Source organism: Mus caroli, unplaced genomic scaffold (assembly GCF_978045245.1).
Source record: "Mus caroli unplaced genomic scaffold, Mus_caroli_1 scaffold_11, whole genome shotgun sequence".
NCBI classification, from domain to species: Eukaryota; Metazoa; Chordata; class Mammalia; order Rodentia; family Muridae; genus Mus; species Mus caroli.
The window spans coordinates 79,602,519-79,746,697 of record NW_028227266.1 but is presented as its reverse complement, the minus strand read 5'-3'; positions in this window follow the sequence as shown (position 1 = coordinate 79,746,697).

The following is a 144,179-nucleotide window of genomic DNA, read 5'->3' as shown; positions in this document are numbered from 1 at the left end:
CTTTTGGAATTTAGGTAAGATGTATGCAATAGTCAATTTTTATAAATCTGTCTTTACATTAGTCAGGGAGATAGAGCTTTCTACACAAACAAAGCAAAAAGGCAGGAGTGCGTTTCAATACCTCTTCACACACTTTCAGAATAGCCCTGCTCTCAGTTCCAAACACAAGTTTGACATCTGTGGTGCCTGTTACTTCTCAGTGGTTCTGCAATTTAAGCAAGTGTATTATTCAACAAAGGACCATCTGCAGATAGGAGCAGCCACAATTAAAGGGATGTCACACACCATATTCAGTCAATTATTAGTTTTCATCCCATTTTTGCTCCCCTATATTTCATCTCTGGTTCTTACTGTAGCTGTATTTGTAAAGCATATTTCTTTCATAACATTTTACACCACTGAAAAGATACATATGTTTAATATAACAACTTTAAATGGAGCCCAGAGTGATCATTTTAATGGCTAAATAGTACTTGTCTTTTAGAATGAATTATGATTTATCTTCTAATTTCATCTAAACCCACTTTGGTTTATATGTAGCTGTATATCTTATAAACAAATGTCTATATACACATCCTGATATATTGACTCACTAAGAAGAATGTTGATGGTGATATTGTTGAGTTGGGCTGTATGCATTATTAAAATGTTGACGCATACACATATACCTTATTTATGAGACAGCTTTTAATGGTATCAATCAAGTGCAGAATACTTTATTAACTTAAAAGCTATGTCCTTTGCAATTACTCTCAGATATCTGCTTAAACTAGGGAATAATGTTTAACTTTATTAAATATTGCTCTATTTTATTTTGAAAACATGTGTTTTATTTTCTTCATATTATCAATAAGTTGAATTCCTTAAAGTTTGTACTAATGTTGAGCTGTCTTTTATTTTGAAAGACTTGTTACTTGATTGTAGCATAAGTCAACTCATTTCCAGATCATTGGCTTTAAATTTGGAAAATTACTAGCCAAAATATTTAGTCTGAAACTCATATTTTTACTCCTTTTGTTCTTTCTTCTTTTTCTTGTTTTTAATTTGGTATATGAGACATTGTCTCACAGAGCCACGGCTCACCTGGAGGTGGTTCTTTAATGGGAAGCAGTTGTAAACCTTTTATCCATTTTCTGCCATCTTTCAGTTCTGGGACTACAGGTGTACATTACTACATTGAGCTCTGAATGCCTTTTAAATATTTGGTACAATCATTAAACTCACTCAGTGGAAAGAATTGAAACTCCCTATCCAAGCCAAAGTTAATTATATTATCATAAGAGAAATCTATTTTAAATGTTTCTAATTAAATTATTGATCCAACGATTATCGTTATCTTTTATTCGCAACTTAAAATCTTTTAAACTTACATTGAAAATATATGTTATAACTTTTTAGAATGATACTGATAGAAACACCACAGGAGGCTTTGCTTAGAAGGATCGTAATATAATGATGCTCCATCTGACCTTAGAATTATCCCATAGCTGAGTTCTGTTTATGAAAATTAATGATTGTATAAAATTCTCTGAATTATATGCACATGGGTTAATATGACAGATTGTATGATACATGTAAAATAGTGGCAGACTACTATAGTAAATAAAAATTTTACATTTCCAGTAGCTGTTTAAAATCTCCTCTAGAATGATGCTGTCATATTTTAACAAAACAATAAAATTCAATAATATAGGAAAATATTAGGGCATAAGAGACTCTACCAAGCATTAAGTAAGGATTTGTTTCTCAATTTAAACTCTGGAAATAGCTAGTAAATATATTGAGCATAAGAAATTCTTTTTAAATGCAAATTGTGTGGAAGGAGAGAATGTACTAAAATACGTGCTTGAAGACCAAGAACCTTGATGAGAGTTCTCTAGGCTGAGAATCCCTGGTAGGGCTCTCTGTGGGTTCATTTTGCACTCTCTTAGAATTGCTTCTCCTTCTAAATTATGCATAAGAATCCATCACAAACAGCCTTGCCATAAAGTATAATGAATCTTTAAAGTGATGAATATGATAATTAACATTATTTGTATTATATAAAATATGTATGTAAAAGTAGCACCCATACATATATAAAATTTTCAAGTGTAACCTTATAAAAGGAAAACAGGAAAGAAATGAAAAACCTTGAAAGAGTCACTAACACTCCATAAAATTTGTTGGTCATAAAGAGTTGGTCAAAGGCCCCCAAAACAATACAGGTTTTTAACTGTTGGCAGAACCAGTTGATATAATCCTATCTGTGATGATACAACATATTTTTGTTCCAAGATACAGTGAAACAAACCTGGAACTAGACTGGATACATTTTCCTTGATGGGTAGCTTTGCCAGCTTTCATGGTGATGAAATCTACTATCTGTAGCATAGACTACATATAAACCCCAACCTGTGAGGCAATATGAACTGGGGCCCTACTGGCCTAACTATGATAGAAGTAACCAACCATTTTCTTACTGTAATTGATATCTGTTCTTTAAGAGAAATCTAGGTCTCATATTATAAAACAAACAAATCCAAGAAATTCTTAGGTCCTAGGTTTAAACTAAATTGGCATGGCACCAAATGAATAAATTTAACAAAGCTATTTATTAAAAAACAAACAAAGAAGCAAACAAAAAAATAAAACAGTCACGTTAGTTTATCTTGGGTTTGGCCAAATAATTTATATTTATAAAATAATTTTAGCCAATGTAATGGTACCATGCTGGCATTTAAACAATTATTATCATAGAGAAATTAATCTTTCTGCAATCAAGTAAAGCCACATGTATGAGGGGTTACTACAAGTAACCACAATTCCAGGAGCTAATAAAAGCGATTTCAGTTTTTTTCTCACCCAAAAAATATCTGAGAAATTTGTCCAAAATGCACAGATAATGTCAGGAGAGCATTCTGCCTGCCACCTGAATCTATAGAATCACCTGGATACCTGAAATTCTTTTTTTTTTTCTTTCTTGTTTTCAAATATTTTAAAAAAAAATTTTACTTTTTATTGGTTATTTTGTTTATTTACATTTTAAATTGTATCCTCCTTCCCAGTTTTCCCTCTGCAAACCCCCTATCCCAAAGCCCCCTACTCTCTGCTTCTATGAGGGTGCTCCTCTACACACCCACCTACTCCTGCCTCACCGCCCTAGCATTCCCCTATGCTGGGGCATCGAGACTCCACAGGACCAAGGACCCCCTTCGACTGATGCCAGATAAGAAAAGCATCTGCTGAATATGCAGCTGGAGCCATGGGTCCCTCCTTGTGTATTCTTTGGTTGGTGGTTTAGTCCCTGGAAACTGGGGGTGGGGGGTGGGAGTGGACTCTGGTTGGTTAATATTATTATTCTTCCTATGGGAGGTTACAAACCCCTTCAATTCCTTCAGTTCCTTCTCTAATTCCTTCACTGGGGACCCAGTGCTCAGTCCAATGATTGGCTATAAGCATCCTGAAATTCTTAAGAAATATATATATATGTATATATATATTCATATATATATATGTATATATATATATAATCTTCCATCATTCCGTGGTGAAATCTCCACCCAAGCACACATTCCCTTGGTTAATAACAAAACAAAAACCTTTGAGCTCATATATACACAAAGAAAGACCACCCATGCTGGGGACTTTAGTAGTGCAGGTGTGGTGGTAATATCAGCAGACTGAAAGCATGCCAATTTTCAGGAAAGCCTCAAGCTTTCTCTTTCAAGGAAGAACCTACTTGCATGTGTAGTTAACAAAGGCATCTATTTGTTAGTAATTGGGATGAGTATTTACTTCTTTTAGAGCTACTTTAAAATTATACCCCTTTATTCCTTTTTGTTTGTGTGCGTATCTATATGTGTAGGGAGGACATGTGTGTGTGCACCACAGCATACATGTGGAAATCAATAGACAACTTATAAAATTTGGTCCTCTCACTTCACCATGTGTGTCCCAGATACAGAATTCTGGTCTATGTACATTAGTGGCAAGTGTGTTAACCCACTGATCCTTGGGCCCAAGGATCAACATTTACTTCTTTTGAACTATAAATGTTCACTTTAGTTTTGATTTATCAGTGGTTCTAAAATGAGACACTCCAAAGTGGGGTATATTGGACTGTCAAAGTGAAAGCTCAATTAGAATTGTGTATTAAGGAAATAGCAACAGCTAAAAAAATGCCTTTTAATAATATAACAAAGGTAAATTGTAGATGCATGTGCATAACACAGATATACACTAAAGACTGAAGAAGAAGGATCACAAATTCAAGGCCAACTTGAGGAACTACCTGAGATCATGACTAAAGATAAAAATTTTAAACCTAGCCCTCAGGGTATAGTTCAGTGATGGAGCACTTGCCTGGTGTTTGCAAATCTCTAGGTTCAACACCCAACACAGCAAAAAGATAAACGGTCATTTTGCTTCATGGACTATGTATGTTATAGTTAATTCTACTGCTGTGATAAGTTCACCATGATCTAAGCAATTTGGGAGGATAGATATACTTCCAGGTAACCATATATAATGGTATGTCAGGGCAGGAACTCAAGGCAGTAACCTGGAAGCAGGAACTGAAGCTGAGACCATATGAACTCTGCTTACTGACTTAATCCTTATGGCTTACTGAGCATTGGTACCCTCCAACCACAGTGTTTATGTGCTGACCCTACAGAAACATTTCCCAAAATCACATCAGTGACATTGGTTTCTTCTTAATCACCTCTAGTTTCTCAGTTCCAGATAAGCAGCATCAGTTGTCCCAGTAAGTTTCCACACCTTAGTGGATATGGTCTCTTAAAAGGCATTAAGAAATTCTAAAACATTCAAAATGATTTATTTATCAGAACATGTTTCTTCCTACAATGATATAGCTTATTATAAGTTATTTCATCATTTGAAATATATTCTATGGTATTTTTTCTAAAATATATATTGCCATTATAAAATGTTATTGTCAGGAAATGAATAAAGATCAAGGTTATTAGTAAAGACTATAATATTCTATTTATTCACTGAGAAGTCCATGCAATTTTTTTGATATACACACCCTACCTCTCAACTCCATCTCTCTTTTTTTTTTAATAACCCAAGTATAATCTGTGTTGCCTATATACACAGGGGTATGGAGTCATTCAACACAGAATGGTAGGACTACTGGGAACAATACCTTTAAAGAAAAGTGGCTTTCAATTTCCCAGGAGCCATCACCTGTGAAAAGTTCCTAAATAAGTAAACGATGGAGATTCAGAGATCAATCTGTAATGCTTATTGCCTTGGTATATGCATGTATTGTGCAGGTAACAACAGCTACTGTGAGTCTATGAGTACATGATTACAGCAGTGATGACATGTTCAGAACATACTGTTTTACTCCAGATCTTCCCAAGCTCAGACTCCTATGATCTTTTCATCCTCCTCTTCAAAGACAGACCCTGAAGCTTAGGGAGTTGGGTACATTCATAGTTGGACATTTCACAGACACTTTGCACAGTATGAGTTTCTGCCTTAACCATGGTATACACAAAGAGACTATACATAAAGTTGTCTGAGTCTGCACTAATGTATGGGTATAGAGACAACAATTTAGAGGGTAGTTTGATGCTATATTTATTTAGCAGAATAATAGTAGGTTTGATATGGAAAAAGAGATGGCTCAGCCATTAAGAGTATGGGTTTCTCTTCCAGAGAACTCAATTTCAATTCTAGGCACTGATATAGTGGGTGACTCACAATTATCTGTATCTAATTCAGGGGAACTGAGGCTCTCTTCTGGCCTCAATGCACAAGCATGCATGTGGTACATTTACATGAAGATCAAACACACAGAAACATAAATTTAATAGTTCTTAATATTTAAAATAGTAATACCTTCACTATTGGAACCTGTAATCTTTCTACCCAAAGGTTTTTGACAGATTAACAATACAATGCATGTGTTTTCTCCTATGGAATGTATCTTAAATCCAACCAAAAAGTGATCAGTTAACCCCATAAAATATCTTCTACTATTGCCATGGCCTTAACTTGCTTTCCTAGTCAATATTTATCATTTATTAATTACACTTACATTGTTTATAATATTTTTATTTATTATACATCTAGTTAATCTTCAACTCTTTTTTTGACTAGTGTCATTAGCTTCCTATTGTTTCTATAACAGGCTACTGCAAATTTTGTAGGTTTTAATAAATTAAAGTTTATTTTTCTACAGTACTGGAATTGAAAATAGTTCAGCAGGCTCTCTGTATCCTCCTGGACTGATCAAACAAGCAACAGAGAAGTAGAAGGCAAAGGATTGAGGATGAGGATGCCGGGTACCACAGTGTATTTTAATTTGATTGAAAGTTAGTGGGTCCCAGCTCACACTCTCAGGCTTGGTTACATACGTGAATCTTTATCACCTTAAGTGTCTTTCTGGTTGCATTAGTTTCTCATCTGCAAAATGAGAGCAATAATTAAAGCTATATCATTGTATATATGAAGATCACATAGTTAATTTAAATGCATTATATTAGCATAGGCCTCCAAGTTATCTGTTGTTACACCAGTTTTCCCAAGAGAAACATGGAAATGAAGAACAGTAGGACAGGATCCCAGACTTCTCTGTGAACGTGTCTTCTGACTAAATCCTCTGACAATCACTGGACGAATACCTGGAATACCTGCCAACCCACTCTTGAAACAATAATATGTAGGAATGAGTCTTCCTCCTTTGATAACAGGAACTGATCATGTAAAATCAATAAGCAAGCCACATTTGTTAGCTGAATCCAGATGTGCCTAGTAAAGGAAGTTTATTGTCAGTTTGTTCTTTTGGAATTGTTTTAGGATTAAAAGTTAATACAACCCAGGCATTAGTTTACTTGTGTGGGGATACAACTACTGCCTTGACATTTGTCTATCGTTTATAGCAGTTCTATAATATAGCAGAATCTGAGATCCAATGCCTTGGCTTAATCAAATGGGGAGACAGAAATGCCAGAGTTGCCAGGACATGAGGTATTTCATTTTTCACTCACAGCTTTGCATTCATGTTGCTGTAAATATAGAATACTGAGCCATGTTAAATTTAAATTACTGGACACAAGTCTTTTGACATATAAAAGTGACAATTCTATATGCCATATTTATAAGTAGATTTTTTTTGCAGACCCAAACAACACAAGAGTGAAGTGACACTCAGTCATAAGACAGAAAATGATATCACATGCAACATATCATTCCCTTGTGGACATGGCCCTACATATGGTAAGGTGTTCCAGAAACAGGCACAGTGTGACTACACTCACAAATGTTACTGAAAGGGTAAAAAGCATGGAAACACCAAAGAATAGTGGTTTTATGGGGTGGGGAAGGTGGAAATAGAAGATTTCTATTCAAAGAGTACAGAATATCTGTTAAGCAAGATGCAAAGTTTCTATCTCTATAATGTGAAAAAATATATGTTTCTACTCTAATACCATTCTGCACACATTCACTTCCATTTTCATGGTTCACTCTCCATCACTGGTGTAAGTCAAAGGATGCAAACAACCTTGTCAATGAGACAGTATCAAGATGGCAAGAGAAAGAAGAGATACAGCAGTCTTTCTCTAAAGACACATTAGAGGTTTGTAAAATTAACTTTTATTTTCCTGTTGTAATTGTACACTGGGATGCTTGCTGACTGCCTCCATTTTGATAGTCTCATCCTAGTCCTGGAAGCTTCTAGCCTCCATATAATCTTACCTATGCCTAGAAGGTTTTCAGCTTCCAAAATTTGCTGCTGACTAAACTTGCCCCTTCTTGTTCTTTCTTAACTCTTGCTATTTGGTTCAATTCAGCTGCTCTGGCTGAAAATCCTCTCTTCGCTGATTTATTCAATCTGACTTTTCTCTTAGTCACTGAATTTCTCTGCTTGACCCTTCGTATTACATTGGTAATATGTTCTAATCTTCAGGCGTCTTCTTCTCTAGCTCATTCTGTCTTTACCCATGTCTAGCTTGTTCTCTCTTCAATCTGTCTCTGTAAATCTTGCCCAGTAAAACTGCCTCCCTCTATGCTACTCTACTCTGACTCAACTCTATTGAACTGCGCTCCAAGAAGTCTACTGTACTCCTGTACTGTACTCTCTTCTTCCTGTACTATCTGTCTCTCCTTTATGTAATTTCCCTTTCCTCTCTCCTCTTGAAAGTGTTGAGTATATCCTACCCTGTCAAATCTTCCTCTGATTCATCACTTTTCCTGCCATTCAAATAGGCATCACTTTCAAACATGGGTGCTTCCTTCTATAAACTAACTTTACCTTCATTGTCTGGGATTAAAGATGAATACTAAGGACACACCTGTATTCCACCCAGAGAAACTAATGTGTGTGCTAAGGACTGAGCCACATCCTAACTAGGAGCAGGTTCAAATATTCTGTACCAGAGGTTAAATTAAAATATCAGTTTGGAAAACAAAGTGAGAAAGTTTGGAAATGATTCACATTTGAGTCAAATTCATGGCAAAGATGAAGGACAGTCCATCATTCACAAGTCAAACTGGTGTGCAACATCTACAGAAAGAGGGTAAAAACAAGGCAACTAACTATACAGATATAGAAAACGTATCTGATAGATTCGTACATTCAGTCTTGAAAAAGAAAAGAAAAAAACTAAGCAAGTTTGGTATGGGGGAAAGTACTTCAATATAATATGTCACATTTACTAAGGAAGAGCTAACCTTACACTAGGGTAGAGTTAGAACTGCCTGAGCTCTAAAACAGAAAAGGAATGTGCTTTCAATAATTTTTTAAGGAATTTCAGACATAAGAGTAAAGAATTTTAGTTATGCCTACTTCTTTCTCCCATCCTCTATCTTCTTTCATGTCCCCCCAGCCCCTCTTCCTGTCGAGATTGATCAATAAATAAATAGATCATAAGAATGTGTGTAAGACTGACAGTTTGGGCATGGGTAAGCTAACAAGGAACTATTCCTTAAAGAAAACTGGCTCACATTTCTTAGTATCTTGTGGTTCCTCAGCCAGAAATAGGCCATAAAAGCCCTTCATTTGTTCATGACAGAGTGTTGACTGCCATGATCTTGTGCAGAACTTGTAAATAGAGTCATAGATGTTAAGATACCATGGGTGCAATCTTCACTGTATTTAGTTCAGCATACTGTTTGAAGTTCAATCCAGAGCAACAGGGAAGAAACATAATAAATGGTTACAAAGGTGAAGAGAAGAAATAACAATGTCATAGTTGGCAGGTAATATATTATGTGTAGAAACCTACCCACAAAGAATTCAGCAAGGCACCTATGAGAAAGTGGATTAATCAAAATTTATGAATATAAAATCAACTATAAAAATTAGTAGCACTTTACCTATTAATAATTTACTGAAACAGAAATAAAAATAGGAATATCATTTACAATAGTTTACCAAAATTGAAATTTCTAGAAGTAACTTTAACTAAAGAAGTATAGGACCTTCTGAAAATTATAGGGCATTGATGAAATAAAACAAAGAATAAAAAAAAATACACACATATTTCACAAATAGATACATAAGCAAATACATATACAATGCATACATAGATGGATACAAATAGACACACTCACACATGAATATATGCTTATACATACAAATTTACATACACACATATACAAGTACGAACTCAAATACATGCAAACATGTTTATAAGGAAAAACATCTGGTTTTCATTGTTCAGAGGATTCAATGTTGATAAAATGTCTGTACCTGCCAAAGAGATCTAAAATTTTGATACAATTCCTATGAAAATATTATTAACATTATTCTCTGGAAAGAAAGAAATCATAGTGTTTTTGTGGACAGAAAGAAAAAAGCAAGAGAGATTTCACTGGCTAACTAAAAATATAAAAAGACAGTTTAGGAATCACACTAGCTTCTGACTGTTTTGTCATAAAAACAAAGACACCAGTAAAAGAACTAAAGCCTAAAAATAAGCCCATACCTCCAACTGAATATCAGCAAAGGAAGGAAAATGTTTATTAGAGAAAAGATTGTCTTTTCCTCAAACGGTGCTGAAAAACTCACTATTCACAAATAGAACAATGCAATTAGCCGTCTGTCTCAGCAGTGACAAAGCCAGCAAAAGACAGACTGATGACCTGAAACTAATAAATTTGTTGAAAGCTGGAGAAACACTCCAGATAGTTGAAGTGAATTAGGATGTTTTGAAGTAAATTCCAAAACACAGGAGAGATAGTGAGAATAGAAAAACAGCTGATAGAAAACTAAATCTGACTTATAATGCAAGAAATTATCAAAAGAGCAAAGGGGAGGTTTATAGCACAATAGAAATTATTACAAGTTCATGCCTGTCAAGGCACAAAGAGTCAGAAGATATAGTAGACTGAAGAATGAGAAGATAGGAATGAATGAGAGACTAAAGGTAAATAGTAAAACTAAACATCTCTCAAGGGACTTTAATAAAATGACTAGCAAGTAGCTAGTCATACTTAACCATCAAGAAAACAAAAATCAAAACCACAACCATGAAGAGAGCATCACAGGGTAGTAGTAAAAGATGGAATACTTGTATGCTGTTATTAGTGTAGCCAGTATGGAATGCAGCATGCAGGTTCCTCAAGGAATTAAAATCAGAACTACTGTATGTTCCAGAATTCTCACTACACACACACATATCAAAAGAAAATAAAATCTGCAAAATGTTTCTGCACACCTATGTTTATTTCAGCATTACTCATAGTAGTTGAGAAATGTGAACAAATTAATTCTTCATCCACAGATTAATAAATAAAATGTAATTTATGCAATAATAGAATACTATTAAGTCATGGAAAGGCTAATATTCAATCAACAACTGTAACAACACAGATGGAATTAGAAATCATTGAGCTTAATAAATTAAAGCAGACACAGGAAAACTAGTAGCACATAGTATCTCTCTTAAAAAAAAGATAATAAAGTTAACCTCATAAAATTGAGGGTAGAATGTGTGTTACCAAAGTCTGTGAATAGTATTGGAAAAGGAGAGATGGTGAGAGGACTAAGAAATGATGGTAAGTTTTAGTTTAAATAGAACCAGTGTGATCTGGAATGCTATTATACAGAAGGGCAAACACAGACAATGATATTGTAGTGGGTGTTTCAATAGTTATAGAAAAGTATTTTAAACATTTCCACCATTAAGAAAGAATGTTGAACTAGTAGAGAGGGCTCCATGGTTACAATCAAGTAATGCTTGTATGTGAGATGGTTCCCAACAGCCAGTAACTCCAGGTTCAGGAACTCCAATGGCTTCCTCTAACCTTGCGAGGCAACTGCACTTATGTGCACATACCCACATAGAAATATACATATTAATAAACTTTTTTTTAAAGATTTATTTATTATCTGTAAGCACACTGTAGCTGTCTTCAGACACTCCAGAAGAGGGCATCAGATTTCGTTACGGATGGTTGTGAGCCACCATGTGGTTGCTGGGATTTGAACTCGGGACCTTCGGAAGAGCAGTCGGTGCTCTTAACCTCTGTCTGAGCCATCTCGCCAGCCCATTAATAAACTTTTTTAAAAACTTAAAGAAATAGTGTCTAATGAGTTATGTTTAGCCTGACTTCATACTACATATTTATATATGCATCAAAACATTACATTGTAGCACCTAAACTTGTAATATTGTATATTTTATGTGTGAGTTTACATTTATTAATTTTGAAAGGATGAATATTAAATTTTAACATTATACATATACTAACCTCTCTCATCTTCACTTTTTTTCTCTGCCCCCATTCTCTGTGACCATTGTTTTGTTCTCAACTTATATAGGAAAAGTTTGATAAGTATTACAAGTGGGTGACAATAAAATTATATTTCATTATAAAACAAGATAAAAAAGTTAAACTTATGAGGATAATAGTAAAGAATGGTAATGATGGAATTGATTGCCACAAATCACATAGCAAAGTGGAAACACAGAGATAGGTACAGTGTAAGTGACAAGTGGGTAACATGACCCCAAGCAACAATGCAAAACATGAACATCTAATTAATGACACTGAGATGAACAGAAAATAGAAAGATGGTGGGCATCGTTTGGCAAAATACACAATAGCTTCAAGCAATTAGATGTTGGAATGAAATTATGCTCAGTGTTGTTATATTTATATCCATTTCAAATTGCATATAATTAAGAAAACTAGATTAAAAGATTGACAAGAGCTGTTTTCATGGTTTTCTTCTGGGCAAACTCAATTTACTCAAATAAGCAGATGGTGAACTAACACCACAAGGCATCATCCCTTACTTGTGCCTGTTCCCTGGAGGTCCTTATGTATTAATAATAGCAAAAGTGCAGGGTTCTAGAATGTGCTAAAGGAGAGTAATATCTCACTTGGGATCCACAGGGATAGTTTTCACAGATACCTATCACCACAGAATTTTAACCCTACCTCCCAAGACCCAAGGCTTTCATTATCCTGAGTCAGAAAACCATGAGAAAGATCATTTCTCATGCCAACAGAACTCTAAGAGAATGACGTTTTCATTAACAACATTTCTTAGCTTTTAATTGCTCTTTACTTAGACACTTTTGTTCTTGTGCTATGATGCTTACTGCCACTTGAGCAGAAACATCCTGGAATTTCAAGGAAGAAGCGAGTCAAGACTGAGTAAAAGAAAAGGAAGGCGGTATTGCTGTTGATGCCAACAGATCAGGGATCCATTGTATCATGTAATTATCAAATAGTAACAGCAATGTAGACTTAAGCTCATTAGCAGTAGATCACCCAGGAGAGTATGGATGTGTACAGGAAAAGACATGAATGCATCAGGGTGAGAGATATCAGTGGCAGTTAATAGGACATTAGAGTATGAAAAGTAGCTATTTGGTCAGTTGTTCCAACAATGTAAAGACAAAACAAAACAAAACAAAACAAAACAAAACAAAACAAAACAAAACAAAACAAAACAAAAAATCCAACAGCAATATACTCCTGGATCAACAGTACTAAAAAGAGCAATTCTAGGTTCCCAGCTAATTACACTAGATTTAGGATTGCACCTCCATTTGCATGCATAAGGCATACTCCAACCAACGTGAGATCAGCAGGAGAAGTTGATAGCTACTCGAAAATTAATCTATTGCTAGATACTGAATCCTGTAATGTTGCTTGAAGATATGTATAAAAACATCTATTCACCCCAGATAGGAAATTGATGACAGACTACAGTAACGATCCCTCTTAAGTTCAACTTGGTTAATCTATTAGTTTATTTGGTTTGTTCATAGGAATATGAGCACTTATTTACAAGAGCATGACCTATGTGAGGACGCATAGCTTCATCACAGAAAAGCCTAACCCAGCATGGATGACAATCCAGGAAAGCAACATGCCTGTAGATGACTATAACTCTACAGGTCTGTAGCGTCTGGTCTCTCTATATGTCTTTACTATTTATACATACTTGGGGAGGTGGTCCTATGAATTATGTAAATTTCATGAGCTTCCTCCTGAGATAGCAGTTGTTTACTTCCTGAGGCAGGCAATTCTGTTTCCTTTCTGATTCTTAAGAGACCTCCATCCTAGATAGAATGTTTGAACAAAATAAATGAAAACATAATCAACTTTAAATAGCAATGATCAGATGTGTACAACATATTCCTTATATTAGTGTGAACATGCTGAGGATATGGACAATGACTAATTCATATTGAATTCTTAAAATTTGTGCATATAGACTGGGAATAACACTGTACAGAAAACTGTGGAAGTTCTTGTTTGATAATATCCAGTGCTTCTTAGTGACTGCATTGAGTTCTTCATAGATAGACTTGTTTTAAATTATAATCAGTACATCACTTCCATTTGACACTTCATGGCTAAACTTAGAGCTTTCTCTGAATTGTGAAAGCAGGAGCTGTGTCCCCTATAATAAATAACAGCTTATTGGCTCTAATCTACTTCCACCAAAGCACCAGGAGCAGAAAAGGAATAAAACATGAGGATCAAATCAAATATATCACCAGTTGAGAAGTACCATGGAAACAAAAGGACAGTGAAAACTATTGGGTTTCACCACTCAGAGGAATGAATACTCAAGCTTTGCTGGTGGTTAAATTATGTTTCTATTAAATGCATTCCCAAACCTAATCTACATGAGATTTTTGTGCAACTTCTTGCTGCCTTGAGTCCATTTTATGAACATTAGTGTGAAAATGCTGCCATTTCTTTAGGCCTGGACTTAAAGGCATGCCCTACATGAAGCTTTCTTTGCTGCCAGATTCAAGAATGACATTGATTTCTAGCTTTAATGCAATTTCTATTCCAGACATTCATGTTTCAGTAGCTTATTGCTACTACTCTTGGTGGCTTGTTTCTCTTATTGTCTCCACCAATAGGTAAGTGATCTTGTCCATTCTCAAGGACTTCAATGTCATCTAAAATTAACATCTAAGTATTCCCAACACTAACTTCTCTGATTTAAGCCATCTATATTTTATTTACACTTGAATGTTAGCCAAAGTCTCATATTTAACATAGGCAAAGCAGAATTTTTTGCTATCTTATCAAATTATTCTGGGTTGTTCTAAGAAAGGAGAAAAATTCTGTGCATTTACCAAGCTTAGGAAGTAAGGCTGAGTAATGTCTCCTAATCCCCAAACATATCCTACAAACAGTTGCCAGTTAAGACTGGTAAGCCTGCTTGCAATTTTCCAAACCGCAATGTTTGGGTTGGGTGGCATATCCTATCCATCAGCACACATAACCAATATGACACATCATCAACTAAAGAAGGCCATCTACCTAGGTCTCATTTCCAAAACAAAATGAAAGATCTAGACAGTATATCTATTCCCTAAAAGATCCACTCTTCTACAGAAAGGTTCTCTAAAGGTAAACAGACAAAAAAACTTTTTAAACTTCAGGACACAGATTTTAATAAGACAAATTATAATTGTCATCAACGGACATATGGAGTTCAAAGAAGACACACACACACAAACACACATACACACAGCTCAGTGAACTTAAAGAGGATGATATTAAAGAAAACAATGACCAAGTAAGTAATGCCCAAGAAAACATAAAAACAAGGCTGAATGAAGCAAGGAAAATAATCCAGGATTTGGAAACTCAAGTTAATAAACAGAAATACTAAAAAGAGCTCAAGCTCCATAGAATGGAATAGGTAGTGTTCCTTCTGTTTCTACTTTATGGAATCATTTAAGAAGTGTTGGTATTAGCTCTTCTTTGAAGCTCTGGTAGAATTCTGCATTAAAGCCATCTGTCCCTTGGCTTTTTATACTTGGGAGGTTCTTAATGACTTCTTCTATTTCTTTAGGGGGTATGGCCCTGTTTAGATAGTTTACCTGCTCTTGATTTAATTTTGGTATGTAGTATCTGTGTAGAAAACCATCCATTTCATCCAGATTTTCCAGTTTTGTTGAGTATAGGCGTTTGTAATTGGATCCGATGAATTTTTTGAATATCCTCAGTTTTGGTTGTTATGTTTTCTCTCTCATATCTGATTTTGTTAATTTGGATACTTCCTGTGTGCCCTTTAGTTAGTTTGGCTTGGGGATTATCTATCTTTTTGATTTTCTCAAAGAACCAGGTTTTGTTTTTCTTGATTCTTTGTATAATTCTCTTTGTTTCTAGTTGGTTGATTTTGTCCCTGAGTTTGCAGTCTATTCCTCTTGGGTGTGTTTGCTTCTTTTGGTTCTAGAGCTCTCAGATGTGCTGTTAACTGGTTAGTGTAAGATCTGAAAATGTAGTTGAAAAACTCAATAACCCAATTAAAAAACTCAAGAGGAAACTTTACAAGTAGATTTCCAGCTGAGACTTGTAAGGCCCAGTCACAGTTTTCCCAAACCCCAAGCTTTGGATGCATGACACATTCAAGTAGAAGGCATATTTCAGGACTCAAGAGTAAACAATTATACCACACAAAGAATATGAAAAAATTTAAATACTCTAAAAGAACATTTAGGAATTTTGGGGCACAGGAGAAGGACAAAATAATGTAATTATAGGAATAGATGAAGGAGAAGATCCCTTGCCAATAATCGTCTATAAATAAAATAAAAGCAACTTTAAAGTTTTGATGATCATGTCCAAACCAAATAAACATGTAAGAAATGCACAGGTAAAGGGGACAAAAATTCAGTTATTTAGATGAGAAAAATAAAATAAAAGAGTAAGTAAGAGTGGAGAAGAAATACATTATGTTCTTTAAACATTAGAGGTAGGGGAGTTGGCACTTTCAGTAACATTTAGGAAGCTGAAATAAAGGGAATCCGTGTTTCAAGGAACTCTATGCAATGTTGGAGGAATCAGTCTTACAAATAATAAAACAAGAAAAACAAATATAGGTGATCAGTGTATAAAATGCTAAAAGGGGAGATGATGGATGAATGTTGGCCTTGAGTTCTAAAAGTGTAGAAGATGCAAATGTGTGCTCTGAAATAGACTGAATGTTCTGTGATTGCTGTGTTGTGTCTTAGGTAAAGCAGATCAGCAATATTGCCTTAGCAAAAGAAGAACTCTACCATAATGAAGCCCATTTCTATTGGCCTTCAGTACAGCTGAACATTGAATGTTGGCAATCCGAAGTTTTTAATGAGAAGTTGATTACCTGCAGAGTATTAAATTCTGAAATTCTCAAACAACAGCAACACAACAACTTTGTTTTACAGTGTGGAGGGAGAAACAAAGAGAATAAAATTACCTTAAGAGTTTTAAAGTGAATTCCAGAATATTTGAGTTGCATCATTTATATTAATATAGAAACATATCTAGAATCAAATACCATTGAACTCTTCTGAATGGTATATAATAGGTCAAAACAGCTCCAAAATGTGTTGTTTTCCTAGAAATACTAATTTATTTAAATCCATATTATCAAAAGAAATTTACTTGTGAGACAGGTTATCAAACTCCAAGCTGTCTAGAGTTTTGATATAAGCGACATGATGCAGAGATACACATTTTTACTTATTTTCATGTAGCTTCTCTCCTATGACTGAGTCCTAACCAGATGAAGTTACTACAAGAAGAAATGGACTACATGAATATTACTTTTGTTAAATCTAATATGTTTTAATATGACAGTTAATGAATTTGTTTTTAATATATAATCTTGTTAGACATACATAATGTTATGGATTTTAATTTGGTTGTCTCTGATTGTACTATCCATCTATTTTTCCAAACCTGTCTTAAACTATTGAAAGCAACCCCCCAAATGTGTATTCTTTGACACAGGCTTATATTTAAACTGAGTTTCTTAAGTTTATCTATACCCTACTTTCAATGAGTACACAGAGTGTAAGCCAATCTCATGGTTTACAACTTTATATAGCTATGCACACCACCTTAGATAAGACAACATACCTACTCTTAGAGTGAAGTTCTAGTAACCTAAAACTAATCCTTTCATATAATTTATAAATGGTGAGTGCTAAGGAATGATGCATAAAATTTCTGCAAGTTACATGTTAAATCTTTTAACCATGCTGAGCCAAGCCTTCTGAAGGCATCTTCAAATACCAGTAAGATGGTATGCATTAGCAGAATAAATACAAATTTTAAAAATGAAAAGAGATAGATTGAAAATGTTATTTATTTAGTCATTTATTTACATCAAATGCTGCCAAAAAATAAAATAATTATTCAATATTTCTAGAAGAGAAAACATTATTTCCACAACTGTCTCCTTCCACTTTATAAAGCTTAAAGAATAAGAGCTAGCAAGTCACTAATATTTGCACATGATGCCCTTTAATGTAATTACAGGCTGCACTGCCACCCCAAGCCAGTTACCTTATACCTCCCTTTCTGGTAGGTGAATTTGCAAAGTTGTCAACTGTTTACACAGAATTTGGGGTTGTTTATGTGCAACGAGTCATGAGAAAAGCTACCAAAAATGATTTTTCTTCAAATTCATCATGCAGAAAATGTACAGATTTAAACTGAACTTTAAAAGTTCTCAAGGAGGTCATAGTTTCTCAATATGGTTTGTGCACTGGAAAGAAGCAATGTAATGAAGGTGATCTTTCAATCTCACCACCTTATGCTAACTCTCTTGAACACAATAATAAGGGACATAAGTTTACAGAGTTGGGGATAAATATCTCCACTCTACAAACCAAACAAAACCCTCCCTCTGACCTAAATGCAGTCTTGCCCGCCTGCATTAAATGACCAGGAACATGCTGAGAGCAGCAACATTTAACACATTCTCTTGCACCTGGTAAATCAGCACAGACAAACTTGCTCCTAGGCATTCCTGCTGCCCCCCAGCAGCACAGTACAGCAGGATCATCTACTCTGCGTGCCAGGACCTTTCATAAATAGTACCAGGGAGATGTAAGCATCTTTGGGAATAAGGTGGTAAAACAATCCCTAAAATATTCCACTTGCTTCTTTTATGGCACATATCCATCTGTACTCAACTGACAGCAGGAAGCAAGATAGAGAGCATCCCAACAGGATGCCAAGTATACAGCTTGACGAAAAGATTTTAGATTTTTTTTCACACACACAAAATAATAAGTACCTTACAATATGATCCCCAGATAAAAGAACAAACATCTTTAAAAGTTTAATCATAGCTGCAGTCCTGAAATTAAACACAGCAGGAAGTGAAATTTATGGACTTCAAAAGACTTGCCTCCATCTTTTTAAAGCTTCACTTGGCATATTTCTAGGTAACTTCCAACATTTCTGTATAACTGCAAAGACAGCATGAAAGTCATAAGAAGACTCTACAGGTAACCAGTAAAACCAGTGGGTAGAGTAAATATCTTAGAAAATATCTTATTCAGGGCTTATAGGGCATGTCTGTGGACAAAGCTGCTTGATGCCAGGCTTCATGACCTCAGTTTGATGCAGGAGATCCACAGGGTAGAAAGAGAGGTCACACTCCCACAAGCTGTCCTCTGACTACCATATACCTGCTCTGGCATGTGTATATGTGTGCACACATATACACATCCACCCACACAATTCACACACCAAACCAATAACTAAATATATTGTCTTAGTCAGGGATTCTATTCCTATACAAACATCATGACCAAGAAGCAAGAAGGAGAGGAAAGGATTTATTCACCTTACAGTTCCACATCACTGTTCATCACCAAAGGAAATCACTGCTGGAATTCAAGCAGGTCAGGAAGCAGGAGCTGATGCAGAGGCCATGGAAGGATGTTAGTGGCTTGCTTCCCCTGGCTTGCTCATCTTACTTTCTTATACAACCCAGGACTACCAACCCAGGGATGGCACCACCCACAATGGGCCCTCTCATCCTTGATCATTAATTGAGAAAAATGCCTTACAGCTGAATCTCAGGGAAGTATTTCCTCAAGGGAGGCTCCTTTCTCTGTGATAACTCCAAATTATGTCAAGTTGATACACAAAACCAGTCAGTACAATATAAAAATAACAATATAAAATACCTTCTCAATAATTCTAATAGGATGAAAATATAGAAATACTAATCAATTAAGTAAATGTGGAATATTAAGTTAAATATTTGGCAATGGTGCTATATAGTATATATTGAAGATATGATACTAATAACCCAAAATTAATTTTCTGTGCAACTCTCATTCCACTTCAGGATGAACATGATAATCACTGGCAAAAAGAAAGAAAAGAAAGGAAGAAAAAGGGGGAGAGAAGGGAGGGAGAGAAGGAGAGAGAGAGAAAGGAGGGAGAGAGAGAGAAAAGGGGAAAGAAAGGAAGAAAGAAAGACAGAAGGAAGGAAGGAAGGAAGGAAGGAAGGAAGGAAGGAAGGAAGGAAGGAAGTTGAGGAAATTAGAGAATTAGAGCAACTAAAGGAGAATAGTGAGGAAGCTCTCAGGTGTTAGTTATTAGCAGTTGATACTAGGGCTTCTGTGGAGATTTTATTGGAATGCAGAGGATCACATGGATTGAACACACCTTAATGGTCTCTGTAAGAGTGGTCCAAGTGGGAAAAAAGTGAGCGGAAAGCTTGGAGGTGGGGCCAAGGCTAGTATGATAAGAAAGAGCCCATGGTAATATATGCGTGAGAAGGAGGGGCAAATCAGAGGTAAGGATCTTGCAAGTTGTGTATCTCATGTTTCCTTTCATTGTATGGGCATGATAAGAAGAAATGTGTATAGATCAAAGTTTTCAAAGAGAAAATTTGGTTACCAACATGAATAAATAAGAAGCAGGAAAATGCCTTGGAAGCTATGGAGACAAAAATGTAAAATGACCTCAAATGATGTCTTCAATATCTACTAAAAATTTGTTAACCCAGAAAATGTAAATATAAAATACAGAATCTGGGTGCCATGGAACATGGCACACCAGGCAATGGAGTTGCCAAGGAAAAAGACCAAGTACTCTGAAGGTCAGTCATGTTTAGAAGCAGAAGGGAGAATAGAAGTTTGGACTGGCAGACATCACACTACAGTAGGTTTCACACAATTGATTGCTGGTATTGAAGGAGGAGGAAATCTAAGAAACATAAACTTTATATTTGCCAGAATGAAGAGAGTTTGTAAAGCCAGACACTGAATGCAGTCCCTAAGGCCTGCCAAAAAAGGACTAAAAGGAGAGCTCCTACTAATGATTTCTGGGACACAACAAAATTCAAAAGCAGAAAAGAAAGAAGAGACATGCTAAGAATCAAAAGGGGAGGTGATGAAGTAAGAGGAGAGTGACAACATGGAATGAGCCTTGAAAGCCAGTGAAGAAAATATTTCATGGGAATACCGCTATTATGAGTGTTGATACATCAGTAAGATCATTGGATATAATAACACTGCCCATCAATGGTGACCTACAAAAACAGTTTCAGGGAAGTTGTGGATTGTTGTGCCGATTCAGGAGAAAATAAAGAGTAAGAGGAGTTTGAGAAAGTAATTTTAAAGTAAATCTGATAGAAAGAGTGTTAGAGAAGTGTGAGAATGCGGGAAATAGCAGGAGCAGTGAGCCCAACACAAACAGTGCTATTACCGCAGAGGAAAAATGATGATATGGTCTACACTGCCAATGGTATCTAGGGGCTAGAAAGAGAGACTCCACATGTTTGAGGAGTAGTGTACTTATTTAAAAGAGTAGCCTGGGCCACTATCTTACCAATGAGAGAAATCTTAAACACATTTATAATGCCAAACTGAGCACACAAATAGCTTGAGGCCACCTCATCATTTGTGTGTGTGTGTGTGTCTATTCAAATATTCATTGTGAAGCATGATTTTGGACAAAAAAATAGTCAAAATTTTATTTGTCATCATTAGACTTGCCTGAAAAACATATCCAAGTCCTCCCCACATGTCTGATACATAGGTCCATTTGCTAGGAGCCATTTCTGGGATCTTCTCTAAACTTTAGTTTCTGGACAGAGGAATCGTGAACTAGAGAATTTCGGCAAAAGATACCTTGCAAATTACAACTATGGGTAAACAGGAGAGCAACCTGATGTTCTGTGAACTGCTGGCTGTGGATTTAGCCTCAAAAGCCCTCATGTTTCTGTAGCTTTAATTAACCCAGTTTTCTGTGTTTTTAGTGATTCTTTTGGAATGATAATAAATAGTGCTTCTATTCTTGGTAGGGAACTTAGACTTAAGTAGTCACTCACAGTCTGAGTGTTTGGTGACAGGGTGAAGGCAGAGGCTCTCTCTGGAAGCAGCAGTGTAGCCAACGTCTCTGAATCTATAGCAATATTCATCTAGTCAAGGACTTATAATTTCACTTTAAACCTGTTTGTGATATAGATGGTTTTGATTTGTTTTTCATTATCTGTGCCTAAATCTCCCAAGTCTAACTCAAAGGTTTTAGTCAAGGGCTCAGTCATAAACCGGAATTCCTAGGAAGACTGTGTGCAGCCTATGTGCAGAAGGTGATTCTTGGTTATATCATCCAGGTCTGGAGAGTCCAGAGCACAGATGCAAATTATCTGTAGGAAATGTGGTCTCGGGTACATATCTTATGTTGTCCTTTCCGTTTCTGCCGTTTTCTATATTTCTCTGTTTTCCTGAACTCTTCTACATTGTTGATCTACACTTGTATGTAGTGTGTTCTATTTGTGCATTTATTTTTATCCTCAGTCATTCTTTCCTCCCCCCCACAAATAAATCAATAAGTAGAAAATCATACAACACACATTCATATGCTTTTCTTTACTTTACTTTATGGAGACTCTTACCTTAGGTTCCTATTGAAGAAGCACGGGGTTGGCGTGTCTTACTATAATTCATGAAGAAGCAGCATCCTTCGGAAAGAGCATTCAAGCAAACTTACAAGATATTTAACATAAGGAGAATTAAGTCTAGGACCTGTATGAATATTGTTCTATAAAAGAAAGTATTTCAAAGTCAAAAGAACAATCTATGTATTGACATGCACAGTACCTAGCACAGTCCAATGCCCTTATTAATTTAGTAGTTATTAAATATTGGGAAAGAAATGAAGGTATGTAATAATTCTTAAGGACTACAGATCAAAACATTTTGAAAATCATTATTAACTCTAATAAATTACATCTCTATTATGTCAGACTTTTCTCAAAACCAATTTGTAAAGGGAAAAGAAAGCTAGGAATCCACAATATGATTTTTCGCTAGTAGAAGATTTCATTGAACAGATTGGCTACACGAGGAAGTAATGGTCGCCAGCTCTCTTCTGTTCTATCCAAACAATACAAAAACTATTTTTTTTAGTACAAAAAAATTCTAATTGAGTTCCACAGACAATATTGACTTCCTAATTCTAATTGAAGTAATCGTTTCACTTTTTGCCAAATGTTTGAAATTTGCTCTAGAAATATAAAATCTTCATCAATTGAAGGTTTAAATGTTAGCCAACCATGTTTTCATTTATAACATCATTTTCATTATTTTAATGGCTAGTAAGCTCTCCAAATTTAAATATCTCCAAGCAAAATTCATGGCCATATGAATATAAACCTTAAATGGGATGGCTAACCATATCATTTTATCTGTATACATATCAGTTTACCTGTTACTTTTCTGTTAAATGCAAAGTGCTTTACTCTCTAATGAAGAGATCATACAACAGGAAGGAACCTTGATTCATTCAGTTGTGTGAGCACCGTATTGTTAATTTGTTAAATATTAATCTGCTTAAATGTGCCTCCCCAGACACATTGTGAGTTTCTAGGGAGTAGAAAGTATTCAAATCATAATTCCACTAACTAGAGCAATGACAATACCCAGGGCACATTTAATAAATATTTATATGTTAGATTTTTAGTTTCTTGACAGAAAAATCTACCATTTTGTTACTTTAATTCAAAGCATTGGAATATAAAAATCCCTTTGTAAGGGAACCCTGGAGAAACCTCTAGAGGTAACTTAATTTCTAATAACTGTTTCTAGTAGCCAGAGTAGGAAGGATGTAACTGTTGTCTAACTTGAGGACCCTCACTCACACACACCCCAGACACAATGTAAACTGCTATGTGTTGAGTTTGTTAGACCCGAGCCTGAAACCAGAGGTTTAGAATTGAAAGAGGTTTCAAGATTTTTCTACTTCATCCTGGTTCTAAAGAAACTTCTCCTTGTCCCTGCATTTCTGATTAGACAGAAACAATTCTGGATTAATACTTTTGAGATGTCTGGGTGGCCCCATCCCTCAACCGGGGCCATGCCTAACCTCTGGAAATGGTCTCTACGAGTTATCTCTCCCCCTTTTGGGGTATTTCAGTTAATGCAATCCCCAATGGGTCCTCGGAGACTCTTGCCATCATGGCATCTGGGACTTTCTAGTAGCTATCTCCAGTTCCCCATCCCCCACTGCTACACACCTCCATTCAATTTCCTGACTTCTCCCAATCTCCTTCCATCCCTGATCATGCTCCTCTTTTTCCCTCCTCCACCTTTCTCCTTCCCAGGTCCCTCCCTCCCTCTACTTCCTGTATTATTTTGTCTCCCCTTCTAAGTGGGCCTGAAGCATCTACACTTTGGTCTTCCTTCTTCATGTGCTTCATATGGTTTGTGAGTTGTATCATGGGTATTCTGAGCTATTGTTTTGGCTAATATCCACTTATCAGTGAATACATACCATGTGTTTTCTTTTGTGACTGGGTTACCTTACTTAGGATGATATTTTCTAGTTCTATTCATTTCATAAAGTCATAGTTTTTAATATCTGAGTAGTGGAGCAGAGACTGAAGGAAAGGCCATCCAGAGATTGCCCCACCTAAGGATCCATCCCATCTACCTACACCAAACTGGAATTTCTAGGGAGACTTATGTGCAGCTTATGTGTAGAAGGCGATTCTTGGTTATATCATCCAGGTCTGGAGAGCCCAGAGCCCAGATGCAAATTATCTGTAGGAAATGTGGTCTTGGGTACATATCTTATGTTGTCCTTTCTGTTTCTGCCATCTTCTATATTTCTCTGTTTTCCTGAACTCTTCTACATTGTTGATCTACCCTTGTATGTAGTGTGTTCTATTTGTGCATTTATTTTTATCCTCCTCAGTCATTCTTTTACCCCCACAAAAAATAAATCAGTAAGTAGAAAATCATACACCACACATTCATATGCTTTTCTTTACTTTACTTTATGGAGACTCTTACCTTAGGTTCCTATTGAAGAAGCACGGAGTTGGCGTGTCCTACTATAATTCATCACTATTGCTGACGCCAAGAAGTGCATGGGATAAGAAGTTTGAGGAGGTAAAACTGGGAAGGGGATAACATTTGAAATGTAATTAAATAAAATAACTAATAAAATGAATTGAATAAAAGGAAACTTAAATTGGTATGCATATAAATAAAAAATTTTAAGCTCAATTGATTTTTTCTATTAAGTTGTAAAATTCCATTTTAATTTATGAATTATTATATTTATTAAAATAAAAGTGAACAATGATCATGGATATAAAAACTTCTGGTTGGGTGAGAATCTGTGTCATATATCCCTTTAGATCCAATTACTGTTTACTTTTTATTGTCATGTAATAAATTACCAACAATATATGAGCGTAGAACGTTAATTTTCTTCCCACAAGTCAGTGGTTTGGGCACTCCTCTGCTGAGCTGAATCTCCAGACATTTTGGCCCCATTTTAAAAGTTGTTTCCTGATTGGGTCCACCTACGATGACCTCCTTTTTGATTCACTTAAAATCATGATTTGGGACGTTCATTAAATCTAAAATAATCCCTTTATTATTTCCACACAACATAATAAAATCATATCAGTGACATCCTGGTCATTCAAAAGTCTTACAGGTACTAGAAGGAGATTATAATATAGACTAGAAACTTTAGTGACTATTTTAGATTTTATTCTTATTATAAGTATAGATATTTTCCAGATAACCTTGTTTACTGAAAAGTGTGTTGACATTCATAGATGTATATGTGTCATATAAATTATTAACTTGTAAAATATATCTGCTCACTTTAAAATATAATTGTGTATACATACTTCTGTGATTATACACTTAAACACATACACACACGTATATGGTGTTAGCAAGTCTTTTGTATATATGGTTTCTCTTTATCATCTACTCATCTTTCCCTCTGCTCTTCCTGATTCATTTATTTACATCAATCAACACCAAATGCAGTAATTTTATATACAGTTTTAAAAGTCAACAGACTCAACCCTAACTGTGAGATCTTAGACTGAGCTTTTTCAGTTTTACTGTAAGACAGCACTTGAGGAAACACCATCATAGACTGTGTGTTTGTATGCTATGAATGCAGTAGAATGTGTCTTTTACATTGTATGACATTCTGAAAATGAAATAAGAATAAGTGCTTCACTATATGTGATGATATAAAGAACACTAAAAAAAATGTATAAGCAATTTCCTTAAACTAGGGATGCTTTTAGAGACTATATGATAACATAAAATAAAAGTTTATAGATCCAGTTCTCCTCTTAATTCAATAAAAATCCTGACTTCAAGAAACTGGATTAAAGTGAATTTACTCAACACATTTGTCTAACAGATTTTCTCAAATGATAACAGCTTAAAAAGTAAAGTGAGATCAAGAATCTACAGATGGGACCTCATAAAATTGCAAAGCTTCTTTAGGCAAAAGACACTGTCAATAAGACAAAAAGGTCACCAACAGATTGATAAAGGATTTTTACCAATCCTAAATCTGATGCGGGACTAATATCCAATATATATAGAGAACTCAAGAAGGTGGACTCCAGAAAATCAAATAATCCCATTAAAAATGGGGCTCAGAGCTAAACAAAGAATTCTCAACTGTGGAATACCGAATGGCTGAGAAGCACCTGAAAAAATGTTCAACATCCTTAATCACCAGGGAAATGCAAATCAAAACAACCTTGAGATTCCACCTCACACCAGTCAGAATGGCTAGGATCAAAAATTCAGGTGACAGCAGATGCTGGCGAGGATGTGGAGAAAGAGGAACACTCCTCCACTGCTGGTAGGATTGCAAGCTTGTACAACCACTCTGGAAATCAGTCTGGAGGTTCCTCAGAAAAGTGGACATAATACTATCGGAAGATCCAGCAATACCTCTCCTGGGCATATACCCAGAAGAAGTTCCAACTGGTAATAAGAACACATGCTCCACTATGTTCATAGCAGCTTTATTTATAATAGCCAGAAGCTGGAAAAAACCCAGATGTCCCTCAACAGAAGAATGGATACAGAAAATGTGGTACATTTACACAATGGAGTACTACTCAGCTATTAAAAACAATGGATTTTATGAAATTCTTGGACAAATGGATGTATCTGGAGGATATCATCCTTAGTGAGGTAACCCAATCACAAAAGAAGTCATTAGATATGCACTCACTGATAAGTGGATATTAGCCCAGAAACATAGAACACCCAAGATATAATTTGCAAAACACAAGAAAATCAAGAGGAGGGAAGACCAATGGGTGGATACCTCATTTCTCCTTAGAATAGGGAACAAAATACCCATGAAAGGAGTTACAGAGACAAAGTTTGGAGCTAAGACAAAAGGATGGACTATCCAGAGACTACCCCCCGCCCCGGGATCCATCCCATAATCAGCCACCAAACCCAGACACTATTGCATATGCTAGAAAGATATTGCTGAAGGGACTCTGTTATAGCTGTCTCGTATAAGGCTATGCCAGTGCCTGGCAAATACAGAAGTGGATGCTCACAGTCATCTAGAAGATGGCACATAGGACCCCCAATGGAGAAGCTAGAGCGAGCACCCAAGGAGCTGAAGGGGTCTGCAACCCTATAGGTGGAACAACAATACGAACTAACCAGTACCCCCCAGAGCTCATATCTCTAGCTGCATTTGTAGCAGAAGATGGCCTAGTCAGCCATCACAGGGAAGAGAGGCCCCTTGGTATTGCAAACTTTATATGCCCCAGTAGAGGGGAATGCCAGGGCAAAGAAGTGGGAGTGGGTGGGTAGGGGAGCAGTGCAGAGGTTGGGTATAGGGAACTTTCGGGATAGCATTTGAAACGTATATAAAGAAAATATCTAATAAAAAAAAGTAAAGTGAATACAAGAAAAATTCCTGTAGAGAAATTCCTGTCTAATCAGACTTTTAATAGTCACCTCATTCATTTATAAACACTCTGGAGTGGTAATTAAAGAGATGCCTCTTCAAAGATGCTTGTTTTGAGATGGTTTAAAAAACCAAAAGACCATACAAACTAATGTTCTGAATGGCCCCAATAAGGGAATGCCACTCAGAGAAGTCCATACAATGTTGTTTTATTAACTCATATGGAATTGAATTTAAAAGTTTACTTAATTTGCATGATGATTGGCAGCACAAGTAACCTCAGTCCTTCTCTGGTTAATGCAAAAAAAAAAAGGGGTAGAGATGAATGAGCAAATTCTGAGCCCTAAACCAGAAGAGAAGACTCTATAGTTCTTGCTTCACTAATGATTCTTTATATGCAGGTCTAACTTTAACTTTCTCATATGGAAAGAGTATACCTACTCTCAAGATATCCTTAAGAATAAAACAATTTTTCCATGGGGTCCCCCCGCCACAGTCCAATGGTTGGCTGTAAGTAGCTGCATCTGTCTCAGTCAACTGCTGATAGAGCCTCTCAAAGGACAGCCATACTAGGTTCCTGTATATAAACACAACATAGCACCATCAGTAATACTGTCAGGGTTTGATGCCTGACCATGGGTTAGATCCCAAGTTGGGACAGTCACTGAATCTTCTTTTCTGCAGTCTCTGCTCCATTTTTGTTCCTGAATTTCTTTTGAATGGAAAAAACTCTGGTTCAAAAAATTTGAAGGTAGATGGGTAGCCCCATCCCTCTACTGGGGGCCCTGCTTATCTACTGGAGGCAGTCTTTTCAGGTTCCATCTCCTCGCTGTTGGGTATTTTGGCTAAGGTCATCCCTATTGAGGCCAGGGAGCCCGTCACATCAGAAGTTTCTGGGGCTTTCTAGTTCACTCTGCCCCTTACTCACTGCAGCTGCATATTTCTATTCATTCTCCTGGCCCTCTGTGTATCTCTCTTGTCTCCCCACCCCTGCCCCCAGATAGCCAATCCTGCCTCCCTCTCCCTCATCCCCCCTCTCACTCAGTCCCTCCTGCCCTCTGCCTCTTGTGATTATTTTCTCCCCCCTTCTAAATGGGATTGAATCATCCTTAGTTGGATCTTTTTTTTTTCTTGTTAAATTTCATAAAGTCTGTGAGTTTTATCATGGATATTTTGTACATTTTGGTTGATATCCAGTTATCAATGAGTACATGCCATGCATGTCCTTCTAGGTCTTGGTTACATCATTCAGGATGATATTTTCTAGTCCCATCCATTTGTTTTCCAAATTCATGAAGTCATCTTTTTAAATAGCTGAATAATATTTCATTGTGTAAATGTATCCATTTCTCAGTTGAGAGACATCTGGGTTGTTTTCAGCTTCTGTCCATTACAAACAAGGATTCTGTGAACATAAAAGAGGATGTATCCTTGAGGTATGGTGAAGCATCTTTTGGGTATGTACTCAGAAGCACTATACCTGGTTCTTCAGGTAGAACTATTTCCAATTTTTTGATGAACTGCCAGATTGATTTCAAGAGTTGTTCTACCAGTTTGCTATACCACTAGCTATGGGGGAGTGTTCCTCTTTCTCCGTATCCTTGCCAACATGTACTATCACCTGAGGTTTTGATCTTAGCTATTCTGATGGGTGTAAGGTGGAGTCTCAGGGTTGTTTTAATTTGAATTTCCTGATCACTAAGAATTTTGAACATTTCTTTAAGTGCTACTTGACCATTCAAGATTCCTTTGTTGAAAATTCTTTGTTTAGCTCTGTAGCCCATTTTCAAATTGGGTTATTTGGGTTTTTGGGGTCTAAATTGTTGAATTCTTTATATATTTTGGATATTAGCTCTTTATCAGATGTAGATGGGGCACCTTTATGGAAGAGTTGGGGGGAAGATTGAAGGAGCTGAAAGGGATTGCAATCCCATAGGAAGAACAACATTGTTAACTAACTCGGACCCCTCAGAGCACCCAGAGACTAAGCTACAAAGCAGATAGCATACATGGGCTGGTCCAAGGCCCCCCAGAACATATGTATTAGAGAACTTCCTTTTCTGGTGTGAGAGGATGTGCTTAATCCTGTAGAGACTTGATGCCCCAGGGTAGGGGGATACTGGGGGGGGGGGAGTGAGGGGAGGGTGGTGGATGGGTGGGCAGGTGGGGGTTGTGGGAGAGAGAACACCTTCTGAGAGGCAAAGGGAAGGGGGATGGGGTGAAGAACTCTGGGCAAGAGGACCAGGAAGGGTATCAACATTTGGAATGTAAATAAATAAAATAATTTAATTTAAAACAAAGAATAAAATAATTTTCCTACAAAGGAAAATTTGTATTGTTTAAATAGATCTATTAGGATTAATGACTATAAATATGTTTAAAATAAAAGTATACTTAAAATAACCTATATTTCAAAAGAATCCCTAATTAAAGCAATAGTAATGTTATTTACCGGGCATGTTTGAGAGGCCAGGAAGGGAAAGACATCCCATATGCCAGCAATACTTTCAATTTCAGATCTAAGTGTATGTGCCCCAAAAGACCAGATAATGAGCAGTTTGTTCCATTTATGGAAACTAAAATGATCCAAAATAATTTCACATATTTGGGCTTTGGGAATATTATTGACTTCCCCAATGTTTAGATTATTAGTCTATATACAGTATGGACCTCATGATATACTGTGAAGAATAAATTGTATGGAATGCTTTTCCACAGAAATATGTTTATTTATTTCTGTAACTCATGTACACGATAAGGAAGATGATCTAAAATATTTTCTTTACCATAAAATACTATTCAAGAAAATATATTGTTATCAAAAAAGAATCCATCTTTTGTTGACATTTTACACAGCATATCCTTTAGAAGATCCTGATAGTGACTGTAGTAGCTATCTGATAATCCAGAAGTTGACATGTTAGCTATTATCTGGACATCATGGAGTGTAAGAGAAATTTTGAATCTTTATATTTGGGCTGGAACCAAAGTACTTTCTATGTCACAGTGGTTGTGTTGTTAACTAAAGGCATGTCAGCATCAGCTTTCATGTAAATATTGACTTGAACCAAAGCTAGCATCAAAGACTAGGCAGGGGTTTTGCTGTGCAACAACTAGCTTTTTATAAAAGCAAAACTCAGACTAAGTTATACATATCTGCCATTTTAATAATTGTAAGTGAGCATGGAAACATTTACAGAGCACTTTGAGACAAGCCAATCTCTAAACCTACAATATTTTAGAAGCAGAATTGGTATTAACCTAATACTTGACACAACCATACTGAATATTGTGGCACCTAACAGTTTTGGGATCACAGCCTTTATGGCATACTGAAAAGTGAAGAATAAAACACTTTCTGAATTCACTGTGTTGCATAACCAGGGTGTGAGCCTCACATAGAATACCAAGGTGTATGTATATCAATGCAAGTAAGTTTCCCCATACTTTGCAAATATATTCACTACACACATTAGCAAGTCTATGAATGTAGCACAGATAAACCTCAGATCTGTTTGCAATGTCTCTAGAGTTAATCGGAGATATTGATAGCTAAGATTCTTTTGTAGCATAAAGTAACCTTTATTGGAAAAACTAACTTCCCTATGAGTGACACTGCTAATACCTGGTAATATACTGTGGTTTATGTTTTATGACATGGTTCAGTTTTCTGATATTCAGTTGTAATTTTCCAATACTGACGTCCCAGCTTAAAAGTGAGTTTCTCAGCTGCTGCTAATCAGGAACTTCCTATTTGGTTTCCTTTTATTGCCCTTAGTCCCCTAAAGTTTATCCTCAGTACCACAGGTAAAAGATTCTGACTTCTGTTAGTAAAAATATAGAGTTTCTTAGAGCCAGCAACAGATATGATTATTCACATATCTGAAACCTTCTGGAACTTAATCACATTGTAGAAGATGAGAGAACATCATTACTGAGTCTCAGAACCCTGTAACCCACTGGATTTTAGTGCCTAAAATTTTCTTGCCACAGCATTCATGTCTCTGGGACTTCCTTAAGCTACCCTAGACAGGTCAAACATTCTTCTACCCCAGTTATTTGAAGACTAAATCTTCCCAAGGCCTGCCATTTCTGTTTCGAGAAGGCTTACCTTCTTCCTTTAAGAATCTATGTTCATCATTCTTAAATGAAAGGGAGGTCCATTGGTCTTGCAAACTTTATATGCCTCAGTACAGGGGAACGCCAGGTTCAAGAAGTGGGAGTGAGTGGATAGGGGGTGGGGCAGGAAGGTATGGGGGACTTTTGGGATAGCATTGGAATGCAAATGAAGAAAATACCTAATTTAAAAAAAAAAGAATCTATGCTCAAAAGAAGGAAGACCAAAGTGTGGATACTTCGTCCCTCCTTAGAATGGGGAACAAAATACCCATGGAAGGAGTTACAGAGACAAAGTTAGGAGCTGAGACAAAAGAATTGACCATCCAGTGACTGCCCCACCCGGAGATCCATCCCATAATCAGCCATCAAATGCAGACACTATTGCTTATGGCAGCAAGACTTCGCTGAAAGGACCCTGATATAGCTGTCCCTTTTGAGGTTATGCCAGTGCCTGGGAAATACAGAAGTGGATGTTCAACTATTGAATGGAACACAGGGCCCCCAATGGAGGAGCTAGAGAAAAGGAGTTGACGGGATCTGCAACCCTATAGGTGGAACAACAATATGAACTAACTAGTACCCCCAAAGCTCGTGTCTCTAGCTGCATATGTAGCAGAAGATGGCCTAGTCTGCCATCATTGGGAAGAGAGGCCCCTTCGTATTGCAAACTTTATATGCCCCAGTACAGGGGAATGCCAAGGCCAAGAAGTAGGAGTTGGTGGGAAGGGGAGCAGGGCAAGGGGGAGGGTATAGGGGACTTTCAGGATAGCATTTGAAATGTAAATGAAGAAAATATCTAATAAAAATTGGAAAAAATAAAAATAATAGAGTCTATGCTACTGGCATTCTATTCTCTTCTGTAGCAAGTTGCCATTAATTGGTTGACTTAGCACAACAATATTCCATGCTTTCCTTGTTCTGGAGAAGTGTGTTTTTTACTGAGCCCAAATCAAGGTGTCAGCGAAGCCAAAATTCCTCTTTGAGATTACAGGGGCATCCATCAAATTCCATCCCTTTTCTACTTTCTAGTTGAAGCTGGACTAGCCGCTGTATCACAGTAGCCTTTGTGTCTGTGATCACATTGTCCTTCTGCTCTCTATACGAAGCCCCCTGTCCTTATTATTAAAGCTGTTCTATGCCATTTAGCACCCATGCAGATTCTACAGGACATGCTCTACAGGGATAGAGATCCTTAATTGTACTTGAAAAAGCTTCACTTTTGAATGATATTTCCATGACCCCGATGCCCCTTTTTGTAGTAGTAATAGAGTAGTTTGTCAACCATCTCTCAGAGAAAACTCCCCTCCTCTACAGAGTGCCTCTTCTCCCCCTTCTTTTTTGTTCCTTTCCAGGACATCCCACGCCAGTTGGCCTTCTATTTTATTTCTTAATTCAAACCCTGAACAACATGAAGCTAGAGTTGTCATCTATTTGTTTCCTTTCTTTTCTTCTTTGCATTGTCAGGACCATGCAGGCCTTTATTGATTATTTTTGAATAAATGCATAAATGAGTTGACTGTTTTTCAGTTCAATGGATAATGTGCGTAGTAGGTCAGATGTTGCCCCCCCCCCAAATGTTTGCCTGATATTAATTCTCACAATCCATGGCTATGAATTTATACAGAGAGGATGACTCGTCCCTTCTACTGTAAAAGACATCATATTAAGGATTAAAACAAATGCATCTTAACATGGAGGATACCTGCAGGGCTCACCTTTAACATGTGAAAACAAAGCAGAGTGAGACAAACAAAGGAAGATGAGAAAAGGAAGTGGTGTAACCATGGAGCCTGAACGTCAATGAGTGTCACTGGTGAAGGCAGCAGCCACCAGATGCTGGAAGGTGACAAGGAACTTACCCAGCCCTAGAGCTGGAAGAAATGGTTTGGCTCCGCTAAGGACACCCTGGGCAAATATTTCTTCTCTCTGAATTATCAGGTAATGTATTTCCATTATTTTAAGGAACCCCTTTGGCAGACTTTTGTAATGATAGTCCTAAGAAATTAATAAATTAAGAGTATTGATATATCTAATAATACATTTGATGACAAAGCAAGACAACATAACTGATGAAATTAATTTTATTATTTATTATATTTTAATTATATTATAAATAGAATAATTAAAATAAGAATTTATTATTAATTATTTATTACACTTAATTATTTTTATCTTATGGAAACTATTATTAGCTTCAAATTTTGCCTAGAATTATTGTTTGGGTTCTAGTTAGTCAGGAGGAGGTGACCTTAAGGAGTCCTAAGAAAGGGAGGGTAATGGAATACAGATTAGAGAAAAGCTGAAGTTGCTATTGTCTAGTGCAGTAAAGAAATGAACTAGATGTGGACAGGGACATAGGGGAAAATACTTGGAGAGGGAACCAATGAGAACAAATTATAGTAAAGACATATATGTATGAAGAGGCCACAATAACAGCCATAACTTTTTATGCTAACTTTATATTTCTGTTTAGATTTTCTTTTCTAAAATAGCGAGAGAGTAAAGCTTGCCTGAAGATGAGCTTGAAACTTAAAGAAAATAATTAACAAAGTACTTAGAAATGTGCTCAACATGTACTAAATTCTGGACAATTTAGGACATACTTTATTATTAAATTAGAAACAAAAAGCTTACTAGCAATATTAGTTCACAGTGTTTTAACAGTCAGACTGACAATGCTTAAACAGGATGAGAATTTGCTGTTTTCAAGGAAGAAGTCAGTGCACTGTCAGCTAGTGGAAGACAACCTATGCCATTTTTCAAAGGTACGGTTTCAACTAAATTTGTTTTTTGTTTGTTTGTTTTGTTTGTTTGGTTGGTTGGTTGGTTTTGTGGGGTGTGTGTGTTTTGCTTTATTTTGTTTTGTTTGTTTGTTTGTTTTTGTTTTTTGTTTTTGGAGACAGGGTTTCTCTGTATAGCCCTGGCTGTCCTGTGAAACAACTTTCTTGAATATTGAAATGAGTGACATAACAAAGCATCTAGGATTTGAAGGAGCAAGAAACTAGATAGCAGAATGTTCCCGGAGCCAGGACACCCCTCAGAACTCTTCTCAAGGACTGCCAATTTACAACTGGTGTAAGAATAAAACATAGCAGCAAAAGATTGAGTGAAAGGTTTGGTAGTCTGATGGGACTAAAGAGACAATGTTTGGCTGTGGTGAATACGATAACTCCTAGTGTCATAATCCAGGAGCAACAGAAAGACCAAAAGGCTAGCCCACAAAACTGCCACACTGTCCGAAAAGAGACTGCTCAAATTCCTAGCTCTGTTTTTGGTAAAAATTCTTCATCTAAGACATATTTTAAGAATGAAAAAAGGAAGAAACACAGAAGAAAGAAGAAAGTATCTTGCAATCTAACAGACAATGCAAACCACAATTTTAAAAATTGCTACATTGCTTGTCTAGACACTACTACTACAAAAAAGATCCAGAAATGATCAGTCAGTTAGACATTTCTGACTGGAAACCAGAATGGTTTGATGGTTTGATGGGGAATGGTTTGATGTCCAACCATGGACAGAAGAAAATGATGTGGTATAAGAAGTAATGGTATTGATCTGAGGAAGGCTGACCATTCTTTGTTAGCTATAAGCACTCATCATGGTGTAGCTGCTGTAGAAAACTGTTTGCTGATTCCTCATAAGAATTAACCAATAAATCCTATACAGCTCAGCATAGGCATACATGCAGAAATACACAAACGTTTGCTGAAGTGTTAATCAGAATAGCCAAAAGTTGACAACAGCTCAACTGTCCATCAATGATTAAATAAATAAATAAAATGGGACATACATCCCATGAAAACGTATTCAGCCACAAAAAGAAATGAAATTCTGTTTATGTGATAAAGAAAATCTAGAATGCATCATTCTAGTTGAAAGAAACATAAAAAGCAGAAATGTTGCTTTTTTCACTTGTATGAAATATGTAGGGGCAGGCAATTTCACAGAGTAATACAGACTATCAATTATCTGCTGTTAAGGGAAAAGACAATTGAAAGTTTCACTCAAAGTTTCACATTGAGTTATGAATAAATTTTTAAAATAGAGAATGGCAAAGATGTACAACATTTTATATGTAAATTAGCATCTTTAAATTGTGTAATAAATAGTGTGGAATTGAAGTAGGTACCATGAGTTTCTTCATCCATCCTACACTATCATAAGTTAAGTACACTGGACTTTTAACAAAATACATTAATTAATTGTTTTAGACTTTACCCTTTCCCAATACACGTCCTGCCTTTGTTCATCATGAATAAACAAAAATAAATCTAAGGAAATTTTTAACTTCATAGAAATGGTTCATAATAGAGCATGCATGAGTGAAATAGATATATTATTGGATAGTTTGTAAATAATTAACAAATTACCTCAATCCAGAGATCTGCTCCATGATGGTAAGAAGTCCTAACATTGAATAAGCACTGAATAAAAACATGTGCATTGCAGTATAACTGCTGAGTGATTACACACCTAGTTAAACCCACCTTTTCATAAACCCCAGAGAGGTCCTCAAGAGATCCCAGTCAGATGAGTTCACTGTACCATTTGTTACAAGTGATTCATCCCTATTCTGCCAGGTAACATGTGTTGATGACCATCTGTTAGCTAATTAGATTTATTTAGAAGGAAAATACATTCCTCATCTATGCATGACAGGATCTGGCTTTGCAAGACCAACATGCCCAGGAACCACAGAACTGAGAGTAAGAAACTAACTCTCCTACTGTTAGCATCAAACTGATGTCTCCCTAGGCTTTTGAGAAAGATCTTAATGGGTCATAAAACTGACAAAAGGCCTAGTGGTCAAAAGGATTTATATACATTTCAAAGAAATGGGAAAGTACTTATAATTGCACATTTTCTAAGGTAAAAATCTCTAAGCAAAAGATGAGGGGAAGGGCTTTTAGACCCCTTTTATACTACTTATGGATTGTCTTTGTAGTATGCCATATTTATCTCTGATTTCATGAAGTTTTAGTATATTTTTCTCAATGATTGATAATATGAGCATATGAGTGTAACATTTTAAACTCTTTATTTTTATTACTTGTTGCTTATTATTTATTTTTTACATTCTCTTTCAACTAATGTTCTAGATTTCTTTGATTTTGTAACATAGTAAAAGTAAAAATAACTGACAAATCACTGAAGGTTTTGCATGCCGTAATATATTTTTTTCCTTGCTGGTAGAAACATTAATGTAGAAGATTTTATTGCAGGTTTGGGTATGAATTGTATTTAGGAGAGGGAGAATGGCTTGATTTTGTTTTTTTAATTGATTCTTTTCAGGAATGCTTGTCCCCTAGGAAGCTCAAAATTCCAAACAGGAAAATGATGGGCGCCTGGATTGTTTCACATTCCTTGGCATTTGTTTTGAAAAACAAATGCACATACTGTGCTACTAAGAAGGGCATAGATGAGAATATTTGAAATAGCCTGGATATTTCTACAAAAGCTACACAAAATAGGATGGAGAACACACATAGAGAACTAAACTGAGGAGATGTTATGCAAAATAGCAGTAGGCTCAAAGGTTCCGTTCCTCATAATTAGAAGCTTGAAAATCACAAACTGAAACACTAGAACTTTTGACTACTGGTCAAAAAATGGGAGTCGTTTCTTCTCTCTGGTCCTGGATGGAGATATGACATTCTGAACTGCACTGAATATCTTATTGTTTTTATTTAGACAAAGATTTTTGGGGGGTAAAGATCCTGAGATATCACTATCCTTGTCCTTAAGGGGCTGTTAGGTAGAAAAGAGAGGATGCCTATTAGAAGACATCCTCTCTTCCATAAACCTACTAGAAAATATAGGGTGACACAATGTTCTCTCTGACAATTGTCCACTCTTGCCTAGTGAAATTGTCTCCTTTGCAGTAGTCTCCCTGCCAATTGCTGATTCTCACTCCTGGAAGTATTTCATACCATTCATTCTGTGTTAAACTTACCCTGTCTTCTACCCTATACTCTGAATGTCTTGTCCAATCCCTTCAGTGGAGATCACAAAGACTAAGGAATTGAGGGGAGTATGGGATTATATTATACTAATATAGAAGGCTTAGAAGAAAGTCTGCCATTTTAGAGCCATATGTCACAGATTCTAGTGGGATTGAGCCATTACCAAGAGAGTGCATTTAAAATGTATGAAATACCTTTATACAAGAGCCAGAATATCTGAGGCATTGTCTCAGGAGTGCTTACATTAACCCCTACACATTTTACTTCAAAGTTCACCTACATTTGGAATGGCTGCTTTAAAATTGAGATTGGTGCCCAGAGGAGACCAGCACAAGCAGAGGCTAGATTAGCAATTTTATCCTAAGAGCTTCTGGCTTTGAATTGTTATTAATTTCCACCCAATCTGCACAGTAAGAAGTTTAGATGATGAAGAGAAAAACAGACATGAGAGGGGGCCAAAGAGAACTAAGAATAAGCACTAACTTAGGTCTGCCTTCTTTCCTACCAGGCAAAGAAGAACTCTCTCTCTCTCTTCTATATGAACTATTTCCTGCCACTGAGAGGTCTTCACATAATTTCTTAGCAAAAACTTCTCCATGGAAAGCATCATACTTCCAGATGTAAATATGACTAATCTACCTTTGAGTTCCAAAGAAAACTCTACTAGTAAAGAAAAAATAAAGTATGTTTTAGAAATTAAGAATTATAACTTTATTTTCTCAGTCTTTAGAATCGATTACGGAAACAGGAAATATGTTTTAAAAGTGGGATGCTTAGAAGAGGGGAAATTCTATCCTTGTGAATGCCAGTAATGAATTCATTGGAAGTGAGGTTTACTATTTATTGAACAATTTACAAAACACATTTAGAAAGACAGTGTCATTATAATACCTACCTTTAAAGTACTTATGAAGAATTGTTAAAATATTTTAAAAATATGTTATGAACTAAACATTAGAAACTACTACTTCATCAGCTGACTCACTGTATATTTCTCGCTTTCTAAGTTGCAGTGATGTTGGCATTGGGGGATGGACAATTTGTGGTTGTGGAGGTTGTTTTGTATTATTCAACATCCTATCTTCAGCACAGGAAATGACAATCATGACCATAGCACCTCCCACTAGTTGTGTAAGTGAAATCTTTTCTTAAATTTCAACACACTAAGTCCACACACACATATATGTGTGTGTGTGTGTGTGTGTGTGTGTATGCGAAGTCTAAACCAGACACAATCTATACAATTTACATTCACCAAATGAGCAAATGTTCACATACAGTAAAATAACTCGGTCTGGAACACAGGGCTCCCAATGGAGAAGCTAGAGAAAGCACCCAAGGAGCTGAAGGGGTCTGCAACCCTATAGGAGGAACAACAATATGAACTAACCAGTACCCCCAGAGCTCATGTCTCTAGCTGCATATGTAGCAGAAGATGGCCTAGTTGGCCATCATTGGAAAGAGAGGCCTCTTGGTATTGCAAACTTTATATGCCCCAGTACAGGGTAATGCCAGGGCCAAGAAGTGGGAGTGGGTGGGTAGGGGAGCAGTGCAGGGGGTGGGTATAGGGAACTTTCAGAATAGCATTTGAAATGTAAATAAAGAAAATATCTAATAAAAAAAAAGAATGGAAAAAAAAACAAAAGAAAAAGAAAATCCAGAATAAGGATTAATGAGATTAAGGCTTAAAGATAAACTTCCATGGATAGTGCAATGCCAGACAAGGTCCACATACCTTTCCAAGCAGGAAAAATGTGTCGTAGTGTTCTCCAGACTCGACATAAGTAAAAAACAAAAACCAAAACAAAAACAAAAACAACAACTCTACCATAGATGGCTTCCAATCAATAGCAAAGCCCTTATAGAATACAGAATGAATTCATTCAGGCTGTGTGTGTGTGTGTGTGTGTGTGTGTGTGTGTGTGTGTGTGTGTGTGTGTGTGTGTTTGTGGAGAGAGAGAGAGACAGAAGGACAGAGAGACAGAGAGAAATGGGGTGGTAATAACAAAAAAGAGTCTTTGACATGAAATTTTAATATTTTTACAGACCCTCACTAAGCTTCTAAAGTCTGGCTCCTTTGGGTATCAGTGCTGCTAACTCAGAGCCTCTGCATTCACTTGTGAGCCTGACTGATCCTTGAAGAATCGGGGATTCATTTTCTTGGTAATGATCGTTCTGGAAGTAAACATATGTTAGGCTTCAAAGAGCCAGAGAGTAGACTCATCTCTGGCCACTGTGTGTTTGGTTTCTATAGATCTCATTTCAACATTTTGTCTCTGAACAGTCTTCAATCTCATGCACTTACTTAAACTGACAGTAAATGCTGGCATCTTCATCAGCATTCATAACTCCATTTTTGAATGCATTTAAGTGACATACTGCTTTGGTAAATTTTACAGGCTCTAAATTTATGGAAACAACTCTCTAACAATACAGGCTCTTTAAATAAATTATTCTGTATCCATATATAGGCTTTTAATATCCATAGCCGAAAAGGATAAGTGGCAAGAAAATCATATACAGTACAATAAAGATTTTATAAACAAATGAGTCTAACACATTATATTCTAGTGACAAACTATTTCAGTTTATATATTTCCTTTAGGTAATTCTGTTTCAACTCCTGAATGTGAGAGATAAAGGAGCAACCTGCCCACTCATAGCAGGACAGACTCAGCCTTTGCCCTCTGGACTACTCTTTTAGACCCAGGATGAGTCTCTGCATCCGCATTCCTGATATATCAATACCAAGAAGACTGGTCATGCATAACTTCCAACAGATTCCATGTGGTGCTTCTATACTTCCTAAAACGTCTTCATGTTCATCCAAGAAGTTAAGGTCAATGGCCAATAAAAGTCCCTTCTATTTTTTTGTGTCTTTGGGAGTCAGTGTTTTTACTTTTCTGCTGACAGAATTCTGGATGTCTGCTGTAGACATTGTTCCCTGCAATTCACTCAAGTGGAAATTGAGTTGTTTCTTTTATCTCTTTGTACCTCTCAGCTTGGCAATGGCCTGAGTGTCCTTTTTGTCCCTCACCATCATTCACAAATCACTTGCCCTCATCCTAAGCATTTATTGTTATCTTAAATGGCATGCCTTCCAAGTACATAACCCCCGCCCCTACAGGGTGGTCGTTCCTTTCAAGTCTCAACAGCATATCATGCATCAATTCTTTGATTTTATTTTGTGTTTCATTTTAATCACCCTGTGCGTTTGTCCTTTGCCATCTATCATTTCCTAGACTTCTTCCACAAAGTTACATATATCTTCATCTCACATATATAATTGAATTAGTGAATAGACCAATATGACTTTTATATTGGAGGAAAGCAAAAGAATGTTTTTTTTTTCTTTCAGTACTGGGAATAGAACCCAAAACATTGTGCATCCTAAAGAAGTACTCTACTATTGAGATATACTCAGGCTAGAGAATACCTTTGTATAAACTGCAAATTGAAAAGAACTTTAAAGTTAGCATTATATGTACTTGCTAAAGAATAGAAATTTCAAGATTCCCAAAATTAGTGTGAGGGAAACACAGCAATAAGGAAGCAAAGCAGAGTTTACATTCCTTTGACCCTAAATGGAAGCCATCCTAGACTAGAACACATGCAAAGAAAGTGACAGTGCATGTGAGTGTCCAGGTATGAAGCGTACAGTAATTAGGATGAGGTTGGTCAGGGTTATCTAGGTCTGAGTTGAGAGTCTGAACTGGGTAGGGTTGGAGAATGGTTTGAACACAGAAAACAATGATGCTTAGAGGATGCTCTGAAGCGTCAAACAGAAACAGACCATGCTGATGATTTGAGTGCAAATATTTACTGATCCCCGTTAACCTATTGACTCATCCATTGATATGGTCATACTCAGTATAGTCATACTAATTGCTTTTCAATCTTCTGTCACCTGTTTCTACCTCATAACAATGACTTCTATTGAAAGTGCACTATATGCCTGAAATCTTGTTTAGCTTATTCCTCCTGTAACCTACATTTGACTAATTCTGATTTATTAATAATTGCATTGTCTTTCCTGATCTATCCTTCCTCTGAGGGACAAAATACTAATAAGCAGAGACTGGAAATGAAGTTCAACTGGAAGAGTGCTTGGCTATCTCAAAGAAGCCTTAGACCCAGGGCCGTACAAGCCATACATGGTAGCCTATAATATAGATGGAGAATTTAGAAGATGGACACATTAGGATGTAAGGTTCAATGTCAGAGCTGGAGAGATGTTTCAATAGTTAAGAGCACTGACTACTTTTTCTGAGGACCCATGTTCAACTCCCTTTGCCCACATAGCAGCTCACAACTGTCTGTAACTCCAGTTCCAACAGCGCACAAAGAGGGCATATACATATATATATATATATATATATATATATATATATATATATATATATATATGCAGGAAAACATGTATACACATAAAATAAAATAAAATTATATATTCAGAATAGGCCAATGTCATTCTCAGCTACATAGTACATTCAAGGGAAGGCCTGGTATATGTGAACCCCTGTGTCTTGGACACATTCAAAAGACAACCACACTTTTCTAATATTTTCAAAATTCAGGCACTATTACATTCAGTCCATAGGCACCAAGTCAGTTAAATCTCACTACTCAGATAGAAACTTCTACTATTCCCTATAAAAGTAATGTTTGGTCCCCGAATGAAGCTATAAAGTTCACGAGTTTACTCTCTTGGTGATAATCTCTCAAAACTGGACAAATAGAGTGACTGAAAATAGAACCAATCACATCAGGTGACACTGCCTATCATATTTAATTTTTTCATCATAATACATTACATATATACTCAGAAAAAAACATTTTTATAATTTTATCTTCAGTCAGTAGATATTTTCCTCCAGTCAACCAATGGACTTTTGAGTTTCAAAACTATTGAGCCATAATGTAAAGTTCAAGAACAGACACAAGCTAAGATTTAGAAGGAGACACAATGGCTCACAAGATTGAAAACAGCCCTGTGCAAAAAAAGAGAAGCAGAAACAGTGTGTGGGTTGCTGCTTTCTGGAGGTAGTAATCATCTTGGATGACTAAAGACACACAAAAAGTGGGAAACACCTCGTATTGAGTAACTGTTCCACCTAACACTAAAGTCCTTCCCGTGATTTTAGTACTGTAGGACTTCATGAAAACCCCCTGGTTCCAAGATACTTGGAACCCTTCTGTCCCCTTCTGTCCAAGATACTTGCCACTTATGGAAACAGAAATAATCTTAAAAGGCTTTTGATTATCTCCAGTGAATTTTTACCTTCTGGATACTCTTTCTCAGAAGCACAAGGAAGCAGTCATAGTAGAAGATGTGTCTAACCTTTCTCTTTAGCTCATTCACAATCTTCAGTCCCAAACCACTCAATTAGACATTTGGTTATGGATTCTAACTATCTAAAAGAGTCTCATATTTTTTTCTGCTACACATTGTATAAATTCCTTTGCTAAATGAAATAAAACACTAAGAAGCTATTATATCCTCCATTCACTTTAAACCTACCCCCCAAATCATCAGAGTACCCAATCCCCAAATCATCAGAGTATCCAATAATAACTGGTGAAAATGTACATATGCATTTTCTGGATCATGCTGCTGAATGCTCAGCCTCCATGGTATATTGACCAAGGAGTATGACATTGGGTGCTATTGACACACTATGCCCCAAGGAGTTGAATGATTTTGTACCATTTCCTCAATTTCTACCTTTCTCTGTCTATCCACATGAATGAGCTGAGCAAACGATGAAATTATTACTTATCAAGGTAAGTCATACTCAGTGAATAATTACAGATTACGTTGTTTGTGCCAAGAACTGTGTTAAACATAGTGTGTCCTCTCTGGTAAGTCATTGTCCACATACTGGGAAGACAAAACCTTTGCGTTTCTTAGGCTTCTCTTCATTGAATCTTAAAAAACTAGAGTTGTGATATGACTTTTAGATACATTCCACCATATGCTAACTTTTTATAAGAGATCTGAAATACTATTTTCTCTAAGGTCCTAACTGGTTTGAAATATCATTGCCTATATTAAGGGTAGCATTCCCAGGAAAATATTCTAGAAACAGGTGTCAGTTATTGGCCTGATTTGGGAAGGAATGTTGGCAGCTTTGGGGGGCATGCTCCTTTTGTTAAGATCTACATATCTCTCTTTCGGTTTAGTCATTTTAAAATTGTGTTTACAACTTGGAAAATGAGTGTGAAATTAATATTCCTGAAGTCAAAATGGCATTGCTTGCAGACATGCAGCTCACCGTTCACTTGATCTTATATAGTGGTCAAGTGTGGCTGTATTATCCTACTGCACCTCTGTAGAAGTCCAATAGCTTATGATCATTTCATAGCATATACAACACTGAAGATATTTGCTAGGCATCTACTGTTGCTGAGAACAAACTCTCCATGGCTCAGTTCAAATTAGCCTTTTTTTTCTGTTGACTTCTCTCTCTCTCTCTCTCTTTTTTTTTAACTGACTTACCAGACTTTGCTGCATGTTGTAAAAACTCCCACAACAGCATTCATTCTTGTTGCAGAGGTTCTGCTTGGAGTTAAGAGTTTTATAAATGTTTGGGAGGAAACCAGAAATGCAATAACTGCTTTATTAAGTACAAGAGATCACTCTACACTCAGTTTAATTAAAACTTTGGGAGCTGCTGAGATGAAGAGGCAGATAATCCAGACCATGCCAGTTTCTACAAATTCCTCTTCTAGTAGATTACACCTGGAAAATAGTATAGTTTCCCTTAGAATCAAAGAAAATGACCAGCTCTTGTGAATTAACCCTTGCAGATTCACTGAAAAGGCTGAGACAAAAAGTGTCTCCACTGCCACCTTTGGGAACATAAATTAATCAGGTTGTTTCACTCCAAATAATTTTTGAAATTAATATTGATGCTGACATACATCCTTTCTGTAACATACTATTTTCTAATATTTGATTATACTGTGTACCATTGCAGAGAGTTATATGCTGGGATTTCCTCATGGTTGATGAACCCTTATTTGCAATAGAAATATGTGGAGACTTTATGTTAAATAGACTAGAAAATGTCTACTTTTTCACTTGTGGGTGAAAGAACAAATACAGATATGAGATCTGGTCGATTGTGGTAGAAATTAAACTGATTACATAGGGGGAATAAAAGAATATCTTTTGTGTACGTCATTGTCAGCTGTCTTAATTTCTCTCCATCTTACCTTTGAGAAGTCTTTAGTTTAACCTGTGCCTTGGTAACTTAGCTGGACTAACTGTCAACGGAGCCCTTGCCAACACTGAGATTATAGATGCCACCCATCATTTGGGCTTCTACATGGGTGCTGAGGATGCATATTGAGACCCATAAAAGCAGGTTGCCCACTGAGCCATCTTCCCAGCCTTTAGTCTAAAATTTCAAACCAGGCATCCTGATCCCAGAGTCTAGATCAATTTATCTACTTAGCACTGGCATGGTATTATATATTACTTTCTATTCCTAATATATCAGCTCCATCTCTTGATTCTATTGCTTCCTTTCTTCCCTCTTATTAGAAGACAGAGATTGATAGTACCATGTGTCCAGGGAAGTTTTGTAAAATGTATTACATTTGAATGTCACTAGCTTCCAAATGTCCAGTAATTAACGTCAAATTTAGTTTTTAAATAATCAAGATATTATATCATTTTATAAACAGAGGATCAATAAAAAAGAGAGAAACAAAGAAAAAAACTACCCAATATGCTAACATACATGTAAAAACTAGTCAAAGGCTAAAGTGGTAACTCAGCTACCTAGGTAAAATGTTTGCTACTATAGCTTGAGGACCAGAGTTCTGATTCCCAGAATGCACATAAAGCCAAATGGATGTGGTAGCCATCAGTAGTCACAGTCTACAGAGCACAGAGGCACAAGGTCCTAGAGCAAGCTTATTAGCCAGAATAGCTTGATTAGCTGGAATGGTAAGCTCAGGATTCAGTGAAGAATTGTACTTCAATACATAAAGTGAAGAGTGACCAAGGAAGACACCCACCATCAACCCCAGGTGTCCATATACATGCGCATGTGTGAACATTCAACAGCATACACTCATGTGCCTACACATGCACGCATATATATATACCACATATAATTAAAGCATTTTTCTTTAATCTTGATTTACATATTTGTGAAAGAAATGTCAAATAAAGGATTCAGCATAGTTGAAGAGGGATGTTGTAATATTATAAAGATCTGTATCCAGATTTGCACTCCTGAAAAACAAGAAATTTTATAAAAATATAAATAAGATCAAAGTTTCCCCATTGGTATATTTTGGTAGAATTTCTACATACCAACTTGTAGAATATGGATTTACTGAGAAGAAATGTAATAACATAGTTTTTGTCCTATTCTTTCCTGCTGAACAACATAGCTAATATCTTAAATCTGTAGCACTTTTTGGCAAAACATTTTAAAGAAAACAGAAATATCTGAAGTCAAACTCAATTCAAAGCTGAGAATCTTGAAAAAGTGTCCTTAGCTGATAAGGACAAAGATTTCTTTTATTGTGTGCATTCTTCTCATACTTGGGAATGGAATGTAAGTCTATCAAGTTGACTAACAGAAACATTAAAAGCCTGCCACATCTACTTGGAGTTCTTGAATGCTAACCTTTAGCCAAACTACTGAGTAACTTAAGGCTGCAGTCTTCCCAGTGGAGATTCTGGGACATTTACAATTCTTTGGTCTTGTTTCTGTTTGCTGAAATTCTAAGCTCTACCCAGCAATTTGAATAGGCTTATTGTGACCCAAAAGATCAAATTTTACATATCAGGAAATTAAACAAGAATTGATTTATTATACTAGAATTTAATTTTAATTAGTTTAATTGTCCTATTTGATCACTTTTTAAATCAAATGGTACTCCATATATATACATATATAAATGGTACTTCATATATATATATGTATATATACATATAAATGAATAATCATATATATATATGAATATATATATATATATATATATATGAATAATCAACCCTCTTAATGAAACGAAGTCTTGGAACCATACAGCTTCTATCAGTACTGCCAATCGATAACTCATGGTCAATACACAGAATTTACTGATTCCAGTGACAATTACATTGGGAGCCTTCCTGTTCAAATATTTTTAAAACTTAGAAACTGATGGGAGTCAAACAAGGTTGGGGACCTTCTGAGATAGAAAATACTGAGCATCTGCCAAGGTTGTAAGCCTGCTCTTACCTATCAGTCACTTGCCATCATGATCTCAGCAGAGAATAACGGTTTCATCCAGACTATGGCCTTTCCCACAGTGAACAAAATTGAATAACTGAATTGACACTACAGGGTACAAAAGTATGCCTTCCTTGCTCCAACTTAGGCTATCCAATAAAACCAAGCTACCTTCACAGCCTGTGGTAGGGTTTTTTTTTTTTTAAACTATCCTCCAAGTCGATATACATCTCCACTTCTTCCTACTCTCAACGGTGTTGATCTGGAATCCCAATAATGTTCATCAGGAATTAAACCTCCACAATAAAAAGTTCACAGATATCCAGAAAGATAATCAATGAACATAGAGTTATAAAGACCTTGCTGTTACAGACATAGCGATCCTTAGGAGAACACTCTCCCATGCCTGTCTGCCGCAGACCTTCTTTTTCCTGTGCCTGTGTAAGAACGAGTCTCTCGAGCGGATAGGCAAAGAGTCAGATAGTGACAGACAGAATCAAGCACACAAGAGAGGTGTTGAATCTGAATGTAATTTTCTGGTCGAGCTTAAACTAATTATATTACAGCGAATATCATCAATAGTAAAACATAACAGATAAGGTACATTGAAGTTTCCCAGGTGCAAAGGGAGTGACTGCAAAGTTTACACTAGGGATCAGCATCCCTCCAGATGCAAGAGGAGTGACTTCAAAAGGACTATGTTTATCTTAGAGATTAGCACTTGCTCAGGTAGGGCTCTGAGTTTCACACTTTAGAGTTAATTGGGCTAGAGGGGTATTAGCTCTTGCCTGGCCTCAGGAATAAAGTAGTGTCAAGGACTTTTAGGCCTTGTTAATTCTTATCTATGTCTGGAAAATTCCCATTTATCAGTATAGTTACTTAATTGGCTGTTGGCACGGAATATAGTCTGTAATAAGAATTTCTATCTCAGTGAGAATTCCAGTCTCTTTTTGTAGATAGGTGAAATAATGACTAGTACTTAATTGGTTATTGAATAGGTTAAACTCCTTGTTGCTATCTGGAATCTAAGAACACTGGGAAAAGGCTTTAGCTATGTTAGAATACAATCTTAAAAGGCATTACAATAAGGTAATACTAAATAGGATGCACGTGAATCCATACAACAGACTAGCGGTGAGTGGAGGATTGATATTATGATTTATAAAAATTAGGGGAGAAAGATGTCAGACCTCAGGAAGAGAGTTCCTTTTGAAACCCATTGCTTCATCGGTCAGCTTCCCAGCTTACGCTATGTCAAACTGACTCAACCAAAGTACGTGACACCTGTCATTTTGTCATGCACCATTTTTGGATTGCCTTAAGCAGATGCACCACTCAACCTGATGGGAAAATTGCAGAGACTCTGTGGTAAAAGCATTGGTGGCTTTGGAGTTTATCTTCATGGTCATTTTGGCACCTACTAAGGTTGGATAGTTGCTGATAAATACAGATACTTATCTAGGTCATTTGATTCTTACAAGAAGTCTTTTGTATAGATATTTTAAACCCTCAAGTTCCATAAGAATATAAGTAGCACCAGAGAAGGCCCATAAATTTTCCCTAGCCAAGCAGGATAAACAGGTACAATAAATCTCTATAATCAAAGCTGAAGCTCCTATACTTTAACTCCTGTTTGATGTATTTTCTTTTCTTAAATGCTCTTGATGCAAAAGGAGACCTTTGATCCAGTTAAAAAACATTTGTTCATCAGTTGCACACAGAAAGAATTATTCAGCAATCCTCCCTTTCTCTAATGTCTGTTTTCTCAAGAAAGGTCCATTTACAGAACAAGTCCATGACAGATTCTAGACAACTGAAGTATGAGACATTGGAATGTGATGCTTGTCTTTCTTAATTGTCTAGCTCTGAATGTCTGAGAAGCATCCTTTAGCTGAGCAGTCAAACCCCCAGAAGTGGAAGCACCAACATAGCATTAAAAATGTATTTCCTCTCTCATTTCTATATGTACCTATTCTATATCTTAACAGATGTGAATTTATATGTTGGGAGAAATGGGCTTTTTTGAGGGTGTGTTTGATAAAAATTGAGAAAGATGCTATGGAGGGTGGGTCAGATATGGGTTAAGTTTTAGCAGGCAGAAAGGAATGAAGGTACAGGGAGGAAGGAAAGGTTGGTTACAGTGGCAAGGAACATATAAAGAGGACTCATCAGGAATAGACAGACTATTCCGGGTAGCAGTGAGCAAAACCATTACCTTTTGATCATTAATTACTGATATGTACATTTCCAGCTATCTTACATCTCAGGTGAAATGAAGCACAAAGTCAAGTGTGTGATTTTTTTTTTACTACATTAAATATATTTTTCTTCACCTTAGCATGTCATAGTTAATACTACACAGAGCTACTACAGTATTGCTCCTGCCCAGTACATCATATTGTACTGAAGCACTCTCCTCTATAATCAGGGAATAGGGCCATCTCCATATGATACTGATGGTACTATGAGTCATGAGCATCTCTATCTTTTATAAGTAATTTTGCCGTCATCTTTGTCTATTGGTTTATATAGCATTTTACACAGACCCTACATCTTGTTTTGTCCATCAAGAGGAAATGGCTTGTCCTTCAGTGAGGGGGTTCACTAATTATCTCTCAGAATGGACATTTGCTCAATGTGAAAATTAGCTAAAGACCTGTGTTTCTGAACACCAGATCCAGGATGGCTTTTGTACATACAAATCACTGAAGAGTATGATTGGCTGCCCACCTGTTCTTCTACAGAGAATACAGTCAATCAGAGGTGAAGATGTCTGACGATTTGTCCATTCTAGTTACTGGTGTATTTCTCATTTCATGCTTATGTACGTCTAAGAAATCTTCATGAAGTTTGACACTATAGAATATATTTCCCAGAAGCTTAGAAAAGAATGTACCCTGTCTGAGGGAACAATGTACGAAGAAACAAACAAACAAACAAAAAATCAAAAATGCCTATCTTGAAAGATTAATTCTATATATCATCACAATGTTCTTACGCTTTTGGATATCACTTTATCCAGCACCACAAGGAAGTCCAGCCCTTTGATCTGTTTATTATAGACACCAACAAATCCATATTTCAAAATCCAGCAATTGCATCAACTCTAAGAGCAATTCCAAGTTCCTTAAATGAGTAATAAAATTACATTTTAGCATGCCTGGTGAAACAGTTTGTCAGCATCCAATTTAATTTTCCTTCAACCTTGATTTATAAGTTAAAACTTAGTTTTAGATTTATTCATTCCGTTTATCTGTATGAGCATTTTGCCCATGTGTTCAGACCTGGTGCCTGTGGGAGTCAGAAGAAGGTTCTGGAACTCTGGATGTAGACTAACAGGATTGCGAGCAAACATGTGAGTGATAGGAACTGAACTTGCATCCTGAAGCAAAGCAACAAAGCTCTCTCCATCGAACCATCTCTGCAGTTCCCTTTAAATGTATCTATTTGTTTTCATGAAATGTATATAAGTAAATTGAAAAGTAGAGGTTTGCATGTGCGTGTGTGTGTATGTATGTCTATTTTCACCATCATCCTCTGAAACTCGTTCAGACTGAAGCCTAAGTATAGGTTTAAAAGCAATGAGAAACTCAAATTTAGTTTTCATTTACTTGTTTGTGTGTGTGTGTGTATCTTTATATTATTCATCTTTATATTTGTTATACTTATGTATATTTATATTTATAATTATATTTACAATTGTTATATTTATATTTGATTTATATTTATATATTGAAAGAAGAGCCAATGAGGATGAAGAAAATCAGTAGTGGAGGAATATACAAAATTAATTTGGGGACTATGATCAAAGTCCATTACATATGTATATGAGACTATCATAATGAGACTCATTATTTTCTATGGTTATTATATGTTAAAATGAATTAAAAATAAACATGAAACGATGAGAGTAGGTCAGTTGGAGAAATTTCTTGCATGACCTGTCTCAGGAAAGAAATGGTCTCTTTTATAGCAAAGGAAGAATAATAAATGTTCAAAGAGTTCAGCTTCATCAAAATATAATCAATAACCTCTTTTTAATCATCATAACTCCTCTTAATTCTTAGTTAACATCCTAAATTTAACATAAAATAGACATATATATTTCATTTAAATGTATAAGTATGGTCACTGAGTAGTGCACTGTTCCATTACATGCCATGTCATCTACTATTACCTTCACCAAAAGTAAAATGTCATGTATGTGTTGAAGTCTGGAAAAGTCAGAAAACTAATTACAGATATTCAAAAAATAATGCAGAGATCTCAGAGTCAATGTTCATTCTCTCTGGAATCTTTTGTTGCATCAGTTCACTTCCTGGTCAGTATTCAATAAAAAAGAAATGATGGAACACAGGGCCCCTAAAGAAGGAGCTAGAGAAAATACCCAAGGAGCTAAAGGGATCAGCAATCCTATAGGAGGAACAACAATATGAACTTAACAGTACCCCCTAGAACTGTGTCTCTAGTTGCATATGTAGCAGAGGATGGCCTAGTCGGCCATCAATGGGAGGAGAGGCCCCTTGGTCTTGTGAAGATCATATGCCCCAGTACAGGGGAATACCAGGGCCAGGAAGCAGGAATGGGTAGGAGTTTCTCTAGGACCTACGAAAATTAGTTCCTCAGCAAGATGTCTACAGAGAGATGCATAATCTTTCACTCAGACTGAAAACAACCACCATAAAAAAGTGATGGCTCTCAGAACCAGAAGCACTTCAAAATAATGGTTTTAGATGTCCCTTTTAACAAGGAATGAAAAACCACTATGGAGGAAAGATGACAGAAAGAATTCTTGTGCCAGCAGAAGCGGGATCATCATGAACAGAAAGCATGTTTATAATAATACATGAGAGTGACCACCAGTTTGGTCAGATAGCATAATCATAGAGCACACACTTCAGGGAAACCCTGGTTGCTTGACTGGACGACAGTTCCTAAGAGACTCTTTTGTCAAACAGAAAAGCATCACTTGTGGTTCAGAGCTTAGCATCCAAGGCCAGTGCATATGGGAACAGGGAGTGAGGGTGTTCACCCACATGGAGATATACTGGGTAATCACAAAGTCAGTTGTGACCCAGTGAGGACTCATGCCTCTGAGAGTGGAAAGGAAGAGCTGTGGTGGCAAATGAGCTCCCTCTTCACCACTCATGAGCAACCTTTATGATCAGTAAAATCAGCGTTCTCATATTTTGACTGCATGTGATTGTCAAAGACACAGCACACCTTAGTTTTCAATCTTTATTTCTATAATGTAAAGTTTAACACAGAAAATTGCTGTTTACTGATGTCTCACAGTTATTGCTATTTGGTCATCCATTTCCTGAGACTGCTTACATCCTCACAACAGTAGAGAAAAGATTTGCTTTTTGACTGTTAGTCTTAACTATAACACGGTTTTAATCTATGAAAGAAAACGTATTTTGTTACTATGATCTATGAAACATGACTAACATTAATTCATAGTTATAAAAATCATTCCAACTCAGGCAAAATAATAACTCAATTCACAACTTGTTTTAAAATTATAATATTTGGAAAGAACAAGATATAGACTGATGCTGCTAAACATCCATATGAGAAGCAAGGATATTTGAAAACTCTAAGTTTGAGTTTTCCATGACTTTATAAATATCAGCTTATACTTTTTTCATATTTTGAAATACTGAGGTTCTAAATTTGGTATTAAAAACTACCCAAAAGTAAGAGATTTTCTTTTTCTTTGTTTTAAAATTTAAGTGCACACAAATCAACACTACTGTCATTCTTTCTTTATAAGGATATAGAAAATGTATATGTGAAATTAAGGGATGAAAAGTGTTATAAACTTGAGCCGTTTCTCTAAACAGGCCTTTTTTTTTTAATCTTGAGAATAAAGAGCATTTTCTCCCCTGCTGCCACCTTGTGGTTGAATTTGTATGACCAAACTTGAAACTATCACAACATAACATCTGATTGTTTTCTTACAAAAAGAGTTGTTAGGGATTGCGTGATTTTACATACCAACACAGAGCAAACTATATACATAGTAGCTACACTTACAGACCTGATTTCAGTTACTGATACAGAAATGAATACATACATTTTATGGCATGATGCACAGAGACTTTAGCATGAAAGGGAGAAGGGAATTATCTCATCATGTACTTTAATTTTACAAGTAAAGTAACAAAACTGCCTTATTGTTTTTTCTACGATGCCATTATTGGGTAAGTAAGGAAAAGAAAATAAAAATTATAGGATAAATTATCTTAGCAATTAGAAACTTTATAGATTTTTAGAAGTTCCAATATGATAGTAATACGATAAAAATCAAGGTGGCATATTGATTTAATATATTTAATGTGTGCTATATATAAAGCTTTTCTGGAAAACAGCCTTCCTCTTCTCTCCATTACTGGAATCTCTATTTACAAGTGGCCTTATCATTGGTCTGTTTTCCCTCAAAAGAAGTATGGCTATGTGACTAAGCTCTAGCTAAAATATGAGCAGCAGTATGCCCAGTTCTCTGGTCATCCTTTGAACGTCGTAAATAAAATCCCAAAGGTAGGTAGCAAAACAAAATGGTACCACCAACCTGGGCTTCTCACACCAAGGAATAGCCAAATAGTCCTCAAGCCCAGTGCAGTTGGTTACAGATTTTACACAAAATTGAAGATGGAATGCATATCATAGTGTGTGTGGAATTTTTTGGAAATACCAGAGACAGGCGATTTCTACCACAAAATTTATATTTCCAGTTGTAGGGACTGATAGCCCAAGCTCTTCATGTCAGCAGGTTTGTTTCCTACTGAGCTCCTGCTCCTGGCTTTTAGATGGCTACCCTCTCACTCCATACTCATGGTGACCTTTCCCTCTGAGACCACACATCCGTGTTCTATTTCAGATGAGGATAATAAGCACACTGGATCAGGGCACATTCTAACCCAATTACCTTTCTAAAAATCCCTTTTTCTGGATATCACTAGATACTCCCTTACATTGAGGGTAGGATTCAAACATATTTATTTTTGAAGGATACTTTATAGCCCATAACAGTGTGCAAGTATCTATCCATTAAATTAACCACATAGCTGATACCTTAGATGCCCATAACTCAAACCACACTAAAAACATATTGTATTCCTTTCCTTTAAAGAAAAATATGTCAAAGGTCTGTGGTCCTGTCTCCTAGTTAATAACTCATGTTCCCGTGGATCTATGCCACCCTTTGTAATGGGGAAAGGTTAGTCTGCTTTCTCTACTTACTCTCTGCTCCTTTAAACTTAACCTTTGATCTTCTATCTCCATGGTGGCACTGGGTACCTTACACAGCTTATTTGGCCACATGGCTTCTGCCACTTTCTGTTCCCATTTTCACACATAGGCTGTGGTTTCAAACAGCTTAGTTCATCGCAAAGCAGAACATCATTGCAGGAGTAGGTGCACAGAGGAACAATTCTGCTCATGGAGAGGAAGGGAATAGTGTCCCTATATTTTTGCCTTCCGTGACCTACCTTCCTTCTACTAGATGGCATCCACTAACACCTGCTAATAGGCCCATAAACTGGTGACTAAACCTTCAGCATATTGGCTGTTGGGTGAACATTTAAGATCCAAACCACAGCAAGATTAAGTTGCCCTGTTGAAATCTCTACATTCTATAGATATCACCAGCATTACACAAATATTGTGTGCTTCCCTGACCTAGCTTCTCACCCTAGGGCTTTCTCTTGCTCATTTCTGGGATAAAAATTCCAGAATTCTCCCTTAATACCTGTCATTCATCACTCAGCTCTCTAATCCCCTTTCACTAACTCTCCATGAAACTGAATTTTTCTTTTTCCAAGACAGGCCTGGATTCGAGGACCCCATGGCCTCTCCAAAGCAAAGATAAAGCTGCAGGATTACAGTCTGTGCCTCCAGGTGGTCTTTGTGCTTGATCTCCTGCCTCCTACAGTCCTCCTCACCTCAGGAGCAAAGCCCCTTTGGAAAACAGAAAGCATATCTTGCCTAGCTTTAAATCACATGTAGTGTGTTTTGTAAGTAAAGTAATCCCCCAATCCCTAGCCATGCATGGTATGAGGGTCCGAATAAGATTAACCCCCAGCAATCTTTCTCCCTCTCCACTGTGTGTGCATTTTATCCTCTATTTTCCATGGTTTTTATTCATCACCAGTTTGGGAAACTTTACTTTTTCTATTGTTTTGTTGTTGTTGCTGCTGCTGCTATGCTTGGCTATGTTTTTTTTTTTTTTTTTTTCAAGGTATCTAGGTGTCATTGTCAATGTCACCTGTAAAGCTTTCCCTGACTACATAGCACTGGCCCAAATACAAGTCCCCTTCATCATGTTCTTTTATTTTATACTTTTCAGAATACTGTAGAAAAATATGTTTCACATAGCTTCAATGATTGGGAAATTCAAAAATCAAAGTGTGGCCAAGTTCAGAAGGATTTTTCTGGTTCCTGATTAGATACTTCTAAGGCCTAACATGGTAGAAGGAATAAGCTATCTGTGTTCTATTTTCTAATTGGACTGAAATTAAGGCAAATAATGAAGTTTTATGATTTTATTTCCTTCCAAGGTCCCTCTTTGTAATACACTTATATTAATGATTAGGTTTCCAAATTGGAATTCAGGAGGCACAGGCATTCAGATCACAGCAGTGGGGACAGACATAAGTGAGAAGACATAAAGGCAAGTTAAGGACAAGTCAGATATTTTGTGGATGAGCCTCATTTTAGTCATATTTATTGTAGAATTGCTCTTCCTAAGGGCATTCTTTCATGCTCATCTGAATTCGATAAGTCTGAAATCATTGCTGGAATGGAACACTTCCTCGTTGTCTGGAGAACATCTGGACATCTGCCATGAACACTTCAAGCAACCTGTCTCCTGTTTCTTCCTGCTTCTCAGTCTGGAAGTCGAAATAAAACAAAACAGTGGTAAAGTTTTTGATTCTAAGTCCAACATGATTTCCAGCGAGTCCTTCCACCTTCCTGGAACATTACATCAGTAAGACAGAAGGCCAACTCAAGATGAGCATCGTGTTTCTCACAGTATTTTTATATAGCATAATCACTGAGTGATTAAGATATTGTCTCCTATCACATGTATGCACAAGAATGGCCAGACAGCTATGTGTCCTATCAGACTGAGTGACCACAGCAGATAATGTCTGGAAGGTGCAGAGAGAACAGGTCTCTACAGTGATTCTTAGACAGACCTCTGAGGATCACACTATCCACTTTTGTTAACATACCAAAGGATTTGTAATTATTGGCCAAAACATTTAGTACTTGTGATGGTTTGTATATCCTTGGACCAGGGAGTGGCAACATCTGAAGTTGTGGCCTTGTTGGAATAGGTGTGACCTGGTTGGAATGGGTGTGTCACTGTGGGTGTGGGTATGAGATCCTCACCCTAGATGCCTGGAAGTCAGTCTTCCACTAGCAGCCTTTGGATGAAGACATAGAACTCTTAGCTCCTCCTGCACCATGCCTGCCTGGATACTGCCATGCTCCCACCTTGATGATAATGGACTGAACCTCTGAACCTGTAAGCCAGCCCCAATTAAATGTTGTTTTTTATAAGACTTGCCTTGGTCATGGTGTCTGTTCACAGCAGTAAAACCCTAACTAAGATAGTACTTCAAACTCCTAAATTTATCACGTAACACATGGATTAAGATCCTAATCTTTGAAAAGAAGCGACTGCATTTGTACTTTGAAACTACACAGAGAAAGACACAGACATATTTTATCTACATATATGTAGATACAATGTGTGTATGTGTAATATATATTAAAAGTATACATACATATAAAATTAATTACTGTGTATATATATGAGATGAGAAAGAGAGAGACTTTGATACAGTTTATTTTTTCTTGTTGCACAGCATTGTAAGGAAAAGTAACATAAATATCTGACAATAAGGATAGCTACTGGGTTACTGTACCAGAAATACATAACCTTAAAGGGAAAACATTATGAAGATCAATTTGGCTGCCTCTGCTTAAGAAATAGATTTTTTTATACAGCTCCAACTAATGTCTCTGAAAAGCCCTAAGCAGTTGTAACAAAATGCAAAGTACCTATGAGTATTCTACTCCTTTGATTAAGGAAATGCAATGTGTTAAATACAGGTATTATTCATAATATAGTGACTAAGCACAGTTCATAAGGTAAAATTCGTGTTGCATAGGATGATATTAATCGTAAAAGTTTTCTTAGGAGAAGAAAAACTATTATTTGTAGGCAGCAGAAAAAAGTGGAGATGAGAGTATCATAGACAGGTAGTGATTCTCACTGAAGGAAAGTCAATATGGCTGTCTGTGTGATGAGAAGGGCTGTCCTTTGGAATGTGTGGACCAATATTATACTCTCCACAAAAATAGAAGACAATCTCAGGTATTCTTAGAGAAAAACAAATAAAAGTAAAAACGATGATAGGGAACTGACATTGTTCCAGTAGGAATACCTGGTGGGAAGGAGGATTAAGGATATCATGCCTCTAACAATGGGAGCAGCTCACAAAAGAAGAACCCAGTTGCAGCAGGAAATTGAAGGGACAAAAAAAGTGCTGAATCTATTTGAGATGGGGAGAGCTTCTAGCACAAAAAGAAGCCTTCACAAAGAGTCTTAATGTGTGGGGAACAAACTGATAACTTAGGTGTGTGTGATGACAAACAGGGGATGACACTAATATTGTTTCTGTGCTGAACAAATAACAGAAGCTAGCGGCATCAAAGAGGAAGAAACCTCCCATGCTGTGTTTTCTATATGACTCAAAGGACATTGCATCTGACCTCCTTCTGTCCAGATGCCTCAACAACAATCTGACTGATGATAGGGAAAGTAGGGATGGGTGGACCTGCTTAGATATGTGCAGAGGAGACGGATTTTAGAGGAGAGTAGGGAGAGGTGGTAGATTTTTAAGGAGAATGGGAACTGAAGGTCAAAATCAAGTACGATCTGTGATAAGCATGTTACATTGATTCAGCTGAAAGAGAAAAAAAATAACATTCAAAGGACTTCAAAGGATCCAAACCTTCAAGAGAAGAATCTCACAGGCATGAAAAGTATAAACTTTATTAGTTATACTTTCTTTTATCAGAGCCTGGATCTCTCTCTTCTATTCTTTTTGGCTTTCAAATTCTATGGCAGACATTTTCCTTAAGACAAATCGGATACCAGACAAAAGCTTCTGAATATTTAAAACTGTTTTGGAGTTTTTCTGTCTTTAGTCAGTAGACAGCTATTTATCGGCTCTATCTTTGGGGAATAGAGGGGAAGGTGGACAACTGAGAGCTCACTGGGAAGCTCAGGGCTGCAGAAGGCAAAGGCTGGTGATTGACAATGTCTTCTGAGATGCCAGTCCCTGAACTTGGAAGAAATGACCTCAGGATAATAATTTCTTCCAAGTTAACCTTTTACAACTTCTACGGTTTGTTGCTGAAGTTTGTAGGAAAAGCCTATAAGCACTAGTTTGGCAGAGGCGTGTTTGTATATAATAAACATCATAAGGATAACTGGAAATGGGGCAGAGTTCCTTCTTGCTAAATGGAGGATAGATGTTGATCATGCTATTGCATCAATAGCCTTCCTTTGGGGGTTAGCTTCAAGACAAAGTAAGTACTTATACCTTTGCATATTTAAAGTCCTCAAGCAGACTTTAACTTTTATGCATTGTTGCTACATTACTATAACAGCTTTTAGTTCATGGGGGACAGTTTTTAGTTCTATTAGGACTTAATAAAAATCAAAGTAAAAAAAAATCGCTGTACTAATTTGACTACCATTGTTCACATAAACCCACTGAAAATTTTGTATTTAGTCTGGGAATTCCATCATACCTGAAGTCTATGTGGTCTGACATTACAACTAGAGAGAGAATAATTGTGAAAAAAACAATCCCCAATGACACTGAGTGACCTGTCACAATGTGGTCTGTGGTCATACTAGAAATATAAGTAAGTATAAAACTTTGCTTAGAAAAGCCAATAAATATGTGTAGCACATTGTTTATAAAGTTCATGAGTAACTTTCTTATTAAGAATATATCTTGTATAAAAACTTCAATAAATAAACAAATAAATAAAATTGTATAGTAGTAAAAGTATTACCGCTTTGAGGGTTAATAAGAAGCCCATAAAATATTTAAAACCAGAAAAGTGATTCCACAATATTACTGGACTAAAAGGTCTGATGTGATTAACTCATCAAGGAATGGTATCATCCCCAGCAGATGAATGTTCTCTCAGTCAGTTAACCTAATCAAGATAATCCTTCTCATTTATGCCCACACACCCACCTCACAGGTCATTCCAGACTTCATTAAATTAACAATTAAAATTAAAAGCATAAATAGTAATCTTTATTTGGATAATTTAAAAGTTATACAAAACCAGAACTTTAGTTGCCCTTGATGAATATAATTGTTCTCATTGGAACAGTATCAAAGAGAAACCCTAAATGTTTAAGAAAATCCTGTAACTAGGACAGTTGGAATATAGAAAAAATATGTGCTATTTCTGAAAGCTTTTACATGGCAGGCTAAATATAAAATATTTTCAGTAATATCTTAGTGTCAATGTGGCTCATTTTTAAAACTGAAAGTAAATGAATGAGGAATGGTAAATAAAAATAGAAAAAGAGGGAAGAAAGGAGAAAGGAAAGGAGAGAGGTGAGGGAAGGGGAACATAGAAGAAGGGAGGAAAGGTGGAAAGGGTGGGAGATGTGATAGAATGTGGAAAAAAGAAGTCACCAGCATCATCCCATTATTTTGAATTCTTCATTAACAACAATAGGTACTTATTCTGGTATTAAGATGAAATTGGGGAGAGCTCAGGTGTATTTTCCAAAAAAAGCAAGAACATTAGTTATACATCACATCTATAGCTAATATGAGAAAAACAAAGTTATATTCAGTAACTTCTAGAGCTCTACAAGTTCTTTATGCTTAGCATTGACCACTATATGCCTGGCTTGGACTGGATCATACCAGAAGACCCTTTGGATATCCCACACTTGCAAAAAATATCCAACAGAAAATATGAAGCCATGGATACTTGAGCACTGAAAATTCTTTTGTACCATCTGCCAATGAGACAAAGCTCAGAAAGCAGTGAAGAACAGATGGCAAGTCTCACCATTCATAGGGAAAATGAGTATTGCCCTCTACATAATGAACGTGAAGAACCATTCAATAAGCTTTTTAATAAAAAATATAAAGATCCCAAATGTCATAGTTTCACAGAGATCCACAGTTTAGCTCTGTGCTATCGACAAATTTATCCAGGATGTGTAAAGTACGAGAATATAGCCATAATACAATTCGATGCAAATAAACTTGAATGGAATCACAGCCTATAATATTATCCTTGTCAACATGTATAGAATGATCTCTGAGTTAATAAAATAGGTATGGCTATTATGTAGGAAATTTTTATGTTGTTCTCTGAAAGTCTTTTTATTTCTTTTTTCTTTCCTTTTTTTTTTGTTTTTTTGTTTGTTTTGTCTTGTTATAACTCATGATTTTCAACTAACTCTGGGAGAAAAGCTGAAGTTATTAAGGGAAGAAGGGGGACCAAAAGTTCACTATGTACTTTCCTTTATGGTTTGTATCTATTCCAACGCATTCATGAGAAGGGGCTAGGTTATGACTTAGTAAATGAGATTATGTGTTACTCTAGTCAGGATATGAAGATGGATCTATCATCTATATTGGGCAGCTCAGATATCACCTATAACTCCAGTACCAGAGTCTCAAACACCATCATCTGGACTCCATCAGCATTTGCATTCATCTGCATACATAGCCACACACAGACAATGATACTGATACACATAATTAAAAAAATGAAATGAATCTGAAATTCTCTGACTGACAGAGAAATTAGTGCCCCTAAACTCTCCAGCATCCTTGGTGCCACATTGTAGGCATAAAAGCATACAGGAAAAAAAGTATTAGGATCTGTGATTATTTTGTTACTTCAAGGAGAAGGAAAAGGCTAAACATGACTATCTTGATACAGCTTGGTTGGTATTTCATAAGTAATATGGGAACTGAACAAAACTGGAAATCTAGATCATTCTTTAAAATCACAATGTCTGTGGAAGGCAGCAACAGAGTGGGGGAGTTTACTATAGCAGGAATAGCAACCTTCAAGCCTTAGGAACAGCCAGCAGAAATCTGAGACTCACAGAAAATGGAATTAAGCAAATGTTCTATTTATAAACAGAATGATAATACAGGAGTGAGTGCTGGAAAGAACTTAAACCCATCCCAAAATGAGTGGAATGTAAGCATTGGGCCTGGAGGAAGATGTTGGTGATCACTGAAGGACAGGAGGTAGACTGGAAGGACACTTTAGGGAAACTTCCATTTGATGTTGGATTGGAGTAAGAGTTTTCATTTGCCATATGCTCTCCAAGAAAGGATAACAGCAGCTACCCAAAGACTACTGAAAAGGATAAAGAGCTTTAGGATAAAGTCAAACCTACCGGGGAGAAAGCCAGGCCATTTTTCTTGAGAACAGCATTCCTCTGCTTCATGGAAAAGCATCAGCTTGCCTATGGTCTCAACAACTCTCATAATAGACTCTGACTTTTCCAGAGATAAATAATAACCTCTGGTGTGTGCTATATTATTGGGAATATAGAATAAATATACATGTTGTTCAACCTAAGTTTTTAGGTCAGTACCTCTGAATGTAAATAACATAGAGTTTATGTCCTGCCACATACAGGATCCAGAAAACATCTCATTAATTAACAGAAAACAACTCATTAATTAACAAATATATCACTTCAAATGGGATCCACTAAATATGTATGTTTGATACTACATATACTCATAGGCATAGAAATAAAATTAAAAACATTTAAATTATACTCCATAATCTTTACCTCCGGTTACTGATGATCGTTTAGTATGACTTCAGTAATAATTCAACAAATTAGTGCTATTATAAATATACACATGACTGTCAGTTAATTAAATAGCAATACTATTTTGTTTTGTTTGTTTACCAAATAACCAACAATTTCTAGTTCATCACAGTTATCACTGTTATTTGGATTAATTGTCTTCAAAATAAATACGATCTAAGAACTGAGAACAGAAACTGTGAAAGAAGAACAAGAGAGAACTGGAAGAATCAAAGGAAACCGAATCTTAAAGATGTTCCCAAAATTATGAGTAATTACATGCTTTATGTTAAAAAAATGTTCTGAGATTAAGCTCAGCATGTACAACCTACTAATGATTCCCACATTGGAAATTAATTCCAATCTTCCTCCTAAAATAAGATCCCAGCATAGTGATATCACCCAAGTCCCATCAGTCTAAGTAGAATGTATTTTATCAACTGAACATCTGTAATGTTGGTTAAATCTATCCTCAGAGAGTTTTCCATCTCATCGCAGAAGTAATTACATATGAAAATGTGACCCCCATTATGCAATATACATTGAAGGCACAAAAAGGCTTGTATAGAGAAGACACCACCTGAAATGGATCGAAAAGATAGAAAAAAAAAGTCAACAGTTTGAGACGTCATTGAAAGATGCTCTGAGCAAGGAGAAAAACAAAAGACAAAATCAGCAGAGAAAGCATAGACTAGTCAGACGAGGCTGCTTCCTACGGAGGAAGACAGAGGCAGACCCGGACCCTTAAACAGACACTCCATGAGACAGAAACACGGATGCTAAATTATCTGCAAATTATTTTAGGCACAGCAACAACTGACTAGCTCTAATTGTACCTGGTCCCAGGATGATACCTTTGAAAACAAAACCACGGATTTCGTGTAAACAAGTCCAGCTGAGAAACAGATATACTGGATTGCTAAGATATCAATTAGCAGCTCTGCACAACTACACTCTACTGCATACTAACTTAAATGGTTACCCAATTCCTCGTTGTGTATGTGTTTCTTTTTAAATCATTTGTCAGAAGTCCTGAGCTCTGACATTTCCCAGGGGCTCATTCTATTCTACCTCCTCTTTTGTCCCCCACAGCTTGTACGCATGCTGCCAGCTGCACTTGCAGTCACACATTGGTATCTGAGCAGATTCAAAAAATGAGAATAAAGGTAAACGGAAGAAGCCTGGATATTTTGCCTTCCTATTCAGGACATTGTTCCCAGATACTTGGGCTCACATCTCTATCCTGGACATATGTCCCATGATTACTCACATCCTTAAGAAAACGGAAATTGAATTCACTGTTCTGTCTAATACAAAAGACAAAAGCAGGAAATTGAATGAGAGAAGTTCTCAGTATGCATCAACCTGTGGACACAGTACCTGGGCTAGCACAGGCTCACCTCCCCCATTCTCTGTTTGGCTTCTTCCACACCAAATTGCTCTCTCCAGGAATTTATATTCTGAAACACTGGGAGCAGCAGATGGCTGTTGCCATGTTAAAGGCCACTTTAACAGCCAGAGAGATACTTGTTCTATGTGACCAGAAAATAGAATGGGGGAAAAAAGTCACAACAAAGGGATCGATCCTGACAATAAAAAAAGCCACAGGGCAACAAGCATCACAGGAGTTCTCCAGTCTCACAGCTCTGTCTGTCTACTCAGCGGGGAGCCACTCCATCTTCCTTACATTTCCTTTGCTCTGAAGTCAGGAGCCTTGTGCTCCCAAAAGCTAGGTAACCTCAGTTAAATCATGTTTCATTTCAATCTATCACAAAACCCCACCTCCCTCACCAAGGTAGAGTAGGAGTACTTACTTATTTTTAGCCATTGAGACCAAAGAGGGAAAAAACTCAACTGAGAATGGATAGAAGAATACATTTTGCTTATTGATGAAAAGAAAGAATTGTTTTCTTCCCTAAAAGTTTCTGTTGCCCTCTGTGAACACAGGGAAGATGTCCTCCACCCAAATGACAAAGTAGAAAGACAGAAAACATTCGGATCTTTAATGCTTTCAATGGGTTTTTGAGCAACCCCTAGAATAAACTCATGAATTTATTATCTGACATAAAGGACTAAGCCACCGTTAAATGGAGAATTTGTACCTCCAGCCTCAAGCATTTGAGCTGATACTTGTAACTTGAGTGTAGCACTCAAATCAATGGTTCAGGGATCCTGGAGTTGAACATATTGTTTTTGATGTGCACAGAGAATACATCTCACTTCTAACTCCAGCTATAGGGAGATTAGAAGCTTCTGGCCTCTGTAGTATATATATGTGGGTGTGAACCACATGGGAGTGTGCGTGTGTGCACGTATAATAATAAACTAAAAAAAGAAACTTTAAGTGAAATTATAAAAGTATTTCTGGGGGACTGAAGGAACAGAAGAATGTTCTGGACTCCCTTGCTGTCAGTCCCTCAGATCTTGCTACACTGTATGCTTCTATTTGCTCCCTCTTCCATAATTTACATTTACACAGGTTCTAGAAATGCTTTTCCATCATGTATTTAAAGCTAATCTGATAACAGTATCTATTATATTCAGACACTGGACCTATGGATATGACATTGACTCATCTTATTATGAGCATATGAATGACAGAGCTGCTAAACTAACTTAGTTGTCACACCAAGGTTTCCCATCAGTCACACTATCTTTGCAGGTGCTTCTGCACTGTGAATGCTGACTGTCTACATCTGCCAGTCACCATAGAAATTTGTCATCAATATACAAGGCCTGGGGGGGGGTACCCAATGAGGCATGACTTTTAAAAGGCTTTGGTCAATGTTTACATTAGAACAATATCTCAAAAGTTAGCTTATAGAAGTAATTTTCCATTGACTATAAAAATCTTTCTAAGTTACATCAAAGACCCTCACAAAGTTGAATAGATTTAGGAAGAATTAATAAGTAAGCAGCTAAACAGAATATGACTTTTCCTTTGAAGATGTATTTGAGAAAAATATGATTTGAAAAAGAAAGAAGAAGATTGCAGTTTAATCCTTTATTTGTATCAGTAAATGCAAATGGAGTGAATTTAGTTAACTCAGGTCATGGAAATAACTAAGGGAAAATTCTAACAAATGATGGGGATAACATTCTCCATCTCTTCTTGCTTTGTGGTCTGTTCAGAATGCTGAAACCCATTTATAATTACTGTTGTTTTGTTTCATTGTTTTCAAACAGTAGCTAAAATTTTAAGGTTGAAAAGAAATCAAATTGTTGCCACAAGAATGGTGTGGTGATGGGAGGCTTCCTCACATAAGGTGACAAAGGAGAATCTTTTCTGTAAGAGGCACCCACCCCTCAGTGTACATCAATGTGCCCATGATCTTAGCACACTTACTCTAATAGGTTTGGACACATATATGTTCTCAGAGTGTTTCCAATGGCCACATGCTGCTTTTATGAAATAGCCATGCAGGCGTGTTATTTCATGCAACACCTGTCAAAGTCAGCTTGTCACCCATGGCTGGCTATATTTAAACTTCTAAGGAAATATTATCCACTTGAACTCCAGATCACTTGCATGTAAGTTCAAAGCAGTTTTCAGACATCTCACCAATCTCTTCCATATTTTCTCTTTCCCTTATCTCCCTCCCCTTGTCTCCCTCTATTTCCCTTTTGTACTCTTTCTCCCCCATCCCCCCACCATTGTCCTTTCCTGTCCCATTTTCTTTTTTACTTTAACCTATTTTATCAAATTTTGTGACTGGACTTCTGATTGATCATGTAAAAACAAATTCTAAAACTGTAAACCCTTCCCACTTCATCTCCTCCACACTTCACTAGGACTGCTGCAAGCAATTCAGTCTGTTTTCTTCTGTGCTGTCTCTACTACGTTTGTTTCCTGATTTGCATTTTTACTTTAAGTCTTTTGGAGATATTATTGTCTATAATATATCATTTTAAAAATCATAAACAGAAAGTAAAATTCAGGGAGATGAAGTGACTTACCCAACTACACTGCTGTTAGCCACATATTTTATTACAGTCTGTACTGGCTATTTTTGTGTCAACTTGACACAGCTGGAGTTATCACAGAGAAAGGAGCTTCAGTTGAGGAAATGCCTCCATGAGATCCAACTGTAAGGCATTTTCTCAATTAGTGATCAAGGGGGAAAGGCCCCTTGTGGGTGGGACCATCCCTGGGCTGGTAGTCTTGGGTTCTATAAGAGAGCAGGCTGAGCAAGCCAGGAGAGGTAAGCCAGTAAAGAACATCCCTCCATGGCCTCTGCATCAGCTCCTGCTTTCTGACCTGCTTGAGTTCCAGTCCTGACTTCCTTTGGTGATGAACAGCAGTATGGAAGTGTAAGCCGAATAAACCCTTTCCTCCCCAACTTGCTTCTTGGTCATGATGTTTGTGCAGGAATAGAAACCCTGACTAAGACACAGTCTTTTAAAAATTATCTGTGAATATATGTTTGGTTGTGTTTCTAGAAATACTTAATGTATGAAGTCTCCAGAGCGGGTTTATCACTCATGCTCTAAGTTCATTATAGGTGCTCCTGGTATCCATGGCACTCTATTGCAGGTCTCAGAAGCATCCTCTGCTATGGAAACTGCAGTTTCTAGGTAGGGCCTGGTGGATGGTGAGGGAGTCTCCACACTGCTCTTAAAGTCCAAGTGCCCATGCCCCCTGGCATACCACTTGACATAAGATAAGAGGATCCTAGCAAATTAGTGAGCCTCACATTAGACCCAGTACAGAGTAGTGGCTCCTTTCCCATCTTTATGGAACCTCCTTCAGGTACTACCCATAATGACAGTGAGATAATTGACTACTCCAGAGCTCCTGTTTATTCCCCCATTGGTCCAAAGACTATATAAAATGTTTGTTACTGCTCCATATAGTCGATCTGCACCCATGTTGGTCTCCTGAGTCTGTTTCTTGGGTAGTGACTCTGCCTCCTTCACCATTTCATAGATACCAGTTCCCACACTCTGCCAATCTCACAGCAGAGGGAAAGGGAGATTTCCTGGCACTTATATGGACCAGAAAACCTCTATACTAACATGACATTTATCACAGCAAATTGCAAGACCAAGCCCAACACCAGGGGTATAGGACAGGTAATCATCAGTGAGAGAAGGAGCCATAGCATGCACTGCATTGCAGTGTGGGGTTTACACACCTTGTCCTTCTGATTTACATTCATTAGATTTGATTGAGAATCTTGTTCTGTGTTCCCGTTTACCCCTCTGCAATCTTAGAAGTCATTTTTATTGCTTATCATAAGTATTAAAAATATATTTAATTATTCCAAAACAAAATTCACGTGTACTAATCCTGACAGCATAACCTGACTGTAATATTTCAATATTGATTTACATAATATTTCTCAAGTGTTTTACTTTATATTTTACAATCATATTTACTTACTCTTTGGCTCACAGACAATATCCTCTGAGATTTATTGTTGTGTCTAATTGTATTAGACACTGGGGGAACATGCACCCATGGCCTGTGTATGTAAGGCAGGAGACCATTTGCAAAAGTCAGCTATCCCCTTCTCGCAGGTGAGTTTTGGGGACTTACATCAATTTTTTGACTTATATCAACAGGCTTGGGGACAAGTGCCTTTGTCCTCTGAGCCATCTATCTAACCTGAAATACATTCATTTTTAGCAAATAGTTTACTGAACTTCCTTTGATCATGAGCTGGTTGCCTCCCCTTCCAGAGAGTGTCTTTAAATACCTTTGATGAGAAGCTAATAATAGTAAGCTGGCAATGTACTGTTTATTCACCCGATGCAATTATTGTCTCAGAGGCTTGCTGCTGAATAAGCTCACCCCTTTCTAGCACTTTTAGTACTCTAGCTATCTCGTTCATCTCAGCTTTCCTTTCCTGCACTGTTCTTATGAGAGTTGGGCATATCCTCTATCTGACTCATTCAGTCAAATCTTTCTCTGATTTATTATTTTGTCTGCCTCTCATTTAGACACCACTTTTGAACCTGGCTGCTTCCCTCAACAAATGAACGTAACTTTCATTGTTCAGGATTAAAGGTGAATACTAAGGATGTGTCTGTATTCCAGTCAGAGTAGCCATGTAAGTGGATTAAAATTCCTCTACAGTAAGTCATTAAAATTTAGGGTTTTCTGAATTTTTCTTTACTTTCTCTTTATAATTATGTTGCTCTAGTTTAACAGTTATTCTCATGTCACACATTCAAAATCTATTAAACCTGAGAAGCAGTTCAAATACCTAAATGTCATTTGTTTCCTATATTTAACTTGACTTTCTTCTCTGAATGTTTCAAATTTGGTTTTGCCTTCAATAATCTCAGAGTTTAATATGAGAACTTGGGTTACAATTTTCCACAGGGATTAATCTTTAGTTATATTTTCTGAAGGAATGATATACTTTTCCTTATGTACCCACAACTATAGCAAAAAGCATGTATTCTTTATGAACCTTTTCAAAGAGGGTAGCGCTAGTCCTGGTGAGACTTTATGTAGAGGATCTAAATTTTAGAAATGGTCAGGGACTAAGCTGTGTCTTTTGATTCTAGAAGTCCTAGGAAACAATACAAACAAAGTTAAGGGAATTAGCTATGGATAAGAAGATTTCCTTTGGGTGGGCTTAAAACTGTCTTCAACCTCTCCGAATATATTGCTTTGGCTATATATTTGCCTTTAGAGAATTATTCCTTTCTTTTCAGGATAACAAATACATTTACAGAGGGTTTTCAGGGAGATGTGGGCAAGGGAGATAACAGGAATAGTGAAGAAAACAGAAGTTCCTGGTGGCTTGCTAAATAAAACATCACAAGCAAGACCTCTGTGTTTAGCTGAATTGAAATCATAGGTTGAAATAGATGTTATGTAGCTTACTAAGCACTTACACACACTATGAAAACACATGCAGCACATTTTGATGCTTTTTAAATTTCATCCTTTATTTGGCAAAAACACGACTTAACTCTAAGCTCAATGTTTACAAATAATGGCATGGCAGATGTGCTATGGGCTTTGGGACATTTCTGACAAAAAGTCTAAGCATGTTCTATAGCATCTTAGTATTTGAACTGTTGCTATTTAAAGAAACCAAATACATTCAAATGAACTTCAGATAAACTCTTCTTTACCCAACTTATCATCATTCTAAACCAGGAAGGCAAATAGTTTCAGAAATTATGTCTGCCCTCAAGTCCTAATGCTAATGAATCAAGAAACTAAAATGGATTAAATAACAAAAGCTATTTATAATAAACAACAAAATATTAAAAAGACTTGTCTGCCATGGATGATGTTGAGTACAGATTTTACAGATATTAAGGACATAAAGAAGAATGTGTCCCATTTCCTAATACAGACAAAAAGGGAAAAGAGTTAACATGATTGCCAAGGACCATTCTTTGTTCATTTAAAAATAGTCCCATTGCTCCTTTTGTGCGGTGTCTCCTAGGTGATCGGCGATATCAAGATGAAGCTGAATCTCTCCTTCCCAGACATTGACTGTCAGAAATGTATTAAACTGAACAATACATGATAACTCAATGCTTTTTATGAGATGCACATGGCCACAAAAGTCACTGCTGGTGATCTGGGTGAAGAGCAAAAGGTTTCTGTGGTCTGACTCAGTGGTAGGATCAACAAACAAGTTTTTCTCATAATGTAAGTGGCCTTGACCCATAGCAAAGTGTGTTTGCTGTTGAGTAAGGGACATTCTTGTATAGATCAATGAGAACTGTTCAAGTCAGGAGACAGATTGTGGGTGAACATTCCTGGACAGACAGGTACTATTGTGCAAAAGTACCTAGAAACAAAAGAAGCTATCAGATTCCTTAAACTTTTCAGTCTTCTGAAAAGAAGATGATGTCTGTCAACATGCCTTTAGAAATCCCTTACCATATATCTAGCAGAGGATAGCTGTGTCGGGCATCAATGGGAGAAGAGTCCCTTGGTCCCATGATGGCTTGAGGCCACAGTGTAGGGGAATGCAAGGCAGAGGTGGGAGTGAGTGAGTTGGGGAACACCCTCACAGAAGCAGGAAGAGGGGCATGGGATAGAGGATTTCTGGGGGTAGATCAGGAAAGGGAATAACATTTGAAATGTAAATAAATAAAGTACCTGATTAAAAAATTGTGCAGGGAGGAAAGAAAGAAAGAAAGAAAGAAAGAAAGAAAGAAAGAAAGAAAGAAAGAAAGAAAGAAAGAAAGAAAGAAAGAAAGAAAGAAAGGAAGGAAGGAAGGAAGAAGGAAGAAAGGAATGAAGGAAAAAGAAGAAGGAGGAGGAGAAGGAGGGGAGGGAGGAAGGAAGGAAGGAAGGAAGGAAGGAAGGAAGGAAGGAAGGAAGGAAGGAAGAAAGAAAGAAAGAAAGAAAGAAAGAAAGAAAGAAAGAAAGAAAGAAAGAAAGAAAGAAAGAAAGAAAGGAATCTTTTAAACAAACAAAGATAAGAAGCCCAAAGAAGCCTAGGACCAAAGCCCCAATGATTCAATGTCTTCTTATTCCATGTTTCTACAACATAAATGTCTCCATATTTCACCAAATAAAAAATAAAACCTTCACCAAGAAAAATAAAGAGGAGGCTGCAGAATTTGGTAATTTGGGGGACAAAAGAATGGAGGAAGCAAAAGAAAAATCTGAGGAACAGATTGCGCAGAGACATACGTTATCCTCACTGTGAGCTGCTATTTGAGTCCACATAAAAGTCTTTTTAGAGTAACACATAAATTATCAGAGTTTGGCAATAAACTATTCAGTGATTTCTAGTTATATCATCCTACTGTCAGAGGTCTCTTAAATATATCCATGGTCTTGGCAAGCATTGTATGTTAGACAGATTTGCCTACCTACATGTCTATTACCCATAGCTTAGAAATATCACTGACCAAAGACAGTTAGTACAATTACACAAAGCCATCTGTGAAGCCATGGTTCTCTGTCTTTTCTTTCCTTCTCTAGATCCAACTTAAGTACATATACATTTCATGTCCAGTTGTAAAAGATTCAGATATGCTTATATTTTTACAGACATCTCTTTACTCTTTACTTAATCAAAGCTTTACTCTTTCTGTGCTTGGTTTTTAATCTTTGTGAATTGCAGGTTTCTTCTTTATTTAAAGAATATTTACCTAGATGCAGCGCACAAAGCAGCAATTATTTTAGAATAACTATAGAAACTTCCAAAAGGATAAAAGTTTGTTATTTCTTGTATCACTTTCAAATCTAAATATTGGCATTTGCCTCTTTGGAAAATGTTAGATCTTGAACACAGTCTTCCATGAATAGTTTAAAGCTGCTAAAAGAGGAAACGTGTCTGACCCCCGGACACACTGTGGTCCTCAAATAATAAATAATTAAAAAATAGCATCAATGTCTGCACAGATTTCAATATAAATGTTTTCTTACTCTCATCCACTTGAATATCAAATACTGGTAAATCCTACACTATGAGTAAAGTTAAGCCTTAACTCTCATCTCATTCCCCTGCCCCCTAAAAAACAAACAATATCCAGTTTATGGTATTTTGGAATTAATACTTTGGTAGTCTGGTTATGTATGAAAATTGGCTCCTTTTCCTCCTAGGCATGTTTCTGGGTTTTATTTTACTCTTAACCTTTTTCCTTTTATTGACAATGGATTCTTTTTTAAATACAGTGCACCCTCATTAGAGTTTTCCTTCCCTCTCCTCCTCCAAGTTCCTCCCCATCAACCATACCCATCATATCTACTCTTCTTATGTCTCTAAATAGAAAAGAACAGGCTTCCAAGAGACAATGACCAAATATGTCAAAATCAAATATAATAAGATAAAGCAAGAGTATCATATCAAGTTTGGACAAGGCAACCCAACAGGCAGAAAAGGGTTCAAAGGGCAGGAAAGAATCGAAGTCTCACTTGTTCTCATAGTCAGGAGTCTCATAAAACTATTAAGCTAAAAGTTGCAATATGTACAGAGGTACTGGTGCAGATTTGTATAGGCACTATGCTTGTTGCACTAGTCTCTATGAGCTCATATGTGCCTTGCATAGTTTCTTCACAGGGCCCTGTTCTCCTGTTGTCTTCCATCTCCTCTGGCTCTTACAAGCTCCTTAGAATTCCCTGAACTCTGAGAGAAGAGGTGTGAGTTTTCAACATTGGATATTCTACATTTTTATAAGTCTAAGGATACTTGTGAGTCTCAAGGTGATCTATTAGTTGTAAAATATTTCCTTGCTGTTGCCTGATTCCTCTGAATTGGAATAGAAATGTATGTCCTACACCACTGTGAGTGGGAAATATGTGAACAGGTATATTTATTTCTAGGTTCTATAATGTTTTATTGCCCAGTTGTTTGTTTGGTACAACTGCCATTCTGCTGAGATTTGTATAACACGTTATAAAGTTTGAGGTCAAACACTATCAAGTCCAGTTTTGCTCATTTCATATAAAAAAAGTTTAAACTTCTTGGGACTTCTGTGTGTCCACACATATTTTTAAATATATTGAACAATTTTGTTTTCTGGTTTGTCCTTCTAACAGATTAAATTGGCTTTCTTTCCCAGTTTTCCTTGCTTTTATGCATTAAACAAAAATAAGTGATTTTTATGTCTATTGACCTCAATGGAGTCTACACTTAAACTGATCTAAAATTGGTGTACAGAAAACAATCATGTACCTCCATTCTCCTCTCACACTCCATGCTTGTACTGTAAACACCCATCTACATATAAACTATCCTGCTTCACATGGTGCCACAGCTGTGTCTTCATCACTAAGTACCATACAAAACCACCAACGACTCCAATAGAAATGCAAGCCTTAACCACAATCATCTATGGAACTATCTAGATGAAGATCCTCCTCCTCATCCTCCTCTTCCTCCTCCTCTTCTTCTTCTTCTTCTCTCCTCCTCCTTCTCCTCCTCCTCCTTCTTCTCCTCCTCCTTCCTTTTTTAATCTTTAAATATGTACATGAAGAAGAAATAAAAGGATAGTAATTATTGTACATTTCTGATAAAATAGGTTAGTCATATGCAAGTACAAAATTTTCTTTAAATTCCTAAGGTCTAGTGACACAGCATGAAAAGGAGGATACTTTCTTTTTAAATTTATTCTTCATTATTACCTACTTTTAGTGTTGAATTTAATTGGCAAATATTTGCTGAGTCCTGCATGTTCATAGGAGGGATGGTGTGACAAGGTTCCTACTCATGGAACTGAGCCAGCAGGCTTCCATGAGTGTTGACATGATGGTTGCCTGATATGAGGCTTGTTTGTATGAAAATACATAGTTTATGTCATGTTCCTCCTTCGAGAAATATTCTTCTTGACAAGGTTATCAGGGAATGTCCTTTTTGCAAAGGTTAATAATTCTATGATATTTAGAGATAGTACATAAGTCAGTAAGGCAAGGGTATGTCTATGTTCTTAGCAAAAATAGCAAATGCTGTGAGTTTCTGGATACCCCAAGCTGTGGGAAAGAACTCTGAAAATATGTATTATATGAGGGGATTTGAGGATCTATAAAAACAGAGGCAGCTACACTATGAACCATCTTGTCAGAAAGATACAAAGGCATGCAGATACAAAGGCAGGCAGATTTTTGAGTTCAAGTTCACTCCAAGACAGAGAGAATTTAGACTTAAGCATGGTGGGAATGACGATCTTAGAGTCTGATCCCACCCAACTAGCTTGTTATCTGTGTTTACAAAGGCAGGCAGATCTCAGAATTCACTTGCAATGCTAAAAAATGTACTTGCTGTTCTTTTCTAAGAATCAAGCAGGTAAGATCATAAAAAGCTGATTCACTGGATAATCAAAAGTCAACCTGGGTAAATGATCAGATTGATTCATAAATAAAAGGCTGGGCTTTGGCCTCTAATAGCTGAGCTTTCTATATTTGCTGTCCAGAGAGCCAGCAAGAGCAAAACACAAGCAAAACACAAGTTGTCAACTTGTACAACTTTTTTTTTTTTTGGAAGCAAGGTTGAAGACAAAAAGACCACCAACAGATTGGGAAAGGATCTTAATTTTTTTTTATTACATATTTTCCTCAATTACATTTCCAATGCTATCCCAAAAGTCCCCCATACCCTCCCCCCTACTCCCCTATCCACCCATTCCCACTTTTTGGCCCTGGCGTTCCCCTGTACTGGGGCATATAAAGTTTGCAAGTCCATTGGGCCTCTCTTTCCAGTGATGGCCGACTAGGCCATCTTTTGATACATATGCAGCTAGAGTCAAGAGCTCCGGGGTACTGGTTAGTTCATAATGTTGTTGCACCTATAGGGTTGCAGACCCCTTTAGCTCCTTGGGTATTTTCTCTAGCTCCTCCATTGGGGGCCCTGTGATCCATCCAATAGCTGACTGTGAGCTTCCACTTATGTGTTTGCTAGGCCCCTGCATAGTCTCACTAGAGACTGCTATATCAGGGTCCTATCAGCACAATCTTGCTAGTGTATGCAATGGTGTCAGCGTTTGGAGGCTGATTATGGGATGGATCCCTGGATATGGCAGTCTCTAGATGGTCCATCCTTTTGTCTCAGCTCCAAACTTTGTCTCTGTAACTTCTTCCATGGGTGTTTTGTTCCCAATTCTATGAAGGGGCAAAGTGTCCACATCTTCGTTCTTAAAGAATGAATTTATGAAATTCCTAGGCAAATGGTTGGACCTGGAGGGCATTATCCTGAGTGAGGTAACCCAATCACAAAAGAACACAAATGATATGTACTCACTGATAAGTGGATATTAGCCCAGAAACTTAGGATACCCAAGATATAAGTTACAATTTGCAAAACTTGTACAACTTTGAGTCATTCTTTTTGCTGCACCCAAATACCTCTTCCTCAGGACCTCAGTTTCCAAGTTGAGTCTGGTCCTTGGCAAATAATACTTGTATGTATGTGTACAGTGTGAAATTTTAATATGTATGTGTATTGTAAAGTGACTAAATCAAGCTAATTAACATAAACTTTTAAACGAATGAAACAAAGGATAGTTTAAAAATCCTTGTTATTTTATTTAAATAAGATTTTTTTTCCCCAAAGAAAAAATGGTCAATCCTAAAGAGAGATGCTTTTCTTTGTACTGAGCTTGTATCATCTAGAAGCTGAGAAGATCCTCCCTTAGAGGTGTCTATCCTAAATTCCAAAATGAGAATTCCATTTTGGTGAAATCTGACCCTCTACCTTCTACTAAAATAAAATATTTTCATCACATGGTACCCTCACCATTCTGGAAACACTTCTGGATAATTATTTTGAATTAATATTAAGCTATGAACTTTAGGGTAAGAGAATATGCATTTTGGGTACATTCATGGTGTTGTGTAGGACTAGGCAAGATAATGTGATCTAATTTTGAGATGATTGGTATTTCTGTTTTGGCATCAGAAAGAACAATCATTGTTGCATACGGTACCAATGTAAATATTTAAAATATTTTAGCTTTACTTATATACTTAATTAACTTGTTTTCATCATTCTTTGGCAAAGAAAAATCTAGAGCCCAATTTTACTCAGTAAAATAAAGTCCAAAGAAACATCCTGGGCAGCAACAATGCGTCTACCTAGTGTGATTTTCCTGTGTCCTACACAAGTCACATGATCCAAATCTAAGCTTCCAGAGTTGCATGAGGAACATCAGACATAATGAAAGCATACTAAAAAGCATTCCGTAATTAATGTTTAATTGCCAGAAGTCAAAATTGAGTCAAGTTAAGGCAATGCACTTATTCTTTGCCATGAAAGACGAAAATGGGATGTGGAAGACGAGAAGTACTGGACATACTGTGATTTTTATTTTCTCCCTCAGGAAGTGAAGCAGAGTGCTCAACAGCGAGGCAGTGAAACAGATTGTTAATTTCATAATGATGGCCCCTAAGATTAAACAGCAATCATTATCCTTGGTTGTATAACTGCTAATTCAAAACCACCCAAAAAGAAAAACCTTCCTAACATCAAAATAATGGGCCTGGGGTGGCTGAACGGAACATCTTGCCTAGATTCGTCAATTCTAATTTATAGGACAGTGAGGAAATAAAGCCACCGGCTTGAGAAGTAACTGCATAGAGCCATTTAGTTCATATTTTAAGAAACATGTCATCATTTTAATGTTATAGCTAATATAAGTTTAAAGGAACAACCTACTTCTTTCTAATATGGGATTCATCACACTAAGTACAGTAATGAGTGCTTGAAATTTCGCTAATAAATATCAAGGCCAGGCTTTTGCTGCTCTTTGCCTCTGCAAAGCAATGATAATCTGCTGTCAATGTTTTACTACATTTGAGTTGTTTTTTCTTTTATAGAGAGAACCATAAAAATTGGTAAAGGTTAACTGGCTGATACACAAAATGAGGCAGAATAATTTTAAGAAACAGTTTGTAGGTAGAAAGTAAACAACACATTGTAGTAAGAGGTTCCTGGGAAGGATACATGACAAGACCCTGCCTTTTCCATCTCACAGGTCCAAAGGCATTGTGGCCTCCAGATGAGTCCAAACGTAGCAAGCAAGAGTTAATGTTATCTGAAGAAATCGCCAAGGTCCTTCTTGTCTTATAGAAAGGGTTAGGAAAATAACTATTAGTTTAATCACTTCTGTGAATCTAAAAAAATTATATCTAAGGTGATATACTTGAAATTGTTTTTTTTTTTGTCTAATGCGTGTATGTGAGACAAATAAATGCTTATGTGTGTTTCATTTGAAAGTATCTCTTAATTGAAATAAATAAGAATGAAATCAAGCAAAAATACTCAAATTTAAATTTTAAATATTAGTATTAATTTAATATATATGATATATTATATAAATATATGGACATATTTAAAGTTCATGTTACTTATCTCTGTTTATTGAAAATATAAGGAAAAAACTAATCAATGCAGAAATAATGAGAACCCCAGATTCTTATTTAGATCATACTCCAAAGAAATCATAACACAGAGAAATGAAGATATTAAAATTTCTGTGACAGAATAAATATCCAAGCTATAGGTTGGAGAAAATGTTGTTATTCATCATCTGACAGAGTACTAAGTTTCAGAATACAACAACAACAACAACAACAACAACAATAACAACAATAACAACACCCTCAAAAACAAAAATTCAAATAATATAGTTAAAATGGAATAATTAATCTGAAAAAATTTCAAAACTGTGAGTAAACAATAGATATTTTTAAATTCTCCATATAATAAGTAATGAAAAATGCAAATAAAACTTCATTAATCTAGCATCTTGCCCAGCTTACAATGACTACTACCAAGAAAGCAATAAACATTAAATGCTACCAAGGATGGTGAGAAAAGGAATTCATATACATTTGCTAGGATTATAAATTAGCATAGCTATTTGGATTTTCCTCCAAAACAAAAATAGTGAACTGTAGCTATCGCACCTCTGAACCTATCCAAGAGAAATGAAGATAGTAGGTCAAAGAGAAACTAGCAGAATACACACAATTCAGTAAAGACAATTATTATGTGTATGTGAGTGTGTGTGTGTGTGTGTGTGTGTGTGTGTGTGAGAGAGAGAGAGAGAGAGAGAGAGAGAGAGAGAGAGAGAGAGAGAGAGAGGGAGAGAGATTATTTTACAAGTATATTTTACAACTGTATTTCATGATCTCCTTAGTAGGAAGCTACTAACATGATAGGAAGCTGAGAACAATAGCAAACAATGGAAATCCCTTTCAGTGTAAACAAACCTGCCAAATCCAAATCAAATAACCAATAAAGAAACCTTTTTTGAATTCTAATTATCCTCATTTTTACAACCTCTAAAGAAATTCTTAAAATAGAGAATTTATATTTTCAGAATTGGAATGGCAAAATGATTTTGCGGCCTCATGTATGAAAAGTCAGGACCCATGTGTTTTGATATATATATATATGTAGTTGTGCTTAGTCTTATTGTGATTTGTTATGCTGTTTTCGGTTCATAATCCTGAAAGGCCTGCTCTTTGATTGATGGGAAACAGAAGAGTGGAATGGGGCAGAGTGGAGGGAAAAGCATTGGAAAGAGTAGAAGAAAGAAAAACTGCAGCAACAAAAACAAAAACAACAAACAATTAGAGATACATTCATATAACTTAGCAGCAAAAAGCATCTTAGAACCTCTAAAATAAAGAGTATGTCTATTAGAAGCCATAGATACAAATTAAACTTCTGATGTAGACATACATAGAGTTGAGCATACATAGGATAAACTTTGGTTTTATTGTTGTTGATGATGTTGTCGTCTGTCAAACAGAAGAAATAGTTCACAAGATTTGGCCAACTTTAAGCCTAAATAATTTTAGATATTCAATTTTGATCATAAGATAAGACACAAATAATCACACTTAAAATTAGCCATATATTCAAACAGGATTGCCTTTATTAAAATTCTCATGTAGAACTATGTCTGGAGTTATTTCTGCCGTCTGACCTACTAACTTTATCACCACCTATCAGCTACCAAGAAGCACAAGTCTTACATTTTACCCTGTGCAAGCTACCTCAGTATGGCAGCTTGCACTGCCTGTATATTTGTGTACAGGTTTCTCTGTGGGAGCAGAGTTATAGAATGGAAATGACGAATTACTGTTCTACTCTGAAAATCAATAAACAGATGTGGCTCAATATTTTAAGCGAAAGGTATTATACTCTCTTATTTCAATACTTCTCCTGAAGGCATTTTTGTGTTTCTAGATAAAAAAAAAGTCATTGTTTAAAACAGGAGAGCATCATTCTTGCTCAATATGTGATGGCATGAATGTCACCTCTCTCTAAATTGTACTTTGTTCAACTTGTGTAAGATTATGAATTTTATAAGTAAATGTCTTGACTCATCTCTCAGTAGATGTGGGCTTTGTAATTCACTAAATGCCTGCTTAGACCCCCCTCCACTACATTTTTTATTAAAACATTATTATATTATTTTACTGATTAAGTTTAGTAAGAATATAAACTTTATTTCTATGTAAAATATAACTTTGCTATTGTTAAAGGATTTTTGAATTTTGATGTAAGAATAAAATTTTTTTCGAGACAGGGTTTCTCTGTGTAGCCCTAGCTGTCCTAGAACTCACTCTGTAGACCAGGCTGGCCTCAAACTCAGAAATCCACCTGCCTCTGCCTCCTGAGTGCTGGGATTAAAGGTGTGCGCCACCACGCCTGGCTAGCCTTGAATTTTTAATCTGCTTTTTAGTGGGATAAAACTGTCATGAGGAAAGAAGAAATGCAAAATTAAGAAAATCTCTGGGAATGGAGAGGAGAAACAGGAATGGATAGCTATGGTGGATGAGGCAAAAGCACACAATGCACTCAGACAAGAATATCTTTATGAAAGCTACAACTTTGTACAATATATTGATGGAATATTTTGGAAAAAAGAAAAACTAGGTCTCAAGAGTAAACTACAGGTTCTTTTGAATTTCATCTTCATCTAGACTTAAAAAGTGAAGACATAAACTATCTCTAGTATATGAAAACGTGTAACGTCAATGTGAGAATCCCCTCCTTCACCTTGCCCAGGGCCAAGTTTTTCCCAATGAAAAGGTCCCCATCTTTAGATTGCCATTTAAAGGATTTTACTCATATCAAGACTAGAGTCGTAATAGTGTAAAACAAAGGGTTATAGACTGTAGTCTTCATGTAATTGGCCCAAAAATCCAGATTAATTTGTTTGCTTCATATTTATCAAATAATTAATTATAAATAAATAAATAATTATTACCGGTGAGTTTTCCCTGCTCTTGTCTGAAAAGCACTAAATTCACTGCTGGTGTTGGAAGACATAATACATTTAATATTTCTTTAAAATAAATACTTCCTCAAGGGACTCCTCTACTTCTTCTATCTTCTTCTTTTTTCTCTCTCTCTCACTTATCAATTTTTTTATTACGGGACTTCATTAAGTTTAAAAGACAAATTTAAGAGGATATTTTCCCCATTTTGATATGCCTGATGCTAAAATGAGTGTTCTACTCATTGGTTTTTTTAGATTCTTGAAATTCTTATATTCTCAACTTGACCTTCAACATGCAGTCCCACTGCATATAGCCCCTCCCTTCTTTGGGAAGGGATCTTAGAAGCATGTATTTTGTTTTGTAGGCTTGCTTCTCCCTGGTTTCTCATAATGTGCTTCAGGAATTCCAAGAAATTCCTAGGAACAGCAGTTAGGAGGGATGAACTTTGTGATTCTATCTCTTTAGTTGTTCAATGAGAGTCATGGCAACAAAGAAACTCTGTCACCTAAAATACACTCTTTCTTTTACTGTTAATCTCCCTAGGTATTAGGCCTTCACAATAGCCTCACCCCATTTGACTTGAGCTAATAGATTCCATTACATGAATTCTAATTTCTGTTTTTTTTTTCTGTACTGTTTTTTGGGTTTTAATTTTTAATATTTAGTTGACAAAATATTTCACATATTTATGGTGTGTGACATACTGATTTGATATATGCAACCTGAAATGATATGGTAATCTAATTAATTAACAAATCAATTGCCACCCATGCAAGCACTGATTTTCTAGAATGTATTCCATAGAAACATGTAGAAAGCTTCCATGGGTCAATTTCTGTGCTGCAGCTTATTGGAGATTAAGATGGCAATGTTGAGACTACCATACTGCTCTTTATAAAGCATAAAAGGGGAACTTTTGTCTATATTTCAAAATTAACAGTTGTCTTCCATGCTTCCAGGCCCATAAATAGAACTTGACACCACATTGCCTCAGAAAGAAGACAAGTTCTATAGAAACAACATAAAAAAGAAAATTGACAAGTCCTTGTCAACTTCAAACAATGGATGTAAAACAATATATTCCTCAGGCATTAAAGTAAGAAAACAGATTAACTATTAAATTAAACCATTTTCCTTTATTATTCAGAATTAATTATGTTATTGCTAGCACCTTACTCTCCCAATATACTGTTCTATTGTGTTGAATGAATAAAACTTGAATTCAGTAGAGCTCACAGTCATTTGAGGTGCCACAATTTACCTCACATAACGTGAAATTGATGAACCAACCCCTAAACTATATTCCTCTTAGAGGACACATAGACACTGCCCCTGTTAAAACATAAAAACAAATAACAATGGACCCCCAGGGTCTTAGAAGAGATGTATAAATTATAAATCATAGTGGTGATGGTTAGCTATACTTTGAGAAAAGAAGCTAATGATTTCAATGATAAGAGCCTACAATGGTAGAGACCAGCTCATAGTCATTGTAATCATACCCTAAAAGATTGGAGAGGGCTACAAAGAGAGTGGTCATCAGAATAGTTAGAATTATTGGAGCTGTAGAATAGCTCATAATCCGAATGACAAGAAAGGAATGACAACCTACTTTTTGAAAGTATTTCGTAACAAAAAATATTAGTGTAGAAAACAAAAACAGAGGAGAGAAGTTTAACTGCAATATTTGCCACTTGTAAGGTTTTCTCCAGTTCACAAACCAAAAGCCACTTTAATGAAAAAGAAGTCATGTCTATTTGATGAATGGCCCTGCAATATAAATCCTTCAACCCTTCTTACAAGCTTTCTCTAGGAGGAACTGTAGATACTTGTCAAAGTGACTGAACATTACAAGGTGGTAAAAAAAAAAAAAAAGACTTTTCAAGAGATATTTGATATTGACTGTGAACAGATTCCAATATCCAGAGAAAACAAAAACCTACCAAAGGTTATAGGTCACAGTTAGGGCTTATGGGAATTAGGTGGAGTCTCTGTTCAGTGATATTGGATGATTCCTGGTGTTATTATCCAAGACATTTGTGATGAGAACAGATACATTTAGTCAAAGAGTCCAGAACCAACTGAGTGGTGCTTGTTTTTAAGGGAAGAGTCATAAGGATACCTGCAAATGTCATTGTCACATACATCACTGACACATTAGGCTAAAACAAGGCTGTATTTCCATGGGAACTCAAGAGAATGGTGTTCACAGAATGAAAAAAAAAGAAAAAAAAAGTTCAGGGAATATAAAGGTGGTAATTAATTGACTACTGAAACACTGATATTCTAATAAGGTACTGATGGTAATTGGGGCCACATAATAAAACATAAGGTTGGAGAAATAGCTTAGGGCAAAGTGGTTGGTGTGTAAGCATGAGGATCTGATGATGGATCCCATGTAAGATGCAGAGCATGAGCACGCACCTGAAAGTCCAGTGATAGAAGGAAAAGACAGGAGGATGCTAGGATGCTCACTGGTCAGACATCCTAGCAAGCCATTGAGATCCAGACCCAGTCAGAAACACTCTCTTAAAAAGTAATGTGAAAAATTACAAGGGAAGATAGTCACTGACAACTTCTGGCTACCAAACACACACACACACACACACACACACACACACACACATATACACACACAAACATGCATACATGGGATTTTTTTTCTTATCTCATTTTATAACCTTGTCTTCTAATGTGGGTTATAGCAACAAAATCTCAATGTTCTATTTCATCTAAATATTAACTCTAATGATATCTTACTATAAAATTTATTAGAAATGCAGCCTTTTATATCTGAGAATACCAAACTGTGACCAGATGTTAGAGAAGGCCACAACTAGGAACAGCTACCTCTGAGGCAGGAGTCCTTTGTAAGAGTCTGTCAAACTCTAAACAAATTATACAAAATTTTCATATATTTATCCTTTACTGTGTTACATATAAAGCAATCACTAAAACTTAATAAAAGATAAAAGAGATAGCATCTAACATAGATAGCCATATTTATGAAAACTCAGTTCTCTTAAGTATACAACAGTGTAAAACTCTGTAGTTTTAGAATAAGGCTGTGCCATGTCTGTCACATAGCTACTCTTCATTTGAAAAGCAGCTTCTAATACGTCAGTACTCCTCAAACATGGCTCATCTCATAAATATGCTATGCCCTCACTCCATCTGGAATGGCTATTAAAGAGATGCCCTGGAGTGAAATGCTCTCTCCAGATCTGTACCCCCTGGTCTTGACAAAGAAACCAAAAATCACACAATGAAAAAATAAAGCATCTTCAACAAATGGTGCCGGTCTAACTGGATGTCTGCATATTAAAGAATGTAAATAGACTCATATTTATCACCCTGAACAAAACTCAAGTCCAAACAGATCAAATATCTCAACATAAAACAGGACACAATAAATCTAATAGAAGAGTAATGAGGAATAGCCTTGAATGCGTTGGTTCAGGAGACAACTCTATAAACAGAACACCAACAGTTAAGGTAGTGAGTTCCCCCATGAATAAATGGGACCTCATGAAACTGTCAGGCAATGACACCTTCAATAGGACAAAAGAGACAGCTTACAGAATGGGAAAAGATTTCACCAACCCTACTCCAACAGAGGACTAAGACACAAAATATATAAAGAACTCAAGATATTAAACTCCAACAAACTAAATAATCTAATTAAAAATGAGCTAAGCAGAAAATTCTTAACAGGAATATTTAATGGCTCAGAAACATTAAAAGAAATGCTCAATGTCCTTAGTCATCATGAAAATGCAAATCAAAACATCTCTGAGATTACATCTTACACTCATCAGAATGGGTAAGACCAAAAGTTCAAGAGACAGCACATGCAGGAGAGGATGTGAAGCAAGAGGAACACTTTCCCATTACTGATGGGATTCCAAACTTGTATAACCACTTTGGAAATCAATCTGGCAGCTTCTCAGAAAATAGGGAATAGTCCTACCTTAAGAATCTGCTGTACCACTCCTGGATATAGGCCCAAAAGATTCTCCACCATACCATGAGGACACTTGCTCAATTATGTTTATAAAAGTCTTATTTGTAATAACCAGAAACTGGAAACAACCCAGATGTCCCTCAATTGAAGAATGGATAAAGAAAATGTGGTACATTTACACAGTAAATACTACTCAATTTTTAAAAACAAAGAAATAATGAACTTTGCAGACAAATAATGGAACTAGAAAATATCATCTGGATTGAAATAACACATAGAAAGACATGCATGGTATGTACTCATTTAAAAGTACATATTAGTCATAAAGTACAGGATAACCATGCTACAATTCACAGACCCCAAGAAGCTAAGTAACAAGAAGAGGCCAAGAAAGGGTGTTTTTATCTCACTCAGAAGGGGAAGTAAAATAAACATTGGAGGAAATTGGGTGGGAGTGGGGATGGAAAGGGAAACAGAGTAGGGTTAAGGTGTGGAAAGAGTAAGGGTACAGGTGTGAGAGAGAAGAGAAATCCATAGGGGGAGGGGGGCTGCATCTCTGAGACAAGCTAGAGACCTGGAAAAGGAGAGGCTCCTGGGAGGATATTGAAGTGACACTAGCTGTGACTCCTAGCAGCAGCAGTGGATATAGAACCTGAAGTAGCCACCTCCTGTAGCCAGGCAGGACTTTCATTAAAGGAAGTGGGACAACAAACTATCTACAAAAGCTTCATCCCCAAATTTGTCCTTCATACAATATATGCAAGAATAAAGATGAAGCAGAGATTGAGGGAAAGGCCATTTAATGACTGGGCAACTTGAGACACACCTCATTGGAGAGAGCCAACCCATGACAGGATTAGTGACACCCTCCTATACTTACAGGAGCCTAGCATAACTGTAATCTGAGAGGCTTCATATAGCATCTGACAGAAACCGATACAGAGACCCAAGGCCAAACATTAGATAGAGCTCAGGGAGACTTGTGGAAGAGTCAGAGGCAGGATTGGGAGGACTGGAGGAATTAAGGACAGCAAACAAACAAACAAACAAACAAAAACAAAAACACCGTACAGAGCCAACTAATCTGGGCCCACAGGAGCCCAGAAGACTGAACCCAGGAGCACAGAAGCCACAGAGACTGAAGCGCCAGCCAAAGAACTTGCATGGACTGGACCTAGGCCCCCTACACATATGTAGCAGATGTGGGTCCCCTAACAATTGGAGCAAGGGCTGTCTCTGACTTGAACTCTGCTGTCTGCCTTTGGATCCCTTTCCGCTATCTGGGCTACCTTGTTTGGCATCAGTGAGATGTGCTTAGTATTGATGCCACTTGATGTGTCTGGGTGGGTACTGCTAAGGGATAGATGCTTCCTTTCTCTGGGGAGAAGGAGAGGGAGGAATGAGGGAAAGGGATGGGAGGGTGAGACTGGGAGGAGAGGAGGGATGGGTCTGCAATCAGGATGTTTAAATAAATTAATTAGTAAGACAGAGAGACAGAGAGAGGCCCTAGAGTATTAGTTCATACTCAGAATCAGCCCCTAACTTGTGGATCAAACATAATAGCAGTGAAGAACAGGTTATAAAATGTGATTCTCATTATTGCATTATTCCTCAGCATCAAAATTCCCATCTAGGTTTCAGGCTAATCATTTGGCACAAGCAGAGATGAAAGCTCCGGTTTAAAGTTTGAGCAGAGGTCTGAAGTGATGACTCCGTGGTTAAGAGCACTGGTTGCTCTTCCAGAGAACCCAGGTTCTGTCCTAAGTTCCCACATGGTGGCATCTCCAGCTCTGTGAGAATGACACAAATAGGCTCAATCAATTTGAATACTAAGTCCTCAGTTGATGGTAATGTTTGGGGAGTATTAAGAGATATGGCCTTGGGGTCAGAGGTGTGTTATTGGATCTGGGCTTTGAGATTTCTAAGGCCCATGCCACTCCTAGTATCTCATTGTCTCTGCTTTATGCATCTAGATCATATGTCAGCTCTTAGCTACTGCTCTAGCACCATGCTTGCCTTCTTGCTGCCACACTCTCCAACATGATAATAATCACTCCCATATGAAACTGTAAGCAAAACCGCAATTATGTGCTTTCTTTTGTATTTTCATCAGATTGCTGCCTCTTCACAACAGTGTAAAGTAACTAAGACCAGATCCAGTTCTTCTGGCTTCTGTGTATGGTGCACATGCATACAGGCAAAACAATCACACATATGTTTAAAAACAAAAAGTCTGGTCAGTACAAAAGCTACTGAATGCAATGGACACTATAACACTTCTGCTATGGAAGCATTCCAGGCACAAAATAACAGACTTTGAAAGAATACTAATGAAATGAGTTTCTTTTACAGGAGAATGCTTTGATTTATCATCGGGACATAATGACACCACCACCATTTCCATATTTATATAATTCTTTGGCACACTATGGCAAGGTTACCATTAAATCAGAAAGTAGTTTTTTTTTGTTTTGTTTTGTTTTGTTTTTATTTTTTTAATTAGGTATTTTCTTCATTTACAATTCCAATGCTATCCCAACAGTCCCCCATACCCTCCCCCCCCCACTCTCCTACCCACCTACTCCCACTTCTTGGCCCTGGCGTTCCCCTGTATTGAGGCATATAAAGTTTGCAAGACCAAGGGGCCTCTCTTCCCAATGGTGGCCAACTAGATCCATCTTCTGCTACATATTCAGCTAGAGACACAAGCTGAAGGGGTGCTGGTTAGTTCATATTATTGTTCCACCTATAGGGTTGCAGACCCCTTTAGCTCCTTGGGTACTTTAGCTCCTCCATTGTGGGCCCTATGATCCATCCAATAGCTGACTGTGAGCATCCACTTATGTATTTGGTAGGCCCCAGCATAGCCTCACAAGAGACAGCTATATCAGGGTCCTTTCAGCAAAATCTTGCTAGTGTATGCAATGGTGTCAGCATTTGGAGGCTGATTATGGGATGGATCCCCGAATATGGCAGTCTCTAGATGGTCCATCATTTCATCTCAGTTCCAAACTCTGTCTCTGTAACTCCTTCCATGGGTGTTTTGTTTCCAATTCTAAGAAGGGGCAAAGTGTCCACACTTTGGTCTTTATTCTTCTTGAGTTGCATGTGTTTTGCAAATTGTATCTTGTATCTTGGGTATTCTAATTTTCTGGGCTAATATCCACTTATCAGGGAATACATATTGTGTGAGTTCCTTTGTGATTGTGTTACCTCACTCAGGATGATGCCCTCCAGGTCCATCCATTTGCCTAGGAATTTCATAAACAGAAAGTAGTTTTATAGTGGAGAAAGTATGGTGATGGGCTCATGACTAGTGTGTTTACTGGTCACACGAGAACCATCCCTAAAAACAACTAGGTTGACAGAACAATGGAATCAGCTGTCAGCTAGCACACAACACTGACTAGTTGAAATATAGTATAGTAGAGTTTAGAGAACCACCTAAGCTCGCAACTGATAAGACACTATTTGACAGAGAGTATTTGAGATTCACTCGTCTTTCGTAGCTAGAATACATGGATCTTGGAACTGAGAAATAGAGCAAATTCATATTTATTCCTTGCAACCCAGAGTCAGTGCATTTGGAGTGCATATGCCTCAGGAGAGAAATGTTTCAAATGAAGAACACAGTCAGCTCATTTATTGGAACTGAGAATAAACCAACTGTTTTTCTATAACACTAGGCTACCGTGTCTTGAAAAAAAATGGGTATATTTTATTTTACAATTTTGTAAGTCAGTACTCCATCTAAGTTTACTTGAGGCCAAATCAAAATAGACCTAATAACTGCATTATTTTATTTACTCAAATGGAACGTTCCTTTTTGATGCTCATAATTTCCAGAGGCTATAACCAATTCTTCTCTGATGACTATCTTCTTCCACCTTCAACAATGCTGCATCTCTCTAGTTGCTGTCCATCTTCTTCACTTCTTCCTACCTCTCCCTCTACAGTCAAAACCCTTTGTTAATATCATTAAATAACCAAGGATAATATCTCCACTACATGGTCACAAAATCATAAGAGAACTTACTTCCTTAAACATCATTAGCCTTTAACATACAATCTAACAAATATCATATAAAAATAACCCTGGAGATGATGGAGCTTGGGTAATGGAGTTGCAGTTAGGAGTATATGTTGCTGTTACAGAGAATGAAAATTTGGATCTTAACACATGCATAACAGTTCACACTCATCTGTAACTCTAGTTCCAAGAGATCTGATACCTGTATCTACAGTACCAGACAAGCACACTATGTTTCTGTGTGCATGCGCACAAGCATTCATAAATATAAGTAAAAATGTTTTTGTGAAAGATTAAAGAATGTGATGTGGATATTGTTAGGGATTATTATTCTGTAATCACAGTATAATTTGGCTATTCGAAATTCTTTCTACTAAAAATTATATAAAAACAAAGGGTTTTTAAAAAAAACCGATTAACTCTTATCCAAGGGATACTTTACAAATTATGTAAGAAAATTTTTATGATATGAAGAAGATTCATAAGGTCACATAGAATTGCTTTTATGCTTGATATTTAATGGTGAAACTTTAGTATTAAAAATAATATAAAATGCTTTCAAACTCAAATCATTTGGTAATATAAACCCTAACCTATCACAACAAAGCAAAATTCCAACCAATGTGTGAGCGGACATAAGAAAAATACAAAAGAAGTCATTATCATAAAATGTTATGATTTCTTAGGTTTCTATTTGTTCCCCGTTTACTTTTTATAAGGAGGACATGTGGTTCTACTATGTTAAAGTAAAATATGAGATAGACTATATTGATGTCATTCTTTGATGCAAAAAGTGCTGGTAATTTGTCCTTTGTCTTAGTGAGCTACTCTGCCCCTTCATTTAAAGTCCTCTGCATGCTGAGGTAATAATTGACTGTCCATGGAGGCTTCCTTGATACATGAGTTCACACAACGGTGAATACTAGCAAGCATAATGAGAAATAAGTCAGGATTTTTACTCCCCAAGTCTTCTCTGACAATATCTAAAGGTGCCTATATCGCTATCAGTGTCTGTAGGTATCAATTAACCAAATAAGTTCACTATTACAGCCTCCGTTATGGAGATTATAATAATTTTCCCTTCATTGGCTCAGTCAGATTCAGATATGGGAAGGATTCTTAGCAATTGCTCTTCCTATTTCCCCCACCATCTCTCTCTCTCTCTCTCTCTCTCTCTCTCTCTCTCTCTCTCTCTCTCTCTCTCTCTCTCTCTCTCTCTCTCTCTCTCAGATTTCTCACTATGTAGCCTAGGCTGGACTTGAACTCATGATCCTTCTGCCTCACCTTTCTCAGTGTTGAGATGAGAGGCATGTGCTCCAAGCTTCTTTTCATTATACTGGACTTGACCCTGTTTGTTTTCTCTTATTTCCCATTATCACAGCTGAAATAATAGGCTCCAATTTAAATTTTTCTATAGTATATGAAAGTGCTCTAATCATATGTAAACTATAGGAGAACCTGATTAAGATAAGGGCTTTGGAGCTCCCTACATTAGTGTCTTAAACTTGTTTTACCCCTAGGAAGCAGGTTTAGTCTAAATTCAATGATGTTTGCCTGATAAAATGTCAACTCTAGGTTATGTCTCCTGCTGATTGCAACTGAAAAGTCTGGACTATGCACAAAAGGCACAGGCAGAAAATGTACCGAGAAAAACCTTGTCTTCATGTCTACAACACTGGTGTACAAAGGCTGTTAAGCTGGGGTCAATGGGATGAAGTGCCATTATTTTTCTTTTTGTACTGTCCCAAAGGTAATATTAAAAAAAAAGAAAGAAAGAAAGAAAGAAAGAAAGAAAGAAAGAAAGGAAGGAAGGAAGGAAGGAAGGAAGGAAGGAAGGAAGGAAGGAAGGAAGGAAGGAAGAAAGAAAGAAAGAAAGAAAGAAAGAAAGAAAGAAAGAAAGAAAGAAAGAAAGAAAGAAAGAAAGAAAGAAATTGTAGACACATAGGTATCCCACACACAAAAGTCCATCTTTCTGACCAGATAATCTAAAAAATTATTAAAATAAGGCTTCTGTAGGGTGAAAGGCATGAAGGGGTAAAATAAATCTCTCCCCCTCTTTCTGTCCATCCACCTTCCCTTCCCTCTTTCTCATTGCTCCACCCAAGCAAGACTTTATGCAGACAAAGCTGTGAGGTAAATTGAGTGGCTCAGTCAGATAATCCTATTTCTTACACAGATGATTGGTAATAGAAACCCTCACAACCAAATTGTCAGGGACACTACAGAGATAGTATATAGACAGAAATGCTCCCTTCTCTCCTATGATGTGACAAAAGAAATAGGTTCATCTCTAACATGTATAGGAAAAATGGAAAACTGGCCTTGATACCTGAGTTGAATTTGGAAATCTCACCTGCAGAAAACATTACTCTTGGAGTTGAAACAGCATGAATAGGCATTTGTTAGATGTGATAAATTATTCTCCAAAAACTCAACATGATATAGAATAGAACTTTGGGGCATAATACTTGGATATTCTGGGTATAATGTAAGGTTAGTCAACATTTTTTTTTCTTTTAGAAAAATAATGAGTTGAGCTAATTATTCTTTAATAAAATTACTTTATTCTAATTAAGCCATGGATAAAAGCATCACACAGTTTAAGGAAGCTGCTAAAACACTTGCAGAAAGGGCCAGTTCTTAAGAGCAGTTCCAGACCTCAGCCTCAAGACAATCACTGTACAAATTCCAGACTTTAACTCTACAGCAGACATTATATCCATCCACAATTAGATGAAATACTTTAAATAAACAAAAAGACAAAAGTTCTCAGAGAAGAAATAGCCTTTCAGAAGAGTCAAATGTGATAATTAATAAATTGGGTATCTGAAGAACACACTGGGAAAAATAAGATAAAATTTACTGGGTATGTTACAGCACAGAACAAATTTTAAATTTTATTTTTAACAAAGAAATACAAGGAACTTAAAAGTAGATTAATAGAAATTATTCAGTATAACAGTCTAAAGAACTAAGAGAAAAATGAACTTTCTTTTCCAAAATCGAACTGCAAATATGTTTGTAAATGTCACAGTTAAGGCAATCACTTTGAGCTTAGAAGAGAGAATAGTCCAAGTTTAACACTAAAACTTGTAGATAGATATATGTTCACAAGAATATTATACATAGCAGTTAAAGAGAGAAATAATTCATGTATTAACTTCTGAATAGATAAATAAAATGTTGTATATTCAAAATATCAATGTGTTCCCCCATCCCCTTCCAAAGTACTGACTTTTATTACAAATCCCATTTTGCATTGTGAAAGAAAACATTTGAAAACATTTTGATAAGTGAAAGAAACTGGTTGCAAAACTGTCAATTTGTTGTCTTCCATTTATATGAAAATCCCAGAATAAACCAGCTGATAAAGACAGTGGAAATTAGTACTCACTAATTTTGTGGAGAAACAAAAAATAGAGTATTTTTTCCTAGGGTATGGAAAATATCCTTGATTTATGTGGTGACACGCTTTGGGAACTGGAAGAGTCCTTGATTTCACACTACACCAGAGAATCATCACAAGGTTTATGAAATTCATCTCTGTTTAAGATCTGCTGATGGACAATTTCCCTCATGTGCATCACACTTCTATTAGCTTGATTTCTGTTGCTCTGATAAATATTGTGCAAAAGCACCTTGGAATAAACAAGGATTTTGTTATTGTTCACTTTTTAATGTTGTTTGTTGTGTGCTTTTCTTATGTGTCTGTTTATTTGTTTGTTTTCCCTTACATTTCCTCACCATACTCTGTAATAGAAGACAGGAACTCCAGCAGGGGCCTGGAATCAGGAACTGAAGCAGAGACGATGGAGGCAGAGACTATGGAGGCACGCTGATTACTGATATGCTCTCTGTGGCTTAAACAACATCTTTTCTCCTCTTAGATCCACCTGCCACATTGGCATGGCACAGAGTGGCCTGGTCCCCCATATCACCAGTAATCAAGAAAATACCCCACAGACATGGCTACCAAACAATCTGAGAGAAACAGTTCTTCAAGTGAGATTCTCTCTTCCATGACAACTCTAGTTTGTGTCAAGTCGACAGCACTAGCCAGAACATTTTATATTTGTCTTAATTTTTAAAAAATTGAGTGGGGTGACCAGGTCACCTGAACACTTCAGAATGTTGGTATAATGTACCATCTATGTCAGAAATGCACAGAAACAGAAATAAAGTATTGGAAAAAATATCTTTCTAAGTTTCTCAGCATGACACTAAATAAGATGCACTTATAACTATTTGAAGTTAAGGGATTGTTACCAATCTGGCCATCTCAAAATGAGCAAGAATTTTCCTAAGATGTTTATAGACATACACCATTGTAATTTCCTTCATTCCATATAGTCATCCCTGACTACAATAGGCAAGATCAATTTTAGTGAAAAATTCTGTAACAATCAAAGTCAAATTAGCTTTAAATCACTTCTTTTCACTGTTAAAAAGAGAAAGGATTTAAAATCATTTTAAGCAATCAGTTGAACATTATAGCACTTGATTTTCTGCGTGTCAGTCCCACTCACTGTCATTGCTGTCACAAACCATGCAAATGCTATGCTTTGTGTGATGCACTTCATTTAATTATGCATCAACATACTTGATCTTCCCTGTGGTTAAAGTAGTTAGGACAACATCATCATCATCATTTATATCCACAACTTAATCACATGGCAAAATGCATGAGAAATAGCAAGGATTGTTCAAGAATGAGATGTTCACCTTAATACCTAAAATAATCTACCTACAATAACAATTGCAATTATAACAACAGTGGCTATTTAGTGGGCTTTTAGAAGGGAGATGTGATCAAGTATATAGCAGATAGAGAAAATGGAACATGGGAGAATCATTTTCACCTCCTGATTTGGAGGTGATTTTCATCAGAGTTCTGCTTACACTAAGAGGGATGGATTTTGTTCCTGAGCCACTTGAACTGAATAAGTGCTCATCAAAAAACCAGCTTCTCTTTGCAGAAAACAGAGACCATCATAGAAACCATACCTGTTTATAATGGAGAGATCAACTGATACTGAAGGGCCCAGCAACAACATTTACATCCACAACTCAATTCCTGCAGGTAAAGCTCAGGGGATGCTGAAAAGAGGGTGAGGGGGTGGGGGACAAAAGATTAGATCAATGTCTTGAATTGTTTTCCTAATTTCATTCATTCATCATCAGTTCACTCTTTCCATGCTCTTCATTAGAGCATTTACTCATATCCTTATTATGGCCTTTGAATGTATTCGTACTTGTTACTTTGAAATCCTTGACTTCTGCTAAATTGCTTTTAAAAGGCCTAATACAACAGATGGAGGCATATTGTCTTCATTGTCTATATTTATGTTTTGCATTGAGAAGTAGGCATCTGGAATTATTATATTTAAGTATATATATATATATATATATATATATATATATATATATATATTCTTGTCTTCACTGTGTAGGTGTTCTGTTCTTGGGTTGCTATTGCCTACTCTTGAATCCAGCCGCATATAGTGTATGTGCACTCCCTGTGCACCAGCCAAGTTTGATTTATTTGAGGTTCCTTGTAGAGAGTTGTTATGTAAATTGGTAGGAGTCACAAAGGAATGGAGATGTGTTACACAGAAAGACTGAAAGGGCAACAGATAGAAACTAGGAGAGCTTGAATCTGATCAAGAGGTCAAGTCCCAAGGGGATGGAGCTGAGTTGGACTTTAGTATTATGAAAGACTACATGGGAGGAAGATTCTATGTTGGACACTATGGAAGAATGCTGATCACTGGCTTGTTCATTTGAACTTTCTCATTTTGTTTTCCTGCATACCCAGGACCACCTGACCAGGGTAAAGCACAACCCACAATGGGATTGTGCTATATCCAACATTAATCAAGAAAATGACCTACTGTTTTGCTCTAGGTCAATCGTATGATTTGGGAATGCCTTTTAACTGTAGCATTTTGTCAATTGAGATTCCATCTTTCAAGTATGTTTAGATTTGTATAAAGTTGAAAAAAAACTGACAACAATGTTAATATGGAAGGAGAAAATTCACAGGACCCCACACTTAGATTAAAGAACTACAGACAACTAAAGACTGCTGAGAAAGAGAGAATTAGTCTCTCCCAGGGATGAGACACCTCAGTGATAATCAGGTACAAAATGGTCAGGCCTGCCATCATACAAGCTCAGACAACACCAAATGGGTTCAATGGGTTGCCTTTATATGTGCAATTGAAACAACTTGTGAATCTTCAGCCAGGAAGGAGAAAAAGGTGAATTACTGTGCTCATTTTGCTTTACTTTCCATATAAATCTGCAAGAATGGATCATTGTTGGCCCATTCAATGATAACAAGTGCATTTATTACTATGACTGCTTCAAGTTAAGCAGCCACTTCTATTTGACTTATTCAAACAATTGTCTAGTTGGTGTTTGTTACCTGTTAACTACCACCCACTGAAGTCTCTAGTTCTGAGTCCCAGATTTTCTCTGTTTAGAATCTTGAGCGTTCTCAATATTACTAATGAGTTCAAGGGCAGCATATCACAGGAATGAGAAAGAAATGGCAGCCTTTTAAGTCATGGCCTCTAAAGTCCATAGCATCCTTTTGGCATGAAACAGACCCTTCCTTAGGATAAGGGAAAACAACCTATTACATTTCAAAGATACTGTAAATAAAACTTAGGACTGCTCAATCTAGTGAAGAGACTGGCTGTCTTTAATAGGATACTCAGAAGGTAAAAATGTATTTGAATATTCATTTTCATCAAGAAGCCCAAAACATGCATCATTATATTTTAAATGCAATGAAAAGGAATGGTGAGGATACAATTTTTAAATTTTATGTTTTCACACATTTTAATTATTAAAATATGTAAATACCTAACCTGTTGGGGATTTTTTAATCTATAAGGATTCATGAATTGCATGTGTACATTCACTGGTACTTAGAGAGGCCCAATAACACCCATCTAGTAAGTTAAAAAGATTAAAAATTAAATCCTCATAGATAGAAATATGGAAGCTGTGAATCACATTATCATCCTGCCTCCTGTGGACGGAACACGCCCCCTCTGTTTAAAAAGCTGGTATGCCCTGTGACCTACATAAATGACCCAGCCCCTCCTTTTTCATAGAGAAAAATCCTTACAATCTCAGCTTTTGCTGATTGTCAAGGCCACCTGAAGCGTGCTCTCTTCTCAGTGACTATAATAGATTGCTTTGATAATGTAATATTTTACTTATACTAAAAGCAAAAAGAAATGATACTTAAACACTAAAATATTTCTAGGGCGCTGATAGCTAAATAAGAGATTCTACCAAGATTGTATGTAGAAGAAATGAGCCATTTCTACTAAGCATATCTCACAGGGATTGTCTGATAAAAAAAATATCTCATAATCAAACACAAAGTTTATTGTCAACATTGCTTATTTTTCAGGCAAAGCGAAAGATAACTCACAGTATGTTTAGAAACATCAAAACCCAAGAAGCAGTCTCAGAATGTAAACAGATTGCTTAGAACAAATGCACACTGTGTTAGGTATTTTTCCCAAATTTCTGTACCTGTCAAATCCTATTTAAGGATGGGCAGATTATAGTATATAAAAATCATCAAAGAAAAGTCATAGCATCAGTATGTTCTTGTACCGTTGGGAAGTGACTATGATAAGAAATAAGAGAAAAGGTAGAGTTAGTTTAGGCCTTCCTTCTAGCCTGCATTCTGTCCTCCTGGGGCCCTTTGATTACAACTGATCTCTCAACAATATTGCAATCCTGTGTAAGGGAAATCTCCAGTGCATTTATTTCTACTTTAAAGACTGTCTCAAGTCACATACTCTGTGTGTATATATGCATGTGTGTGTGCATGTGTGCATGTGTGTATGCGTGTGTGTGTGTGTGCATTTGAGAAAAATGAGGAAGATAAATTGAATTCAGAGTTCAAGTCTTCAGAGGTCTATTAGTGACTGACACCAGTAAGACATACCCACCCTGCTTATTTTTTATGTGATATGAGATGTAAAAAGAACTTTGAAAGAGAATAATAATAATACGCATATTTTTATTACTGACCTAAAGGAAATAATCCAGGTGGTAGCTGACTTCCTGGTGTCATGTGGCGTCATGTGGCTTGAATCAGAAATTAACCACAGTGTGAATGATGCAAATCATCTTTTTTTCTCTACCAAGGGAGAAAGAAAATTGAGGTTTCACATTGATTAAATATGAGACTAGCCAAGGTTTCCCCTAATGATACTTTACGATGGAACCAAACAAAGGGAATGTAGACAATGACTGGTCCCTGTGCCTGCATAGGCACAGCACTGTTGTTTTCTTGCCATTTCCTTCAGTAGCTCAGTAGTCGGTGTAGTGAAACCTGGTTAAACAAACATAGACTCTGTCTTCAGCTTTGCTTGTTATTTTGCTTTCTTGTGCACATAGGAGCAGACTTTGTCTTCCAGACTCCTAGATGGCCTGTGGACAGTGCAAGTACCCAGCTCTACAACTGCAACCGTGAGAGTGGGAGAGGCTCTTCCCTCCATACCCTGTTCCAGCTCACACACCTCAGTGGTTTCCTTTCGTACCCCAAACAATTCTGGATCTACTTCCATGTCATATGTATACCACATTCCCACACAAAGAGAAAGAGACAGAGAGAGGCATGAAGACACGGAGAAAGAGACACACACACAAACATATAAAAGGATATCTATCGTTTACATAGTAGAGAATAATGACATGTATTTTTAAGTCTGATTTATTTCACATAAGATAATAATTTTATAGTTGCATTCATGTTCCTTCAAATGAAATAATCTTATCATTCTTTACTGCTGAATGGATTTCTTTTTTTTTAATTTTTAATATTTTTATTACATATTTTCCTCAATTACATTTCCAATGCTATCCCAAAAGTCCCCCATAGCGCCCCCCCACTTCCCTACACACCCATTCCCATTCTTTTGGCCCTGGCATTCCCCTATATTGGGGCATATAAAGTTTGCAAGTCCAATGGGCCTCTCTTTCCATTGGTGGCCAACTAGGTCATCTTTCGATACATGTGCAGCTAGAGACAAGAGCTCCGGGGTTCTGGTTAGTACATCATGTTGTTCCAACAATAGGGTTGCAGATCCCTTTAGCTCCTTGGGTACTTTCTCTAGCTTCTCCATTGGGAGCCCTGTGATACATCCAATAGCTGAATGTGAACATCCACTCCTGTGTTTGCTAGGCCCCGGCATCGTCTCACAAGAGACAGCTATATTTGGGTCCTTTCAGCAAAATCTTGCTAGTGTATGCAATGGTGTCAGCGTTTAGAAGCTGCTTATGGGATGGATCCCTGGATACGGCAGTCTCTAAATGGTCCATCCTTTCATCACAGCTATGAACTTTGTCTCTGTAACTCCTTCCCTGGGTGTTTTGTTCCCAATTCTAAGAAGGTGCACAGTGTCCACACTTTGGTCTTCATTCTTCTTGATGAGTTTCATGCGTTTAGCAAATTGTATCTTATATCTTGGGTATCCTAAGTTTTGGGCTAATATCCACTTATCAGTGAATACATATTGTGTGAGTTCTTTTGTGATTGTGTTACTTCACTCAAGATGATGCCCTCCAGGTCCATCCATTTGGCTAGGAATTTCATAAATTCATTCTTTTTAATAGCTGAGTAGTACTCCATTGTGTAAATGTACCATAATTTCTGTATCCATTCCTCTGTTGAGGGACATCTGGGTTCTTTCCAGCTTCTGGCTATTATAAATAGGGCTGCTATGAACATAGTGGAGCATGTGTCCTTTTTACCGGTTGGGACATCTTCTGGATATATGCCCAGGAGAGGTATTGCTGGATCCTCCGGTAGTACTATGTCCAATTTTCTGAGGAACCGCCAGACTGATTTCCAGAGTGGTTGTACAAGCTTGCAATCCCACCAACAATGGAGGAGTGTTCCTCTTTCTCCACATCCTCGCCAGCATCTGCTGTCACCTGAATTTTTGATCTTAGCCATTCTGACTGGTGTGAGGTGGAATCTCAGGGTTGTTTTGATTTGCATTTCCCTGATGATTAAGGATGTTGAACATTTTTTCAGGTGCTTCTCTGCCATTCGGTATTCCTCAGGTGAGAATTCTTTATTCAGTTCTGAGCCCCATTTTTTAATGGGGTTATTTGACTTTCTGGAGTCCACCTTCTTGAGTTCTTTATATATATTGGATATTAGTCCCTTATCTGATTTAGGATAGGTGAAGATCCTTTCCCAATCTGTTGGTGGTTTTTTTGTCTTATTGATGGTGTCTTTAGCCTTGCAGAAGCTTTGTAGTTTCATGAGGTCCCACTTGTCAATTCTCAATCTTACAGCACAAGCCATTACTGTTCTATTCAGGAATTTTTCCCCTGTGCCCATATCTTCAAGGCTTTTCCCCACTTTCTCCTCTATAAGTTTCAGTGTCTCTGGTTTTATGTGAAGTTCCTTGATCCACTTAGACTTGACCTTAGTACAAGGAGATAGGAATGGATCGATTCGCATTCTTCTACATGTTAACAACCAGTTGTGCCAGCACCATTTGTTGAAAATGCTGTCTTTCTTCCACTGGATGTTTTTAGCTCCCTTGTCGAAGATCAAGTGACCGTAGGTGTGTGGGTTCATTTCTGGGTCTTCAATTCTATTCCATTGGTCTATTTGTCTGTCACTATACCAGTACCATGCAGTTTTTATCACAATTGCTCTGTAGTAGAGCTTTAGGTCCGGCATGGTGATTCCACCAGAGGTTCTTTTATCCTTGAGAAGAGTTTTTGCTATCCTAGGTTTTTTGTTATTCCAGATGAATTTGCAGATTGCACTTTCTAATTCGTTGAAGAATTGAGTTGGAATTTTGATGGGGATTGCATTGAATCTGTAGATTGCTTTTGGCAAGATAGCCATTTTTACAATGTTGATCCTGCCAATCCATGAGCATGGGAGTTCTTTCCATCTTCTGAGATCTTCTATAATTTCTTTCTTCAGAGACTTGAAGTTTTTATTATACAGATCTTTCACTTCCTTAGTTAGAGTCACGCCAAGATATTTAATATTATTTGTGACTATTGAGAAGGGTGTTGTTTCCCTAATTTCTTTCTCAGCCTGTTTATTCTTTGTGTAGAGAAAGGCCATTGATTTGTTTGAGTTAATTTTATATCCAGCTACTTCACCGAAGCTGTTTATCAGGCTTAGGAGTTCTCTGGTGGAATTTTCAGGGTCACTTATATATACTATCATATCATCTGCAAAGAGTGATATTTTGACTTCATCTTTTCCAATTTGTATCCCTTTGATCTCCTTTTGTTGTCGAATTGCTCTGGCTAGGACTTCAAGTACAATGTTGAATAGGTATGGAGAAAGTGGACAGCCTTGTCTAGTCCCTGATTTTAGAGGGATTGCTTCAAGCTTCTCACCATTTACTTTGATGTTGGCTACTGGTTTGCTGTAAATTGTTTTTATCATGTTTAGGTATGGGCCTTGAATTCCTGATCTTTCCAAGACTTTTATCATGAATGGGTGTTGGATCTTGTCAAATGCTTTTTCCGCATCTTAAGAGATCACCATGTGGTTTTTGTCTTTGAGTTTGTTTATATACTGGATTACGTTGATGGATTTCCGAATATTGAACCATCCCTGCATCCCTGGGATGAAACCTTCTTGGTCAGGATGGATGATTGTTTTGATGTGTTCTTGGATTCGGTTAGCAAGAACTTTATTGAGGATTTTTGCATCAATATTCATAAGGGATATTGGTCTGAAGTTTTCTATCTTTGTTGGGTCTTTTTGTGGTTTAGGTATCAGAGTAATTGTGGCTTCATAGAATGAGTTGGGTAGAGTTCCTTCTGTTTCTATTTTGTGGAATAGTTTGTGAAGAACTGGGATTAGATCTTCTTTGAAGGTCTGATAGAACTCTGCACTAAACCCATCTGGTCCTGGGCTTTTTTTAGTTGGGAGACTATTAATGACTGCTTCTATTTCTTTGGGGGATATAGGGCTGTTTAGATCATTAACCTGATCTTGATTCAACTTTGGTACCTGGTATCTGTCTAGGAACTTCTCCATTTCATCCAGGTTCTCCAGTTTTGTTGAGTATAGCCTTTGGTAGAAGGATCTGATGGTGTTTTGGATGTCTTCAGGATCTGTTGTTATGTCTCCTTTTTCATTTCTGATTTTGTTAATTAGGATGCTTTCCCTGTGCCCTCTAGTGAGTCTGGCTAAGGGTTTATCTATCTTGTTGATTTTCTCAAAGAACCAGCTCCTTGATTGGTTGATTCTTTGAATAGTTTTTCTTGTTTCCACTTGGTTGATTTCACCCCTGAGTTTGATTATTTCCTGCCGTCTACTCCTCTTGGGTGAATTTGCTTCCTTTTGTTCTAGTGCTTTTAGGTGTGTTGTCAAGCTGCTAATGTGTGCTCTCTCTAGTTTCCTTTTGGAGGCACTCAGAGCTATGAGTTTTCCTCTTAGAAATGCTTTCATTGCGTCCCATAAGTTTGGGTATGTTGTGGCTTCATTTTCATTGAACTCTAAAAAGTCCTTAATTTCTTTCTTTATTCCTTCCTTGACCAAGGTATCATTGAGAAGAGTGTTGTTCAGTTTCCACGTGAAGGTTGGCTTTCTATTATTTATTTTGTTATTGAAGATCAGCCTTAGTCCATGGTGATCTGATAGGATGCATGGGACAATTTCAATATTTTTGTATCTGTTGAGGCCTGTTTTGTGACCAATTATGTGGTCAATTTTGGAGAAGGTACCATGAGGTGCTGAGAAGAAGGTATATCCTTTTGTTTTAGGATAGAATGTTCTGTAGATATCTGCCAGATCCATTTGATTCATAATTTCTCTTAGTTTCTCTGTGTCCCTGTTTAGTTTCTGTTTCCATGATCTGTCCATTGGTGAAAGTGGTGTGTTGAAGTCTCCCACTATTATTGTATGAGGTGCAATGTGTGCTTTGAGATTTACTAAAGTTTCTTTAATGAATGTGGCTGCCTTTGTATTTGGAGCATAGATATTCAGGATTGATTGTTCCTCTTGGAGGATTTTACCTTTGATAAGTATGAAGTGCCCCTCCTTGTCTTTTTTAATGACTTTGAATGGATTTCTACTGTTTATTTATACGGCACTCCATTCACTCACCTGTTGGTAAGTATTATGGCTGGTTTTATATCTTTACTATTAATAATACTGCCTAGTATGGGCATGTCTTGTCGTCTGGGAGGCAGCAGAGAGCAACAGCAATGCCTAGACTGTATTAGAAGTCTGTGGCTACACTGACCAACTACACAAAAAGAGGTCTCTCTCACATGTCTGTGCTAGATTTATGCTAGATAGTCTATGGCTCTTGGAAGGCAAATTGTAAGCCTAAGTGGCTTAACTTCACAAATATGTGTGTGTTTTATGTGATTTTAAGTAGATATAAAATAACATTTTTCTGCAACAGGACTCAGGAGACTCAAGCTGGATCTGACCTGAAATCCTTCCTGAGCACTACCTTTCATACTACAAGAAGGGCGGGCGCACGCCTTTAATCCCAGCACTCGGGAGGCAGAGGCAGGTGGATTTCTGAGTTCGAGGCCAGCCTGGTCTACAAAGTGAGTTCCAGGACAGCCAGGGCTATACAGAGAAACCCTGTCTCGAAAAACCAAAAAAAAAAAAAAAAAAAAAAAGAAGTTTTATGTAAGCTGCCACATCACATAAACAATCCTATGCAGCCATGATGTCTATAAACCACAGCAATGGCCACCATGCAAAGACATCCCTAAAGTTGAAATACTGGCATTCATATCATGGTAGTAATTAACAGTGTCTAAATTGGATTTGAGTCCTGATCAGTAGGAGTAAAACTGTGTCTGGTACTGGAAATCAACCACCTACCTATGCTCAGCTAGGTCATGGATCTTAGAGAAAAACCTCCTACGGTCACTTCATTAGACCAGAATAACTCCTAACTTCAATTTAAATATCTATTCTTTTATCAACAGATAAATGTAGTTCCCAACCCTCATCAAAGAAACTTGCAGACAGAGTACATCACAGAAAACCACAACTAGTCAAAATACAGAGAAAACTAATTCATGATATGCCTAGCCCAAACAGATAAACAACTCCTGTGCAGAAGGCTCAGGGAAAGTCGAAGAGGAGGAGGCAAAAAGATATTAGTCAGAGTATCAGGACATCTGTAGTGAGGTTGTGACTCTTAGAACTGACAGGGAAACTACTATATTCATGATATGGACAGGGAAGCTACTATATTCATGATACCTTAACAATATAGCTGCCTGAAAGTCTCAAGTCACACAGCACTATATAAAAGGAGTATGTCTCAAGGGGGACCCACCCTTGGAAAAAGAACTAAATCTAGCAAAGAGAGGAAGAATTAATCTTCTCCATGGATGAAATCCTTAATCATGCGATAGCGAATGGTCATCCCTGAAATCATATACATAAAAGCTATACTAAAAAAACCTAGTAAGTTGCATTTATATATCTATGTGAATTACGAGTGTGCAGATGTGGATATGTGTGTACACAACACATGCACAGAAAAATATTAAAGAAAAAAAGGCCATGAATTTGAGAGTTAGAAATGGGAGTTGAAAGATGTTGGAAGAAAGAAAACAATTGGTAGAAATAATGATATTGTAATTAAATTTTCTTAAATTATAAGTTGTCTATAATTTTTATTGTTGATATGTCTTCCATTTACTCTTAGAACTTTAGTGTACATTTTGTTGTTTTGTTTATGTTATTTGTTTATTTCCTAATGAAGTTATGCTGGATGCTGTCAATTACCATTTTTTCTCGAGAAGATCATGTGAATTTTTTCTGTCTTTCAATCTATTTCTATGTTATATTACATTTATTGATTTCCATAAGTTACATACAACTGTAACATCTTTATGGCTAAATCAAGTTGGTCAAAGTATGATTCTAATCTTCTCTTAAGTTCAAGTTGCAAATTTTTTGTTCAGAAATTTCAGATCTAAGTTATTCAGAAATATTGAACCACAGTCTTTATTCTTTCTTGTATCTTTACCTAGATAGAGTAATCATGACTTCAGAGAATGAGTTTGATAGCATTATTTCTGTTTCTATTTTTGTGAAAGTGTTTCAGAATTATTGAAATTAAGCTTTCCTTAAAATTTTGGCAAGATTCATCATTGGCATTGAATTTGGCATTGTATTCATCACGGATTTTCCTTTTGGAGAACTCTTTAGCACTGTCTCATTTATGTGAGTATGATTGAATCATTTGCAACTTGTTGATTTAATTATTTTCAGTCATACACATATAGAAATTTCAATTTTTTCAGGTATTTGGGAGTAAGGTTTAAAATTAATGGTACTTTGAATTTCATTGAAGTTGGTTGTAACAACTCTTTTTGTCTCTAGTCCATTAAAGTTTGACTTACCTATATTTCTTTTAGTTAGTTTGTTAAAGATTTCACTGTACTATGCATTATGTTTTGAAAAACCAACTCAGTTTCTTGTTTTTAACTTTTATTTCCTTTTTCTCTATGGTATTTTCAATATGATTAGCCCTGTTAGGAGGCATGGCCTTGTTTGAGGTGGTGTAGTCTTGTTGGTGGAATCATATCACTGTGGGGATAGGCTTAGAGAGCTTCCTCCTAGCTTCCTTCTAACTACCTGAAAATGCCAGTCTTCTCCTGTTTGCTTTCATAACAAGATGTACAACTCTCACCTCCTCCAGCACCATGCCTGCCTGGATGCTGCCATGTTTCCTCCTTGATGATAATGGACTGAACCTCTGACCCTGTAAGCCAGCTCTAATTAAATGTTTTTCTTTATAAAGTTACCTTGCTCATGGTGTCTGTTCACAGCAGTAAAACCCTAACTATTCTATTTACTTGTTTTCTATCATAATCTTTCCTGTTATCTTCTAACACTTTGTTTGAAGTATGTCTTGTTTATATTTTTCTAAGGCTATTACTTGCATTATTCAGGATATTTATTTGCAATCTTTCTGATTTTTCAATATAATCTCTCATAGCTAAAAACTTGCCTATGAAAACTGTATTTGATATACCACAAAAGTAGTGATTGCATTTTATTTAATTCTAAGAAGTTTTACATTTCTTCATTGATTTCTTCAAAGACCTATTGGTCATTTGTAGTGTATTGTTCAATCTCCATATAATTACAAACTTTCTTCAGTACTGTGAACTTTTAGTCTACTTTCTCTTAAGATATGTTTAGTTCTGTGCTGACTTTAATAGATAACTTTGTTATATTTATCAATCAGGATTTCTGGTTTTCATGAACTTATACCCATCCTGTGTTTGTTTTTTTATGATAAAGTTGTATTTGAGCAGTTCCCGTTTTTGTAAGTAATCCCTTTCCATATTCCTGCAAGTTACCCTGATAAAATGCATTGGTGCAAGTTAGATTTTGGTAGCATTTTTACCCTTGGTCCATCATTTGTTCCCTATCTGGGATGAGTAGATGTTTATTTTCATCTCCTCAGAAATAGTATTACATGATGCTATAAGGTTAATGTTATCAGTCTCCAAGGTTATCCATCTCCTTGCTAAAGGTGGCCAGGGGTTAGGGATATTACCACTGAAGCTTTCATCACCTAGACTTCTTGTCACCTGACCTTTTTTGTATGTCTCAATTTATGCCTTATGCCTTTTTGTTAACTCCTAACTGCCTTGTTCAGTCCACTCCTACTCAAGGACCTAGGTTTAACTCTAGGTTTCCTAACTCTAATTTACCCCATGGTAGTTGTAAATGGTAGATTTCCTTTCAGAACGGCACCCACTTACATCCCTACAAAACACTGGGAGTAACAAAATCTTTCTTCTTCTTCTTCTTCTTCTTCTTCTTCTTCTTCTTCTTCTTCTTCTTCTTCTTCTTCTTCTTCTTCTTCTTCTTCTTCTTCTTCTTCTTCTTCCCCTTCCCCTTCCCCTTCCCCTTCCCCTTCCCCTTCCCCTTCCCCTTCCCCTTCCCCTTCCCCTTCCCCTTCCCCTTCCCCTTCCCCTTCCCCTTCCCCTTCCCCTTTCCCTCCTCCTCCTCCTCCTCCTCCTCCTCCTCCTCCTCCTCCTCCTCCTCCTCCTCCTCCTCCTCCTCCTCCTCCTTCTTCTTCTTCTTCTTCTTCTTCTTCTTCTTCTTCTTCTTCTTCTTCTTCTTCTTCTTCTTCTTCTTCCCCTTCCCCTTCCTTCCCCTTCTTCTTCTTCTTCTTCCCCTTCCTTCCCCTTCTTCTTCTTCTTCTTCTTCTTCTTCTTCTTCTTCTTCTTCTTCTTCTTCTTCTTCTTCTTCTTCTTTTCTTCTTCTTCCTCTTCTCCTTCTTCTTCTTCCTCTTCTTCTCCTTCTTCACTATCTGTACTAGAGAAGTCCATATCTCAATAGCATCACTAGCTGAACTGAAGGCATTCAAAACAGTTTGCTTATCCTGTGGTTACACCTACCATTCTCTCATCAGGACTTCCTGATCTATCTTTTGCATGGGTTCCTATGTCCTACCACACCACTGGGAAGTCACATTGCTACTTGCCCTTTTTTTTTTTAATAAGTCTTCTTTTTTTCATTGCACTTTCTAGCCTTGATGAACCCCTATATCGTTCTACTTTAAAACAAACAAACAGACTTTCCTATTTTATGTTATGAGACTATGTATGTGCATCTGAGTGCAGGTATTTGAGGAGGCCAGAAGATGGTGTTAGATCCCCTGAATCTAAGTTGTTATAAGTGGTTTGTCATCTGCTCTTGAACACTGGGCTATCTCTCTATTCCTTGTTCATTCACTTTTTGTAGAGAGGTAGCTTCAGATCCCCCATCCTCATCAGCAACTGTATGCTAATACTTTATAGATTAACTCACCTACCACTTCTTTTCATGAGTAAAATAAGCATATTTTATATTGGATGTTGATTTATATTTTTAATTAAAGATCAATGTGTATATGACAAATTTTTGTTTCAATAATTTAAAACTTTTGACTATATATGGAAATTTTAATTAACTTCTAAAACATCTGTTTATATATTACAAATTTATTAATATTTTTCAAAAGTTTCTAGTCATCATGGATACTGAGCATTTGTAAATTGTAGATCATGTCTTTTGGGGCAAATATATAAAAGTAAATGCTGAAATGGAAAACTGTTTAAAAGAAATGGAAATAAAATAAGGATTAAGAAAATGCAATTTTGTGCTGAGATACTTATATTATCAGAAAATTGTCATGGGTTTTCCATTATGAAAGGATCAGAGTTTCCTTTTCTGCTTTGCATAGAATGCTTTTATCTTTGTTGATATAAATCATTATTCTCAGTACAATACATTTCACCAATTCTATGCAACTTGTTTACAAATTAAGCACAACTTTTCCTTTTCTATTTCTATTTGCAGTGACATTTCAAAAAGACATAGAAGTGTGACTTCATGAATCACTTCTTGTTGAAAACAAATATAATTAATTATTTCACTGCTTTGGATTATTTCCACTGAAGAGGATCACAGAATGAGATTGTAGACGATCAAACAGCCAGAAACTTAGAAAAAAACACTAAGAGGGACATATAAGAAAAAGGTTTGAGAGTTACATCTTGTTGACAAAACCTTTGAAATAGTATTCTTTTTGCAATAACTTTTCCATTGTATAAGCATATTTGGCAAGAATAATAGATCCCAGTGAAACACTGACAGCCATTCTGAGGCAACTTCCCTGTATTGTCTGTTAAATTTACTATGTGGAAAAAGGCCCAGAGATAGTGTGCAGATCTACAAAAAAACTTTCTGCAAGTGTTTGTAAAAATTAAATGGATGAGGAGCTGGAGACATGGTTTAGTGGGTAAGAGTTCTCATGCAAGCATATGGACTTTAGTTCAAAGTCCCAAAACACAGGCTTTCATGGGAATGGCTGTGAATGCCTCTAACTCTAGTGTTGGGGAACAGAGATAGTTGGATACCCAAAACTTGCTGAGTAGCTAGACTAGCTGAAACAGTAAGTATCAAGTTTGGTGAGAATCCCTTCTTGTGGTAATAAAGGAGAAATTGATGAAGAAGATAACTGAAGACTTCTTTGAAGACATTTCTGGCCTCCTCATGTGGACCCATGTGTATGGGCAACTGTACACTCATAGGCATACACCATGTATACATACAACATGCACAATATACAATTCATACAAAATAAAATAAAACATACCTTAAAAAGAAATCAAATGGAAAAGAGAAGGAAATTGTAGTGATCAAATTACTTTTGCATATTTATCTTTGCAAACTGAACACTAAGTTTTGCATGGATGCTTTTTGGACTTAACTTAAACATACCCTGTTTTATAATTATAGGTTCTATTTTGAGAAAAAGGAAATTGCTTATTAAATTGTATAGAAATCACTATATGTACAATCCAAGACTGAAGAACAGTAGGCCTTGTCTATCTTCCTCTAATTTTATTATATGCCTAGTGCTATAATTCACACTTTGGAATACATTGTTCACTATTGAATAGGTTTGTTTGTTCTTAAGATATTTAAAAACACTTTACAAACATACCCCCTTTGAGAAAAAAATGACATATTTATAATTGAGAGATGAATTGTAATTATATTTGGCTAGTCCACAGCAGTCATCTGCCCCCTGGAGCAGGGGTATTTTGCCACCTACACAATTCATTTCCATAAAGCACTCTATGCTGTATTTTTCTATGTTCTGAGCATTTTCAAGCTGTGATGTTTAAAAGACAAAGACATTAAAAGAATGAGTTCTGTTTGTAAAGTCCTTGTTTCAATATATTATGTTGAACACCATTATACAGTACACAAAACCTTAAAGAAAACTTTCAGGAAGTGTGCTGACATTCTCTACCCCTTAGCTAAAGCACTTAAAGAGCCCTTCCTGAACAGATGGAGCACTGCAGGCAGGAAACTAGCAAACACTTGAAGCAGCAGGTTGTATTGTGCATATGTATGTCAGGAGGGTTTAATAGGCTGAATTAATATATGATGGCTTCCTCTTATCTCTCATCCACCATTAAAGAAGTATTCACCGACCATGATGAGCTCCAAACCTGAGTCTCTCTACCTTCAGTTAAACAGTAAATATTGATTTCTCAGAGCATCATTGTGCATTGTGTTGATGCTCTTCCAGTGGTCTTCACCCATAGGAAGTAGAGGGACCTTGCCAGTCATAGCAAGTGGGAGATTTAAACTGAGCTTGATCAAAAAACAAACATGCTGTTAAAGAAATGAATTTTTTCTTCAAATAAAGTTACTTACTTACATTTGCCATCTGCCAAGTATTGAAAGAATAAATTACAAGTATCCCCTCCAGATATTATAACTTCACAGCACCTTTTAAAATAACTTTTTGGTGTTCTAGTATACATCTCAATATACATGCTAATAAAACCATCAGGTAAAAACACAGTTCTCCCCCAGTCTGATTTGTTTTTAAATGCAGTTGGCTTCTTAACTCTGAATTTTACAGCTAACAAGTTAAATGTTTAATTTAAGAGGTTAACTTAGGTCTGAGGTTTTCTCCTACTTTAGAGAAGTCAGTTTGTTTTTTATTTCTATAATATCCATAATTATATAAAATTATGAATACAAACATTGAATAATATTATGGGAAAACCAACCTGGGACAAACATCAATAAATAAATTTAGACTCAGAGGATTTATTAACAGATTTCAACTCTAGTAGCAGACATTTTGCAAGTGATATCATCAAAGTTCTGGCTGTATAATATCTCTTCTTATCACTGCAAGTGCCACTATTTTTGTCAAGGTCATCAGTTACTTCCATGTCATCCAAAGACAGTGACAATGACTCCATGCTTCCATGGGCCACCTCTCACTATTCAGTAGAGTTAATCACATCTTCCCCATCCACTCAACATCATCATGCTTCATATTTACTTGCTATCTCATTAGCTATACCTAGCCATTAGCTATACCTAGTGTTTGAGGTCACTTTCCCTATTCCATCCAACGCTAAATATATTCATTCTATCAATTTTTTAAATTTTCATAATAATCCAGTTTAAAATTTATCTCTGCATATGAAGACTCCTGCTTTCCAAAGAGTATTCCTCACTTTGATTGTATTTACTTTTTAAATTGGTTTAGTCTGTGAGGTTATAACATAATTCCATCATTTCCCCTTCCCTTCCATCCTATGAAGTGGTTGGAGGGGCAGAGCCTAGAGAATGCCAAAGGACAAACATGGGCTGTTATAGTTGCAGGATGAGGCAGCAATGGAAGGTTTCATTTGGTTGGCAGCATTGAACTGGGCTCATTGTGTCTCTGTCGAGATGGTCTTGAGTACTGTTGTGAGGAAGACGAGGATGCATGCATGGAGATAAGATAAAGTATTTCTCCCTGAGAGGCATCTGTGGATGTTTTAAAAGGACAGCACATGGATCTTGACAAGAACTCTTTTCCACCTATATTAATATTTATTTAAAGCAATAACATGCATGTCTAATGATGAAGCAACCCCCAAGTCAGAACCCAGCAGGAGAGGGAGAGTGGCAGAGGAAGTAGAGATAGAAAGAGATTCCATATAATAATACTACAGGCCCAGAGGAATATATTTTGGGGGAGGAAAATATAACTTCAAGTTAAAGCAATTTTTATTATATTTATAAAGCATCTAGATATTCTTATAAAACTTGTCACCCTTAACATACACATTAACAGTACCCAAAACAGATTGCCATATTATAAACATGGTTTAATTGTTTTCTTTATCATACAGGGGAAAGTAAGGTTGTGCAGCGACCAGATAATGCCTCCCCATTACAGGTAACAAATTAAACACTGTTGAAAGGAGAAGGTGGCTGCTTGTAACTACTGACTCAAAAGTATTCAAGGTAAAGTCAGGTACAGTGAACACAAAAAAAGAAAGGCAAACACTTCATTTAAAATTTCTCACAATAGTGTCATAAAATTTGCAACCTTCGATCACATATTTGGGGAAGAAATGAATGCTGCTGTTCTGTTTTCCATTATATAGAGTCCTACTTTTCAGAGTAGTTTTTATATTAGTGATACTTTAACCAGCGAAACTCATTCTGACCTCACTCTTTAAAATCAGACTGGGAACCATCTAAGAGCATGTTTGAATTCTAAGATGCTGAAAGTCCTGTCTCATTTTGCTGGTGCTGTGGCCATGTAAGCACAATGATATATTTTAACCACGTGAGCATCCCACATTTGTCTATAACTACGGTATACCCAGTAACAGTAAAGCTTGTTCTGAAAATAAGCTTTGTGTTATTCAAGATGCTGAGGAAATACAGCCTAAGACAATGTTTTTCAACACAATGCTATTCTGCACAAAAGAAGCAGAAATAAAGCAGGAGCAACTAGACAAAAGAAAACACTATGCCAGCATAGCTTTCAAAAATAAACTATATCAGTCACTGTATTTTCCCTAAGGGAAAACCTTATTAATCATAATAAATCATTTTCTGTATATATCTCTAAGTGATTCCTTTAACAGCTGAGGAAACAGACTCTTCATTTACTATATAGCAACAATATCCTCTCTCCCTTCCATTTATAAAATGGGACCTGGTCTTTAGACTACCTTTCTAATTCTCTAAAATAGACAATTAAAATTAAACATTTTACAAAGGAACTACTTTCCTATTTGGTGTGTACTCTAATAATTGCTTAAAATTTAAAACATAAAAAGGAATGGTAAGTTTAGGGAAAAAAAAAAAAAACTTGACCAAGGCCATGACCAGTTGTGTCCTGAGCAAAACCAACTGAAACAAATCCTGTCCTTATTTTTAAGGGACAGAAACATCCCCACCAAATGTTTCCTTGCCTTATCCCAATTTGATACTCAGTTATGAGGTACCAGTCCTTTCATCGTCCTTCATAATTCTGCTGTATCACTGGGATGCTATTGAGGACAGCAATCTCCTCTGCCTCTAGCCTCTACTTGGGTTTTCCCATCTCTCTTTTATTGCATGTTCACTGCGGGCTCAATATGAACAGAAACTAAACTCACTAGATACTCACAGTCCATTAGAAAGTGATAAGAGGCCATCAGGAGGCTCATAGGGGTAGAAAGAACTAAATTGTGTTTGAAAACAGTGATGGAGAAGTGTATGGAAATGGAAGCCTTTGGTCCCAGCTTTTACTGGCAGATTTAATCATCTCCTGTCCTTACTTAACCTCTGCTGTTCTCTCAAGTAAATTACCGATATTATCTTGTTTCAAGAGCCAGAGGGAGAGTGCAGGGAGATGTGAGGAAATGCAGCAGGCAACAGAGCGGAGCAACTGAGGATGTCACCTGGCTTCACAATGCAGTGTGACAGCAGAGGGTATCTAGGACCACATGAACACAGCCTGAAAAAGGGCAATCGTTAGGTTGAAAAGTTGGTTTTCTGTACCGCTGCTATCTTGCCCATTCTGCACACGCAGACAAAAATTCATGGCGATCCTGGAACCCAGCTAGCTAATTTTGCCTTTTTTTTTTTGATAAGTTTTAAACTGCAGATCTTAAGGACATCTGTAGTATCTTTAAAGGTCGGGTTTCAAATTAAGGTAGAGCAGTCTGCATATGGCTGTTCCACAAAACGTCTCTGCAGATGGCAGTGGTTTTTCTGTTTGTTTGTTTAGAAAAATTAAACTGAAGCCCCCTCAGGCAGTGCACACTGGCATACTCTCAGCAGCTCTCCCCCTGCTCTGCAGTTTTGTATTCTGCCTGATTCCTTCATTACTTTATACACTGTTTCAGGTAGAAACTTCACAGTCTCAGTCTGATTTGATTGAGCTAAGAAGGAAGATTGAAGCCACGACACATTTTTTTTTTTCTGCTTCTTCAGTCCCAACGGGCTCTCACAGGCACTGAAGGATTTAGGTTTGATGAATCAGTTCTTCCACCTCCGCTTGCAAAACAACTCTCTGAACATTTGTTGGATGTCTCCTGTTTTCTATCCAGGAAGAAGGCAAACTCCCCTTTTTTTGCCTTCACCAAAGAGGTCATAAAAGATATAAGAGCAATCAAAATATAAAAGCACAGTCCTACGTGGAGCTAGAAGTGCCAGATAGGCTCTCGTGGTACTGGACTCGTGAGTTCCTCAGGGATAAGGTCCCATGCTGATGACGGTCAGTGAGAGCTCTCTGCTTTTTAAACCAGGCTATCATTATATAACTCCTGCTAGTTCAGAGCATGCTATGTAGACAAGGCTGGCCTTGATCTCACAGAGATCTACTTGCTTTTCCCACCACATGTCCTTCCGAGCCTCACGGCTCACCTACTCATTCTGACTAGAAGTGATTTTATTCTCCGGGTCTCAGATTTGGATCTTCCTTTTTTACTCAACACAATGGTTCTTCAGTGTAAACACAGAATGAAAACAAATCAGTTGTATAGTGACAGGGGCACATTCTAAATGTGACCAACCTTGAGAAAATGAGACAAAACAAAAAAATCATGAGACTCCAGTATGAAGAAACAGAAAGCAGATTCTAGACTTTATGTCAGAGTGAATATTATCTAAAATTTAGAGGCATAGTGAAAAATGATCAGTCATTGCCATGTTACAAATATCATAAACAACAGGTTACATGAGCCAATGCAGTTGCAGAACAAAATGTTCCCACAAAGAAAATTAATGGTTTCCAAAGAGACTGAATAGCATTTAACACTAAGAAAGAAGATTAAGCATTTACAAAGCAAGACATATCAAATGATGTAGGTTTTTTGTGTTATTTAAACCCTTCTGTAGCAACATAAATTTGTGACATAAACATCCAACATCTCCATTTTGCTTTCTCATTTTTTTTGTATGCATTGTTTTATCTCAGCTCCTTAGACTATCATTGGTAAGATTCAGATTTTATGGTGTCCAAGAAAAATTATTTGCAATCTTTATCTGATTTCATTATCTACTGAATAAATTTAGAACTCTTCCTAGCCCAAGGAAAAAAAATTCCACCTACAAAATAAACATTTTAGATTTTCCAAACCTATCATAGCAATTGCTCTTAATTTAACATATCATATGATGGTGTGTATACCACATATTTAATACATACATGGAAGGTATATAAAACCATTGACTGCAATCAATTCTTTATTCATCCAATGTTATTTCTTTAGTTACATCTACTATTATCAAATTGCTTAGATTTTTTTCTCAAATAAAATAACAAGGATTTTTTTTTTGTTGGCTGTGTCTGTCTCCTATATAAATGTCTGCTGTAATATTCAAATTTTGCTCCAGTTCTACCAAATGGAAAAGTTCCCATTATCATGCTTGGCTGATCTATTAATATTAGCAGTTGAATCACTAAGCATTCATTCTTGCATTCCACTGCCATGCAGTCATATGCTTTGTCATTCAGATATTTACATATATTTCCATTTATATAACACTGGTAATTAGATATTTTTAAAGAACAGCTTATAATTTTCAATTTTCAACATTATTATTTAGCATGCATTTTAATTCCTTCATATTTACCTAAAAGACATGAGCTGTCTGACACCTTGGGATACATATTTTTCTGGATCAAAGGAATGGACTGACAGATAAAACGATCTTTTAAAATAAAACATAGTAGTCCAATTCTATATTTTCTTTCTTCATTTGGAATATTCATAAAGTGTCCATTTCCTAACCTCACTACCTTCTACTGTATTTTGTATCTGAGGCCAGGCATGGTGGAGCAGACCTTTAAATCCCAACATTCAGGAGGTAGAGGCAAATGCATCTCTAGGAGAGCAAGGCCTGCCTGCTCTACATAGCAAGTTCCAAACTAGCTATCATTAAATAAGGATAGCCTGTAATTATAAAAAATAATCTTACCTGAGAGTTATTATTTCAAAATAAATAATTAATTAGTCTAAATAGATAATTATATAGTTGGGTTGCAAACCCTGCATTCAGCTTAATTGACTCCTTGAGGTTTTCTGTATTTAGTGTTCTACATAAATATAGTTAGGGTCTGATATTTCTAAGATATATATAATATATATTGAATGAAAATATTTTTCTTTTGCCTGGATATATATATATATATATATATACACATTATTCATATATAAAATCTTCAACTTATGACAAAGTCACTATAATCTAAAATTTAGATGCATGGTTAAGAGCCAATTCTGTGTTTTAAAATAATTTCTTAACATTTAAGAAAGTATAATCAAATGTCTCTTTTAGACTGAAAAAAATGGCAGAGCAAAATAAACAAAAGGAATTATTATTGTCAAGAGAGATTGAAATGACAATTGTTAATAAGAAAGGTCAATCTAGGGGCATGGGCACTAGCTTTGAGTTACACCACAAACTGTGTTTTCTTTACTACCGGGTAGTATATTTTAGAATTTGGGGGGGGGATCCTCAAAGTTTGTGTGATTTGAAATTTAACATAGAAGGGGGACCATTGTGGTGGTATACTTTCTACCAAGTCTTGAGTTCTGTGTTTGACCCTTGGAACCCCCGAGGTGGAAGGAGTCCTCTGACCTTCACAAGTTTGCATACACTTGTGTATGGACAAGGTGATAGTAATTAGAAAGAAGTCAAAGTATCACTATTTGCAGATGATATGGTGTTATACATTAGTGACCCAGAGAACTCCTATCACGGGTAAACACCTTCTGCAGAGTGGACGAATACAAAATTAACTCAAAAAATTAGTAGCCCTCCTTTATACAAATGATAAACAGGCTGAGAAAAATTTAGGGAAAAAAACATTATGATGTATGTACAACACAGAAACATATATAAACATAAATAAATAAAATAGTATGCAAGTAATCCGATTTCATCATAGCATTTTTCATAATAAAAGTGTCAGTTAAAACAAAACTGATTTTAAAAGCAAAGCAGCCAGGAATGGTGGCATACACCTGTACTCAGGAGCCTGAGGCAAGAGAGTGACACATTGGATGTCAGCATAGCTACATAGCAAATGCAGTGGCAGCCTGAATATATAGCGAAATTCCCTCTTAGGAAAAAAACAGAAAAATAGTAAAAATGATGACACACAACATACAGTGAGTGGATCATTACATTTTACTTCTTAATTTATATTAGTAAATTACAATGTATATTAGTGGCAAATAACTATCATATATATTATACATGTGATATATATGCTATATATATAGTATGTGTGTGAGAGAGAGAGAGACAGAGGGAGAGACAGAGACAGAGGCACAGAGAGACAGAGAAACAGAGAGACAGAGAGACAGAGAGAGACAGAGAGAGATCATGAATAGCATTTATGATGTAAATAATCATCAATTGGAACTTATTTCAAAAGGTTTTTGGTCTGAAGGGGTAGATATTGAACAAGGGTATGTTCAGCAAAAGCTCTCCCACTAACCACACCTCTACCCCATCAGTCACTGTGACTGTTGTTTGTAGTATCATCTCTAATGATTTTGAGTAACTTTCTTTTTCCATGTCAGTATTTTCATAATTTATTAATCGTTTTTAAGTCCCATGTTTTGATAGTATTCCAGGTAGATTTATACTTTAACCAGCTTAATGAATATTGATCATAAGCTCAAATGTTTTGAAAACCTGATATAAACTACTTCTTCACCCTAATTCATGTACTTAGGCATTCTTCATGATCACTGTAGGGGCACAAATTTAGGAAGTACATTCAAATTTCACATAAATTTTATTAAGAAAACCATACAAAGTCAATATCAAATAATTTGTTTTTCATTACTTTGGATTTTCCTCCTACTTTATTTTTTTATTGGATATTTTCCTTATTTATATTTCAAATGTTATCCCCTTTCCTGGTTTCCCCTCCAAAACACACCCTCTCCTAACCCCTCCTCCCTCTCCCAGGTCGCCAACCCACCCACTTCTGCTTCCTGGCCCTGGCATTCTGCTACACTGTGGCATAGAGCCTTCATAGGACAAAGGGCCTCTCCTCCCATTGATGTCTGACTAGGCCATCATCTGTTGCATATGCAGTTGGAGCCATGAGTCCCACCATGTGTGCTCTTTGGTTGGTGGTTTAGTCCCTGGAAGCTCTGGGGATACTGGCTTGTTCATATTGTTGTTCCTCCTATGGGGCTGCAAACCCCTTCAGGTCCTTGGATCCTTTCTCCAGTTCCTTCATTGGGGATCCTGTGCTCAGTCCAATGGATGGCTGTGAGCGTCCACCTCTGTATTTGTGAGGCACTGGCAGAGCCTCTCAGGAGAGAGCTATATCAGGTTCCTGTCAGGAAGCACATGTTTGTATCTACATTAGTATCTGGGTTTGGTGAATGTAAATGGGATGGATCCCCAGGTGAGTCAGTCTCTAGATGTCATTCCTTCAATCTCTACTCTACACTTTGTCTCTGTAACTCCTTCCATGGGTGTTTTGTTCCCCCTTCTAAGATGGATAGAAAATATGATTTTCCTTCTTCTTGAGTTTCATGTGGTTTGTGAATTGTATCTTGGGTATTCTGAGCTTCTGGGCTTCTGGGCTAAGCTCGGAATACCCAAGATAAAATTCACAAACCTATTTTCTTTTTCATAAAAGTATGAAGCCTTTGAAAGTAAGAACATCAGCAATTGTAATCCTGGTTGCTGTTTTTTTTTTCCTTTCCTATCTAAATAAAATCTCCAAAATCACTCTGACGAGCTCACGTATCCTCTCTTGTTTGCAGATTCTGGGACTGTGATATGTGTCACTCTGAAGGCAGCTGTTACACCTTATAGTTGCAAGTTTTCCCTTGAATATATATCTGTTGATTACTTCATGTGGTCAGAGATCATCTAAAGCTTTGACATGAAGTAACATCTGTGTCTTATTTAACACTCTGCTTCCAATACTTTTAGTTTCTCATGATGAGTCACAATATGAAAATATTAAATGGATATTTCCAGAAATAAGGAATTCTTTGTAGCTATTTAACCATCAGAGCTACATGACAGCATTGTTATGCTTCTGTCAAGTAATGATCATTTCCTTGCTGGTGTTAAATATCTAAGGTAAATATGACAGGGTATTAGGTGTGCCAAAGGGAACCTGCAGAGCAGAAGAATTAAGATAATTAAGAGAGAAGGTGGAAGTTTTGAGTTTATATTTAAAAAGCAAATTGAATGCAACGTTTGTTAAGCTCTATGGTAAGGATGCAACCTCTATCTTCAAAATTGTCAAGAAGGAATAAAAAGTGCATTTTTTGGTATTATATCTATCTTTGTCACTGCTCTATTTCTGTGAAGACATACCATGACCAAGGTCAGTCATACAAAAGAAAGTATTTAATTTGGCATAAGCTTAGAGTTACAGGTTTTAGTTTACTATCATCATGGAGGGAAGCAGGCTGGAGCATAGTGCTGAAGCAGTGGCTGACAACTGTATCCTGGTCTTCAAGAAGCAGGACAAGAGCACAAATAGGTCCCAATATAGACTTTTGACGCCTCAAAGCCCACCCCCAGTGACATAGTTCTTCCATCAAGGCCACTCCTCCTTATCCTTCTCAAATAGAGTCACTCCTTAGTGACTGAATATCCAAATATATGAACCTATGGGGTCATTCTTAGTCAAACTACATCACACAATACAAAAGTCATAGCCAGTGTGTATTAAGTGTTAAAGTTGGCATAGAGAATACATTAAATTTTTGTATGAATGAACACTGTTTTCTGATTATTAATATTATGCACTCAAAAGATTAAGCCTAAAAAATCTTTAACATAGGTTTCTCTGAAATAAGAACACTAAGTAATCTACTCAAAGGAGAAAGCACAGCACATGTATGTTTGACCCCATCTGTGATTTCAGGCATTCACTGAAGAGCTTGGACCATGACCCCATAGATAATGGGAACGTCCATAATACCAGACCATTTACAATATTTGTTGTGCCATTTATATAGAATGATGTAGAGATATCCTGTGTGTTAACAAGAACATTTCTTAGTTATTGTTGGAAGAGATAAATGTTAATATAAATGTGATCTTGGAATCAGAGAGAGATACATGCATACTGCTGCTCACTTCCTTTCTCTATTTTTTATACAATTCAGAATCCTTATCCAGAAGAAAGTTTCTTTCATAGTCAGGATAGGTCATCTACAATCATTAATGTAAACAAGATACTCTTCCACAGGTATGCTTCTAGGCTTATCACTTAAGTGACTCTAGATTCTTTTAGGTTAATACTTAACACTATTATATTCACTGTCAACTGCATTTAGACATATTTAATGTTATTTATTAATATGTTAAATGCTACAGATAAACTACTTATTATTCATTTTGGTGTTCAAAATAAGTTTATGTGAAACTAAAGCATGAGATGATTTTTATGTTTAAATGTTCCAACGTATAATATGACTTACCCTATAAGCTTATGTTTATTCATTTTGACAAATTCTTTATCTCCAATAATTTATCAGTAGGATTTAAGATATTTTTGTAAAAATAAATATAGCATGTGTGACTATCATTTTTTCTTTCCCAATCATCTTTTTCCTAGTTTAACATGAAGTTAATATGTACAAATTATGAATATTGACTGCTATTTATATTCTTTGTAGCTATTTAACCATCAGAGCTACATGACAATAAACTTCTTCACTGTTTCAAATTTAGAATAAGAATTAAGTATTTAGAATAATACTTCTTCACTGTTTCAAATTTAGAATAAGAATTAAGTATTTAGAATAATATCATCAATTTATTAGGTAAATATTTTAATTCTAATATTAAATTTATAATTTTACTGACAATGAATTTTAGAAAATACTTTTCTCTATCAACTGATAGGATGACATGATTTGACTTTTTATTTTTAATATATTTAATTATATTCTTATGTTTCCTAAAATGCAACCATTCCTTCAGATATGAAGCATACCTAATCTAACTATAGTTTATCTTTTTAATACATATTAGATGTTATCTGTTAATATTCTTCTTCGGGTTCTAGTATATGACTAAAAAATATTTATTTCCATAATAACTTTTATTTTAGTTCATAGATTAATGACTTGTAGGTGCATAATTTTCTGCTTTTTCTGTCATGTAGATAATTTGTTACAACAGTAAAATGAAGTGTTGACTGAACCAGATGGCTTAATGTAGTTGGAAATGAAAAATTAGGCAGGACGGTTAATGTAGCTAGCAAGACTCAAATGAAAAAAAAAAGTGGCAGGGGTAAGTTTACCATGGTTACCAAGTCTCTATAACAGAAAGAAAATATGCAGATGCTCAAGCTACTACCCCTGGAGGAAGTGGGAGAAGCACAGTGGTTTCTTACTGTCTCAGTTTTTAGTGAGCTGCCATGCTCTGATTTTTGTCTCATCTTACCTGTAGTTTGGCGAGAGTCTTCAGAAATTCATGAAGATAGCCAAAAGCAAATAATAGCCTTGGCATTCCCACTCAAGCTCATTAAGATTACTTGAGGCACAGAACTCAAGAGAGTAGCATTGCTCCAAGGTCCTGATCCATGGCTCTCCTAACCATAGAGAAGATATAACCATAGGAAAAATTTTAGTGGAGGGAATTTCTAGGAAAGCATTTTGGTGTGCTTGGTATACTGAATGCAACTTTGCTCAGTGTGTAATGACAGAAAACAAAACTGGTAATGGAAAACCCCACCAAAATGAAGAATAGTCTAAGAAATTATGTTAAGGAGGTTTAATGAATTACAAAGGAATGCAAGGGTACCATAAAATTTCAGGGAAAGAATAACCCAAATTATAACATTAACAAAGATATCTACACTTGAAGAATCAAATAGAAGTTCTGGAACATAGAATTTAATACAATAATACAAAAATTGGAAGACTAGTCACATGAAATTATCAAATCAAAGAAGGAAAAATTATATAAAAAAATATTAAAATCTCAAATTATTTGTATGCTGTAGCCAAAAAAATACACTTAAGAAGAAAAAAATAGCTACAGATATCACTTTAACTAATAACAATGATAATATTGATACATATAGATAGGTGAATGGATAGGTAGGTAGGTAGGTAGGTAGATAGACAGATAGACAGCAAAACAGACTAAATGTAAATTGTCAAAGAGGATTTTGAAAGTATCAAGAGAAACAATCACTTAGACACAAGAAGACATAGGAGTAACAATAGAAGATATTATTCTAGGTGAGAACAGCCAGTCATGGCTCATTTTCTTGCATTTTTATGACCAAAATATCTGGCCAGAAAAACTTAATAAGAAAAAATATTTATTTTGGCTCCCATTGGGAGTGGATATAGTCCATCATGGTCAGGAAGAGAAGATGAAGCAGCTGCAAACAAAAAGCCAATATGAATCCCTGTGCTTTGCAATTTCTTCTTTTTTAAGTCACCAGCCCAAGGAATGATGTTACCTGGATTTTAGGAACATCTTGGGAATTTATTCAACATAGTCTGAAAACTCTTTCACCAAGTAAGGAAGAGAAAGAACTCAAATAAATCCAAACCTATCACTTTCCACAAAATTCACCTCCAAATGTATAAAAGACCTTAATATAAAACCAGCTACATAGAACCTGATAAAAAAGAAAGGGACTTGTGACTCCAGCTGCATATGTAGCATATGTAGCAGAGGGTGGCCTAGCTGGTCATCAGTGGGAGGAGAGGCTCTTGATCCTGTGAAGGATCTATGCCCCAGTATATGGGAATGCCAGGGCCAGAAAGCAGGAGTGGTTGGGTTTGTGAGAAGTGGGGAGGGGATAGGGGATAGGGGGCTTTTGGAGGGGAAACCAGGAAAAAGTACAATATTTGAAATATAAGTAAATTAAGTATCTTATTTAAAAAAAAAAAAAAACCTTAACAACAAAACCTAACCATATGAATTTAACTAAAAAAAAAAAAAAAAAAAAAAAAAAAAGAAAAAAGAAAAGAAAAAGAAAAAGATAAAAGAAGGAAAGGTCAGGGATAGCCTTGAATACATTGGCACAGAAGACTTTCTGAACAGACCACAAAGGCTGACAATAAATGTGACCCCATGAGACTGAAAAGCTTCTGTTAGGTAAATGAAGTCATCATTTGCACAGAGTGGCAGCCTATACAATGGGAAAAGATTTTCCCAACTCCACATTCTTTATAGGGTTAAAAATACATAATAGGGTCCAAAATACATAAGAATTCAAGAAACTTGATAGACAAAGAAATGAAATAGCCCAATCTTAATCTGCCATACAGATTAAGCAGAGAATTCTCAATAGAGGAAACTCACATGGCTGAGAAATACTTGAAGAAATGTTCAACATCCTTAGCCATCATGGAAATGCAAGTCAAAGCCAATTTGAGATTCCATCTTACAATGGTCAGAATGGCTAAAATCATTAACACAAATGACAGTGCATGGTGGTAGAGGTGTGGATAGTGAAGTTGCAAACTTGTACAACAACTACAGAAATTGGAATCGCTGTTCCTCAGAAAGATGGGAATTGATCTATCTCATGGCCCAGCTGTACTAGTTTTTGGAATGTACCCAAAGGATGCTTCATCAACAACAGGCATGCTTGCTCATCCATTTTCACTGATGATCAATCCATAATAACCAGTAATTGGAAACAACCTAGATGTTCCTCAACAGAAGAACAGATGAGGAACATGTACTACATTTACACGATGAAATATTGCTCACCTCTTGAAAAAAATATGACATCATAAAATTGGTAAGCAAAAGAATGGAACTAGAATAAATTATCCTGAGGGATATAACTGAGACCCAGAAAGATAAATATGATATTTATTAGCTTATATATTGATATTAGCCTTTAAGTAAATGATATCCAAGCTACAATCCATAGAGTCAGATGTTAATTTTTTTAAAAACAAATATCAATTGTTTGATTTAATGAATGAAGATCCAAAAGCCAGATGCTGGGGGAGCCTGCTAGCTCAGAATGACAGAGAAAACATCCAGCTGACCTTCCCCATCAGCCAGACATCTATAAATAAATAAATAAATAAATAAATAACTTCAAACCAATTTCCCTCCTTTCTATTTCCTGTGAGTATCTCTATCTGTCAGCATGACTCCTTCTTACTATCTATCATTTCCTATGTTCACTTTCTGTTTCCTGGTTGCTTGCTCTGCCTCTTAACCCATGGTTTATTTAATTCTGTTTACAATATTCAAGCAGAGAAATCTTGGATTAAAGGTGTATGCTAAGGCTTCAACACAACAAAACTAAAAACAATTTTTTTCTAGTAAATAAAACAATCTCAGGGCTCACGGTGTGATTAAAATATACTGCAACAGCCAGAGATGTTAGACATAGAGAGAGGGACCTGGGGAGACACATGGATCTCCATGGAAGGGGGGGCAGGGGCAAGAATCAGTTGGGTCTGGTGGGAACAGGAACGAAAGACTGGACTGAGGAAGGAAATGGTGAGAGACAACTAGAATTGGGGAACATGTGGGGAGCACTTGAGGGGCCATATGGAATCCTAGTCTAGTGAAAACTTCCTACATTACAGGAGGGCAATATTAATGAAGTCTCTAACTAATTTGGAGATGGAGGATACCAGGAGAACAAGGCCTTCCAAAAATAATTGAGCAAACCTCTTAACTCAGAGACTGAGGCAGCATGCACATGGCCTAGACAGGTCTGCACCAGGTCCAGGTCCTCTGGATATATACTATAACTTTCAGATTTCTATTTTTATGGGAACCCTAAATGTGTAAAAACGTAGACCTCAAATTCTTGTGCTTTCTCTTTGTGTTCTTTTATTTTTTTTCTGTTGGCTTGTTCAACTTTGTTATGATTTTCAATTCATCTTATGATTTAAAAAAAAAATTGTCATGTTTTGTTGTTATCTCCTAGATGTCTGTTCTTTCTGAGAGACAGAAACCAAGTAGATCTAGATCGGAGATGATGCAAGGATCAACTGAGAGGAATAGAGGGATGGGAAAATATATTTGGATAAAAAATTCTAAAGAAAGAAAAAAATTCCTCAAAATATGTGTAATAAAACTTTTGGTTTTCAGTACCTGTCCATCTGTTTGCAGTTGTGACTTGTAAAACATTTTATAAGAAATCAGTATCAAAACCAAAAAGGTATCTAAATACACTTGTGAATTCACACACATATGTGTGCAGGATGCTGGTCCTAAAACTTCACACCAACTGTATTCCTATCTCTTCTGATCTCTAATAATGAGTTTTGTTAAATTTTTCTAAGTCTAGTATATATTGTTGCTGCTGTCTTTCATACCCTTCATCTACAAGTTTATCTTGCTATTTGCTTGTATTAGATGCCTAAGGACGCTGTCAACATGTTTCTATCTAATTTGATTCTTTTTTATTGGGCACATTACTTTGTTATTTATTTGCATTGACAGACCTACTTGTTGCAGTAGAAAAAGAAAGCCAACAGTAGTATTATACACTGTACAGAGTAATCCTCACCAATGGCTTAATTTAGTAGTTCATGATTTGAATGCTCAATGTCATCAAGACTTCCTTTGTGAATTTTTAGTGAGATATTAAAGACTATTTTATTGATATCTTGATTGGTCTTTGGAGATAATCTTATAATTTCTCCCATTATAAGCTATGAGGCTCAGACTTTCATTATCCAGGAAGTTACTATCACACATTCTTGGCAGATGAAAATAATTCACTTAATAAAAGCGGCTTGTACTTTCATTATTAAAATTTTCCACATGAAGAAACAGATGTCCTTGTAAGTTTATTGATTAAGCAAATATGTATTGTGGGGTTCCCATGTGTTGACACTAGTAATAGAGTAGTGGATAAACAAAGATATCTACTCTTCTGGGTCTGCCATTGTAGAAAAATCCCAGAAGATGAAAACGACAAGGAGTAAAGAGGACAAATGTGTTGTGTTCAGAGAAGTCCAGTGTTATGAAGGAAAATAATTCAGAGGAAGAAGTAAGAGATGTCATGACCTGGATAGGTTCCTAAACTTTATAGAATGATAGAGACATTCATGTTTATTAAGTAACCCCAAACATCAAAAGTCAAAATTTTTGTCAGTGGATGGAGGTGAAAGGAATATAAAGGAGGATTGGATGTTTTTTGTGATTTGGTAGTTTCAAACATCATTATAATGAATATAGTCTGTTTAACCCCCTCCTTGAGTATCTTCTCCTGAGCTCTTTCATCCAAACAAGTTTGTGCCCTACTTCATATTACCCAAGTATGTGTGGACCATTGAGTTTAAATAGGGTTTCCTGCTTCCTGTATGAGCATGAGAAGGAGGTTGCTGCTGGAGAATTGGAAACTCAGCAGTCCCTACACCAAAGAACTAAGTGACACTTCTTCTTTAGCTACTCCTAACGGTTGAGAGTGGATAGTGCTTCTGGACAAGGTGGGTCCTTGTGAACTTTAGTCCCTTCTGTAAGGCAGTCGGGTAGGTCTTGTACAGGTAACTACAGATGTCATAAATTCATGATTGCATCATCTGTGCCATATCCAGAAGACGCATTCTCAGCAGTCCTATCCAACCTATGGTTTTTATCATCTCTCTGCACACAATTCTGTGAGGTACCACAAGTCATGATGGACAGGTGTAGGGAACAGTGTATGATATAGAAGTCACATTTAGGGACAAGCACTCCACATTCATTTATTCCCCAGGCTTTGACCAGTTGTGAGTCTTTATAATAACTGCTGACCACTGAAAATGGACTCTTCTCTAAAGGGACTGAAAGCTGCACAAACCTAGGAGATATAATGATAAGTGTTTATAATAGAGCTTGATACTAAGTCAACTCAGCAAAAAATAGGAATAGGCTCTCCCCAAGCCCTAGGACATCCCAAGCTATTTGAATGATTTGAAGGGGATAGGAACTGCCTAACAAAACCAATCATTGTTCACCCAACGCTTCCATAAAACTCCCCAAGTTCCATCCAATGTTTGGCTGTGGGTCTGTGCATCTGTTTCAGTCAGTTGCTAAGTAGAGCCTCTCAGAGGACAGCCAAGCTAGGCTTCTGTCTAAAAGCATAACTGGGTATCATTAATATTGTCAGGGATTGGTGCTTGCCTATGAAATGGGTCTCAAGTTGGCTTGATAATTGGTTGGCCATTCCCTCATTCTCTGTTCCATCTTTGTCCCAACATTTCTTGTAGACAGGACAAATTTTGAGCCAAAAGTTTTGTGGGTGGGTTGGTGTCCTTATCTCTCTACTGAGTATCCTGCTTGACCACAAGAGGTGGCCTTTTCAGGTTCTCATAGTAGTGGGAATATGGAATCTGGAGAGGCCACCTCCTGTAGCCAGAGAGCTTGTTCATAATATTGTAGTAGTGTCCTCTCTCTATAATTGTCAGTTACATATTATAGATAGAGGTCAATATCAAAAATCCATCATGCTCCTGTGTTTAAGGTCTTTTAGTCATTTTCCATTGCCCAAGTAGAGGAAGCTTTGTACTTTTTATTTCCCCAGCCCATATCTGTCCTTCTTCCTCATTCTATGATGGCATCAAATTTACAGATGCTTTTCTCTCCTCCTATAATCTTCTCCTAACCTAAATCAGCTCACCCTTACTTCCCAAGGAATCATAAGATTAGAATTCATAACTCCAAAAAGGAAAGAAAGAAAACTTCTTAGACAAGTAGGCTATGCTGGCACTATGACTCACCAAGTAGGCTATGCTATCTGGCAAGGAAGCCCTAGGGATCTGCCTCTATCTTCACAGATTTCCAGGATGTCTCCCTTTCTCACATTAGTTTTAGGGGATCAACTCAGGTCCTCAAGTTTATAAGCCAAGCACTTTCCCAAATGAGTTAGCACCCCAGCCCTCTAAGTGTGCTTTGAATCAGTGAACATTGCCCATGACTTTGAATTTAACTATTGTCTTTCTTCTGAATGTAGAAATGCATACAGCAGCAGTGTTGTGAGTTCTATCATCAGAATTGGATTATCTTCAAATGTGCACTCTTCATTTCTTGTCTGTGTAAATTGTGCAAGGCAGTTACTATCTTTGAACTATATTTTGTACACCTTTAAATAGAGCAAAGAATCATCTCTTAACTGCTTGTGATAAGGACAGGTAACATTTCCACAGAATTTGAGGATCCAGTACAGATATTGAATAAATAAGGTATTTATTGCTTTCTGAAGTTTCCAGGACTGCTAATTTCAAGATCATCTTATAACAAAAGGCTATGACTCTCATTTGTCCATTCAGTCAGTAGTAATTAATGATAACCATTCATAAGCCACTGTGCCAGACTTTATAGCTTTTATGCAATGATATTATTAGAGATTTTTAACTTCTTCTCATGGTTTACTAATAAAATGTCATCATCATTTGTATCAATAAATTTCCCAATTATTACTTCCTATGTTCAAGTAAATGAATTTCAAAATAACCATATTGTTTTAAAATATTTGACCATTTTTATGATCGTTGAATTTTGTAAATCAACATTCTTTATTACATTTGTTTTTAATTTTTTTATGAAAAATACTGTTCCTAATCACTCATAAAGTATCTCTTATAAAAATTAGGCCCTTTACTGTCAATCAGTGACTCCTCTAGACCATCATACTCACGTATTACATTTTACTTATTTTTAACCTTCCTCACTTTGAGGAGCTTTGAAGCTCATCAAAATCTAGGCTTATTTGAAGCCTTACATATCCATCATCCTATTGCTAATGACTAAACATGGATAATAAATATAAAACACAACAGCTCAGTGAAGCCTGAAAACCTGAGTGCTTTCTCTGCTCTGACCTTGTGTATCTCTCAGTGAGTATTGTTTTATGTTTGGGGAAAGATGCAGAGTTCATTATTGCTCCTACCTGCAAAAGCATTTGAAGAAAAAAAGTTAGCTTTCTGTTCACTAATAGTCAGCAAAACAGAAGGATATAAACACGCCGTGCTAGGTAATATTCCCCACAGCAAAACCCCAGAAGTTATCCTTATGCTTAGATGTCCTCTAAGAGTCAGCATCCTCCAGGATTGCTGCTCACAGTATCCCTTAGTGGTACATAAGTGGTTCTCCTTTTTCTTTGTCTTTTGTGTTTGAACTTTAGTTGAAGGTAACCTTTGCAATAACAGGACACGTTATATTCCCAAGGAATATGGGTGAGGATGTACTTTTATGATTTATTATTGGTACTGATTTTTCCTCATTTTTTTTCTTACACTCTTCAGTACAGACTTTCAGAAAAAGCACTATAATCTTGTCAATAAACTGGTAACAGAAAAACAAAAAGCTACAATAACAAGAAATTTTTCTACAAATTTCACTCAGGGACCGTAGTCAGCTGATGTGACTCATGGTTATATCTCTCTGTATATAAATTGATGGAGGCCTTACCAGAACTTCTTAAGAGTCATAACTTTTTCTTTAGAATAAAGAAATTTCAAATTTCGATTTTATGGAAAAATTGTCAAAATTATGCATAGAGATATAGAGATATATCTTCAGCAGGATACAGAGATATCCTTCACCACCATTCCCAATCATCTTCACACAAAATGTGCAAAGATGGCTCTAAACCCATCTCCAGCATTTTTTCAGTTGTATTTATAACTTTGACATAAAGTAATGTGATCAAAAAAAGAAATAAGTAAATTTAAAGCAGATTGACAAAGTTTATGACTTTTTGACAAACTATCAATGTTTCTGAGAGTCAGTTTACTCCTAGAAAAAAAATATTTGTCATCAGAATTGTAATAAATATCTCAAAAAAATCTCATTTATCTATTATACCATACCTGCCAGCAGACATTCTCCACCCCACCCAGTGTTCTGAATGTAAGTAAACCATTGCCATTTCTGCTGATGAAGTTTGTTCTGTTCTGTCATTGACTCTTAGATTAGTTTGATTTGTATTTTACCAGTTCCTTTACATGCTTTTTATAGACATTGGATTTCATTTATGCTCATCTGCAAGACAAGTAATGGACCATAAAGTTTTAGGGACCAAGATACTTAAATAATTGTACAAAGACAAATTTCAGAGCTTTGTTTTAAACATCTAGTTCATGGCTTTAGATGAAGCACCCAGACATTCTCTCAGATATTCATACTGGTTTACTACAACATGGAGATGGAACCTACAACATTCTAGTTTGTTTTAAAATTTACATTTCAAATGCTGTCCCCCTTCCTCTGCAAACTCCCCATCCCATCTGCCTTCCCCAAAACCTCTATGAAGGTACCCCCCCACCCAACCTCACATTCCTGTCTTACCACTCTAGCATCACCTTACACTGGAGTATTCAGCCTACACAGGATCAATGGCCTCCCCTCCCACTGATGCCAGATAAAGCAATTCTCTGCTATATACGTAGATGGAGCCATGGGTCCCTCCATGTGTTCTCTTTGGTTAGTGATTTAAACCCTGGGAGCTCTGGGTGGTCAAGTTAGTTGATATTGTTCCTTCTATGGGGTTGCTAACCCCTTCAGTTCCTTCAGTCCTCCCCCTAACTCCTTCATTGGATTCCCATGGTGCAGTTCACAGGTTTACTGTGAGTATCTCTACATTTGAATTGGACAGATGCTGGCAGTCTCTCAGGAGACAGCAATACCAGGCTCCTGTCAGCAAGCACTTCTTGGCATCAGCAATAGTATATGGGCTTGGTATCTGCAAGGATGGATCCCTAGGTGGAGCAGTGTCTGGATGGCCTTTTCTTCTGTCTCTCCAACATATTTTTTTTTTTGTCTCTGCATTTCCTCTAGATAGGATCAGTTCTGGGTAAAACTTTTTGAGATGGGTGGGTGGCCCTAGGGGTTGTGCCTATCCACAGGTTCTATCTCCTCTTTGTTGGATATTTTGGCTAATATCAGCCCTGTTAGGTACTGGGAGTCTCTTGCTTCCCTGGCATTGGGAATTTCTAGTGGCTACCCCCAGTTTGCCATCCTCCACTTCTACATATTCTGTTAAATTCCCTGACCCTCTGTACTTATCTCCTGTCTCTTCCCATGCCTGATCCCAACTCCCCCCTTTTTTACCTCCCCTCCTCTCTCCCTTCCAGGTTCTTCCCTCCCTCTATCACCTGTGATTATTTTGTTCACCCTTCTAAGTAGAACTGATGCATCCATACTTTAGTCTTCCTTTGTCTTGAGCTTCAAATGGTCTGTGAGTTGTATTATGGTTATCCCGAGCTTTTGAGCTAACATCCACTTATCAGTGAGTACCTACCATGTGTGTTCTTTGATGTCTAGGTTACCTCACTGAAGATATTTTGTTAGTTTCATCCATATACCTGTGAATTTCATGAAGTTATTCTTTTTAATAGCTGAATGGCATTCCATTGTGTAAATTTATTACATTTTCTGTATCCATTCCTCTGTTGAGAGACAGCTGGGTAGTTTCCAGCTTCTGGATATTATAATTAAGGCTGCTATGAACATAGTGGAGCATGTGCCCTTGTAATATGCTGGAGCTTATTTTGGGTATGTGCCCAGGAGTGGTATACCTGGGTCTTCAGGTAGAACTATGTCCAATTTTCTGAGGTACTGCCAGATTAATTTCCAGAGTGGTTTACCAGCTTGTTATCCCACCAAAAATGGATGAGTGTTCCTCTTTCTCCACACCCTTGCCAGCATTGGTGTGAGGTGGAGTCTCAAAGTTGTTTTGTTTTGCATTTCCCTGATGACTAAGGATGTTGAACATTTCTTTAGGTGCTTTTCAGCCATTCAAGATTCGTCAGCTACGAGTTCTTTGTTTAGCTCTGTACCCATTTTTAATAGGATTATTTGTTTCTCTGAAGTCAAACTTCTTGAGTTGTATAAATTGGATATTGGCTCTCTATCAGATGTAGGGTTGGTAAAAATCTTTTCTCAATCTGTAGGTTGACATTTTGTCCTATTGACAGTGTCCTTTGGCTTACAGAAGCTTTTCAATTTTACAAGGTCCCATTTGTCAGTAGTTGATCTAAGAGACTGAGCAATTGATGTTCTGTACAGATTTCCCCCTTTGCCTCTGTGTGTTCGAGGCTCTTTCACCCTTTCACTTCTATTTGATTCAGTGTATCTGGTTTTATGTGGAGGCCCTTGATCTACATGGACTTGAGCTTTGTACAAAGATAAGAGCATGGGGATATGATCTCTTCTAACCATTATTATTATAATTAAATGATTTTCACATAAAAATGTTTGAAACACTAACTAGGGTGTCTTACCTTGACTCTTTATTTTTCTCAGATTTACACAGTTTAATAAATATACTCTTAATTTTGTGCCCGATAACTTTCCATTGACACATGAAGTCAAACCAAAATATTCTTTTCTGGCCTCCATTATCTATAAATGACTGTTTTCAAGTTGAAGGATAATTGTGCTTATTTTCCCACAACCACAGACTCTAAAATCTCACAAAACCTAAAACATAAACTTCAAGGAAAATTTATTTACCTCCAGGATCTTGAGATAAAAAAAAAAAAAAGATTTTCGGGGATCCATAATATTACCCTTCATACCATTCTCTATTAAAAAGAACTAGAATACCAACAACAATATTTATACCTGTAAAGCAAAGTTAAATAATAAATTTTAAAATATATATTTTGTCTTTCCAGAAAAATAAGGTAAATTTTGTAGTGTTTGCAATGGATGCATTTTATCAAATTGTATGTTCTCCAAAAGGAATTCCACAGTTATAGAAGGAAGATGCATTTACAATCAAATAAAAAGTTCACATGGGGATGCTTTGTTATAGTTTATTTTCTTTTATCAAAACATAATTGCCGTGAGCGATGTTTGCAATAATAGCAATATCAAATTCAGAATAGATATATAATGTTGATTGAATAGCTTAGATAAATGATAAAATTATAAACCACACTGTTTTGTTTCCTTTGGTTGATATCTAACAAAAAGTTGCCTGTGAAAATACAATCACTGATTTGGAGTTAGTCTACAAAAATCAATGTAGAACTTTCTCAAATATACCACATAAATTTGTAGGCCCATTAATTTCATTACAGAATCAACCAAACCAAAAGTTAACAAGTGGATTGAGTCTTCCAGATTTTGTAAGCTTTCTAGTTAATACAAATAAGGAGTAATGTTTTATAATGCAGTTATCTATTCTTTGTAAAGTACATTTTAACTCAAACTGCTAGATGTAATTTGGAATATATTGTAATGATAATTGCTTATTATATCTATTTCCTCATAGCCTTATGAATTGTTTTGTAGAGGGAATGTTCTATGCAAAAATAAATAAATAAATAAATAAATAAATAAATAAATAAATAAAGTTATACCTTTCAACATCAGTAAGAAGTCAAAACCCAACCTCCTAATGTACTTTGAAATCATATTATGCATTTTCATTTCTTTATTCTCTTAGCTCTTAAAAAGGCAGGCATGTATTCCCATACTTAACCTTCATTTTTAATTCCAATTTCCAGCATCCCCCACAATGCCTCAAGCATGGTTACAGCAAACACAAACTCATTTTTTTTTTTAAATTCTAAAAACTTGGGCTATTGTCTTCAATAGTCTTGCATGACTATGCTTGACTTTTCTTAGTTAGCGTGCATTTCCCTTCTTGAGAAAAAACAACTCTACAGCCTACATTAATATATCTTGACCTATACTTTATTAGCACATATGTAACACATAGGCTGGAATTTTAATTTCCTTAGTCTTTCCATAAACATGAATTTACCTAAGCTATATTCAGAAACATATTGCAAATATTAGTGTAAATTTCTTTTTACCAGATAATATCAGAGTCCTAAAATTTAATCCTATGGGCTACAATGGCAACAACTTAGATAGATATAATAGGAGATGAGTCTCAGAGTTGTTCCATGTTTCTAAGCTCTTGTACCTAGGACAATGAACTATACCAGAGACAAGGTTATAAATAGAAAGAAAAGGATTTTTATTAAGAAAAACACTGGAGAAGAGGTCCCAAATGAGTATCGAGCTAGAGGATGGAAAGGAGATTTCTGCAAAGATGCTTTCTGGACATGGTGTGCATTCATGAATTCCCTTTAGCTGTGGTATCCGAGGAAGACTTGAACAAAATGAAGCCTGTCAACACTTTTTCATAGGACAATGAAGGATCCAAGAGGTCTATCCCTTCCTGGGTGGTTATCAACAGCTAATGATGGTGGAGGTAAGAGAATCACATTCTTCAGTGATACATTCACAATGCATTTTCCACTCCAAAAAGAAATATCCTCATACCTATGTTCATACAGACAAATGATAAAACTACTGGGTCACTCACACAGAGAAGCCATGATAGTAAGATGTGGTCTTGTTTGGAAGAAGAAAGACTTTAGTGGAAGAGGATGAGGTAGAGAAGGAAGTGGCGAGTGAAAAATATTAGAATTCATTGTGTACATTTATGAAAATGCCCAACAAAACCTTTTTGTTGTTAAAAGACATGGAAAGCACTCACAAGAATGTATGAATTTCAGCATGAACACATATCAGTACTTTCAGTAAAGCATATGTTTATACTTACATTTGCTAATATAACCACTAATAAAAACAAGTTGCTTTGACCTAGAGGGTTACTTGCATCTTTATAATCTCTTGTATCTCTGTTTTGCTTTTACTCTATCTGAAGTTAATGAGCTGTATGAATTTCAACAAATGAGCAGCTAACACAGACCATCTTAAACTCATACTACTTTCTCTCCGGTGTGTCTTTTTCTTATACTATTTATCAAATTTCAAAGTTACACTTTTCTTTTCCCCAGTCCATTGCAAGTAATTGTTCTGAATGTGTTCTTTTAAGTGTGTGTGTGTGAGTGTGTGTGTGTGTGTGTGTGTGTGTGTGTGTGTGTGTGTAGTGCAGAGACCACAGGTACATTCAGATCCTCTGGAATTGAAGTTAGAGACAGTGTGAGCCACCATTGTGAGTGCCAGGAAACAAACTCGGGGGTTCTCTTCTTGGAGGAACTGACCTGGCAATGTCATGGAAACCTTGTGGACTGTCTCATAGAAAGTTCTATGCAAGATGCTAAGGAAGAAAAGCAAACAAGAGTATCACCTGGCATTAAAGCCTGCAGACCACACAAGGACCAGCACAGTGAGATCTCACAACATATAAGAGCAGCACTTGTGTCTTGGGAGTAACTAAAAGTTATACAATTGAACTTCAGATCTATTCAGTAGGGAAGAACCCATGTCCTGTACTATAAACACTGCTAACTAGCTACCCATAGGTAGTAAAGGTCATAGACCTTATGGGAGATGTTGCTACTGCAACATTTCTAAACCAATACAATTTCTAACTGTGATTGAAAGTTTTAAATTCATTTCCACTAAGTGAAGCTCTCATCCCTCATTTAAGGAGCTTCTACACAGAAACCACAATTGTTCAAAGACAAAGAACTACTGGCCATGGGATGCTCAGCTCAAACTTATATATCTACAATGCAATCCCTAAAATGAAAGCTCAGGAAAAAAACACAGAAGAGACAACAGAAAAAGAGTAAGAACCAGAGGAACAGAGCATCTGTTGTGAAATGTCATCTTTTATTTATGACAGGGAGCTGTGTTCATGAAATCTAAACAAGACCTACAAAATGGAAGCACCAACTGCTGCTATCCCAGGGTAGATGAGGAAAGGGTTAAATTCTATAGCCAATTAATAGCAACCGACGAGGAGAATCTTTGAGATCCAGGAACAACCTCTAATAGGTTGTCTAATCCCAAGTTTCAACCATACAGGAAAAACTAAAGAGATTCAGCAGGTTTTATTTATAAATGTGTGTGCGAGTGTGAGTGAGTGAGTGTGTGTGTGTGTGTGTGTGTGTGTGTGTGTGTGAGAGAGAGAGAGAGAGAGAGAGAGAGAGAGAGAGAGGAAGAGTGACTGGAGGAGTTGAAGAGGGTTTGTGGATGGTGGTGATATAAATACAGTATTTGTTCAAAGGAAAAAAAAAGAATTTTAATTTAAAATTTAAAACCCCTCTAGTCTGCTGAAAGAGTAGTATACAATCTTAGCCACTGAACCATCTCTAGTGCCTGAAACATAAGTCTGGAGGCAGCTTTTTCTATTGAATAGACCATGCCAGAAATAACAGTATTTCAATATTAAATATAAATCAAACTATTTTAAATCAATTATCAAAAAGTTTTGATTATTCAAAAACTTAATATCTGGAGCTGTTTTGAAAACTGAATCAAAACAATCATGTCCACACTGAGCTTAATTAGATTAATTAGGTGCTAATGGTTGGGAAGTTAGCCTGTGACAGAGGAGTACTTAAGGAACAGCATTTGACCTGAGTCCTGCCAACTGCAACTCACCTTAAAACAACGTTGGCAGATGTAATATTGGTGTATGCTTACATTGGTAACATTTTTTCCCATGCAAGTAAGAAAACAGCAGCAGCTATTCACTTGATTTCAAGAGATTTAATATAAACATATTTTATTTGATAAAAACATTCTAGCTTAGCCTTTCAAATAGCCACACCTATCTTTAAAAACATTTATTGACAACTTGTCCTTGTTAGTTATATTCTTATAGATTTCTTGTATTTTTTTTCTATTTTTGAACCTTGGACACATAAGCTTTTGGATGAATTGTTTTCTATTTTTATATTAACTGTGATTTTATCCTTCCTAGATCTGAACAGCAGTGCATTCTATTAGACTAATGGCATCAAAGAAAGCAAGCTATCAACCCTGTCTTAGCGGGTACCCGGTTCCCCACATTCAGCCAGTAACATAGCAGCTTCCACACTGCTGCACCTTTAAGCACTCCAGTTCATTCTTATAATTTAATTTTGTTTTGTGTGTATTTCCCCCTGGAGCATGACATTTCAATTCTCTCTGACTTCTAAAGGCTTTTCTTCGGCAGATGTTCCATACATAGCTGGAAGGAGTTGCCTGGTAGTCAACTTCTGTAATTTTAATCAAATGTTCAGTCTTGTGAAGCTAGAGGGAGTTTCTGTTTGAATTACTCCGAATTTCACACAAAGCTACTGTGTGGTGCCAGGAATCCAAAATATTGTTTTCTGAAAGGTTAGAAAGTCAGGTGGAATGTCGTAGAATACAAATAAAACTATTAATTCATAGTAGAGGTAGTTTATTCCCAACCGCCTTTGTCTAAACATCAAAGCTAACTGCTCCCTACCAGTGGCTAAAAGTGGACCACCTGAGTATGATCTGAGAGGTCCTCAGAGGAACCATTGTTTCCTCAAACCTCCCTCCTGACTGGGAACTGCATGTTTTCAAAGGGTAAACTGAAACTTTCTTACCATCAAAGAAACTCCAGGTAGGCTTCCCTTCTGGGGATGGAAAATGATAGGTTTCTCTGTGGCAAGGCAACAAACCACTGGTGGGGGACTTTGGAATGAACCATGACTGCTTACAGATGTGACACTCACAAAGGAAAGGAGAGAAAGTGACAGAAAACAGGGGCAGGAAAACAGGTAGACAGGAGGAACAAAAGCTAACCTGACTATGATTTACTATTTTACTTATGAGGAGTTATTCTTGAATTGGAGGTAAGATGCTACAGAAAATGACTGAAAATGAAAGCTTGAGACTGAGAAGATGGACATGATTAAAACCCAACTCACCTGCCATTCTGTGAAACTGCTGCACCTTCCTATTGTTCTGCTTCATAACCAAACTCAGACATAAATTCAATGAGGAAAAACAAACCCTTCCAAATGGTGGAAAATTTTCAGATTTATACAAGTGCCCACTCCATCTTTTATGCTAATATGATACTTCTAAGACAAAAGTGGGATAAGGTACACTCTATCTTTTGGAATTTCTTATATATGTTTATCTGAACACTTTGTATTTTAAATAACTTTAGTGGCTATTTTTTGCTAATGCTATAAAGTATCATTTCTGAGAAGATATTATTCAGACCACTGGTCATGCCAAAATCTGTGATAAATTTTATTTCATTGCTTTTTATTGATTTTTCTTTCATACAACATATCCCAACCACAGTTTCTCCTCCCACCATCCTTCCCTGCCTCCTTCCATCTCTTCTCCTCCCCAGAGCCATGCCTCCTCCCTTTCTCTTCAGGAAAGGACAGGCTTCCCAGTGATAGCAGCTGAACATGGCATGACAAGATACGGTAAGACTAGGCACAAGGCTGGAAAGGCAATCTGTTAGGAAGAAAACTGTCCCAAGAGCAGGCAAAAGAGTCAGGGACATCCCCAGTTCCATTGTTAGGACTCCCACAAAAATCACAAGCTAAACAACCATAACTTTTATTCAGATGACTAATACACCCATGGAAGCTCCTTGACTGTCACTTCAGTATCTGCGGTCTCTAGAAGAGCCTTTCTTAGTTGATTCTGTGGACTGAGTTCTCCTAGTATCTTCTACCCTCCTGGCTCCTACAACATTTCCTCGCTCTCCTCTGCAGGGGTTTCCCAAGTTCCACCTAATGTTTGGCTAAGTGTCTCTGCATTTGCCCCATCAGCTAATGGAGGAAGCCTCTCTGACAGTAAATTTTAAACACAATAAAAAAGAAATTGAGTGGTTTTTACTCTGAAAATAATCAAATAGCTTTTAAAATTTTAAAGTTATAATTTATTGTACTATTTAGTAAAAGTGTTCTGGCTCCCCAAAAAAGAGAAAAGTAAAGCCAGTATAAAATCACCAAATCCTGAGAGTATAAAGTCAGGCAGGATGGGCCATTAAACTAGGAAAATAAGCATCTAACTTTTAGCAACCTACTGACTTCCATCCAGTGCAGGCTTGCAAGAGAGCTTTGTTCTTTGTGTTTATTCAAATATCCTCTCATGCTTTCTAATGAATTCCATAACCAGAAAATGAAGAAGGGGAGATGTGATCTTGTTCACTCAGCATTTCATAATCAAAGGCAAGGTAAAGAAGAAGAGCCTGGCTTAAAAAATATATTATGAAGCATAACCCTACCATGTCCTTGTAAGGAAAAATTGGAACACTCACCTACAGACCTGTTTCTCTCAATGACTGAACAAGAAAATGTAGGAGACAAAGATGCAGAAGCCAGTGCACACATTCAATGTGGTGGCAGAGTTTGCACATCAAGTATAGTTGCTTAATTACTTGCTGTGGAGACTGCCACAGTGCTGGTGGATATGAAAATGTACAGAAAGTTGTTCTTGATTACAGAAGTGCTTTGTAGAATTTCACTAATGGAAAATACGATGAATTAATACAGACCCCTGATAGGTAGACACAGAGTAAAGAGCTGGGTAACATAGGAGGTTTCCTCCTCACCCTCCTAACATCTGCTAAAGTAACTGGGGTCTGACCACACTGCTTTGTTACTGCTACATGTATTTCATTCTCTCTGGAGTGGCTTGAGTAACTTTTGAGCTCCAGTCAGGTGGCATGTGATTTCAACTATCCCTGACATGCTATCTACTTAGTTGTCCCTGGACAAAGGCTTTCATCTCCTAGGAATAGAAGCAAAGAGAGAGCCATTAATTTAACTGTATTTCCACATAAAAGTATGAACCTCTATGTTTATCACTGGTAAACTACACAGACACTTGAGTCACATGGCAAGATTTTCTTCCATTAAAAGTAGGTATTGACTAAATGCCTGGACAAATGCTAGTGGCAGTTTGCTCTCTGCTATAGAACCAAGTTCTGGTATGATACTGTGGTTGTGGTCATGACAAATGAAGCACCTTCTGACTATACTTGTTGGCTTTTTTTAACTTTGATTTAACTTATCATTAACTTTGATTTGTTAATAAAATGTACTCTCTTGTTGGAAATTCTAATAATTTTTATTTTAGAAAACAAAATAAGACATTAACATTAAAATGAAACACTGTAGAGTAAGACAGATTTGAATAGCATCTTTGTTCATGATAACATTCAATTTATTTATTCTATTATGTTCCATGTTTCAATATTTTCTATGAGATTCTCCCGGGAAATGTTTTAAATTTAAAGGGTGTTGGCCTTTCTTAAAATGCCATAAACACATTTATTCCAACTCTGAATGAAAATTAAGATAAAAATATACTTCACTGTACATCTATTATAACTGCATTTGCTTTAAGAACCTCTAAAACCAAGCAATATTTAAGAATATTCTTTTAAAATAAAATTTTCAAAATATGCAACCAAACTGAGAGGAATAAACACTGCTGATGCAGTTTAAGCTCCATGTTAGACACAGTCACACTGAACTTCCAACAGCAGAACTGCTCATCAAACCAGTGTCTTACTTTTATTTTAAATGTGAATTCAAATTTATCATTTTGTACTGATAGCGAAAGATTATTCATCAACTTATTGTATCAGTAAATTCATCAATCTACTGATTTAGAAAAAAAAAGACAAATTAATTCCATCATGTCAAGGATTAGAAAGTTCCCTAACTGTGCATCATGTCTGTCTTCTGGCAATGCAATCCTGAAGGCTACAGTATCAGTATAAATGTTTTGAGCTAATGTCATTTATGGTATTTGTTGTAAAGTTTAAACCCTATCAAGTAGAGAACAATGTCAGTGTTCTGACATGTCCTGCCTGTAGAAGGCAAGAAGCAATATTCACACAGCCATTGCCTGAGTCCAGCAGTACTAAAGCTACATAAAGACTCTCATAGCATTGTGTATATTCTACTCTTATGAATTTTTATCTTTTCTCTGTCCTTTGTAATGCATATGGATATCTATTTTGCCTTCATGCCAGTGTACCCACATGTGTACTTGATGCCTACAAAACCCATAAGAGAGGCCGGATCACCTGGTATTAAAATTGCAGACACTAGTCAGCATTCACAGAGCCCTGAGAACTAAACCTATATCCTCTGGAAGAGCAGCCAGTGATCTTAATCACTGAGCCGTCTCTCTAACCCCCTTGAATTTACATTTTAAGAAGCTGTTTTTCTGATTTTTATATTATAAAATTGAATACTACTTTAATCACTAACAGTAAAAAATTTAAGCAGAATTTAAAAACTCACATTACATTCTTTTACAGTTCCTACTACTCTCATATAACATTGCACTTCAAAGTTGACTTTTCTTAATTAGTGCTAACAATGACTACATAAGTGACTATCTTACATTGAATGTACTTTTAATATGCTAATTTCAACATTTAAAGTTATATTTCTAATTTTTCTTATACTTAAAAATTAATATTCTAGACAAATCATTCACAGTCAGAAAAAAAATAGCATTATATCATCTCACAAATATACTAGGATATAGATTTTCATTCTATTCATAAGCTTAGAAAATTGAGTACACATTTGCCCAGTGAGCAAATGCCTATTTTCTTTCTTTTCTTTTTCCAACAGTTACATATTTTAATAAAAGTTAAATATTTTAGCAAAAGTTACATATTTTAGCAGACCACTGATGTAAAAAAATTTAAAGCACCCAACAGAAAGCCAGGACTAAGGCTAACTGTGGTAGTGCAAGCCATCACTATCAACCCCTGAATGGAAGAGACATGCAGATATCGGCTCATTGGAGGCCAGTCTGGTATGTATAGTGAGCCACAGGTCAAGCAAAGGCTATTTAGTGAGACTTTCTCTCAAGAATCAAACAATAGAAATTTTTAAAAATGAAGAAAGAAAACCATTACCAATGATGGAGGAGATATAAGAGGAAAGTGATGCAGTGAATGTTACTTCTGAAGAAACCTTTTAAACTAAATCTGCAATAACTTAGTTGCCTTTGGTTATCTAAAGCCTATTTTGTAACAACTGTATTACTTGTTCATGCCTAGTGTTGTTTACAATGACTCTACTCCCTTAAACACTTACACAAATAGCTTTCCAAGACACAGGACCAGTGAGCAGCCTTGCTCACTGCCATGCTCAAGTTGGTCTGACTGTAGAATTTTATTCAGCATTGTATTTATGACAAAGCAAAACCCCAAACACTATTATTCTAAGCAGCTACTGACTCTGTTACATAAGACACTGTCAGCTTGCATTCCTTGGACTTCAATTTTTTTCTTCTTTTCAGTATTAGGATACCATACTAAGGTTTTCTAAAATCTCCTATCACATTGCTTTGAAGTTCTAGTGTATAAAAACCTAAACATTTATTGACTATTCATATGTGTTCCTGTATTGTAAAAAGCCAACAGAATCTACCTGCAGCTTTAAACCCCTTTGAATGTCTAACTCACACACTTTCAAACACTTACTAATGTTCTGGCAATCTCTTAATCTATCATTGAGATTATTGGAGAGATGGTAATTTGGAGAGTTCAACCTTCAACCTCAGAATCCTAGGCTGGTATAAAACTAGTCTTGAAATCATGGAAAACCTATTGCTTTTGCAAGTTCTGGTATTTGAGGAGTGAGCCACTGCATTTACCTAATGTATTTTTAAAGTATGTCTGATAATATCTTAGAATTGAAGAACAGTGTAAGATTATGAAATGAATAGGTAAGACAAGTATGTGGAAAATAAAGGGCCTGTACATAGGAATACTAAGAAAGAAGCTATGTGCTCTTTATAATGAAGAAAAAGGCAGATTGACACTAGATGTTAAAGAGTAACATTAAAGAAAACCAGGGAACATACACTGCCTGGTCCAAGTCCCCAGGTACATGTATAACAGAGGACTGCCTTGTCTGGCCTCAGTGGAAGATGATGTGTCTAATACTGTAGAAACTTGAGGCCCCAGGGGAGGGAAGTGTTGGGGGGGGGGTGGAGGAGAAGGGGAGCATCCTCTCAGAGGCAAAGGGGTTGGGGACTAGGATGAAGAACTGTGGGAGTGGAACAGGGAAGAGAGAAATCATGTGAGATGCAAATAAATAAAATAATTAACTAAAAAAAGGTTTGGGGAAGTACTTGAAAATTCACCACTTCTCTGCAAGTAGACTATCCTTTCAAGCAGCAAATGCCTCAGACATTCTAATCACACAAACATGCTCTTTAGAGCATTCTGGGAAGCAGAACTTCAAGAGAAAAATAAATAAATACAGGAAATCATTAAAATTTATAATGGAAAGAAACTGGAATAAATAAACTTGGAACACTATACCGTCAACTAAATTGGACTGTGAAAGTCTGCCAGGAAAACAGGGAGATCAAGTGATTGGAGAGAATGGGAGAGAAAGAGATTGGGGTTGCAGAAAGCACAATATGCTAATGTCTCTGCCTCCTTTGTACAAAAACTCTGACTACTTACAGATTTTAGCAAAGGAGAGAATAGAGTGAAGTACACATGAATCTCAGTAAGTAAGAGAAGGCTTCCAGAAAACAAGTAGATGTTTTTCAAAAGCTACTTTGAATGAATTCACTTGAGAATGGAGCAATGAAACATAGCAAAGAGAAATCAAAGCTAAAATAGGAGATTAGAGAATGTAAATGAGGTAAAATGGAGGAATAATGGCTAAGATCATGCTATTTGCATATTGTGTACATAGTTAATATTGATTATCTACATTAAGTGCACTAGTAATGTAAATATATGTATATTAAGTGCCTTAATTAAAATTCAATGCCCTCATATTAGATATAAAAGGAGAAGATAAAGTCTTTGTTTACAAAATAGAAATAACAGCAAATGTGTGTAGAAAATTTGAAAGAGATATCATTTAGGAAAAGGGAAAAGAAACCTAGGTAGAATTTTTAACAGTCTAAATAGAAAAATGCTAGTTATGTTAACATCTATTACAAGATTGAAACTTTAAGATTGTTAACAATACATGTTATTGTATGTATCTGTGGTAAGGGGGTTATGTGCATCAGAGTTCAGTTGCTCACCAATGCAAGAGGCATTAGGGCCTCTTGATGCTGAAATGACAGGTAGGTAGGAACCACCTTTAATTCTGACAACCAAAACCAGACCCTCAGCAAGAGCAGTAAAAGTTATATGTGATTAACTGCTTATCTACCTCTCTGGCCCCCCAAAATTGTTTAGTTGTTGTTTGTTTTTTTGCTTGTTTTAAGCTCCAACACAGTAAATATCACTGACTTTGGAGACCAATAATTTGGGTGTTTGGAGCTTAACAGTAATTTTCAAGATGAACAGAGACTACTGAGACTAGACAGACTTAACATCCTAGAAATGGAGATAGCCTATAAAAAGAAGGATAGAAGAGATTGCCAGAAAAACTAGTGGTACTCTAAGTTCATACCCTAACTATGTCTGAATTTAATATTGAATAATAAATGCTAGAATTATCTCTGTGAAACTTAAACCTCTTTTAGTGCTAGCACCTAGGTAATTCATGAATTTTGGTTGTATGGTATTTACTTTTAGTGCCTTCTCTAGCTACTACTATTTGTGTATTAATGTTTATAAAAGTGTTGCTAATTCCACAACATTTGTACTGAAACCAGAGATTAATTAAGGGATAAGGCTGTCCACTCTTTTCATCCCTATTCAACACAGTACTTGAAGTCTTAGCTAGAGCAATAAGACAACTGAAGGAGAACAAGAGACTATAAATAGGAAGGGAAGAAATCAAGGAATCTTTTCAGATGTTATGATATATACATAAATGACTCCATTAGGAAACTACTGCTGATAAAAAAAATATACAATACAGGGGATACACCACAACTCAGTAAAAGTAGAAACTATTAGGAAAAATAAAAGTCTACGTAAAATTTGAAATTAAAAAGTGTGAGTCATGGGGTAGGAGACTAGAAGAGGACTTCTCAGGAGGGATAACTAAAAACCACTGGAAGGTCATATGGAAACATATCTCTGTAGAAGCTTCCTGAAATACATACGTACAAAAAGAGTTTAAATGGAGTAACCTATATAGAAGAAGCAATGCTTCTCCTGGGTGTCAAATTAAAAGCTCAGGGCCAGGTCTGGGTTTTCTCCCACACAGTTATTGGTTGATGAGATCCCATAAGTCCCCAAAACTACTTAGATATTGCCATTGTTCTTGGTTACACTCCACAAATTGATAATAATAGCCTATTGGTGAGGATACCACACAGCTGAATCATAAGATAGGAAGAACTCAAGCGGTCACAAACCTGAAAGCTTCCTTACAATAGCTTTCACATTTCTGGAAGGTGCTAGAAGGTGAGGAATTGAATCCTCAGTCTCTCTCAACTGTGAAGCTGTCTGCTTTAATAATTAATTCAGCTTCACAAGATAGCACCTATGCCTGGTTCCATTAACTGGAACAAAACTCTACGGATGGATGTCATAAGCCCAGGGGGAGGAACTAGTACTAGTATTCTGCTAAATGGAGATAGCAAATAACTGCCTTCTAAATTCTTACCTTTATACCTAGAGACTAGTACACGTCTCAAGCATTATCACATTCCCTCTGCTAGAAGTGCATAGGTCATTGTGAAAGAGGGTAGGAAAAGAGTGTAAGACCCAGAGGGAGTGGAGGACTTCAGCAACACAATGTTTTCTGTACATAACTTGGATATTACACACATAAATTCACAAGAGTTATAATTGTATGCATGGGACCTGCACAAGACTAAGCAAGACAAAATGACATCGTGATTGAGGGAGGGACTCATGAAGTCCTATGCTTTTTTTAAAAATTCACTTTACATTCCAATACCAGCCTCCTCTCTCCTCTCAGTAACCCCCCACCCCATGCTCCATCCCATGGGCAAGAACCAATCTCGGACACTATTAATGATACTCTATTATCCCTGAAGACAGGAGCCTAGCATAACTGTCCTCTGAGAGGCTCCACCCAGCAACCAATGGGAAGAGATGGAGAAACCCACAGTCAAACATTAGATGGCGCTCAGGAAGTCCTACTCTTAACTGAGGAATTGTTAGCAATTGGTGACTGCTGGGAAGTGGGAGAGTCAAGTTTGTTTGGGAATTTTGGTGCCTGATGAACTGTGTGTATTCCAGTGGATGGCCCTACATCCAAGTACATACTGGCAACACTACATGTACCCAGTGGGTTTTAGAGCAGAACACAAAGTTAGAAGGGAAAAGAGGTGGAGGGGTATAGAAACAATTGGGGTAGAGCAAGATGGGAGGTGGATTTGATAAAAACTCATTTACATTTATACGTAAAATTCTCAGACAAGTTTTAAAAAGAGAAATCTACTTGAAAACTATGATAACTGGTAAGCATGTATACTTAATGTGGGTTTTCAAATATATAGGAGAGAGAAAGAAAACTAGAAAAGAAAGAACACTAATAAAGAATGTAAAACATCCAACCACTTGTGAAAGGAAAAGGAACTCCTAAAAAAAAAAAAAAAGAAAAGAAAGAAAGAAAGAAAATATTCTCAAACACAAATGCCCTCCAATCTCTAAAAAAAAGGCCATTCTACTCAAGGGTCCAAATATCTGTGAGAAAAAATCCCACACTAGATGACCCTATGCTGAGATATATTATTAGAAAATCTCAAAATAAAAGATAAAAGGAAGCCATAAAAGCTTCCCAAGAAAGGACCAAGGTCATGGGGGAAAAAGATGCAACTTCATAGTTTCAAAAGCTCCACTGGATGCGAGAGACAGTGAAGGCATGCTTTCAAGATTCTGAGCTACAAGGAAACCCAATGCAGACCTTCCCTGATGTAGACAAGGGAAAACAAAACAGATAAAGACAGCTGAGGCGTCCCAGGATACTAGGCCAGGTTATGAGAGACTAGACTTCAGTCGCATCACCTCTAAATAAGCTTTCAAACTCATGAAAGCCCACATCTGTTTCCTGGGACCCCTCCAGGCCAGAAAGTGCTACATCTTGCATTTGTTTGTGAAGATTCATTTAAGCACAAAATCCCAGTCCTACATATATAGCCACCAGGGTCATCTTGTTACCAGGGCTCCCTTTCCCATGAAGTTCATTCCTTTCACACTCTGGCCCATTTCTGATAACTGGATTTGGTCTCCCCTGAATTACCAATCTCTATGCACATTTTAGAGAGGAGACCACAGGGTCGGAGTGGAAGAAAAACAACAATGTTCAGGTTATCAGACAAGCATGTTTTTCAACTGAGCATTGTGGATACCTCCTCCCTTTAAAACTTTAATAATATATACATATTTTATTAATTCTTTCAGAAATTCATACCTTGTATTTTGATTGTATTCTCCCCATTTCTAACTCCACCCAGGTGTA